Source organism: Trachypithecus francoisi, unplaced genomic scaffold (genome assembly GCF_009764315.1).
Source record: "Trachypithecus francoisi isolate TF-2019V2 unplaced genomic scaffold, Tfra_2.0 Lachesis_group12, whole genome shotgun sequence".
NCBI lineage: Eukaryota > Metazoa > Chordata > Mammalia > Primates > Cercopithecidae > Trachypithecus > Trachypithecus francoisi.
Genome location: NW_022681457.1, coordinates 89,698,179 through 89,809,994, shown reverse-complemented (window position 1 = coordinate 89,809,994; position 111,816 = coordinate 89,698,179). Strand labels below are relative to the sequence as shown.

Sequence of the window (111,816 nt, the reverse complement as noted above, 5' to 3'; positions counted from 1 at the left end):
TGAGCCTGGGATTGTGCTGTGTCGGGGTCGGGGGAAAGGGACTGTGCGAAGCACAGCTGGAGGCTGCGGAGCCGGGACACAGGCTGCGGGAGCCGAGAGGCGGAGAGCTGACTGCAGCAGTCCCCTGGCTTGAATCCGTCTTGGCGCCCAGAGCGATGCTGTAATTGGGGGGAGGGGGCCGCGGTGGGGAAGCCGCAGGGGGAGGGGCTGAAGACGTGGGGGAAGGGGTGGCTCCGGATTCTGGCTTTCCAGGGTGCGTGTGAGGGAACACTGCCTCCGGCGCTGAAAGTTGGGGGTGGAGGTTCAGTGGGCATCCTTAAAGCCCTCTTCCCTCCTCTACCTTTTCTGGTCTTGAAAGCTTGGGGTCCTGAGGTGTGGGCTTGGGAGGCTTGGGAGACTGTCCACCTCTCTAGGAATATACCTTGGAGTTGTTCTGATTCAACGGCCCCCACCCCGCACCCCAACAACTTCCTGCTCTCTGTTTCCTTGTGGAGCCACCGGTCCTCCTCCCTGTATAAAGGGGGAAACCGAGGCAGGGGACGGAGAAGCCAAAGACCCAGAAGAGCTGCAACTGAGAGCCAAGATCTCTTTTCCTCAGGGAGATGATGTTTTAAGATGCCACATTACATTAAATAACATAAGGGGCTTGGAGAGCCCTCCTCCCAAGGGAGACCTAGAAGTCTGGTAAGAGACTAGTAGATTGGTCACCTACCCTGCTGCTCACAAGAACAGTTCATTGTCTCTTCAATCATGAACTGAGGTTGCAAACCATTTCCAGCCCAGGGTTCAGTCAAGAGCAGATGTCAGAGAAAATAAGAAAGAAAGTTGTTCCCAGGAACCTACTTTAGAACTGAAGAAAACATCTCACTTTCTGTGGAGCATAAGAAGAGCCCTTAGGCCTAGCGCGGTGGCTCACGCTTGTAATCCTACCACTTTGGGAGGCCAAGGGGGGCAGATTACCTGAGGTCAGGAGTCCAAGACCAGCCTGGCCAACATGGTAAAACCCCGTCTCTACTAAAAATACAAAACATTAGCCGGGTGCAGTGGCACGTGCCTGTAATCCCAGCTACTCAGGAGGCTGAGGCAGGAGAATTGCTTGAACCCGGGAGGCGGAGATTGCAATGAGCTGAGATTGTGCCACACTGCCGCCTGGGCAACAGAGCCAGGCTCAGTCTTAAAGATTAAAAAAAAAAAAAAAAGAACAGCTGACGGCCAGGCGCAGTGGCTCACACCTGTAATCCCAGCACTTTGGGAGGCTGAGGCAGGCGGATCACCTGAGGTCAGGAGTTCGAGATCAGCCTGGCCAACATGGTGAAACCCCGTCTCTACCCAAAATACAAAAATTAGTCCGGTGTGGTGGCGGGCGCCTGTAATCCCAGCTACTCAGATGCTGAGGCAGGCGAATCACTTGAAACCAGGAGGCAGAGATTGCAGTGAGCTGAGATGGTGCCATTGCACTCCAGCCTGGAACTCCATCTCAAAAAAAAAAAAGAACAGCCATCACAGAGGATGCTAAATAGCACCACAGTGTTTTCGCAGTTCTAAGACCTGTATTTTGTAAACTATTCTGAAACTAAAAAGCACCTTACAATAAATGAGGACATTTAATATGACTCTTCTACCTTTCTGTTAAAGCTATCAGAGTTGGTGCATTTTAGAATTGAGAACATGATGTTATTTTCATTTGTTCATTCAACAACCCTTTACTGATTATACCTGGCACCTTGCTAGCCTCTTGGGGGCATACAGATTCATCAGACAGGCTTACCTTAGGCAGTGTTCTCTCATAGCCATCCAGTGATTAGTAAGGGAGATGGAGATGTAAACCAATAATTACTATACGGGCCAGCTTCATGGGACTGTGACCTGTGCAGTTGTACAGAACCCCATATGCAGAAGGGCATCACGCTTAGTAGAGTATTCTGCTGTCACTGTCTTAAAATTGTTAATAATTTTTGAACAAGGGGCTCACCCTGGGCCTAGCTCTGCCTAGGTGAAGAGGACAGACAAAGAAGCACAAAAAGCTGGGCGCAGTGGCTTACGCCTGTAATCCCAGCACTTTGGGAGGTGGAGGCAGGCAGATCACCAGGTCAGGAGATTGAGACCATCCTGGCTAACACGGTGAAACCTTGTCCCTACTACAAATACAAAAACAAAATTAGCTGGGCGTGGTGGTGGGCGCCTATAGTCCCAGCTACTCGGGAGGCTGAGGCGGGAGAATGGCGTGAACCTGGTGGGTGGAGCTTGCAGTGAGCAGAGGTAACGCCACTGCACTCCAGCCTGGACGACAGAGCGAGATTCCATCTCAAAAAAAAAAAGCACAAAAGAAGCATTTGAGTGGAGTCTCAAAGATTGGGAGATAGACTTTCAGGTAGACAGTCACATGTGCAAAGACAGAGACTCACCCAGTGTCAATCAGACAGTATGACAGGTGCCTTGTTTGATCTTCCCACTGAAAACATGATAAATAGCAAAACAAAACAAAAAAATAATAATAACTTTTATTAAAACACAATAAAGAAGAGAATATATATGTATAAATAGGTATATTTTTTAATATTCTTAAATGTATCAATGTGCTGACAAGAAAATAAGAATCACTCCAGCCAAAATCTAGGTAAAGGCAGAACCAGAGAAGTAAGCAGAGCACTGAAGCCAACTTTAGCCTTGGGGGCTGTGATAGATGAGTTGCAAAAAGAGCACCAATTCTCTACCTCCACCTGAATCCATCTCCTTTGCCCTGTGACTTTGCAACTCCCTGCATCAAGAGGTGGACTCTTTGGAACAAGGATCTCTGAGGAGGAAAACAAAAAAAAAGAATCAGACCCTGCTTTCCCACCCCTTAAATCTGAGCGGACTTGTAACTTGCTTTCGCCAGTGGAATCTGGAAGAAACCATGGTGTGCCAGTTCCAAGCTTAGGCCTTCAGAGACATGAGTACTTCTACTCTTTCTTTTGGTCTCCTGCCTTCACTATAAGAACAAGCCTCAAGCCTGAGACAGCTGGAGGATGAGTGACAAGGTGGAAGAGAGCTGTGCCATCACAACCATCCCAGCTAAGATCATCATGGACCAGCCTGTAGCCAGCAGATCTCCAAACAGGTGAGAGAGCCCAGGCAAGAGCAGCAGAGATATCTACCTGTCCACAGCTGACTGCAGACACATTAGTGAGACCAGCTGAATGAGAAGAACCGTTGAGCCAATTTGAAGACTCTTTAGCAATAATGAATACTCATTAATTTAAGCTACTGAGCTTTGGTATGGTATGGTATTATGCCACAATATTATGGCATTTAGTAACTAATACAGGGTCATTTGCTGACAGATGAAATTTAACTTCAGTTTTCATGATCTCTCAGGGCACCAGAGATAAAAGATAAAACCCGAGTCTGTCCAACATGGTCACATACTCCCCTGCATAAGCTTAGAACCCCAAAGGGCTGTACTCTCAATGTACAGGAGAGCTAGAAAAAACTCACCCCATCCCCAAACCTAGGAAATTGTAAGAAAATTGCATGCTTTAAACCTCGGCAGTAGTAAGGAGTGTAGGAAGGAAGCATCACCTCCTGAGTATCCATTACTACAAGTTAGATTTCACACCATATGCAGTCAGATCCACTCTACCTAGAGGATCTGGAAAAACTCAAGCCAATAATTTGGTATAAAATGTACCAGACTGGTAGTGCCTCAGGTGCCCAGTGGAAGCAAATGTAAATCTTTGTCTCGGGCCTCAAATAATTTCCACAGATAAAATTCCAAAGAAAATTAATGACTCACAGTTAAATGTCTATCACTAAACAAGGAAACATGGCACTGTAAACAAGAAACAGTGTGATTGTTCATTTTTATGTGTTAACTTGACTGGGTTAAGGGATACTCAGATAACTGGTGAAACATTATTTCTCAGTATGTCTGTGAGGGTGTTACCAGAAGATATTAGCATTTGAATCAGTAAACTGAGTACAGATCCGACCTCATCAGTGTAAGCAGGCATCATCTAATCCATTGAGGTCACAGATAGAGCAAAAAAGGCAGAGCAAGGCAAAGCTGCTTTCTTCTTGAGCTGGGATATCCATCTTCTCCGGCCCTTGGACGTTAGAGCTCCTGGTTCTCAAGCCTTCAGCCTCAAACTGAGAGTTATACCATTGTCTGCCTCAATTCTCAGGCCTTTGGGCTCAGGCTGAATTACACCAATGGCTTTCCTGGTTTTCCAGCTTTCAGACAGTATATCGTTGGACTTCTTGGCCTTCATAATTGTGTGAGCCAATTCCCCTGATAAATCTTCTTCGATACGTCTACATGTAGACCACTGGCTCTGTTTCCCGGAGAACCCTAACTGATACAACCAGCAAAAACAACACAGAATAGAAAAATACCTGCAAATAACAACTAATAGTATTATGAGACACAGAATATAAAATAACTATGTTGAGTATATTTAGAGAAATAAAATAATCTTGCTCCTTTGGCTTATTTTTCTTGTCTTATTGTGCTGGCTGGGTCCTAGAGTACAATGCTGGATAGAAGTGGTGATGGTGGGTATATTTGTCATGTTCATAACTTTAATGTTTCTGATAGTTCTTCTTTAGGATGACATTTATTATAGGGTTTTTGGAGACCCTTCTTGATCAGGTGAATGAAGTTCCACTTGATTTCTAATTTACTGAGAGTTTTTATCAAATGTATGTTGAAATTAATCAAAGGCTGGATCTTTTCACTTGATCATATAATGTGTTCAATTATATTTAGAAATTTTCCTAATATTAAATTTTACTTTCCTAGGATAAACCCAACTCACTCATAGAATGTTATGATTTATTTTACACAGATAATATCATCAGACTCAATCTGTGAATATTTTATTTTGGATTTTTGCATCTATATTAATAAACAAAAATAAGTCTGACATTTTCCTGTCTTTGTTACCTATGATTTGGCATCTAGGTTAGTCTAGCTTTGTAGAATTAGTTGGGGGAGTTTTACCTCTTTTCTTTTTTTTTTTTTTTTTTTTTGAGAGAGAGTTTCACTCGTGTTGCTCAGGCTGGAGTGCAATGGTGCGATCTCGGCTGACCGCAACCTCCGTCTCCAGGGTTCAAGCGATTCTCCTGCCTCAGCCTCCCAAGTAGCTGGGATTACAGGCGTGCGCCACCATGCCCAGCTAATCTGTAGCCGTGCCCAGCCACCTCTTTTCTTTTTCTCTGAAAAAGTTTGTGTAAGACTGGAATGATCTGTTATTTGTAAGTTTTTGTGAGATTTGTGTAAGACATGTGTTTCATCTGTAGAACTGGTGTTTATTCATTAACTTTTTTTCCTATCGCTTCTATTTCCTTAACAGGATGTATTAGTCCGTTCTCACACTGCTGTAAATTACCCAGTTCTCATTGACACCGGGTAATTTGTGAAGAAAAGAGGCTTAATTTACTCATAGTTCTGCAGGCTGTACAGAAAGCATGACTGAAAGCCCGCAGGAAACTTACAATCATGGTAGAAGGCAAAGGGGACATGAGCACATCTTCATGTGTAGGAGCAGGAGAGAGAGACAGCAAAGGGGGAAGTGCTATACACTTTTAAACAGCCAGATCTCATGAGAACTCACTGTCATGAGAACGGCAAGGGGGAAATTCACCCCCATCATCCAATCACCTCCCACCAGGCCCCTCCCCCAACACTGCGGATTACAATTCAACATGAGATTCGGGTGGGGACACAGAGTCAAACCATATCACAGGACTATCTAAAGTACTAGTTCAGGCTATTTTTTCAACCACTTCTAATAAGTTGTGTTTTTTGGGGTTTTTTGGGGGGTTTTTTTGTTTTTTTTTTGAGACGGAGTCTTGCTCTGTTGCCCAGGCTGGAGTGCAGTGGTGCCATCTCAGCTCACTGCAAGCTCCACCTCCCGGGTTCACGCCATTCTCCTGCCTCAGCCTCCCGAGTATCTGGGACTACAGGCGCCTGCCACCACACCTGGCTAGTTTTTTTTTTTTTTGTATTTTTAGTAGAGACGGGGTTTCACCGTGTTAGCCAGGATGGTCTCGATCTCCTGACCTCGTGATCCACCCGCCTCAGCCTCCCAAAGTGCTGGGATTACAGGCGTGAGCCACCGCGCCCGGCCATACATTGTGTTTTTAAAGGATATGTCTATTTTGTCTAAGTTTTCAAATGTATTGCCATAAAGTTATTATAAAATTATTCTATCATTTAAATATCTTCTTTACCTATAATTATGTCCTCCTTTATAATATTTATTTGTACTTGCTTTCTTTTTCTTGATTCACATTGCCAGAGATCCATATTTTAATCATTTTAAAGAATTAGGCCAAGTGTGGTGGCTCACACCTGTAATCTTAGCACTTTGAGAGGCCAAGGTGGGTGGATAATTTGAGGTCAGGAGTTTGAGACCAGCCTGGCCAACATGGTGAAACCCCCGTCTCTACTAAAAATACAAAAATTAGCAGGGTGTGGTGATGGGTGCCTGCTCAGGAGGCTGAGGCAGGAGAATCGCTTGAATCCGGGGGACACAGGTTGCAGTGAGCTGAGGTCGCACCACTGCACTCTAGCCTGGGTGACAGAGCAAGACTCCTTCTCAGAAAAAAAAAAAAAGAATTAGGCCAAGTGTGATGGCTCACGCCTGTAATCCTAGCACTTTGGGAGGCTAAGGTTGTGAGGATTGCTTGAGCTCAGGAGTTCAAGACCAGCATGGGCAACATAGTGAGATCCCGTCTCTATTCAAAAAGAAAAAGAAAAAGAATCAAATGCTTAGCTTCCTAACTTTGTTGATTTTCTCTGTTGTATCTTTTCTAATTTGTTGGTTCTGCTCTCATTTTTATTATCTACTTCTTTCTACGTCCTTTGGGTTTACTCATTCTTTAAGAAATTGCTTAAGTTGAAAATACAATTCCTTAATTTTCAGCTTTTCTTCTTTTTTAATAGAACTGTTTTCACCGCATCTCATGTTTTCATTATCATTTAGTTCTAAGTATTTTTAAATCCATATTATGATTTTTTTGACCTATGAGTTATTTGGAAGTGTATTTTTCATTTCTAGATAGTAATATTTAGTTTATATTTTTGTTATTAACTTCTAACTTAATTGAATTGTGATCAAAGAATCTTGCCTGTATGGTACTTATTCTTTGAAGTTTGTTGAAACTTGCTCTGTGACTAGTATGTGATCAAGGTTTGTAAATGTTCTGTGTGTGTTCGCAGCTGTCAGTCTCCAAGGTGGCTCCATTTACTCTCATCTCATTGTATGTCTGGCCTTGGGTAGCCTCCTCCCACACTGGATAATAGGGCTAATATGTACAAGCAATAGAATTTGCAGAAATGACAATGTATGACTCCTGAGGCTAGATCATAAAATACATTGCAGCTTTCACCTTGCTGTCTGAGGTAGTTCAATAGCTAACTCTGGGAAGCTAGCTGCCATGTCATGAAGACACTCAAGCAGAACTACATGGGGCAGAACTGAGCCCTCCTTCTGAGGCAGGAAGTGCGACTCAACTCCAGAGGTGGGGACACGGGACCAAATAGACAACTATCTAAAACAGGGCTGCGGCAGAAGCAGCTTTCTATAAGACATGCCCCCCACAGTGTGCCATGTCAGTTCACCATTGCACCCAGATGTTACTGTCCCTTTCCATGGCAATGACCTGACCTGGCAACGAATCCAGAAGTTAACACCGTTTTCCTAGAAATGTCTGCATAAACAGCCCCCTAATTTGCACATAATTAAAAGTCAGTACAAATATGAGTGCAGAACTGCCTCTCAGCTGCTACTCTGGGCACACCGCCTATATGGTAGCCCTGCTCTGCAAGGAGCAACACCTCTGCCGCTACTGTGCACGGCCCATTCAATAGAAGTTGCTGTCTAACACCACCGCTAGCCCTTGAATTCCTTCCTTGGTGAAGCCAAGGACTCTCCTGGTCTAAGCCCCAATTTGGGGGTTCATCTGTCCTGCATCACTTCTAGTTATTAGCACCAACTTTGTGATTATGTGAGTGAGTCAGTTTGACAGCAGATCCTTCAGCTCCAGTCAAGCCATCAGATGTAGCTCCTGACAACATCTCTCTGAATTTCATCAGAAATCTTAAGCCAAAACCACCCAACTAAGCCACTCCTAAATTCCTGACCCACAGAATCTGAGAAATAATAAATACTTGTAGTTGTTTTACACTATCAAGTTTCCGCAGCAGTTGGACAACTAAGACAATTCTGGAGAAGATTTTGTAGTCTCTGACCGTAAAAAGCAGAATTATGTATATGTTAACCCTCTGTTTTTCAATTTCATTGTTCATATCTTCAACATATTTACTCTATCAACAACTTTTAAAATGTGTTGAAATCTCCCACCATGGTGGAGGATTTGTCTACCTCTTGTCTATGGTAGCCCTATTAAATTTTCTTTACATATTTTAATACTACTTTATTAGGTGCATGCATATTAGGATTAAAAAAGGAAAAAAATAAAATTATCGTTATTTTCAGATGACATAATAATTCACCTGGAAAATAAAAAAGAAACTAAACAAATCGTTAGAGTACTTGTACTTACCAAGGAATCTGGATAAAATATCAATATACAAAAGTCATTTGCATGTTTATATTTGCACAATAATAAAACATAATTTTTAAAAGTATACCACTTACAATCATTACAAAAAGTTATATATTTAATAATAAATATAATGAAAGATGAATAAAATTATGAATATTTACTGACAGTCATTTTTAAATACTTAATAAGTGGAGAGATATTTCACATTCATGTATTTAAAAATTATAATTTGCAATGATGTCAGTTCTTCCAATATTAATCCCTAGATTCAATGCAATTTCAATCAAAATACATGTAATTTGATAACCCGATTCTGAAATTAGTATGAAAAAGTTAAGAACCAGGAACTAAGTTACAATTTTTTAACTTTTTATCATGACAAATTTCAAACATAGTTTTTAAATAGAATAGAAAAATATCTCCCCATGTGTTTTTTACCCAGATTCAATGATTATAAACTCTTAGCCAGTTTTGTTTAATCTATGTGTGTGTGTGTGTGTGTGTATATATATATATATTTTTTTTTTTTTTTTTGAGATGGAGTCTTGCTGTGTTGCCCAGGCTGGAGTGCAGTGGGGCTATCTCAGCTCACTGCAACCTCCACCTCCAGGGTTCAAGTGATTTGCCTGCCTCAGCCACCTGAGTAGCTAGGACCACAGGTGGGCACCACCATGCCCAGCTAATTTTTGTATTTTTAGTAGAGACAGGGTGTCACCATTTGGCCAGGCTGATCTCAAACTCCTGACCTCAGGTGCTCCACCTGCCTTGGCCTCCTAAAGTGCTGGGATTACAGACGTGAGCCACCATGCCCAGCCATAATCTGTATTTTCTACTCTACCCCTCTTTGTACTATTTTGAAGCAATTGCCAAACATAGTACTTTATCAATAAATATTTTAGTAGCTATCTCTATAATAAAAGAAATTTTTGTTAAACATAATCACAATACTATTACCACATCTAAAAATTTTAATAATTTCTTAATATCATAGTATCATTAAATATCTAGTTAAATATCCAATCAAATTTCTCTGATTCTTCTTACACATTGCAATCAATTGATGTCATCTAAGTCTTTATTTTTTTTCTGAGATGGAGTCTCACTCTGTTGCCCAGGCTGAAGTGCAGTGGTGCGATCTCGACTCACTGCAACCTCCGCCTCCTGGGTTCAAGCAATTTTCCCACCTCAGCCTCCCCTATAGCTGGGATTACAGGCATGTGTCACCACACCCTGTTAATTTTTGTATTTTTAGTAGAGATGGATTTCACCATGTTGGCCAGGCTGGTCTCGAACTCTTGACCTCGAATGATCCACCCACCTCAGTCTCCCAAAGTGCTGCGATTACAGGCATGAGCCATAGCTCCCGACCCACTTAAGTCTTTTTTAATCTGTAGGTTCCGTCCTTCTTTTTTATTCCAGCAATTGTATTTGTTGAAGAAACCAAATTGTTTATCCTGAGAATTTCCCAGTTTGGGTTTTGCCTCTGAAGTTTTATCATATTTCTCTATGCCCTGTATTTCCTGTAAATTTATAATTAGTTTTAGAGGTTTGATCAGATACAGGTTCAATTTCTGGGCAAGATTTCATTAGTAATGTATATTTCCATTAGTAGATATATCTTACATATCTTTTGAGTAATGGTTGCATAGATATACATACATGTAAACTTTCATCAATCAATACATTTCAGATTGTACATTAGGTTGTATATATTAAGATCTATACTTTTAAGATGCACTTTAGTATGTGTCTTTTTTAATTCAATAAAAATGAAATAAAAGTAATAATTTGGTTCTCTTGCATATTACAAAGGTGACTAATAAGGATTTTGTGGGGTTTTCTTTGGTAAAATTATAACTTTTTTTTTTGAAACAGGGTCTCACTCTGTCACCCATGCTGGAGTACAGTGGCACAATTACGACTCACTGAGGTCTCAACCTCCCAGGCTCAGATGCTCCTCCCACCTGAGTCTCCAGAATAGCTAGGACCACAGGCACATGCCAACACCTCCAGCTAATTTTTGTACTTTTTGTAGAGAGAGGTTTTTCCCATGTTGCTCAGGCTGGTCTTGAACTCCTGGTCTGAAGTCATCCACCCACCTCAGCCTCCCAAAGTGCTGAGATTACAGGCTTGAGCCACTGTGCCCGGCCTTTGGTAAGATAATGAACTCACGCATTTAAACATGTTTGATATATTTTAATCCACTGAAGGTATTCTATTATGCTCTATTTTTCCCAAATTTGACCAAAGGTAGCTTCTTTAAGTTGGCTGCTGGGTCCTTCACAAGCCCATATTTGGTAATTTCCTTGTTTTTTAATACAAGAAAGCATTTCAATTCAGTTTGTACATTTTCTGTACAAAATAGTCATTTTATCCAAGGATTCAGAATGCTTTTAATTCAAAATGGTATTAAAACCTTCAAACCGGGTACTAGGAGATCTCATTAATTAACCTAAACACTTCTGAAGAAGAAGAATAAAGAGGTGTTATTTGCCTTATCAGGATCAGTACTTATTAAAAAGATATAGCATCAAGACCATGTGGTGCTGGCTCAGAGAGACAACATGATCAGTACAATAGACTAGAGAGCTCAAAAACATATTTATATGTGGAACTTAGATGTGTAACAGAGGCAGCATGGCAGATAAGTGGAAAAAGGAGGGAAAAGGATTACCCATTTTGAAAAGTAATTAATTGAATTCCTACTTCACACAATACACAATTCATCTCCAGCTGGATTGGGTTAATGATTTAAATGTCAAATGCAAAACTCTTAACAGAAGTTGCGGGCAGGCACAGTGGCTCACGCCTGTAATCTCAGCACTTTGGGAGGCTGAGGTGGGTGGATTACTTGAGGCTAGGAGTTTGAGACCAGTCTGGCCAACATGGCAAAACCCCGTCTCTACTAAAAATACAAAAATTACCTGGGTGTGGTGATGTGCACCTATAGTTCCAGCTACTCGGGAGGCTGAGGCACGAGAATCGCTTGAACCCAGGAGGTGGATGTTGCAGTGAGCCAAGATTGTGCCACTGCACTCAAGCGTGGGTGACAGAGGAGACTCTGTCAAAAAAAATAAAAAGAAGTTGCGCTTTTCTGGGTTCTTTTGACAAACAGAACCAACAAGTGTGTGTGCGTGTGTGCGTGTGTGTGTGTGTATGCATGGATGAATAGATAGATCGATAGATAGATCGATAGATAGATAGATAGATAGATAGATAGATAGATGCATAGATGCATAGATAGACAGGTAGATAGATAAGTATAAGGAATTGGCTCACACAATTACAGAAGCTGAGAAGTCTCAATATCTGCAGTAAGGCAAGCTGGAGACCCAGGAGAACTAACAGTAGAGTTCCAGTTCAAGTCCAAAGACGGGAGAAGAACTGACGTCCCAGCTTGAAGACAGTCAAGCAGAGAAAAAGAATTCTTTCTTCCTCAGTTTTTTTTATTCCACTCAGGGCTTCAATGAACTGAATGAGGCCCATCCACATTGGGGAGGGTGATCTACTTTCTCAGTGTGCAATTTAAATGTTAATCTCATTCAGAAACACTCTCACAAACACACACAGAAATAATGTTTAGCCAAGTATCTGGGCACTCCATGACCCACTAAAGTTAACACATAAAATTAACCATCACAGAAGTATAGGTAAATGTCTTTCTGACCTTGAATTAAGAAGATTTTCTTAAACAAATTGAAAAAAAAAAAAAAGCACTATCTAGGAAAGAAAAGCTGGATACCTTTGACTATATTAAAGTTAAGAACTTCTATTCATAAATCATCTTAAAGAAAGTGAAAAGACAAACTATAAATGGAGAGGAGATATTTATAACAAGCATAACTGACCAAGCAGAACACATCCATCCAAACCAGATGCTAACCAATAGTTCTGCTGATGTGTACTGGCTGACTACTAATCTTACACACACTTAAAACTTAGCATTTCACCCCTAGTTATCAACATGTACCCAATGGAACTTCTGCTTATATTTAATCAAGAGACAGATACAAAAATATTCATAGCAAGATTGTTTGTGGTAGGGGAAAGAAAACTAGAAGCAACCAAATGCCCATTAACAGAAGAATGGATAAAATAATCATAGAATAGTCACACAATGAAATATTACATACAGCATGCAAAAATATGAATAAATCTAAGTGAATATAACATTGAGGGTTTTTTTGAAAAGTCCCAGAAGATTATATACACCATAAAGTGACTAAAACTGAATAATATTTGGGCCACAGATACATTTGATAAAACTATAAAAACACAGGGAATGTAAATTACAAATTTGGTAAAAGGCGAAAACTTTATACAATTTGAAGAGAAACCAGAGTATAAATCACAAATTTGGAGAGGAGGAGGCAGAGTTGTAGGATAGGGGAGAATCAGGGAGAGTGCTCTTGTAGCTCGTGAGTTGGGTTGTGGGATTCTAGGCATTTATTACATTCTTTTACAAATATCCACAGATATATACTCATACACAAATAAGAGGTCCATGTGCACTGATGACAGTGAACCATAAACCAAGAATTATGATTTATCCAATTCTATGAATCTTAAGTCATTAAAAAAAAGACAAAATATGAGCAGAAAACAGAAAACTTTAAAGAATGACCAAGCAAATAAGGAAAGGACCTAAACGGAGCATCTAGAAGTGAAAAATATAACTGAAACATGAAACTCAATAAATTGGTTTTACAGCCAACTGGAAGCAGGTGCTAATAGAATCAATGAACAGGAAGAGAGAGCTGAAAAATACACACAAAAAGCATCCTAGAGAGAGACTGTGAGAGACAAATTAAGAAGGGAACATGAAACAGCCCAAGTTATATCTAATCCGAAGCCCAAAAGAGAGGGAGAAAATGGGGCAGGAGCAATATGTGGAGAGACAAGGGCTGATTATTTTCCAGAACTGATGAAGGTATCAAGCTATGGACGCCCAACAAATTTCAAGTAGAATAATTAAAAGGAAATCGAGACCAGGCACAGCAGCTCACGCCTGTCTTCTCAGCACTCTGGGAGGCCAAGGTGGGCAGATCACTTGAGCCCAGGAGTTTGAGACCAGCCCGGGCAAGAAAGACAGACCTTGTCTTCACATAAATACAAAAAAAATAGCCGGGAGTGGAGGCATGCACCTGCAGTCCCAGCTACATGGAGGCTGAAGTGGGAGGATTGGCTGAGTCTGGGAGGTTAAGGTGGAGCTGCAATGAGCCATGATCGCACCACTGTACTCCAGCTTGGGTGACAGAGTGAGACCATGTCTGGAAAAACACACACACACAGACACAATAATAAGTTCTGGTGGGTTTCAGACACACACACACACACACACACACACAAAACTCAGATTATATATCTATATAATATATAATATATTATATATAATAGATTATATATAGTATACATTATATTATATATTATATAGATATATAAATAATATATATTTTATATTTTATATATATATAATCTAAGCTATCACAGCCTGTGAGGTCGATGCCTATATCATTAACCTCATCTCTTACCACTATCCCCACACAGTTTAATCATTCTGAAATGGTACTTGGATTTCCACTTCCTTTGAATGTCTCTTATTTCAAATTTCCTACAACTATTTTGGAATTTATACATTCTTTCTGTTCTTTTAATGATTGCTCTAGAAATTTTAGCATATACACTTAACTTATCAAAGTCTGAAGTTAATCAAACTCCAAAATACAAGAAATTTGGACACACCGTAACTCCATTCTTTCCTCTCTCTATATATATATACCTACTCACACAGACACACAAAATTGTCATGTTTTAATTCTATCTTTGAAAAACCCACTAAACCTTATTGTTACAGTTTTATACACTCAAGATCTACTTACATTTATTTATTTATTTATTTATTTATTGAGACAGAGTGTCTTGCTCTGTCACCCAGGCTACAGTGCAGTGACACAATCTCAGCTCATTGCAGCCTCTTCCACCCAGGCTCAAGCAATCCCCACTTCAGCCTCCCAGGTGGTTGGGACTACAGGCACACACCACCATGCCCAGCTAATTCTTGTTTATTTTTTGTAGAGATGAGGTCTCACTATGCTGCCCAGATTGGTGTTGAACTCCTGGACTCAAGCAATCCTCCTGCCTTGTCCTCCTAAAATGCTGGGATTATAGGTGACACCCACCATTCCCGGCCCTATTAATCCACATATTTACCATTTTCTTTTTTATTATTTCTTGCATCCTAGACTTTCATGCTGAGATATTATAAAATCTCACAAAGGTCTGGGTGCAGGGGCTACTTCCGAGTAGTCCCAGCTACTCGGAAGGTTGGAGCAGGAGGACAGTTTGAGGCTTCAGTGTGATATGATTGTGCCAGTCAATAGCCACTGAACTCCAGACTGGACAACATAGTGAGGCCCTATCTAAAAATATAAAAATTAAAAATTTCATGAAGGTAAGCAGAAATCTCAAATTTTCTGAGATGTTCTTTCTTCTTCTTCTCCTTCTCCTTCTCCTTCTCCTTCTCCTTCTTCTTCTTCTTCTTCTTCTTCTTTGATACAAGGACTTGCTCTGTCACCCAGGCTGAACTGCAATGGCGTGATCTCGGCTTACTGCAACCTCCTTCTCCCAGGCTCAAGCAATTCTGCCTCAGTCTCCCAAGTAGCTGAGACAACAGGCGCACACCACCATGGCCACCTAAGTTTTGTATTTTTTGTAGAGACGGGTTTTCACCATGTTGCCCAGGCTGGTCTCAAACTCCTGAACTCAGGTGATCCCCCTGCCTCAGTCTCTGAAAGTGCTGGGATTATAGGCATGAGCCACCATGCCCAGTTAACCTAGAATTTTTGCAAGCAAGCAAAATGTGGAGGCTTTAGGCCATGGCTAGCCAAGCCATAAATCTGTATACTCAGAACCAACCATTCAGGGAAGGGCCTCTCCACAGTGGCAGTTGACTCCAATCATTGCCATGTGCCATTGTTAGTGGAATTGAAATGCTGCTGCTTTGGCTTGATGCCTGAGATTAAAGTTATCTCTTGTGAAATGGAGAGAATGATTTCTCTGTGTTATGCTCAGTTGGAGAGGTCCTGCAGTAAAATTGCTTGAGCTGTTAGTTATATGGCTCTTTTTCTCATTGCCATGGACATCCAGGCAGGGACTCCATAACCTCAGGCCCTAATGATTTCACAAGAGTCAAACTCCTGCTGCAACTCCATTCCTGCTGATGTTATCGCCACCACCACCACTAGGAACCAGTGAAGCAGGAACTCAGCCATGCCACATGCAGGTGGAGCGGGAATTCGGCCGTAGCCTGAAGGCCATGGAACTTGGAGGCTGCATTGCATTCAAGGGAGAGGTTTGTGTTTTTGCTCCTTGGAAGTAAGAAAGAGATGCTCCCTTTGAGGAGTACTCAGTGGAAGAGAGGAGGGGATCATAGTAAGGCTGACTGAACCTCATCAGGTTTTAGAGATTGGTGATTTCATTCTTTCAACTCAAACTCATAACCCATGTCTCCCAGGGTGCACATCTACCACCGGAGTGACCAAATTGAAACTATCTCCAGTACCAGCCTCTGTCTTGTATCTAGAACCAGCACTCCGTTCCACTACTTAGGATTTATTGCTAGAGTTGGTTCATGTGCCCAACTCCTTCTATTTATAGTGAGTCTCCCTCACTGACTTCTGATCTCCTTCCCTGCCCTCCAGCTTCTGTTGGGGTCACCTGCAGTCCATAGTCTTATTTGTATATGTCTGAAATAGGTCAGGAGTTCTCTTCAGAGATTACTCAGGCCTTGTGTAAATCATAAATACAAATGGATACAAAGGGAAGAGATTTGCCTAACTTTTCTCCGAAAGACCTGAGCCCTAATTTATACCTAATCATGGCATTCTGTTACATTTATATAATTTAAAGCAGTTTTAGAGGTACATTTTTAAAGTACATTTTTTCATTTTGAATGAATGAAATTTTTTAAAATTTAAATAGCTTTATTAAATTGTAATTGCATTGTATATGTATATAGATGTGTATATATCTACATACAGCGTATAAATTAGAAGTGTACAATTTGATAAATATGTCACAAAGTAAACGTATGCCTGTCACCATCCCTGATCACAAAACAGAACATTATCAGTATTCATGTATATGTTCAAGTTAAGAAGGACTCGGTGGTAGGAGAAAGAAGAGCTCAAGATCATCCCAGAGTTTGGTTTGGATGACTGAGTGGATTGTGGTGCCATTCACTAAAATAAGAAACACAGGAAAGAAAGGAGGTATGGAGGAGAAAATTATAAGTTTGATTTTAAACATGAGTTGAAGATGCCTATGGAACACACAAAATAATATTTCTAGTACTCAGTTGGAATTATGGGATTAAAACTCCAGAGAAATGTTGGGGCTGGATAGGTAGGTTTGAGGACAAGCACATTTTTGTGGTTGTCCCACACTTGAGATAGAAATTTTTAATACCAAATCATTGACATTCTTGGGATGTTTCAATGCTTTAGGAAATTTGCTTAACCTCTCTATCCCCAATCTCCCCATCTGTAAAATTGGGATAATCATGGTACCTACCTACTTTACAGAATTCTTTTTTTTTTCTTTTTTTTTTTTTTTTTTTGAGACAAAGTTTCACTCTTGTTGCCCAGGCTGGAGCGCAATGGCACGATCTCAGCTCACTGCAACCTCTGCCTCCTGGGTTCAAGTGATTCTCCTGCCTCAGCCTCCCAAGTAGCTGGGATTACAGGCATGCATCACCACACCCAGCTAATTTTTGTATTTTTAGCAGAGACCAGGTTTTACCATGTTGGCCCGGCTGGTCTCAAACTCCGGACCTCAAGTGATCCACCCACCTTAGCCTTCCAAAGTGCTGGGGTAACAGTGTGAGCCACCATGCCCAGCTAATTTCTGTATTTTTATTAGCAATGGGGTTTCACCATGTTGGTCAGGCTGGTCTCAAACTTCTGACCTCAGGTGATCCACCCACCTCGGCCTCCCAATGTGCTGGGATTACAGGCGTGAGCCACCGCATCCAGACTTACAGAATCCTTATGAGTAAATACTGAGTATTTAATGAGTAAATAAATGTAAAATGCTTAGAACAATGCCTGGCACATAGGAAACACTCAGCAAATGTTAGTCACTCTTGCCTATGGGGACAACAGAACTAAATATTTGAAATGAGAAGTGCTCTCAATATTGGGATATTTACAACTGCTTACTACAAACAGGTGTTAGGGAAAAAACCAGATGAACCCAGCCAGTAGCCTCTTTGAATTGAAGCAAAAAGAGTCTGTCTTTGGTCCCTGTGCTTTAGAGGGCCTTACATCACACACACACACACACACACACACACACACACACACCACAATTTATTAAAGAACACATGGATATCTGTCTCTCTAAATCCAGAGCTGTTGAAATTGTATTTAATAATTATATCTTAAAAGTCTTAAAAATAGCAACAATTGAGAGTATTAAATATAAACTTTGATATAAAACGTTGGCATGATATTCTTAAAAGAATAATGTTATGTTTTGATATTTAGCCAACAAAAGCACATTATTTCCAGGAAAGAAAAATATCTATTTTCTAGGTTCAGTAGAAAATATTTTGAAATTTGATGATAGAATGGACAAACATGTAAAATGGATAAAAAGGTAATGATAAACAATCACTGTCTGAGATGGCGAGTTCAAAATGAAATTAATAATTTAACGGGCAACATAGTGAAAGAAGAAATAACAGTCGGCCCTCTGTATCCATGGTTCTGCGTCCAAGGATTGAACCAACCAGGGATTGAAAATATTCAGGAAAGAAATGAATGGTTGTGTCTGCACTGAACATACACAGACTTTTTCCTGTTACTATTACCTAAACAATACAATATAACAATTATTTATATAACATTTACCTTGCATTAGATATTATAAGTAATCTGGAGATGATTTAAAGTATACAGGAGGATGTGCATAGGTCATATGCAAATACTATGCCATTTAATATCAGGGACTTTTGCATTTGCAGATTTTGATATCCAAGAAGGTTCTGGAACCAGCCTCCCATGGATACCAAGGAACCACTGCATACATAAAATTTCAAAATGTAACTATTACTCCATTCAACCAGATTGTGCAGGAACCAGAGTCATGTTGAACAACTAACTTTAATATATATAATGTGAACTACCAGAAGAAAATATGGAAGTCAAAAATAATTAGCACATCATTAGTTTTATGCTTGCTGTAAGAAGTATGAGATTTTTTTAAATTGGGATGTAATTTATAGGCAACAAAGTGCACAAATCTTGAGTGTACAGAGCCACTGTTACATATGTAATTTCCATCAGATAAAGATACAGAAATTTTCAGTACCCCATAATGTCTCCCTTATGCACTATACCAGCTGACACCCCTCAAGAAATATTATCAGTATTCTGAACTCTATCATCACACAATATTTTACCTGAACTTTATATAAAAAGAGAACCCAAAGAGTGCAATTTTTCATGTCTTCTTTTGCTCAACTTTATGTCTGTGAGGTTCGCCCATGTTACTGCATCCAGTTAATTCTTTGTCATTGCTGTGTAGTATTCCAGATACAACTATATCATAATGTATTCATTCTACTGTTGAGTAACATGTGGTTCACTTCAAATTCGTGCCTATTACTATTAATGCTGCTATGAGTATGCTATAATACATGTCTTTTAGTGGACATATGCATTCATTTCTCTTGGGTATACACTCAGCCCAGGAGCTGAGTTGCCCAGTCATGCATTGTATGTTTGCTTAGCTTTAGTAGATGCTGCCAAGTAGTTTTCTAAAATGTTTATGGAAATTTATACTCACATAAGCAATATATGAGACTCCTAGCTTCTCTATATCTTCACCAACTCTTAGATTTGTCAGTCTATTCACTTTAGCCATTCTAAAATTAGATGGATATGAGGTGGTACCTTATGGTAGTTTTAATTTGCCTATACTTGATAGATAATGACGTTGAACACTTTTAGAAATGTTGATTAGCCATTTGGATATCTTCTTTTGCGAAATACCTATCCAAGTCTTTTGATCTTTTTGAAACTTACGTTGTCAGTCTTTTTAAAAAATTGCTCTTAAAGATTTCATGATATAGTCCAGTTATGAGTTCTTTTTCCAAAATATGTATTGCAAACATTCCCTCCCAAGTTGCGATTCGCCTTTATACTGTCTTAAGTGTGTGATTTGTTGAGAAGATTTTTATTTTAATGAAGTCAATTACCAGTCTTTTAGTTATTCTTATGTCCTGTTTAAGAAATCTTTGCCTGGCCAGGCACGGTGGCTCACACCTGTAATCCCAGCACTTTGGGAGGCTGAGGCAGGCGTATCACCTGAGGTTGGGAGTTCGAGACCAACCTGACCAACATGGGGAAACCCTGTCTCTACTAAAAAATACAAAATTAGCCAGGCGTGGTGGTGCATGCCTGTAATCCCAGCTACTAGGGAGGCTGAGGTAGAAGAATCGCTTGAACCCAGGAGGCGGAGGTTGCAGTGAGCCGAGATGGAGCCATTGCACTCTAGCCTGGGCAACAAGAGCAAAACTCCATCTCAAAAAAAAAAAGAAAAAAAAAGAAATCTTTGCCTACCTAAAAGTTGTAAAGATATTCTTCCACGGTTTGTTTTGAAAGCTTTGTCCTTTTACACATACATCTATGCTCCATACCCAATTATATGGATGATGTAAGGTAGGGATATGGTTCATTTTTTTCTCTATCATGTATTTAAAAGATCTTCCCCCTCCCACTAAATTGCAGTGGGGCTTTAGTAAGAAATCAGAGGACAGTATATGTGGGGGTCTGTTTCTTCCTCTCTATTCTATTCCATGGGCTATTTGTCTGTTACCGAATCAATTACACACTCTTGTTTTTGGGTTTTTTTTTTTTTTTTTTTTTTTGAGATGAAGTCTTGCTCTTGTCAACCAGGCTGGAGTACAGTGGCACGATCTCAGCTCACTGCAACCTCCGCCTCCTGGGTTCAAGCAATTCTCCTGCCTCAGCCTTCCGAGTAGCTGGGACTACAGACCCATACCACCAAGCCCTGCTAATTTTTGTATTTTTTTAGTAGAGATGGGGTTTCACCATGTTGACCTGATTGGTCTCGAACTCATGACCTTGTGATCCACCCGCCTCGGCCTCCCAAAGTGCTGGGATTACAGGCGTGAGCCACCGCGCCCAGCTTAATTACATACTCTTAAAGCAATACGCGTCTTGACTTCCGCTTTGAGCAATGATGGAGTAATAGGGCCCATGCTTACCCTTCTACCCAAATAACTAGGAAACATGACAAAACACAAGAAACTATTTTTTTTTTTTTTTTTTTTTTTTGAGACGGAGTCTTGCTCTGCCGCCCAGGCTGGAGTGCAGTGGCCGGATCTTTTTCATCAGACAAATAGTACAGAACTGTGAACTTAGAAAAGGAAAATAAGCATAGTAAGCCCTGTGAATCCTAAACTTCCTACTTGAGGATACATTCTGGACCATGGTGCAGGATAATAGATCCCAGCAGAGTATGGAAGTCTTGTTTAGTTGAGGAGAACAGAAACTGTCTCTCATGGAGCCTACAGTAGTTGCAAGTAGCAGGGCAAAGTTATAAATAAGAAGAACTCGATAGAAAAGGAGCTTCTGAAATGTGTTTAGGGGTCCTCTTGAGTTTATGTCAAAGTCTAAGCCATGCATGAAAGGGTGAACACCACAAAGCTAGATAAGAACATGTAGAGAGTTGTAAAGTGGAAATTTATCACAGCTCACACAAGGTTAGGAGACATTCAAGCTCTGACCAGCCAGAGTGAAGAGTCTTCATTGAACACCCTTGGCATTTAGTAAAGAACAGAAGGGTAATGTATTAGTAGTAGAGACAAATTATCTGTAGATCTGGCTGAGCACAGTGGCTCAAGCCTGTAATCCCAGCATTTGGGGAGGCCAAGATGGGTGGATCACTTGAGGCCAGGAGTTTGAGACCAGCCTGGCCAATACAACGAAAGCCCATCTCTACTAAAAATACAAAGCTTAGCCGGGTGTGGTGGTGCATACCTGTAGTCCCAGCTACTCAGAAGGCTGAGGCATGAGAATCAATTGAACCTGGGAGTCGGAGGTTGCAGTAAGCCAAGATGGTGCCACTGTGCTCCAGCCTGTCTGGGCAACAGAGGGAGACTCTGTCTCAAAACAAACACACAAACAAAAGTCTGCAGAGTAGAGACCATTCCAGACCAGCTCTCATAAAATTTAAAAACAAGTCTCAATCCTCAATATCAAGAGGATCAATATAATCTTAAAGTAGCTTCGCTGCCTCACAGGACAAAGCCCAAATTTCTTTAGGGAAAGACACTAAAATTCTGTAACACACATTTCACAATGCCCAACATCCAATCCAAAAATAACAGATACACCAAGAAACAGCAAAATGTGATCCACAAACAAAAGAAAAAAGAGTCAATAAAAACAAACATCAGAAATGAGAAAGATGATGGAATTAGAAAACAAAATAGCTATCATAGATATATTTAATATATTCAGGAATTTGAAGAAAAATATGAATATAGTGAAAAGAGAAATGGAAGATTTAAAAATTACTAAGCCAGGCATGGTGACTCACATGTGTAATCCCAGCATTTTGGGAGGCCAAGGCAAGTGGATCACCTGAGGTCAGGAGTTCAAGACCAGGCTGGCCAACATGGTGAAACCCCGTCTCTACTAAAAATACAAAAATTAGCCAGGTGTGGTGGTGGTCACCTGTAATCCCAGCTACTTGGCAGGATGAGACAGGAGAATACTTGAACCTGGGAGGTGGAGGTTGCAGTGAGCTAGGATTACGCCACTGTACTCCAGCCTGGGCAACAGAATGAGACTCTTTTCAAAAATAAATAAATAAATAAATAAATGGAACTTCTAGGTATGAAAAATACAACATGAAAAAAAATCACTGGATGGAATTATTAGCAAATTAGAAATTGGAGAAAAAAATCAGTGACACAATAAAAACTATTCAAAATGAAGAACAGAGAGAGGATAAAAGGGTGGGAAAAATAAACAGAGACTCAATGGAACAATTTCAAGTGGTTGAATATATTTGTAATTGGAGTCACAGAAAAACAGGAGGAGGAAGACAAAATACTATTTTAAGAAACAATCCAAAATTTGTCCAAATATGGTGAAACCTCTAAAGTCATTGATCCACAAAGCCCAAAGAACCCAGAGCAGCATAAACACCAAAAAATGCACATAAAGGCATATCATACTGAAATTCCTAAAAAGTGGTGATAAAGGGAAAATATTAACAGCTACCAGGAGAAAACACAAAATACGAATAAGAGAAACACAAACAAGGATGGAAGCAAATTTCTTATCAGAAACACAGCAAGTTTCAGAAGATAAGGAATAACATCTTGAAAGTACTGAACAGAAAACAAAAGCAAAAAAACTCCGTCAACCGAGAACTCTATATGCAGAGAAGATACTCTTCTAAAATGAAGAAAAATGAGCGAATTTATGGCATGTAAATTACACTTAGATAATGCTGTTTTGAAAATCAGCCGGGCGCGGTGGCTCAAGCCTGTAATCCCAGCACTTTGGGAGGCCGAGACGGGCGGATCACGAGGTCGGGAGATCGAGACCATCCGGCTAATACGGTGAAACCCCGTCTCTACTAAAAATACAAAACTAGCCGGGCGAGGTGGCGGGCGCCTGTAGTCCCAGCTACTCGGGAGGCTGAGGCAGGAGAATGGCGGAAACCCGGAGGCGGAGCTTGCAGTGAGCTGAGATCTGGCCACTGCACTCCAGCCTGGGTGACAGAAAATCAAGAGAAGCTAAAGTTTGTTTCAGACCAAAATAAGCTGAGATAATTCACAGTCACCAGGCTTGCACTTGCAGAGATATTAAAGGAAATTCTTAAGGTAGAAGAAAAATGATCCTAGATGAAAACATGGATCTACACAAAGGAATAAAAAGTGCTGGAAACAGTGCCTATGAAAACATTTTTATTATTTTTTAAAGTCTGTAAACCATAATTGATGGAGGGGACATGGGGAGTTATTGTTCAGCGGTGTAGAGTTTCAGTCACGCACAATAGGGAGGTTCTGGGGATTTGCTGCACAACAAAGTGCATGTAGTTGAGAATATTGTAGTTCACACCTGGAAATTGTTGGGAGGGTGAATGGTATGCTATGTGGTTTTTTTCTGCCATGATAAAAAAAAAAAAACATAACTGATGTTTAAAGAAAAGATAGTAATAATTTGTTATTGGAGTTTATAACATATGTAGAAATCAAATGCATGGCAACACTAGTACAAAGGATGGGAGGGAGGGCACAGAAGTACACTCTTGTGAAGTTCTCATATAATAGGTGAAATGTGAAGTAGAATAATATTATTTGGAAGTTAATAGAAATAAGTTAAAATCCTAGAACAACCACTAAACAAACAAAACGAAGAATATAGCTAATAAGCCAGTAGTGAGTGCAGATTAACTAAGAATTTTAAAATACCCACTCCAAAAGAAAACGGGAAAAGAGGATAAAAGAAACAAAGAAGAGATGGGAGAAATAGAAAGAAAAAAAAAGCAAGATGGTAAATTTAAAACCAACCATGTCAGTAATTACATTAATTGTAAATAGTCAAAACACTCCAATAAAGTGGCAGAGATTGTCCACTTTATTTTTATTTTATTTATTCTTTATTTATTTATTTATTTATTTATTTTTGGAGACAGAGCCTTGCTCTGTCACCCAGGCTGGAGTGCAGTGGTGTGATCTCAGTTCACTGCAACCTCCATCTCCTGGGTTCATGCGATTCTTGTGTCTCAGCCTCTTGAGTAGCTGGGACTATAGGCAGGCACCACCACTCTCCATTATTTATTTTTATTTTATTTATTTATTGCACTTTTAGTAGAGATGAGGATTTGCCACATTGCCCAGGGTTGTCTTGAACTCCTGAACTCAGGCAATCTGCCCACCTCGGCCTCCCAAAGTGCCAGGATTACAGGCATGAGCCATATTTATTTATTTATTGGAGCTTTATCATCCAAGCTGAAGTGCAGTGGCAAAATCATGGCTCACTGCAGCCTCAGCTTCCCAAGGCTCAAGTGATCCTCCCACCTCAGCCTCCCCTGTAGCTGGGACTACAGGCACATGCCACCACACCTAGCTAATTTTTGTATTTTTTTTATAGAGATGAGTTTTGCCATGTTGCTCAGCCTGGTCTTGAACCCCTGGCCTCAAGTGATCCTCCTACCCTGGCCTCCCAAAGTGCTGGGATTACAGATGTGAGCCACCAAGCCCAGCCAATTGTCCATGCCTGGCACAGTGGCTCATGCCTGTTAATTCCAACACTTTGGGAAGCCCAGGTGGGCAGATCACTTGAGGCTAGAAGTTTGGGACCAGACTGGCCAACATGGCAAAACCCCGTCTCTACTAAAAACACAAAAATTAGCCAGACATGGTGGTGGCACTTGTAGTCCCAGCTACTTGGGAGGCTGAGGCACAAGAATTGCTTGAACCTGGGAGGTGGAGGTTGCAGTGAGCCGAGATTGCACACTACACTCCAGAAAGCAAGATCTTGTCTCAAAATTAAAAAAAAAAAAAAAAAAAAAAAAAAGAGACAGGCTAAAAGTAAAAGGATTAAAAAGATACAGCATACAACAAAATAAAGTGAAGTGACTATATTAGTATCTACCAAAGTAGACTTCAAAACAAGGACTGTTACCAGTGATAAAGAGCTACATTTCATAATAGTAAGGAGTTGATTAAACAAGAGGGCATAATAACTCTTAATTCACATTCATCTAATAAAGGAGCTTTAAGCAGCATAAAGCAAAAACTGAGAGAAGAGAAAAACAATAGACATATCTGTAATTATAGTTAGAAATTTCAATACTCCTCTCTCAGTAATTGATACAACAAGGAGACAAAAATTAGTAAGTATGTAGAAGACTTGAAAATTATCAACCAACCTGACCTAATTGACATTAATAGAACACTCTACCAACACAGAAGAATAAATACTTTTCTCAAGTGCACAGGGAACATACACCAAAATAGATCATACGCTGAGCCACAAAATAAATCTCAATAAATTCAAAAGGATTTCAATCATACAGAATGTGTTCCATGGCCATAACAAAATTACATTAAAAGTAAAAAACAGCCATATATGAAAATAACTCGTGTCTAGGAATTAACAAAGTTCTAAATAATTCATGGTCAAAGAAAGTATCACAAGAGAAATTAGAAAATATTTAAAACTGAATAATAATGAAAGCACAATATATCAAAATGTGTAAGGGCACGGCTAAAATTGTGCTTAGCAAAGAATGTATACTTTTTTTTTTTTTTGAGACAGAGTCTTGCTCTGTTGCCCAGGCTGGAGTGCAATGGCGTGATCTCAGCTCACTGCAACCTCCACCTCCTGGGTTCAAGTGATTCTCCTGCCTCAGTGCCTGGGATTACAGGTGTCTGCCACCACGCCTGGTTAATTTTTGTATTTTTAGTAGAGACAGGGTTTCGTCATGCTGGCCAGGCTGGTATTGAACTCCCGACGTCAGGTGATCCACCTGCCTCGACCTCCCAAAGTGCTTGGATTACAGGTGTGAGCCATCGCGCCTGGCCAAGGTATACTTCTAAATGCTTACATTAGAAAAGAATAAAGGTCAAAAATCAATAAGACTCCACCTTCAGAAAAAAAGAAGCATACATTAAACTCAAAGAGAGTTTCCTTCTACTTATTAGTAGAAAGAAAGAAATAATGAAGATAAGAGCAAAATAAAAAAAGTAGAAAACAAATAATAGAAAAAATCACTGGACGCGGTGGCACGTGCCTGTAATCCCAGCTACTTGGGAGGCTGAGGCAGGAGAATTGCTTGAACCCAGGAGGTGGAGGTTGCAGTGAGCCGAGGCCAGCCATTCCAGCCTGGGTGACAGAGGAGACTGTGTCTCAAAAAAAAAAAAAGAAAATGAAAAAATCAATGAAACTTAAAGCTGTTATTTAAAAGCTCAATAAAATTTATAAACCTTTAATTTAAAAAAGACACGATTTATTGATGTCAGATATGAAAGTGGAAACATCATGATCCTACAGATATTAAAGTGATAACAAGATAATCTTATGGCAATTTTATCTAATAAATTCAATAATTTGGATGTAATTGACAAATTCAATGGAAGAAACAAATAGCTAATACTGACTGGAGAAAAAACCAAAAACTTCAATAGCTCTATATTCTTGAAGAAATTGGGCCAGGCAGTGCCTCACACCTGTAATCCCAGCACTTTGGGAGGCTGAGGTGGGAGGATCACTTGAGTTTGAGACCAGCCTGGGCAACACAGGGAGACCTCATCACTACAAAAATAAAAATAAAAATAAAAAAACTAGCCAGGTGCGGTGACACATGCCTGTGGTCCCAGCTACTCAGAAGGCTGAGGTGGGAGCATCGCTTGAGCCTGGGGGGTCGAGGCTGCAATGAGCCATGATCGCAACACTGCACTCCAGCTTGGGCAACAAAGTGAGATCCCATTTAAAAAAAAAAAAAAAACTGATTTTCTAATTAAAGCCTTTCCATAAAGAAACCTCTCAACCCAGATGAATTCTGGTGAATTCTACCATTGTTCCATCCAGCTGAACCCATAGCTACTTTCCCCAAAAGCGATGGCAGGGGAATTCCTTCAAGGGCCTACTCCAGAACTTCTGGATATGGGGATGGTTCGAATTCCAAAGAAAGAGGCACTAAACACCAGGGTGATCAGTCCAAAACATGTATTAGGGCAATTTATAGCCTGATGCAGCGATCATTGCATTGAACAGTGAGCGAAAGAGAGGTTCTGCCTAAGTATGTCTGCAAGGAGGGGATCAGGTTATGGAGTTGATATGAGGGTTTAAGGAATTTGGCTCAGAGTGAGGGCTACTTTTTTCTACATGTTTAGCAATGTGTATTTCAGGCAACAACCTAAACAATTTTATCAGTGTCTGGGAATACTCAAGGCCCAGGTTTGGGTTCAAGCCTGCGTGATAAAACATGCAGCTGGCCAGGGCACAGAGCAGTCAAGGCACTCTGTGTTTCTCCGTCTGAACAAGAAAAAAAATGGGGAGAACTGAGAGATCCTAGAAACATCAAAGAAGAAATAATACCTTGTACACAAAACGTTTTCAGAAAATAGTTAAGAACACTTCCCAACTTGTTTATAAGATCAGCATTACCGTGTTACCAAGGTCATACAAAGACCTCTCAAGAACAGAAAATTATTGGTCAATATACCTCAAGAATATAAATACAAAAAGTCCACAACAAATATTAGCAAACTGAATCAAGCATGAAATTTAAACATATGTCTTGATATCTGGAAGTGTAAGTATTCCAAATTAGTTCTACTGTCAAGACTGCCTTGGCTATTCTAGGTCCTTTATATTTCTATATGAATTTTAGAATTGGCTTGTCAATTTCCACAAAAATAACCCTGTTTGGATTGTTACTGAGATTGTATTAAATCTATGGATCAATTTGAGGGGCACTGGCATTTTAAAAACATTGAGACTTCCAATTCATAAGCATGGTATATCCCTTCATTTATATAAATCTTCTTTTAGAATATCTTAAACATTTTGTAGTTTGCAGTTTATAAGTCAAGAACATCTTTCATTGACTTTGTTCATAGGATTTGTGTGTGTGTTTGTGTATGAGTGCATACACTATAGCGACTGATATTATTTTATTTTATTTCCTAATTGTATGCTTCAATGTAGATATACCATTGTTTTTGCACATTGATCTTATATACAGTGACCTTGGTAAATTCATTTTAAAATTCTAATAGTCAATTCTTTGGATTTGTACAGAATTATCTACAAATATTGATAGCTTTATTTCTTCCATTCCCATCTTTTTAATATTTATTTCTTTTTCTTTATTGCACCAAGCAACCAAACTAAACCTTCATAGGCACATAATAGTCAAACAGCTGAAATCCAAAGACAGTAGGAAATCTTAAAATCATACAGAAGAAAATACACATTTCAGTCAAAGGAGCAATAAAATTGATAAATATTTTTCCAAAGAAAGTATGCAAGCTAGAAGACAACATAATGACATCTTTAAAGTGTTGAGGGGGGAAAAAACTGGAAACCTAGAAAAAATTATTCAAAAACAAAGGTAAAAAGATCAGATGAGATGGTTCATGCCTGTAATCCCAACACTCTCGGAGGCTGAGGCAGGAAGATTCCTTGAGGCCAGGAGTTCAAGATCAATCTGGGAAACATAACGAGACCTCATCTCTATAGAAAATTTAAAAATTAGCCAGGGAGATAACATATACCTATAGTCCCAGCTGCTCAGGAGGTTGAGGCAGGAGGATTGCTCCTGCCCAGGAGTTTGGGTGGGATTGGACAATGATTACACCACTGCACTCCAGCCTGGGTAACAGAGTAAGTAAGACTCTGTCTCTAAATAAACAAATAATTAAGGTGAAATAAAAAATTTTTCAGAGCTAGGCTGGCTGCAGTGGCTCATGCCTGTAATCCCAGCACTTTGGGAGGCCAAGGTGGGCAGATCACAAGGTCAGGAGCTCGAGACAAGCCTGGCCAATATGGTGAAACCCTGTCTCTACCAAAAATACAAAAATTAGCTGGGCATGATGGCATGCACCTGTAGTCCCAGCTACTTGGGAGGCTGAGGCAGAAGAATCACTTGAACCTGGGAGGCAGAGGTCATAGTGAGCCAAGATTGCACCACTGCACTCCAGCCTGGTTGACAGGGCAAGACTCTATCTCAAAAAAAAAAAAAAAATCAGAGCTGAGAATAGTCTTCATTAATAGATCTGTGATACAATAAAAACTAAGGTAGACAGTAATAAATCAGTATTGTAATCTCTAGGGTAAATATTGAAGGAATTATAAAAGAATGTATAACAAAAGAGTTAACAGAATTGAAAAAAATTTAAGAATATCTGATTAATTCAAAAGAAGACAAGAAAAAAATATAAAACAACAAAAAGGTGAGACGAAGAGAAAACAAATAGCAAGATGGTAGATTTAAACCAAAGCATATTAGTAATTACACTAAATGTAAATGAACTGAACAATCAAATTAAGAGATAATATTGATCTCATTAGACAAAAAACACCAACTATTTGGTTTTTATGAGATTCACTTTACATAAAATGAGGCAGAAAGGTTGAAAATAAACCATGGAAAGGTTCTACATTATAAAGTATATTGCTTCCGGCAAGGGCTTTCATACTGCTTTTTCATAACATGGCAGAAAATCAGAATGGGAAGCCAACACATGCACAAGAGACCAGACGTAAGGGGCAGCCTCACTCTGTAACCAGCCACTCTCGGCCAGGCACAGTGGCTCACGCCTGTAATCCTAGCATTTTGGGAGGCCGAGGTAGGCAGATCACTTGAGGTCAGGAGTTCGAGACCAGCCTGGCCAACATGTGAAACCCCAGTCTCTACTAAAAATACAAAAATTAGGCCGGGCGCGGTGGCTCAAGCCTGTAATCCCAGCACTTTGGGAGGCCGAGACGGGCGGATCACGAGGTCAGGAGATCCAGACCATCCTGGCTAACACGGTGAAACCCCGTCTCTATTAAAAATACAAAAACTAGCCGGGCGAGGTGGCGGGCGCCTGTAGTCCCAGCTACTCGGGAGGCTGAGGCAGGAGAATGGCGTAAACCCGGGAGGCGGAGCTTGCAGTGAGCTGAGATCCGGCCACTGCACTCCAGTCCGGGCGACAGAGCGAGACTCCGCCTCAAAAAAAAAAAAAAAAAAAAAAATTAGCCAGGCGTGGTGGCCCACACGTAATCCCCGCTACTTGGGAAGCAGAGGCAGGAGAACTGCTTGAATCAGGGAGGGAGAGGTTGCAGTGAGCTGAGATTGCACCACTGCAGTCCAGCCTGAGTGACAGAGACTCCATCTCAAAACAAAAACAACAAACAAGCCACTCTCACGGTAACGGATCCAGTCCTGAAAGAGCTGCTAATGCAGAGTCCCCAGGACCCAAACATCTCATAAAGTTCCCACAACTTCTCAACACTGCTACACTGGGAACGAGGTCTTCAATACATACATTTTGGGAGACAAATCATATTAAACCATAGCAATGCCTTTCATCAGTTTTGAAAAATTCTTGGCTTTCATTTCTTTAAATATGCCCTCTGCCCCATCTCTCCTCTCTTCTGGCACTACATTTACAAGCATAATGGAATTTTGATTGATCCCACATGTCTTTTATGACCTAAACTTAAAATAATAATAATAATAATGCTTGGCTTGGCATGCTGGCTCATGCCTGTAATCCCAGCACTTTGGGAGGCCAAAGCAGGCGGATCACTTGAGGCCAGGAGTTGGAGACCAGTCTGAACAACATGGCCAAACTCATCTATACAAACAATTAGCCAGTATTGGGTACTAGGCTTAATACCTTAATGATGAAATAATCTGTACAACAAACTCCCGTGACATGAGTTTACCTATAGAACAAACTTTCATATGTGCCCCCAAACCTAAAATAAAAGTTAAAAAACTAAATTAGCTGGGCATGGTAGCTCACACCTGTAGTCTCAGCTGCTCAGGAGGCTGAAGTGGGAGGATCACCTGAGTCAGGAGGTCAAAGCTGCAGTGAACTATGATCGCACAACTGCACTCCAGCTAGGGGACCAGAGTGAGACCCTGTCTCGACAAATAAATCAATACATATAAAATAAACAAACAAATAAATGTATTCTTAATTCACTTTACATTCTGTTTGGATATTTTCTAATGACCTGTCTTCAGGTTGGCTAATTTTATTATCTACATTGAGTCCTCTCTTAAATCCATTCAAGGAATTCTTAATTTCAGATATTGTATTTTTTAGTTCTAAATGTCCATTTGGTCCCTTTTTTTTTTTTTTTTTTGGAAAAAGGCAAAGCTCAGTCTTATTTTTTGTTTTTTCGGCAAATGGTGATACCTGGGGAGTTTAGACAAAGATGGGCTGTAGGCTTAGTTTGCCAATGCTGACCAGTCATTGCCAATCACAGTCCTTGCCAAGAAGTAGTGTTAGAAGGGGACCCTTCTAGCAAACAACATTCTCTGTTCCATTTGCAATGGAAATCTGTAAGCATTTATTTTAGCAGGGGGTATAAGCTGCTGTTCCCATTTGCTTAAGTTTGTCCCACCTTGTGATAACATCAGGCTTTTCGGAATGGCCATTCCCCTGAATTAGCCAGAGGAATCTATTTTTTCAGCACAGCCTCTTGTTTTAGTTAAAATTCACAATGCAGAAGATAAATTATAGCACAGAATCTCAAATGTCTCCACTTCTGACATTTGTGCTGCTAATTAGTTTCTCCTCATTGTTACATTCCATCTTCTCTGTTTTACTTTGGAAAAAAATACATAAATGTAAATACATTTTCACATATTCAGAGTTCCATTTCAATATTCAGGAGAAGTATAGTTTCAGTGTCTGTCCTGAACATGTGACAAGTGTTTAGATGCCACATTTCATATTCAATCACATTGTGTTTTATTTCTACAGTACCATAGAAGCAAATTTGCTCAAAGCCCAATTAAAAACAAAATCTTACTTGGGAGGCTGAGGTGGGAGGATTGCTTGAGCCCAGGAGGTCGAGTCTGCAGTGAGCCATGATCACATACACCACTGCACTCTGGCCTGGGCAACAGAGCGAGATTAAAAAAAAAAAAAAAAAAAAAAAAAAATTCCAGCATGAAACTGGAGGTTAAAAAAAAAATTTTAAAACAATGAGCATTTTATCTCCAACAGCAGTTCTATCCCATTTGTAAGAATTATCACTACTACCAATTGACCCGATATATCCAAGCACTATATGAAACGCCTTATGGATGCTGCCTCCTCCTTTACACCTGGGAAAAACCAAGCATGTGGAAGAGCAACATTTTGCTAAGAGTCTATAGTTGGAGCATGATGGAGCTGAGATTTTATCCTAGGTGTATCTAACTCCAGATCCCATGCTTTTTCGCATCTGTATTCCAGGCTTTCATCACGCCTTAATTTCCAAGCAAAATTTGACAATCCAAGCAAAATGATTTTAATTAATTGGAATACTAGACTTTGCATTTTCTTTCAAACCAAAATGATACCTAATTTTTTCTCAGCTGACATTTTTACAAAGACAGTTTTCTCCCACGGTTTCCCCTTGTCTCTGAAAACTGCTGCTGTACTTAGAGTGTTCAAGGGTAACCTACCCCACCTCTAATTTCCTTTAATGCCCCAGGATAAAAGCCCTGACAGCTTACAGGATGTCGGGAGGTCCTGGACCACTCATCCTCCTGAATGGCTGAAGCCAATAAAACATGTGATAGCAGACTTTTCTTACTTTGTTTCCATCAGTGTTGAAATGCTAGTGATTCCTTCTTCCCAGATATCTCTGGTGAAATTTTACCATGTAACATAAATTATTAATGTTTATTGATAGATTTGCTTCTAGCAAGAGGTCGATTAATCTGTTGTACTTTATAGGGCTTGGACTGAGAGAAATTATACAATATCGAATTCTGCTTATTAGCTGTTATTCTATTGTAAAAGAATCCCACATCCTGTCAATGTTATCTTACCTATAGTTCTCAAATCAATCATTTTATTCCTTTTTATGAATTCCAAGTGTTAAAAAAATCCATTTTTCACTCATTTGTTGATATTTTCCTCTATTTTAAAACCACTTTAATTATCATTATATCATTACATTATTATAATTATTTAATTATAATTTTTTTAATAGTTTGGGTTTTTTTTTTTTTTGAGACTGTCTCTCTCTGTTGCCCAGGCTGGAATACCGTGGTGCAACCACAGCTCAAGTGATCCTCCCACCTCAGCTTCCTGAGTGGCTGGGACCACAGGCGTGCACCACCACCACATCCAGCTAATTTTTAGACGTTTTTCGTAGAGACAGGAATCTTACCATATTGCCCAAGCTGGTCTCAAACTCTGGGGTTCAAGTGATCCTCCCACCTTGGCCTCCCAAAGTGCTGTGATTATATGTGTGAGCCACCACGCTCAGCCTATAATTATTTAATTACAGTTACTTAAAGTCTTTGTCTTATTACTTCAACATCTGGATCATTTATGAGTCTGTTTCTATTGTCTCTCTATTCTCTTGATTATCAGACACATTTTTCTGCATCTTTGGATATCTAGTGACTTTCTATTTAAAAAGAGCTACAGAGACCTGTATATGAAAGACCTGTAGAGGTTCTGTGTGGTATTTCCCACCAAGTTCCAGCTTTCCTCTGTTAGGCAGATAGGATGACGGACTGATCACCTCAGTCCAATCAGGAGTTAACTGAGGCAGAGCTGGGCTGCAGTTTTAATATGATGCAGTCCATGGCTGGGCGCAGTGGCTCATGCCTGTAATCCCAACACTTTGGGAGGCCGAGGTGGGAGGATCTCTTGAAGCCAGGAGTTTGAGATCAGCCTGGCCAACAGGTGAAGCCCTGTCTCTACGAAAAATACAAAAATTAGCCAGGTGTGGTGGTGCACACCTGCAGTCCCAGCTCGGGAGGCTGAGGCAGGAGAATTGCTTGAATTGCTTGAACCCAGAAGACGGAGGTTGCAGTGAGTCAAGATCACACCACTGCATTCCAGCCTGGGCAACAGAATGAGACTCTGTCTCAAAAAAATATAGATAGATAGATACATAGATAGATAGATAGATGGATGGATGCAGTCCAGCTGCATTGCATTCCTGTTTTCATGTGAGGGCTTCCTAGGTTTTTGATTGAAAGTCTTGTGGCTCTCTGTCTCCTCAGCCCTGTTAGACCTACAGAAGACTCCCTTGGAAGGTTCTGAGCTTAGAACTTTAGCCTTTTTCCCAAGCTCCTCTTCACACTCACAGCTCTAAACTGGCTAATTTTTTGAGGGGGATACCATCATGTTTTTGTATCAGGCCTCATTCCTCTAGTTGGACTTTGCGTTCTAAGCATTCAAGATTAGGGGGGATTTCACCTTGGCTTTTAGAAGCCCTCAACCTAGCTTTCCAGGCTTCCATGCTCAGTCTCAGGACCTGGAAAATGTCACATGGCTATAACCAGCTGTGTTGTTATTGTTGTTTGAGATGGAGTTTTGCTCTTGTCTCCCAGGCTGGAGTGCAATGGTGCGATCTCAGCTCACTGCAACCTCCACCTCCCAGGTTCAAGCGATTCTCCTGCTTCAGTCTCCCAAGTAGCTGGGATTACAGGCATGTGCCACTATGTCTGGCTAATGTTTGTATTTTTAGTAGAGATGGAGTTTCACCATGTTGGTCAGGCTAGCCTTGAACTCCTGACTTCAAGTGATCCACCTGCCTCGGCCTCTCAAAGTGCTGGAATTAAGAGGCATGAGCCACCATGCCAGCAAGCTGTGTTTTTTGAGACCCCAACTTTTCACAACAACCCCACTTAACTACCAAAAGTCTTGCAATTGTAGAAGCCCTCTATACGAATTAAGCCCAATACTCAGTTCATACACAGAACAAGCAAATGCTCCCAGGAAGAAAACATCCCATGACCATCAGCTCAACTCAGAAGGGATACTCCCTGTCTGAGTTCCAATTCTAGTCATTGTTGCTTCCACAGCTCTCCAGTATCTTAAAGATATGATTTTTGTCATTTATTTAGCTTTTTCTCGTTATTGCAAACAAGAGTGCAGTGTTAGGGTGCTACCTCCTATACAAATCAGAATCTCAAAGTACAAGTTTGATTTGAATGAGGAACTAAAAAAAAAAAAAAACACACACACACACACACACAAAAAACCCAGCTTTCAATTGTCAGCAATGATTTAAAGGATTGCCAATGACAAGACTACAGTCATGATGCTAATATGACTAACAAAGAAATGTATACAAGGCAAAATTTTGGCCAAAATTCTAGAAGTATTCTTTGGCCATGAAGACAGAGTTTCCACTGTGCTGATACCAATGACATTTTTGGGTGTAATTCAGATTTTACACAATATTTTCTGGCTATACCCAAAGACGTAACATATTGATGAGACACATCAAATCTGACCTCGGAACTACTCTCAGACACATTATGGCAATCCCAGCTAAATGCTGCTAAATAAATTAAATTGAATTTATTTAAGATATAAGATGTGCTGGAAAAGTTAAATGAGACAACCAACATTCTCAGATAACAAATTATGGTCTTTGGTGGAAAAACATTAATTTTAGAGATGTATTATTGTTAGTTGATTTGCACTATTGTTTGCTATTTAAAATGTTGTAAAAACTTATGTAAACAATTAACTAATGCTGTCATTTGGATGCTTGTCCCCCAAGCCTCCTGTTGAAATTTGATCCCCAGTGTTGGAGGTGGGGCCTAATGGAAGGTGTCTGGATCATGGGGGCAAATCTCTCATGAATGGCTTGGTGCTGTCCTTGCAATTATGAGTGAGTTCTCACTCTGTTAGCTCCTGCAACTGCTCGTTACAATGAGCCTGGCACCTCCCTGCTTCTCTCTTGCTTCTCCTCTCACCATGGGATATCTGCACAACCAGCTCCCCTTCACCTGTGGCCATGAGTGGAAGCAGCCTGAGGCTTTCAGCAGATGCCCTATCTTGAACCTTCTAGGCAGCAGGATCACAACCCAGATAAGCCTTTTTTCTTTATAAATCTCTCAGTCTCAGATATTCCTTTACAGCAACACAAACAGACTTAGACAACTAAGTTTAACCACTTTACTTTTAAAATTAAAAAATATTTATGTAGGTATTAGAACACGGTTTTTCTAGTTTGGAAGAAAACTGCATATGAAATATACAACCAAAGTGAAATTTCAATGAAATATAAGGCAATTAGGACAATGAAAGGAAAATATGTTTATGACAGTGACTAAGTTCACAAATAATCTCAAAACTAATTTCTACAGAGACTATTTTTTGACCGTTATAGATTGAGGTATTAATTGATTGAAGAGAAATCTGAACAAGTTTAACAACAAACTGTCATTATATAATAGTGAATTTCTGTTTTTTAAATAGACCATCATTGAAGATTTTGAAAAAAATAAGAAATACTGTATGAATATAACTATGGCTTGAAGAAATAGTAAAAAAAAAGAAAAACACATTATGAATGATAGTAATTTATATGATGAATTCAAATATTTTATATTTTCTGTGATAATCATGTATCATACATGACCCAAACACAATGTTTAAATACAATATGTAAAACTGAATGCAGTCATCTTTGAAAATTTGCTTACTTTCAGTCCTGAAAACTACAGCTTCCCACATATTTTTCTATTTTGTCATTACAAAGGTAGATTTGTCAATGCAGAAGGATGAAATGCATTTTATTCAGCAATGTGTGAGCTCGATTTACAATTTTTAAATATATAGACATAGAGTATGTGGGCCACCATTCATACTCTTGCCACGGATGCTAGGGGCCAACATGAGCCCAGCATCCCAACCACAAATACATTTCAGAATTAGGCTGGTGAGCACTAAGAATGAGGGGTGAGGAAGCCTGATTTAATGACAATAATTCCCTGTCAGGGCTAGGTGACTGGCATGTGCCACACCAAAGGCAAGAAAGGGTGGGCCCAAGAGAGGCCTAGGAATGGTTGATCAAGAAAGGAGGCTGCTGTCCCTGAAGCTGGAATATAGTTCAAGGAGGTAGTTTCAAGGTCAGCAAAGGACAGCTGCAGCTCAAGAGAGATCTGCAGGACCCAGCAGGGCAAACACTACCCTCCTCCTAGGGCCAGAGAAGAGGAGCACAGATGTCAAGGCAAAGAATCAGATGCAGAAAATGCCTTGAGGCCCCAAGACAGAGATCAAGCTTGAATCTGACAGGCTTCCCTACAGAGGCCCCGGGGAGCAGGTGGCACGGGGGCTGGAAGTGAGGGTCCCAGCAGGAGCAGGCAGGGTCACAGAGGATGCATGGCTGGTGGAAGGGCCCAGATGGGTGTGTGCACAGTCAAGGACCTGGGCCAGTCCTGGCCAAGGTCAAGAACCAGGTTGGGCTGAGTTCAGAGACCTGGACTGTGACTGAGCTGAGGGAAAGAGTAGAGTCCAGTAGAGAAAGGGAATTTTGTTCTTTGTGTGCCAGGAGCAGCTTCCCTCGACCATGTCTGCACTTCACAGCCACAAGGTGTGGCCTGGGTGGGTAGGAGCAGGGATAGGATGTTTCTGGCCCTGCAGGACTGTGGGGGTCTGGGGCAGACTAATTGGTAGTTACCGAGAACAGCTGTGGATGAGTTTTCCCTGAATCCTTGGAGAAAGTGGGTGTCCAGCATCTATCTAGTCAAGCTCCTTTCTTTTCTTTCTGAGAGGAAGGGAGCTCCCTTCTCCAACCAACCTGAACAACCTGGACTCCATTCTCTTCCTTTCTAGATTGAGGAAGGATCTTAGGTCAAATTTGTGATGGTTTGAAATAAGTATAAAGACCGAGAGTCCAAAAGGACTGCCAGTGCAAGGCAGTCTGTTCTCTCTCATTCCTCAGGTTATTCACCTTTAGGTCCTCACCCAAGGTTCCTCCTTCCCTGAGTCAACCCAGAGGGAGGAGAGGATCCCCACACACTGTCACTCTAGACAGAGGCTTATTTCCATCGTGCCTGACCTGCCAGAAGCAATCGACTCTCAGGCTCTTTTCCCCCAGCTCAGACACAAAAGACTAAGTTAGACATTTCCCAAAGGAAACTGACTACTTTACTAGGGGAAAAGTCACATCAAAAGCATGATAGTACAAGACTGCAGGGATGGATGTGGCCATAGGGAATTATTTTTTTATTTGGGCAGAATCAAATTCCGCCTCAGGAGATTCAGCTGACTCTAGTGTGGATGCCAAGTTATTTCTCAAAGACCCAACCTTGCATGGCCCCTGGGGCTGAGCGACTCATTCCACCACAGCAAGTGAATTCATGATGTGGGCCCAGGCTGCCTCCTGGCCTTGGGCTGAGATGCTGGTCAGTACTGCATGGCATGAGCCAGCCTAATTCCCAATGAAGGGGAGGGAATTAATTATTAAGGACCTACCAGTTTGCATTTGGGTTTTCATTTAATCCCTTCAACAAGCAAGACAGCTAATATTTGGCTGGTATGAGATCTTAGTTTGACCCAGTCAGGTTTCAAATAGCTATGGAGGAGACTGAGAAATCTTCTAGGAAAAAGAAACAAATTGACCATGCTCACAATTAGAATGCAGATATATTCAAATACATCTAGAGGAACTAGGGCACCAACAGAAGTCCAGACTCAAGAAGTGGCAGGTGATAATTCCCAGTGCTGGTGAGGGACCATTACATGCTTTTGATAAGTGTATAATTTGGTGCAGTGTTGTTTTTTATTTTTTGTTTGTTTGTTTGCTTGTTTTGAGATGTAGTCTTGCTCTGTCGCCCGGGCTAGAGTGCAGTGGCGCGATCTCAGCTCACTGCAACCTCCACCTCCTGGGTTCAAGTGACCCCAGCTTCCCCAGTAGCTAGGATTACAGGTTCCTGCCACCATGCTCAGGTAATTTTTCGTATTTTTAGTAGAGATGGGGTTTTACCATCTTGGCCAGGCTGGTCTCGAACTCCTGACCTCGAAATCTACCCCTCTCGGCCTCCCAAAGTGCTGGGATCACAGTCGTGAGCTACTGTGCCCGGCCTGGTGGAGCGTTCTTGAAGGCAATTTGCTGTCATTAAACATTTGCACACAGATACTCTTTGACAGCAGTTTCACTGCCAGGAATTTATTCTACAGATTTACAAGTACGCAAACATTTGTGAACAAGAACATTCACTGAAGCATTGTTTATAACAGTAAAATAATGGAAAAAATGCCCATCAGTAGGGGACTAATTGAGTAAAATAAATATTCTGCATCTATTGAAAAAATGAGATGAATCTATATGTGCTGATATGGAACAATATATAAGATAAAATGAGAAGAGTAAATTGCAGAAGAACCTTGCAATACTATCCCATTTGTAGGTTTTTTTTTTTTATTTTTTTATTTTTATTAATTTTTTTTTTTTGAGGCGGAGTCTCGCTCTGTCACCCGGACTGGAGTGCAGTGGCCGGATCTCAGCTCACTGCAAGCTCCGCCTCCTGAGTTTACGCCATTCTCCTGCCTCAGCCTCCCTAGTAGCTGGGACTACAGGCGCCCGCCACCTCGCCTGGCTAGTATTTTTGTATTTTTTAGTAGAGACGGGGTTTCACGGTGTTAGCCAGGATGGTCTCAATCTCCTGACCTCGTGATCCGCCCATCTCGGCCTCCCAAAGTGCTGGGATTACAGGCTTGAGCCACCGCGCCCGGCCCATTTATAGGTTTTTAAAGAAAAATGACTACATATGGACTTACAGTGGAATAGAAAATATTTGGAAAGATACACAAATGAATATTGTGTATATTTATAATTGCGTATATAATAGTGGCTATCACTAGGGGACTTTTACTTTCTTTTTGTTTTTTGAGACAGGGTCTCCTCCGTCTCCAAGGCTGGAGTGCAGTGGCTCCATCACGGCTCACTGCAGCCTTGACCTCCTGGGCTCAAGCAAGCCTTTCACTTCAGTCTCCGAGTAGCTAGGACCATGCCCGGCTAATTTTGTATTTTTTTGTAGAGACAGGGTTTTGCCATGTTGCCCTGGCTAGTACTTCCTATCTTACATTTTTCTTTACTGCTTTGAATTTACTTTTATGAACCTATATTACTTTTAAAATAGAAAAGAAAAAAGTGAAAGAAGGAATTAGGGGCCAAAAAGAGAAAAAAAGGAATTTACCAAATGTATCCTTAGAAGTCAAACTCAGCAACAGGACCTAAAGGCAGGTAAGACATGGTGGCTGATTGATGGACCCTTCCTGACCAGCTGACATGGCCAAATGAAGAGGGTTTGCTGCCACTCATCAAGCAGTCTTGCTGTGGGGCTCCAATAATGTGGCTGAGGAGAGTGGTGCCCTTTCCCGTTAGAAGCAGACTGTGGAGTTGTCAAAGAACAGAAGGGTAAGCACTGGTAGCTGGAGCCCCTGGCAGAGACTGGTGCTCATGGAAGAGTCTGGAGGCAGCAGGCATTGGATCTCCAGCAGGCTGGATCTCCAGCTTACTTACCACCAAGTCTTGGTACAGTGGAGGTGATGGCAGAACTGCAAGTATCCAGCAACAGCAGAAGGAGGCAGTCATCAGAACTGGGCTAGGAATGTATGGTGGGGGTGGGTAAGACAAGCTTGGAGAATCTCAGAAACACTTGAGGAAAAGCTATCAGAGACTGGAATGTCTGAGTGAGTACTTAAGCAATTCAAATTAATGATATTCAGGTTTCACTCACTCATCTGATACACTGAGCTCTTATTATATGCAAGGCACAGTACCAACCACAGGAGATACAGCAGTGAGCAAGGTAAACACGGAATTTATTAAGTTGAACTGGGTGGAAATAGAATTTCCAATATTCAACTTTTGGGGACTTATAAAAATGATAATTTCTTATGGGTCAGCATGAACACATTCCGGCAAGAGAGAAAGAAAACAACAACGCATTACCCAATTAATTGCTTGATTACAACTATGAAAAGAGCTATCAAAGAGCAATCCGATCTGATTCAGTCGTGTGTGTGTGTGTGTGTGTGTGTGTGTGTGTGTTGCCAGTCAAGAAAGGCTTTCCTATAAGGAGTTACTTTAGAGGAAGTGAGGGTGAAGAAGAACTAACTTAGTGAAAGAGAGTAACAGAGATCATTCCTGGCCAAGTCAGGTGCGAAGGCCGTGAAGGGTAGGAGACTGGCATTTTCCCGGGCCTGAGAAGGTGGTGACTGCCTGCAGGCAGACGCAGGGGTGGTGGGATAAGTTCTGGAGAGAAGGGGGAGTCGAATCAGACAGGGCCTTGTAGGCCATGATAAGGACTTTGGCTTTTATCCCAAGAGGTTCAAAAAAACACAATGGTATATTATTTGTATCCAAAAGCTGGCAACATCCAGGGAACATTCAGGTTACAAAAAAATGTTCTATGCCCTTGGTACTGATGAGCCCGGAGGTTCACAGCTACAGGGGTAGTATGTGGTTGCGTCAGGATCAGAATCTAGGTCTTTCCAAAGAGCTTTCTCCACCCTAGATGCCACTGGGAGGGTGGCAGTGGGGTGAGACAGGCGGGGAGGCCAGGAGACTCTCTAGGAGGAGGCCAAGGAGGCCCTGTGCGCCCTGGGCGCCCCCTTCATCGGGCTGCAGCTCAGTGCCCAGCAGCAGTCCTGGCGGAAGCGGCGCACCAAGCAGCAGCAGATGAGTGGGTCCAGGCAGCTGTTGAGGCTCAGCAGCGCCAGGCTGAGGGTGTGCAGGATTGTCGAGCATGGAGGTGGCGCGACACAGGTCTCCTTCGCTGTCCCGCCCGTACGCCCTGGGCTCCAGCAGCAGGCGGTAGGGCGCCAGACTGAAGGCGAAGACCAGCAGGAGCCCCAGGACCAAGGTCTTGGCCGCGCGCGGGTGCGCGCCGGCGCTAGCAGGGCCTGGGCCCGAGGGCGCCTGGAGCGCCCGCGCCAGGCTCACGCAGGCTGCGAGTACCAGCAGGAAGGCGGCCGCGAAGAAGACCACCGTGACTGAGGCCAGCCCCGAGCTTGCCAAGCGGTGCTCCTGGTAGGGAGGGGCCAGGCCCGCCAACCAAGCGAAGGCGCAGGCAGTGCGCGCGGGGCGCCGGCGGCGCAGGCCAGGCAGGCAGCCGCCCCGGGCCCGGGGCCGCGTACGGAGCAGCAGCGGCACACGCTGATGTGCCCGGCGAAGACCACCGCGTAGGTGGACACGTAGTAGGTGAACACGTAGTAGGCGGCCCCAGCAGAGCGGCAGGCGGCCTCCGGGCCAGGCCCAGGTAGTAGATGAGCCACGGCTGCAGCGTGAGCGTGAAGAGCTCATCAGCCAGAGCCAGGTTGAACAGGTAGAGAAGCAGGGCCTGGCCCAGGCGCCCGCCGCTGCGGATGAACACTGCCAGGGCAGCCACGTTGGCTGGCAGCCCCAGGCCCAGCGCCAAGGCATAGGCCGCGGGCACCACGATGAAACGAGCAGGGTCATTCCAGAGGCTGCAGCCGCCAACACCCAGGTCCCCAATACTTCTGTTCATCTCTGACCTTGATGTGGCAGAGGAAAGGTTACTGCGGAGGCTAGCCACAAAGGCAACCCCCATTCCACCTTCTCCCACCCCAATCTCCTCTTCTTCAGCCCTTGCGGGGAGGGGGCACTAGAGGCAGAGTCCATGTGAGAGGGAATGAGGACCGAACCTTGCCAGCAGCTGCTGAGAGGGGATGGACTCCGGAGTTTTTGGTGACAAGCTGTGGGAAGCGAGGAAGAGGCAGGAGTCCTAGATAACTTGGAAATTTCCAACCTTGGTGACTGAGAGGGTAGAGGTGCCCCTCACAGATGGAGTATGGTTCATACATGTTGGGGCACAGACCTGTGCAGTAAACCCACATAGGGCTGAGCCAACAGAGAATTCTGGAGAAACAGGCTGAAACATAGAGGCCTTTCCAGAAAAAGACCCAACTCCCTCATCCTTGTGCCACCCAGATAAGAAGCACAGATAGAGGAATGGGCTTGTGGTGCAGTGACCCATAGGATAGGCCTATGCACAGTGACCTCGGACTTGCCTTGGTGAAGGTCCTCTCCCAGGGAGGTACCTCAGCACTTGCCTGGAGCACCCTTGGCTGGGCTGAAAAGCTTTTGCCACTCTGAAGCCTTCCATCCTTTTTCCTCCCCCCTCACTTTTTGACCACAAAGAAGTCCTGGGTCAGACTCAGACCTCTGGACAGAAAAGCAAAAAGTGCACAAGCCCAGCAATCAGGCAGATTCTAGATATACACATCTATTTGCCATGTGACCTTGGGCAAATTACTCAGCTTCACTGAGCCTGTCTTTGCTGCAGTAAAACGGAGATTAAAATACCTACCTCACAGGGTTGTTGGGAGGATTATGAGAAAACATAAGTAAAACTGAGCCCTGTGGCTGACACTGGGGAGATACTTCATTCCTGTTAGCTCCCTTCCCTTCTAGGCAGCACATAGATACATGTGTACACTCACACAGGCACACACAGAGTGTCAGAGACATAGACACCCCAGGCACACAAACAACACAAAAACATCTGGGCATATTCCTATCCTCTTCCCAAGGGAGGTAAGTGTACAAATCAATGTCCTGTTACTATTTGTGACACACTTACACACTCCTAGGATGTCCTAAAACTCAGTTCCTCCAAAATCTGGATTTTTGCCTTTGAGCATCTCAGGCTCCAATCCTTTCTGAGACCCTGGGTAACTATTTCCTTTCCCCACTTCCTCTGTTCTGTTCTCCATGCCTGTAGCCCTACCCTGACCCATCCCCTGCCATCCTACCAGATTGTTCCTTTCTTACCTTTTGCTATAATGGCTGCTGGAGTTCTCTCTGGGGTCCTGACTTTAAGGATCTGAGACAGGGCAGAATCCCCTCCCACACACACATCCCAGACCCTCCCATCAGCCAGCTAATCCCAAGAAACGACATGAAGAATGGGTCTGACAGCTGGAAGGGCTGGAGCCCACCTGTGGCAGCTTTGGCTGGGTTTCTGGGGCTGCAGCCAGGGCCCCAAGGGAAGGGAGTGTCATCGGAGGACAAGAGAGCCTTCAGCACAGGGAGGAAGATACAAATGTATTAGGAAGGGCAGGCAGCTGAACATCATCGTGCTGAGATGACCTAGATTTAGGCTGTAGTTTGGGGGGCACATTTCCTGAGGCCCGGCTTCTCCCTGGGCTGCTAAGGAGGCACCGCTTGGGCTCAAGATCCTCCTGCTGCTGTCAGTCCCAAATGCTCGTACACATCAGCTGCCCAGCCTACTCCTCTAGCACCCTGACTTTCCTGTAGCTGCTGGGCAGTCAGTCCTACAGCCAAGCTTGGGGGCCCCAGTAGCTGCTTATCAGCCTACAGATCCAGACTTGGTAAACAGGAGCCCTCAATCTAATGCTAGCTTCAAGAGGTTTTACTCAAAGTCCGTCCTGGCAGGACACAGGCTGGCAGTGGCATCCTGGAAGGGGTGGAGAAAGTATAAGGCCAGGATCCTTGGGGCTCCAGGCTTTACTTTCTTGGGCTTCAAAATTTCCAAGCAAGACGGGCACAGTGGCTAATGCCTATAAACCCAGCACTTTGAGAGGCCAAGGCGGGCAGATCACCTGAGGTCAGGAGTTCGAGATCAGCCTGGCCAACATGGTGAAATCCCATCTCCAAAAAAAAAAAAAAATCCAATCAGAGGGGAAATGCTGGAAAGCAGGACAGATTTCATCACGCCAGACAGGTCATCCCATCTACCCTCAGATTGAAGACGGCAGGGGTGCCATGCCTGTCCATTTTCAGCTTTGGCAGCTGGTGCAGTGAAAAGTTTGGGTTCTGGAATCAATTAGCCTTAGTCTAGTTCCAAGTCTCATATATAGGCACTTAAGCTTTCCAGATGCATCTTCTCAACTGTAAAACAAATCAATATTTAATAATGGCTAGCATTTACTCAACATTTACTACGTGCCGGGCTATTAAATAGTTACTATCATTATCCATAGTTTTCAAATAAGCTAGTAAATGACAGAAACCATTGTCTACTTCCTCTTCTTCCTTGCTGACCAGTGTGGGTAAATCTTAACTAGTCTAAGTTTATTATGGGAATTCCATTCTCCTGCCAGTGATTAGGAATGGAAATGGGACATAGTTCTGCCCAGTGAGATCTATGGGAAAATCTAGGGTCTTCTAAAGCACCCTTCCTCTCTTTTCATCTTTCAGTATTATAGCAAATGCACTATCTGGAGCTGCTGCAATTTCGCAACTCTGAGGGCAATAGCCAATACACTGAAAGCAGGAGAGCAGAAAGTTTAAAGAATGTTGATTCTTGATGCCATCATTAGGCAAATTAACCAACATTGAAACTGTAGTGGTTATCTCTGAACCTCTTACATGAGAGAAAAGGTTTCCTTATTGTTTTGACATTACCATTTATTCAGCGTAATCTATCTATTCTTACTATAGGCAGACTGTACCACCATGCTTTTGGACTCAAGAATAAAAAAAAATCCAACTGAGAGCGTCACCTTGCCTGAGGTTCACTAGTCAGAATGGGAATTAGCATTTTGTAGTGAACATGAAATGGAGTAATAGAGACTTCTTTTACACCCTCAAAGCAATCTGTAGGCTGATAGCTAGAATATTTGCATAAATAAGTGAACTGTTTCTCACTATGATCCCTCATGGGAGGTACATCACTTCCCAAAAGCCCACAGCCCTGCCTACCTAAGATAAAGATGGTGGTGACATAATAGCAGATGCCCTAACGTGTTGTCCACTTTCCCCCAAGAACTGTCACACATATGCACCCTTCCTACCCCCAAGGACCTCTGGGATTCCTCCCAGGCTTTGGGCCCTGCTGTACCACTCAGCATTTCACAGAGTTGGCTGTCCCTCACCTCCACGTAGGTGTCAAGGAACACTGGACTGGATGCCACACATCACCACCAGAGCTTGATTTCAGGTCCTGTCAAATGACTCCACGCCTACCTGCTAGCTCTGCAAATCTAGTATGTCAGAGAAAAAAAGGAGTGGGAGGGAATCTCTAATGTGGCTCAAAGGGCATAGGCAGAAGCAAGTACTTAAGTTCTGCCATACAGAACCTGTACATTTTAAATATGTATTAAAAGCCTTAAAAATATGCATGTGTTTTGAACCAGCACCCTTACTTCTAGGGGAAGAAAATAAGTATGCAAAAGAGATTTACTGTGAGGCTCACAATAGCAAAAAATTGAGAAAAACCCAAATGTTCCTCGTGGGGGGTTAAATACATTATAGTACATCCTTACAATGGAATACTATGCAGCCATTAACAGCAATGAGGCAAAAGAGACATGAAACAGTGTTACAGTTTATAAGGTTTTAAAAGGAAGGAATAAAACAGGATATATGGTTTTATTTTCATTTAAAAAAATATGTATCTGTTTAAAGGCACAGAAAAAAGTTCAGAGGTATACCAACACCAAGGCATTAAAAGTGGTTATTTGGGGCATCAGAATTTTGGTTGATTTAAATTTCTTTTCTGCTTATTTTGTATTTTCATATGACATGAGGAATGTTAATATGCATAACATGTACTCCTCACACAAAAAAACTTAGTAAAGCTAAAAAGAGAAAGCAGGGCCAGGTAGGCAAAATGTCTCTTTCAACACTGGCTGACCCTGGATATTATACTGGTAACAAGATGACAGACTCTGTGTTCTACCATATTTCTGCTGTGACAGCTGCATGGCATAAACAGGCAGAGATGCTCTACTTCCAGGATTCCTTGAATGTACTTAGAGTCTTCTTCCTAGTGGGTCTGACCACCTTCTTAGTCTGGGCTAAGAGCTGGCCCACATTCAGCAGCAGCAGGAACCCCAGGCAGACGATGGCCGGGATACAGGTGCTTAGTGACTCTTTTAGAGCTGCCAAGGTGAAGATAGCCCCTGGAATGGAAAGTGAGGTCCCTGAGGCTCCTAGGGAGAACCCAGGAGATCCAGGAGCTCAGGGCTCTCCAGTTTAGGCTGATCCACTCCAGCCCAAGCCCTCCCATTAAACACCCTCACCACTCCCAACGTGCATTACCAAAACTAGCTGTATTCATCTCTAGCCTCCTGGAGAAAGCAGGACCAGGAAATTAGAAGCCTCTTGAACAATAGCTGTGGCAACAGTTGCCCCTCTCAGAGGACAAGAAAGAAACAGAAATGACCCAGCAAAATAGGGCAGTGGCTAGAGTGGATAGATTTTGGGAAAAAAATCTCCCTGATCTTTCTTTCCTCTTTCTTTTTTTTTCTTTTCTTTCTCTCTTTCTCTCTTTCTTTTTTAAGGCAGAGTTTTGCTCTGTCACCCAGGCTGGAGTGCAATAGCAAGATCTCCTGCCAGCCTCCTGAGTAGCTGGGCTCCTGGGTTCTGGGTACTGGCTTCAAGTGATTCTCCTGCCTCAGCCTCCTGAGTAGCTGGGATTACAGGCGCCCACCACCACGCCCGGCTAATGCTTGTATTTTTAGTAGAGATGGGGTTTCACCATGTTGGTCAGGCTGGTCTCGAACTCCTGACCTTGTGATCCGCCCACCTCGGCCTCCCAAAGTGCTGGGATTACAGGCGTGAGCCACCATGTCTGGCCCCTTCTCCTTTCTTAATCCTACATCTTCTAAGATTAAGATGGAGGGAAGGACTAGCCCAGTGGCTGTTGGTTGGAGGTACGGGAAAGATATGAAAATGAGAGAAGCTCCAGAGATGGAAGCAAGCCTGGTAGTGGTGGCAGCAATGGTAACAGATGCCACGGCATATAGAAGAGCCTGAAGATATCTGGCCTTTGAAGCAACAGCTGTCTTTGTACATCAGCAGTTCCTGTGGGCAGAGCTACTGGGGGGCGGGGGGGGGGGGCTCCCTAGGGAAATTCTCTGCCTTCCTGTTCAAGGTTCTCCAGCTTCCCTGCTCTCTACACCAAACTGCCAGACACATACATCAAATGGCAGCTGCTCCTCCATCCCCTCATCCCAGAAGTGGGTGTGTGGAGGAAGGAGCAGAGGCCCTGAGCTTGCAATACATCTTCACAAGGGAATACCATGCAGCCATTAGAATTGAGGAGGTAGAAGGTACACTTAACATGTGATAATGTTCTAGCATATTAAGTTTAAAAAGTACCTGTGCTAGTTTGAAGACCATGGAAACTGTGGTAGAGCAGGAAGTGCTCTTGATCCCAGAGAAAAAAGAAGGGTGGCAACAGTAAGGGGGAACAGCCAGGTCTTTCCATCATCCTCCCCCAGAAAACCCCATTTTCTCAGGCCAGTTGGCCCCCTTACCCATCATGAGCAGAATCAAGAACAAGTTACTGATCTCTTGCAGCATCGGTGGGCCCGTGACCAGCAGCAACCCAGCCAGCAGTTCCAGAAAGCCCACAGCTATTTGGTAGTTCAGGGGATCTGGCTGGTAGCCAAATACCTTCAGTGGGAACACCTCAGCAAACTGCACGAACAGGGCGTTCTAGGGGTGGCAAGGAATGCCTGTCAGCCTCATGCTCACCAAGGATGAGCTCCCCAGATGCTCCATGGCATATCTATGCCTGTGCCCTCAACTCCCCAGAGAAAAGAACTACTACTCTAGGTCAGGTCCAGGCCTGAGGTCAGCCTGGAGGGGAGAGGGCTGCCCTGTGGCGCTGAGCTTTGGAATCAGGAAACAGGCTCCATGTTCCAAGTGGTACAGAGATTGACCAGACCTCCAAGTGGTATAGAGATACACTAGACCTCTCAAGAGATTACAACCCAGGCCAAATCCCAGGAGAAGGGGGCTGGGCTTGGCTCCCTAGTGCCAAGGCCTGGGGAATTCCACAGTTTACTTCTTTGTGCCTGGCCTGGTTTCTCTTAAGGCTGCAGTATAGGGAATATTTGGAGGTGGGGCGGAGTTAGGTGGGCTCAAAGTGACTCTTCTTGTCAAGGCAGGTCCACCCCTGAGGAAAATGGCAACTTCATCCTTACTTTCGGGGTTACTTCTTCCTGTTCCCACTCCTCAGCTCTACCTCCCCTCCTCAGCTCTGCTGAGCAGCAGCTCTAAGCTATGGTCTCTGGGGATGTATCCAGGCCTTGGAGAGAGATGCCAGCAGGGGTCTACAAGTCTAGCTCTTTTGAGGGACTGGGGAGATTGGTGAACAGGACATGAAAGCTTTCCCATGAGTCTGAACTAGACAGAAGGCTGAAAGACGACTTCAGGGCTTCCCTCTCAGGCTTCCAGGAGAGGCTTCCCTTTCTGGGTTCCGAGTTAGGAGTGACTAGTTTGTGTCCTGCTTCCTGACTAGATGTGCAACCTTTAGCAGATATACTTGCCCTTCAGGGCGGGCTTCCTTCCCTGCAAAGCCAGGATTACTACACCCTAACCCCACGAACCTCCCGAAAACTGAAGCAAACGGCGAAAAGGGGGAAGACAGCGCGGAGTGAGCTCATTTTCCCGCTGCATCATCCTCCCCCAGGGTCCGGGGAGAGGGGAGGAGGGTCCTCCTAAGACTCTAGGTTTGCCTGGGGCCACCAATGCTCAGCAGGAAGGGGAGGTTCTGTCCCCTTCCGTCTAGGGAAGATCCAGAGAACTCAAGGAACTCCCCAGGCAGGACCTGCGCCTCAGTCGAAAGCCAGGCGCTTTCCCCCATCTCCAGCTGAGCCTCGGAAGCCCAAAGGCAGCCTGCCGGGCCTGGGGCGAGGAGCGGCGGGGCGGAGCACACGCCTCCACGGGCCCGATCCCCGACCGCCCGCCCGCGCCGCTCACCATCCGCTCCGAAACTGGAGCCGAGATCTCCTCCGAGAGCTTGGCCAACCCCACGAGCGCGAAGAAGCCGCCCAGCAGTACACGCAGCACCGACAGCAGAAGCTCCATGGCCGCGCTCCCCCCACCGTGGGTTGGCCGCGCTCCCCTCACCGTGGGTTGGCCCCGCCGAAAACCCGCCTCTGCCGCCGACTCATTTCCTCCCTCCCTGGGGCGGCCGGAAGACTCTCGCCTGAGCTACCATCCCCCGCCCTCCAGGGGGTCGCGAGGCTGCAGCACTGGTCTTATAGGTGGGGACACTTGAGGACCACTGGCTCGTAACTGACTAAACCGACACCTTTGGATTCAGGGAGTGTTTCCCAGCCAATACGGAGTGCTGGCAGACACGGATGGGTGTCTGGGTGCGGCTCAGCTACCATCAAAAGACCCCGGGGCTTCGTTCCTGCCTGTGCCACAGTAGCTGTGGGATCTGAGCTGTCACCCGACCCCAAAGGGCCTCGGTATCTGCATCTGTATACGGGGATAACTCAGTTCTCCAGAGTTTGTAACAGGCCTAGCACAGTGCCTGCACATGTAAGAGCTCAGAAAGTTATTTGTAAATTAGCAAATTAATTTATAAAATTATAAGTAATAAATCAAAAACCATTAATTATTAAGTAAGTCTCTTTTCTATCTTTGCCTGAGGTATCTTTTCCCTCTAACTTATCTCAGCTGAGACTGAAATGTGAAAGGTGTTTGAAAATTCAGATACTTGCAGCCATGGATAGAGAGACTTTCACTGAACCAAGCCCTACAGTCCACTCCTGGCCCATTTGCTCTTACTTGGAAATCTGTCTAAAGCTGGGATGGGCAAACCATGGGCCAAATTTGCCCAGCTGTCTGGTTTTTTTCCATGCTTCTCCCCTTCCCCAAAGCTAATAATGTTTGTTTACATTTTTTATGATAAAAACTTTTTAAAGAAGCTTGGTGACATAGGAAAATTATATGAAATTCCTATTTCAGTGTTCACGAATAAGTTTTATTTAAACAGCCACACTCATCTGCATATTGTCTACGGCTGCTTTTGCACTGCAACTGCAGAATTGAGTAGTTGTGACAGTATGGCCTGCAAAGCTGAAAATATTTACTATCTGGCTCTTTATTTAAAAAGTTTGATAAGCCCTGGTATATTAGGCCAGAAAGCCCCCAAGCAGGGGTCTCAAACCCCCCTATTGCTTCCATTTATAGTTACCCAAGCTGCTTAGATCTTTTTCCAGCTGGGCATGGTGGCTCACACTTGTAATCCCAGCACTTTGGGAGGCCGAGGCAGGTGGATCACTTGAGGTCAGGAGTTCGAGACCAGCCTGACCAACATGGTGAAACCCCATCTCTACTAAAAAAATACAACAGACAGGTGTAGTGGCACATGCCTGGTAACCCCAGCTACCCAGAAGGCCGAGGCAGGAGAACTGTTTGAACCCAGGAGGCAGAGGTTCCAGTGAGCCGAGATCACGCCATTGCACTCCAGCCTGGGCAACAAGAGCAAAACTCCATCTCAAAAAAAAAGAAAAAAAAAAAGATCCATCTTTTCCACCTACTCACAACCTTGCTGGGGTAAGTAGCTGGTTGGCTGGAAGACTGAAATGTTCCACTTGCTTCTAAAGGCCAAGCTGTTTCAACATTCAGGTTGTGCTGTTACATTATAAACTGGGCCTCTTATTACCTTCAGTCTTTGTCACTAATCCAAATTTAATGAAATAACTAAATTTTCTACCCTGGATTATAATTATACATAATTACTTATAAAAATCATAATTATTAAATTCCTCAACAAAAAGGGAAAAATTATTAAAACATTTAATCACTGAAAACACAAATCCACATTAGGAAATTATCCTTTAGGATACTTATACAAAACTTAACACAAGATTATTGACTTCACTATTAAGCAATGTGCATATTGCTACTCTTTTTCCTTCGCTAATTTTTCTATCCTTGGAATTAAAGATGTGACTGCAAGTCTTAGGGCAGGGCCAGAAACCAACAGATTTCTTTGTTTTGACTCAGTCAAAGCTGAAAAGGCAGCATCACATAAATAAACAGTTGAAAAGGGTAATAAAAATTTCATTGCCCTTTCATGGAGTTCTGGGTAACTTGTCTTTGCATTTATCCAAAACTGAGTTACAGACACTGATTTAAATACTGATTGTAATCCTAAATCTGAAGATAGCTGTGTTAGCTTTTCTTCTTCGAAGTCGGTGAGATTATTTTGGTGATTCATAAAAGGGTTAATTATCCACAAATTTCCTGAACGCAAGTCTTGTTCTGGTGGAAAACAGTCACTGAACACTTGAGAAAGTCCTTCCAGGTGCTCAAAAATAATCCTTGTGATCGCTGTCATATTTAAGCCTGATGAATTTGAGAATTCAGAAAATGAAGGGAACATGTCATAATCATTCTCTTGTGTGCGCTTCAACCACATTTTTAACTTTCTCTTAAATACATCAATTTTTTTACACAAATTGAAGAAAGTAGTCAAAGTTCCTTGGAGACTTAAATTTAATTCATTTATAAGTGAAAATATATCTGATAAGTAGGCCAGCTTTGCAACCCATTCCTCATCATGAAAATACTTGGCCAAATCTGAATGCTTTTGACTTAAAAATATTTCAATCTCATGTCGTAATTCAAATAATCTTTTTAACATTCTCCCTCTTGATATCCAACGTACTTCAGCATGAAGCGGTAAACTCACATGCTCAGATCCCATCTCTTCACACAAAATTGTTAACATACGTGAATTCAATGCATTGCTCTTTATAAAACTTAGAATTTGTGCTGACTGCAAAAGAATTTTATGTAAACACGGAGACAACTTTTCTGCCACTAAACGTTCACGGTGAATAAAACAATGTGTAAATGCCACTGTACTCATGGCAACTTCTTGAATTTTTGCTTTTAAACCAGAATACCTGCCAGTCATGCTTGCAGCCCCATCGGTACAGAGACCAACACAATGTTTCCAATTCAGAGATTTACTATCAATATATTTATTTATTAGTTCAAATATTTCAAAACCAGTTATTTGAGTAGGCATTTCAATGCAAAATAATAATTCTTCTTTTACATCACGACAATCATAATCAATGAAACGAATATAGCACAAAAGAAGTGTGATATCTGAGATTTCTGATGACTCATCTATCTGTAGGGCAAACCACTTTGACTCTCTGATCTTTTGAATCAGCTGGTCTTCAATGTCTGCAGATAGTTCCTCAATCCTGTGTTGAATTGTAACGTTAGAAAGTGGGATAGTTTTCATTTTATCTCCAGCACTTGAACCCAAAACTTCTGAACACATTTCTACTAAATATGGTTTAATTAATTCTTCAGCAATGGAGAATGGCTTCTTGCTTGCAGCAGTTTGGAAAGCAATTAAATAAGAAGCTTTCACAAGTGACTTTTCAACTAGTAAACACTTTTTTAAAGAACTATTTTGACATTCCATTTCCAAAGATTTTTGTTCAAAAAAATCTACTGGTTTGTTTTCTAATTCTGAATGTTTTGTCTTCAAATGATGAGAAAGATTTGCTGGCTTCATGTTTTCACTGGATAAGATCTCTCCACAAATGACACACTGTGGCCTTGGTGAACTTTCTTTTGATCCAGGACAGATAATAAAACCAACTTTTAAATATTCTGTATCGTAAGTCTGGAAAAAACCTAATCTTTTTTTCTTTGAAGGTGGAGAATCAAGTTCTGCATCATTTTTTTCATTAGGCATAGGTAAATCTGAATGAAATATTTGAATCACTGTTATTTTCAAGAACAAATAAGCAATGTTCTTTGTGTATCTCCCCACACATTTAAAATCCATATTTTGTTACTATTTCTATTTATCAAAAGAATGCACTGATAAAAGTTTAAGCACAAATCATAATATTTCCAGTGATGCCACTGACAACTGAATTTCTCCTTTGCCCAAAGCTTGATCACTAGCTATAATAAAACTGTAGGATGTGATACATGTACAAGTAATCCCAAGCACCCAATAGGTTATTGAAATTAGGGCTGAAGACCACAGTACACATCAAATTAACCATAAACTTTTTGGCTGAGCAGGGTGGCTCACACCTATAATCCCAGCACTTTGGGATGCCAAGGTGGGTGGATCACTTGAGCCCTGGTGTTAGAGACCAGTCTGGGCAACATGGCAAAACTCCATCTCTACAAAAAAAAAAAAAAAAATTGGCTGGGTGCAGTGGCACACGTCTATAGTCCCAGCTACTTGGGTAGCTAAGGCAAGAGGATCACCTGAGCCCAGGAGGTTGAGGCCGCAGGGAGCCAGGATCACACCACTGCACTCTTGAGACTGTGTCTCAAGAAACAAAAAAAAAAAGAAGAAATTTTGTATTGGTGAGTGACACTGGTATCGAAAAAAATTTTTAAAGAAAAAGAAAAAAAAGGCCAGGCATGGGGCTCACACCTGTACTCCCAGCACTCTGGGAGGCCAAGGTGGGCAGATCACTTGTGATCAGGAGTTCGAGACCAGCAAGGCCAACATGGTGAAACCCTCTCTCTACTAAAAACACAAAATTAGCCAGGCGTGGTGGTATGTGCCTATAATCCCAGCCACTGGAGAGGCTGAGACAGGAGAATTGCTTGAATCCAGGAGGCGGAGGTTGCAGTGTGCTGAGATCACGCCATTGCACTCCAGCCTGGGAGACAAGAGCGAAACTCCATCTCAAAAAAGAGAAAGAAAAGGAAGAAAAAGAGAAAGAAAAATAATGTTTTACTTTGAAACAATCCAGAAAAAAAAAAATTGCAAAAAGTTAACATTTCATTAATCTAGATGAAGAGTATACTAGTGTTGACTGTACTGTATACTCAACCTTTCTGAATTTTGATACTCAGTGAGGTTGTAGAGAAATGGATCCTCCTGAACACTGCTGGTTGGAGCATACATTGATGTAACTTTTCAGGAGGGCAATTTAGGCAACAGGTATCAAAAGCTTTAAGAACAGATAATAGGCCAGGCACAGTGGCTCATGCTTGTAATCCCAGCACTTTGGGAGGCTGAGGCGGGCAGATCATGAGAGGCCAGGCACAGTGGCTCATGCTTGTAATCCCAGCACTTTGGGAGGCTGAGGCGGGCGGATCACGAGGTCAGGAGTTCAAGACCAGCGTGGCCAACACAGTGAAACCTGTCTCTACTAAAAATACAAAAAAAATAGGCTGGGCGTGGTCACGGGTGCCTGTAATCCCATCTACTTGGGAGGCTTGAGGCAGGAGAATCGCTTGAACCCGGGAGGTGGAGGCTGCAGTGAGCCGAGATCGCACCACTGCACTATAGCCTGAGCGACAGAGATAGACTCTGTCTCAAAAAAAAAAAAAAAAAAAATCGATGATAGTCTTTGAATCAATAATTCCACTGATTAGGATTTATCCTAAGGACATAATTAGGCAAGTGGACAAAGATCCATTAACCTAGCTTAACCCAACATTGCTTATAATATAAATATCTAAATTTCCAATTTTACGGAGTTGGTTACATTATATACACTGAATTCTATTTTTAGAATCTTATACCCAGGTAACAAATCTGCACATGTACCCCCTGAATAAAATAAAATAATAAAAATTGGAAAAAAAGAATCTCAATGTATATTTAAATTTACATTGATGTGGAATAATGTTTCCAATGCAATGTCAAATGAAAAAATAATTTCGATTGTTAGAAAACAATTCAATATTTATTCTTTTAAAAAAGATGGAGTTTCACTCTTGTTGCCCAGGTTGGAGCACAATGGCGCGATCTTGGCTCACAGCAACCTCCACCTCCTAGGTTCAAGCGATTCTCCTGCCTCAGCCTCCTGAGTAGCTGGGATTACAGTCATATGCCATCACGCCCAGCTAATTTTGTATTTTTAGTAGAGATAGGGTTTCACCATGTTGGTTAGGCTACTCTCAAACTCCTGACCTCAGGTGATCTGCCCATGTTGGCCTCCCAAAGTGCTGAGACTATATGCATGAGCCACCGCGTCCGACCGACAATTCAATATTTAATCTAAAACTCAAAACATAAGCATGTGCGCGCACACACACACAGATGCCCACAGATCCTTCAGTACTCTCCATGTGTGAATGTTTTTTAATATAAATTCAAATACAAAGAATATATTGTTTTAATAGGAATATAAATTTCCTGAGGAAGGAAAACAGGATTCTCCTTGACTTCTACCAAAATAAAGGTACGCTACATAAAAACTTACTACTTGTTGACAGACTAAGCTTTTAAATACAGCATATTCTATGAAGTAAAATTATTATTAAAAACAAAAATCAGGCCGGGGGCAGTGGCTCATGCCTGTAATCCCAGCACTTTGGGAGACCGAGGCAGGCAGATCACCTGAGGTCAGGAGTTCAAAACCAGCCTGGTCAAAGTGGTGAAACCCCATCTCTACTAAAAATACAAAAATTAGCCAGCTGTGGCGGCAGGCACCTGTAATCCCAGCTGCTCCAGGCTGAGGCAGGAGAATCACTTGAACCCAGGAGTTACAGGGAGCCAAGATCGTGCTATTACACTCTAGCTTGGGCGACAAGAGTGAAACTCCATCTCAAAAAAAAAAAAAAAAAAATCAATGCTTTAGGCACAGTAGGCTATTAAAGCAATTGAAAATCTAAGGGTAGCTGGATTAAAAGTAATACTTTACAACTTTTTTTTTTTTTTTGCTGATTTTGGAAATTGGTCACGATGGGCCCCTCAGGGAGGAAACAACTTTTTCAAATATAAGCTCAAACAGTTTTCACGGTCACCAATACCTCAGATAAATTAGTTGTATTGTTAGCAACTGACAATTGAATTCGCAGTATTTAAAAAAAAAACAGGTTAAATCATTAATGCTTTCAACTAAAACTATATGTTAGTAATTATAATAGCTTGTTATAATAGCTGGTTATTAGTGTTAATAATTATGAAAGCAATAAATTAAGTATTCAAAGTATGTGAGCCAAGAAAAGGAATGTTTTCACATTTAAGAATCTGTCAATTATTTTCTTTTCCTTTTTTAAAAAACAAAAACAAACAAGCCAGAAAACAAGCTTTGTACATGGGAACACACAAGGATACATACCTGTCTGACATTCTTTGTGCTGTGTATGTGGTTTGCAAGAAGTGGCCTTGGTCTGTGAGACCGGTTTGCATGATATGCCTTTGTTCTTTAAAAGCCTGGAAGGCTGGGAAGACTGGGAAGATGGAAATTTCATGGCATCTGCCTGTGTACTTTCCTAGTTAAAAGCAAATTCAGAAACCGCAGAAAGATTTCTTTTAGTATCTTATCACTGACTATAATTGCTACCAACTGAAAGTTGATATACATCAGGAGAAATACAATTCCTCTCAAAGAGTGGTTGCAATAAAAAAGTCACCTTGGAAAATACACAGAGATTCCTACTTCTCCCATTCAGCATTAGTTTAATTTACTGATTTTAAAAAATATTTATAAACTATAAATATAAAATTTATAAATATAATATATATTTTTAAAGTAAGTATGATCAAAACAATGAAAACAATTGTTAATCTTGCTGATTAGGATAACTGGCTACTCAGAAAAATTAGATCCAACCTCAGACCATACACAAAAATATATTCCACATCAATTAAAGATCTCAGAAAAAAAAAAAAAAAAAACCCAAAACTAAAGTCACTAGAGAACTTTCAAATAACCAGATCACAAAGTATAACCAGATCACAAAGTCTTCTTTTCTTTTTTTGTTTTTTTTTTTTGAGACAGAGTCTCATTCTGTCACCCAGGCTGGAGTACAGTGGCACAATCTCGGTTCACTGCAACCTTCGCCTCCCAGGTTCAAGCGATTCTTGTGCCTCAGCCTCCTGAGTAGCTGGGACCACAGGTGTGTGCCACCACGCCCGGCTAATTTTTTGTATTTTTAGTAGAGGAAGTGTTTCACATGTTGGCCAGGCTGGTCTCGAACTCCTGACCTCGTGATCTACCCACCTCGGCCTCCCAAAGTGCTAGGATTACAGGCATGAGCCAGCGTGCCTGGCCGGGATCACAAAGTATTCTTTTTTTTTTTTTTTTGAGACGGAGTCTCGCTCCGTCGCCCAGGCTGGAGTGCAGTGGCCGGATCTCAGCTCACTGCAAGCTCCGCCTCCCGGGTTCACGCCATTCTCCTGCCTCAGCCTCCCGAGTAGCTGGGACTACAGGCGCCCGCCACCTCGCCCGGCTAGTTTTTTGTATTTTTTAGTAGAGACAGGGTTTCACCATGTTAGCCAGGATGGTCTCGATCTCCTGACCTCGTGATCCGCCCGTCTGGGCCTCCCAAAGTGCTGGGATTACAGGCTTGAGCCACCGCTCCCGGCCAAGTATTCTTAAATAAAACACGAAAGAGTCAATCAAAGTAGAAAGTTGATACATTTGAGTACCTCAAAATTTAAAACTGCTCAGATGATCCAGGATAATCTCCCTATTTTAAGGTTAGCTGATTAGTAACCCTAATGCCATTTGCTACCTTAATTCATCTTTGCCATGTAATGTAATATATTCACAGATTCTGTGGACAAGGACATGGACATCTTTAGGGGGGCTACTATTCTGCCTATCATAATAAAGCTCTTAAAAAGTAAATTTTTTTAATCAAAAATAAAAACTTCTGTAAACAAAGGTCTTTATAAAACAAAGTTACAGGACAAACAACAGAGTGGAGGAATGTACTTAAAACATGCGTATTCACTCAGTATTTATTTCCTGAATGTTTACTACAAGCCAGGCACTGTTCTAAGCCCTGGAGATATAGCAGAAAACAAGACAAAGTTCTGCTCTTATGAGCCTTACATTCTAGAGGAAGGCACAAACAATAAACAAGTAAAACAAATAATATATAATGCTAGGTAGTGATAAGTGCAATGAAGAAAATAAAGCAGCGTACAGGAATGGAGAGTGATGGCATGGAGGAGGGGCAATTTCAAAGTAAATATCTGAGCAGTGACCTTTTGAATTATTCAAAAGAGTAAGCCATGCAAAGGCCTAAGGTCAGAAGAGTTCAAGCAGGAAGACTATAGGTGCAAAAACCCTGAAGTGGGAAAAAGCTTGGCATGCTTTAGAAACATCAACAAGAACAAGGCTGAAAGACAGTAAGCAACGGGAGAATGATACATTTGGAGAAGTAGGCAGAAACTAAATTGTATAGGATCTGGAAGGTCTCAGTCAAAAACAAAATTAGGATTGTATTTTAAATTTGATGGGAAGCCATTGGAGATTATATTTAAATTTACTTTAAACAAAAGTAATACATGAACTCAGTGCAAAATTCAAAAGGTATGGATGTACTGCGTTGGTGCAAAAATAACTCTCGTTTTTGCAATTAAAGTAATATATACATGAATGACTGCCATCTACCCAGACTCAACCTTGAACACAACTACTGTTCCCAGTTTCTTATACAGTTGTTCCCCCTTATCTGCTGGGAATATGTTCCAAGACCCCCAGTGGTTGCCTGAAACCATGGATCATACCGAACCCTATATATATACACACACATATGTATATATGTGTATATATGTATATGGATATATTATGGATATATGTGGATATATTATGGATATATGTATATATCCATATATAGGCATAGTATATATGTATATACTGTATATGTATACACATATACATAATATATGTATATGTATACATATATACACACACAGATATGTATGTGTGTGTATATATAATTCCAGGTAGTGATAAGTGCTAAGTGTGATATATATACACATATATATGTATATAGGGTTTGGTATGATCCATGGTTTCAGGCAACCACTATGTTGCCTGAAATATGTATACAGGGTTGTATATACACATACAATATGTATATTGTAATTATAATATATATAATATAATTATAATATATACTGTAATAAAAGTTACATGAATGTACTCTCTCTCAAAATATCTTAATGTGCTGTACTCATCCTTCTTGTGACCTGATAACTGAGATGGCTACTGACTAGTGATGGGTAGTATACACAGTGTGGATATGCTAGACAAAGAGATGATTTACATCCCAGGTAGAATGGCATGATATTTCATCGTGCTACTCAGAATGGCACACAATTTAAAACTTATGAACTGTTTATTTCCGGAATTTTCCATTTAATATTTTCAAGCCACAGATAAGCGGTACTACTATATATCCTTCTAGAGATGGTCTATGTAATCAAACAAAATTGCTTCTGACTACAAAGTGTAGCCTATTATTATCAAGATTCAGAACCTTGCTCTTGTCACTTAGCAAACTATCTTGGAGGTCCATTTACACAACATTGTATAAAGCTGCCTAATAACAGCTTGCATAGTATTCCATTATTAAATGTACCAAAAGTAATCTGAAGAATCCCTGATGAACATATCTAGGATGTTACAGATCTTTTACTGTTATAAACAATGCTACAATGAGTATGTTTAGACCTAAATTAATTCTACATGTGCTAGTTTATCTACAGAATAAAGTCTTAGAAGTGTTGTTGGTGGGTCCCAAATACACAATGTTAATTCTGATGGTACTGCCACATTGCTCTCCATAGACCTTATATCAAATTATGTGACCATTCTCAACAGATGTGGGCCTTTCCCAGTATCCTAGTCAATACAGTATTACCAAACATTTTGTTATTTCTCAATAAGTGAAAAATTATTTTACTTTAGTGTAGTTAGGTATTTTTCACATGTAAGCATTATTTGTAGTCCCTCTTCTGTGAACTCTCAATTCATATTCATTATCATTTTCCCTTATCTTTTCAAAAAAAATTCTATGCATGTTTAACAGATGTGCCAAAAAATTCAAAGATTCAAATAATACACAATGAAAAAATAATTTTCCCTTTTAAAATTCTCCCCTAGTGATTCAATTATCCTTAGAGGCAACCACTATTACCCATTTATTAGTTGTCTTCCAGGGACAGTCTACACATATATATAAGTGTGTGTGTGTGTAGCACAAATGGCACCATGTTACACAATCTTGTGTCTTTTTTCACTTACGATATTTGAGATTGCTCTATGTATGCATATACTGAGCTGCCACATTCTTTTTTAACAACTGTGTAATATTCCATTGTTAGGGATATATACCTTGTTCAGTTTTAACTACAGCCTCAACAAGGCCACTATGTATGCCTGCACAGCAACTCCACGTGCCAGGCCATATAAATAGGTGTGAAATTCAAAAAGGGTACATTTCAGACCCTGCCCACGTAGAGCTATTTTTTTCTAATTCACACAATAACTCAAGAGTGAATACACCATGGCCCTGACCACTAGTGAAATAATTAGGTTGTTTTTAAGCTTCTGCTACTACAAACAATGCTATGATTAAAATCCTTGTACATGCTTCATTTCAGAAATGTACAAAATGTATCTGAAAGATAAATTCCTAAAAATGGAGTTCCTGGGTAAATGGTAGTTAAAATTTTAATAGGTTCTACTAAATTGCCCTCTGCAGCACTTTTATCAATTTACACTCCTATTGGCAATAAGAATACCTTAGCAGTGTTACCCATCATTTTTCTTTGCCAATCTGATTAAACCATAGTTCTAACCAGCATTTCTCTCGTTTTGAAGTTAAGTATCTTTGCATATGTTACTTTTGCCCATTTTCCTACCTGCATTTAAAATGATTCACAGAAGCTCCTTGGGGATTTTTTGTTTTTGTTTTTGTTTTTTGAGACAGTCTTGCTCTGTCACCCAGACGCAAGTGCAGTGGCGTGATCTCAGCTCACTGCAACCTCCGCATCCCGGGATCAAGCAATTACCCGTGCCTTAGCCACCTGAGTAGCTGGGATTACAGGCATGTGCCAACACACCCAACTAATTTTTGTATTTTTAGAAGAGACAGGGTTTCGCCATGTTGGCCAGGCTGGTCTTGAACTCCTGCCCTTAGGAGATTTGCCCACCTCGGCCTCCCAAAGTGTTGGGATTACAGGCATGAGCCACCGCACCCGGCCCATAGAAGCTCTTTACTATTTAAAAAAACTAGATTTTTACAACATGAGTTGTATGTAACCTTTTCATTTTGTCATTTGTCTTTTGATTTTGAAATATGGTTGAATTTCCCCATTGATTCTTTTATGGCTTCTGGGTTTTGTGACATATTTAGAAAGACTTCTACACTGTTAAAATTTTTTCCTATATTTTTCTGACTACATACTTACAATTTCTTAGGTATTTCTCCATCTGAACTTTATTTTTTTGTGATACAAATCTAAATTTTCTTCCATGTGTCTACTCAGTTGTCACAGCATTATTTATTAAATAATCCATATTTTTCCTATTGATCTGAAATGTCACCTCTATCATTACTAAATTCCCATATATTAAATATATGTTTGGGCCAGGTGCTGTGGCTCATGCCTGTAATCCCAGCACTTTGGGAGGCCGAGGTGGGTGAATTACGAGGTCAGGAGTTCAAGACTAGCGTGGCAAAGATGGTGAAACCCTGTCTCTACTAAAAATACAAAAATTAGCCAGGCATGGTGGCGCGCACCTGTAATCCCAGCTACTAGGGAGGCTGAGGCAGAGAATTGCTTGAACCTGGGAGGCGGAGGTTGAAGTGAGCCGAGATCGCACGACTGCACTCCAGTCTGGGCGACAGGGCGAGACTCTGTCTCAAAAAAAAAAAAAAATGTTTGGGCCTATTTCTGGATTTCCCTTCTACTGGGTTGTCTGTCTGTTCATGCACCAGTACCAACTGTTTTAACTACGTAGCTTTATATCTGTAGTTTTCCCGTAATTTCAATATGTGGAAACTAGCTCTTTGCCTTCTTTATTCTTTTCAGAATTTCACTGAAGGTTTTTGAGCAGAGGAATGACATGATCTGATTTGGGTTTTTAAAAGACCATTCTGGTAACAGTGTAGAGAAAAAACTGCAAAGGACAAAAATGGAAGCAGGAAGACAGAGAGGTCACTGCAATAATCCAAAAGAATGATGATGCTCAGACTAAAGAGGTGGTAATGGAGGTGGTAAGAAGTAGGGATCACTGAAGAGAAGTCTGGGGGGATAAAAGGGTTCTGTTTTAGATATACTATTTGAGATGGTTGTTAATCATCTAAGTGTAAATGTCAAGTCGGCAGCTGGATACATGAATCTGGAGCTCAAAGGTCAGGGTAAGAGAAATAAATCTAAATACATCTAGAAGGAATCAACCACCATCTAGGTGGTATTTAAAACCACAGGACTGGGCCAAGAGAAATGGCTCACATCTGTATCCTAGCACTTTGGGAGGCTGAGGTGGGAGGATGGCTTGAGTCCAGAAGTTTGAGACCAGCCTGGGCAACATAGCGAGACCTCATCTCTACTAAAAATGTACAAAAGTTAACCAGGCATGGTGGCATGCCGCTGTGGTCCCAACTACCAGAAGGCTGAGGTGGGAGGGTCTCAATCCCAGAAGGTGGAGGTTGCAGTGAGTTGAGATCATGCTACTGCACTCAAGACCCTGTCTAAATCAATCAATCGATCAATAAAACCACAGGACTGCATGAGTTCACTAAAAGTAATGTAGACTGAGAAAAGGGCCAAGTATGATGTCCTGGAAGTTGAATGAAGAAAGTATTTCAAAAAAGGAAGACAGTAACTGTTAAATACAGTAAATTGACTACCAGATTTGGCAAAATAAAGACTGAGAGCATATTGACAAGAACAGTTTCAATGCAATGGTGCAGACAAAAGCCTGACTGGAATGACCTAAGGAGAGATAACAGATAAGGAGGCAGAGGCGGCAAAAACAGGCTACCTTTAGAGGAGTTTTTCCACAAAGAGAGCAAAGAAAAGGGATAGTTGCTGGAGGGCCATGGTGTTAAAAAAGGATTATTCTCAGATAAGATGCAGGACTGTATATTTTTGTGTTGATGAAAATAATTAGTTGAAAAGGGGGAAAATCCAGATTAGAGAGACCACCTAAAAATCATTAAGAAAAAGATAATTCAACACAAAAATGGGGAAAAATTAAAAGCAGGAAATTAAAGAAAATTCAAATGACCAAAAAACAGAAATATAAGCAAACCTACTGGTAATCAGTGACACACAAAATAAGACAACAATAAGATACCACCAAACAGATTGGCAAAAAAAAGTTTAAATCTGACAACATTAAATGATGGTGAGGCTGTAATATATGGGTACAGTCATAACTGTTGGTAGGGATAAAAGTTGGAACAGCCCTAAAAATGAAAATGCTCTTTGACCTAACAATTCCACTCTTCCATTTCTACACATCTACATACACAGAAGGAGATATATACAAGGATATTCACTGTAGCAGATATTTTTATTTATTTATTTATTTATTTATTTAGAGACGGGGTCTTACTCTGTCACCCAGGCTGGAGTGTAGTGGTGTGATCTCAGCTCACCGCAGCTTTGACCTACCTCCTAGGCTCAAGCAACCCTCCCACCTCAGCCTCCTGAGTAGCTGGGACTACAGGAATGCACCACCATACCCAGCTAATTTTTTGGTATTTTTTATAGAGATGAGGTTTCATCATGTTGCCCAGGCTGGTCTCAAACTCCTGGACTCAAGTGACCCTTGGCCTCCCAAAGTGCTGGGATTACAGGCATGAGCCACCACACTTGGCCCCAGAGATTTTTTTTTTTCTTTTTCTTTTTTTTTTCTGAGACAGGGTCTCACTCTGTCACCCAAGCTGGAGTGCAGTGGTGCAATCAAGGCTCACTACAGCCTTGAACTCCTAGATTCAGGTGATTCTCCCATCTCAGCCTCACAAGTAGCTGGGACTAGATGCACTTGCCACCACCTCGCTAATTTTTTGTATTTTCAGTAGAGATGGGGTTTTGCCACGTTGTCCAGGCTGGTCTCAAACTCCTGAGCTCAAGAGATCTATCTACCCACCTTGGCCTCCCAAAATGCTGGGATTACAGACATGAGCCACCGTGCCTAGCTGCAAAGATTTTTTAATAGCGAAAACCTGGAAACGATCTAATGTTCATCAATAGGGCAACGGATAAATAAAATGTGGTACCTACAGGCAAAATATTACTATAATCAACAGGAATGTACCAAACCTACTCAGTATCAACGTGGATAGATATTTTTTAAAACAAATATTAAATATTTTCCATGGATCTGTAAATATGAAAGATTACTAGATCGTCTAAAAGCACACACACTAAACTCATAATAGTAGTTGCTTCCAGGGATGTAAAAGGGAGACGAACTGGTAGCAGTGATTAATTTTTTAAAAAAGAAGAAAAAGGTAGGGGAAAGAAACTGAGCAAATAAACCAAATCTAACAATGGTTAATTCTGGATGGTGGGAATATCATAGAGCAGGGGTTGGCAAACTATGGCCTGTGCACCACATCCAGCCCATCATCTGTTTTTGTAAATAAAATTTTACTGCAACATAGCCACGCTCACTCTTTCATGTATTATTTATGGCAGCTTCTGCACTACAATGGCAGAGGTGACAGAGTCTACAGTTGCAACCATAGAGCCTGCAAAGTCTAAAATATTTACTATCTAGACTTTTAAAGGAAAAGTTTGCTGAGTTTTACAGATTTTCCTCTTTGTAGTTTCTGTATTCTTCACCTTTCCCAAAAATTTAAAACCATTTACGTAACTTGAGGGAGATCCACAACAAAGTTCTCAGAGAAACCAAGAACAGATTCTAAAACTGTCAGGTTTGTTTCTTTTTTTTCATGTTGTAAGAGCACTACATTATTTATTATTACGCTTTTTATAGACTAAAGTGAAAATATTAATCAAAACTATTCTGTAACATAGTTTAAATGACTGGTGAATTATAGAAATACTCTACATAGGGGCTGGTTACAGTGGCTCACGCCTGTAATCCCAGCACTTTGGGAGGCTGAGGCAGGTGGATCACGAGGTCAGGTGATCGAGACCATCCTGGCTAACACAGTGAAATCCTGTCTCTACTACAAATACAAAAAATTAGCTGGGCGTGGTGGCGGGCGCCTGTAGTCCCAGCTACTCGAGAGGCTGAGGCAGGAGAATGGCGTGAATCCAGGAGGTGGAGCTTGCAGTGAGCTGAGATCGGGTCACAGCATTCCAGCCTGGGGGACAGAGTGAGACTCCGTCTCAAAAAAAAAAAAAGGTGGCCGGGCAAAAAGGTGGCCGGGCGCGGTGGCTCAAGCCTGTAATCCCAGCACTTTGGGAGGCCGAGACGGGCGGATCACGAGGTCAGGAGATCGAGACCATCCTGGCTAACACGGTGAAAACCCGTCTCTACTAAAAAAAATACAAAAAACTAGCCGGGCGAGGTGGCGGGCGCCTGTAGTCCCAGCTACTCGGGAGGCTGAGGCAGGAGAATGGCATAAACCTGGGAGGCGGAGCTTGCAGTGAGCTGCGATCCGGCCACTGCACTCCAGCCTGGGCGACACAGCGAGACTCCGTCTCAAAAAAAAAAAAAAAAAAAGAAATACTCCACATAGGGAAAACATATATAGGGCAGCTACATGAAATATGAGGTCTAGGTTCCTAAAAAACTGAATAATTCAAAACTAACATAATTCAAGACTAATTATCTCATATATATAGAGGAAAGAAGCATTCTCAGAGTACGTAAATCTATAATTAATATAGAACGTTTTTATGAATACATGTTAATACTAATATATAATAATACATTAATATCTTGATTATACAATTGTGTGGTTAATAATTAATGTACAACACAGTGATTTATTATGTAATTTTAAAATATAATTTAGGTTGGGCATGGTGGCTCAAGCCTGTAATCCCAGCACTTTGGGAGGCCGAGACGGGCGGATCATGAGCTCAGGAGATCGAGACCATCCTGGCTAACATGGTGAAACCCTGTCTCTACTGAAAAATAAAAAAAAAAAAAAACTAGCCGGGCGAGGTGGCGGGCGCCTGTAGTCCCAGGTACTCAGGAGGCTGAGGCAGGAGAATGGCATAAACCCGGGAGGCGGAGCTTGCAGTGAGCTGACATCCAGCCACTGCACTCCAGCCCGGGCGACAGAGTGAGACTCTGTCTCAAAAAATATATATATATATAATTTATTGCACAATACGGAATATTCAAATAAATACCAAGTTAACTTAATGACAGTTCATTATCTAATGTAGTATGCTGCTTGAAAATAATTAAGGAGAAATTACTATCATCTTCCAACAACACAAATAATGAGAGGGTTACGAGACACTAAATTAGGACAAGCTATCTCTCCACATTTCAGTGAAGGCTGGTCTGATTCCTTGGAAGACTTTTGCTAAAGAATGAATCTAATGTAGTTTAAGAGTTTTTCTTTCTCTTTTTTTTTCACTGAGGATTTCTTGGTATGCAGACACATTTTTCATCTTTAGATTTGCCACCACGAACAGCAATCCACATTTAGCTCACCTTCAAAAATAGTAATTGCTGCTGAAATATGGTCAAAAGCCTATGGCAGTCACTTTACTGTCAGTTGTGCCCAAGGCCCGGCTTGACTGCTAGGACCTTCTTCCAGCTGCTTTTGTTTTTCTAATTCTAGCAAGACTTCCTCTATTAATCCACGGGGGACAACCCAAGCAAATATTCAATATCCTCTTCAGGAACTCTATGCAAATCTACCTTCTGTTCTACTTGCACAGATTCCTTATTAGCAGGTGTTATGTTGTCTTCCAAGTTAAAGCCTCTTTAAATTATGGTAAGGCTGAAATGTTTTGATAGCTTTGGAGTTAGCAGATACAGCTTGCCGGCTCATTTTTATATTCCTAAAACCTTGGTGAGCTTTAAAATTGGAGAGCCAGCCATGACTTGTAGTAAACCTTTTGTCTCACTGTCACCTCTTTTCAAATCAAAATCAGAATACTCATGCCTTAGCATAGATGACAGATTGCCCTCAGGGGTGCGTTATGGCAGCATTGATCTTGCAACTTGTGTTACCAGAACTTTTTTCCATTTATTCCATTATCAATGCCTGGTTATAATTTTTATGAACTAAGAGGCATACCTGCTTTAATACTACTTTCGGTTTTTTGAGCACTACCGCTAATATTCTGCAGGGTACACTCTCCTAAATTAATAGCATGAGATATCACAGCAGTGGTTTGGTCATCTTCATAGATTTTTTTTATCACATCTAACTTTCATTCTAAAGTTATTAAATTTGGAGCACATTTTTTAGCACTAGCACCACCACTTAATATAACACTTAAATGGCATTGTTCTATGATATGAAAAAGAGTTTTAATTATATCAAGAGCAAATGTTAAGACAGCAGCACAAGCTGGGCGCCATCGGCTCATGCCTGTAATCACAACAGCTTCGAGGTTGAGGTGGGAGGATCACTTGAGGCCAGGAGTTTGAGACTAGCCTGGGCAACATAGCAAGACTGAGACCCTATCTCAACAAAAGAAAAAAACAAAATAAGCTGAGCGTGGTGGCAGACACCTGTGGTTCTAGCTCCTCAGGAGGCTGAGGTAGGGGATTGCTTGAGCCCAGGATTTCAAAGTTGCAGTGAGCTATGATCATGCCACTGCACTCCAGCCTGGGCAACAGAGCAAGACCCTGTCTCAAAAGAAAAAAAAAAAGGCATAACAGTCATCAGAAACATTAACCCAAGAACTGATACAGTATCATGTGATACTAATAAAGAATGATGGGAATTTTGTTTTCCTGCTAAAGTGATGCTGATACAAGGCAACAATGCCATAATTTGCAGTCAGCCTGCCAGACTTGAAAGTATGCATTTCTTGAACATTTTTTTTAATTTTAAGAAGTCTCACAATATTTCAAATTTGAGACATAAAGTGAAAGTCTAAATGTATTTTTATTTTGCACTATTTTCAGTCTCACATAATTCAAAGTTGCATAAAACAGGACTACACTGAACTTTCGAAACTTAAAAGGAAAATACTTGAATATAGTAAAAGAGAAAAATAATGTAGTTTTGTTATTTCCAACCAGGTGGAATTAACAAGAATTTAAATAAATTATAGAACCTGAATATAAATAATAAAATAAATCAAGAATGCATTCTTACTAATGATCTAAGATTAAACTGTAAGATTCAAAACAAAAGCACACAATATATCACTCCACTTTTTTAAAGACTAAGCTTGCCACTATGAACAGCAATCCACGTTTACATCATCTTCAAAAACAGTAATTGCTGCTGAAATATGGTCAAAAGCCTATGCCAGTCACTTTACTGTTAGTTGTGCCCAAGACTCAGATTAATGACTAAGACCCTCTTCCAGCAAAAAGAAAAGTATTCAGATATATTAGAATGCTATATCCAAAGTGAAAATAAGCCCAAGTGGCATTATCAAGAAAAGTATTAACAATCAAACTCACATCTTGAATGATCTTTGCTGCCTCTTTAGAAACTGCACCTGTTGTAAATTAAAATAAACATTATTATCTGAGAATATACAGAAGTAAACACTGAAACTGAGAAGTTACTTTCCTCCCATTAAGCTGGGCTAGAGTCTAAACCAGAATTTCTCAGAAAAATGGTACAAGGAAACTGCATCAGTATCACCCAGGGTGCTTAATATTGGTAAGGATTCATGGGCCGCAACCCTATCCAACTGTATTAGAATCTCTGGCAGTAAAGGAATAGGAATATTAAAATAATTTGGGCTCCTAAAAAAATATCATTTCCTGGGGAGTGTCTCTGAACCTTCTATGGCTCAAGAGCCTGCCTGATTAAAAAAAAAAGAAAAAAAATTAGCCCAGTGTGGTGGCCTGTAATCCCAGCACTTTGGGAGGCCAAGGCGGGAGGCCAGGAGCTCCAGACCAGCCTGGCCAATATGGTGAAACCCCGTCTCTACCAAAATATAAAATTATCTGGGTGTGGTGGCAGGCACTTGTAAACCCAGTTACTCAAGAGGCTGAGACAGAAGAATTGCTTGAACCTGGGAGGTGGAGGTTGCAGTGAGCCCAGATAGCGCCATTGCACTCCAGCCTGGGTGACAGAGTGAGACTCCATCTCAAAAAAAAAAATTAAAAATTGAAAAAACAAAAATAAAGACACTTCCTTTCCCATCCACACCACCTTGCTTGCTACCCACTCCCCTGAGGCGGGGGTGGGGGGGCGGCGGGAGGGGGTGTATGTTCCCCTACATCACATGAAGAAAGGTATTACCAGTAAGAACTACTGGCCAGTAGCTCACACCTGTAATCCCAGCACTTTGGGAGGCCGAGGCAGGTGGACCACCTGAGGTCAGGAGTTTGAGATCAGCCTGGCCAACATGGTGAAATCCCGTCTCTACTAAAAATACCAAAATAGCTGGGCGTGGTGGCAGGTGCCTGTAATCCCAGCTCCTCGGGAGGCTGAAGCAGGAGAACTGCTTGAGCCCAGGAGGCAGAGGGTGCAGTGAGTTGAGATCGCGCTATTGCACTTCAGCCTGGGCAACAAGAGTGAAACTCTGTCTCAAAAAAAGAGAACTACTTAGGCTAGACAACACTCACTTCTATGGCTTAGCCAAATGTCATTATATCAAGTCATACCTTTTAAAACACTGTTAGTGTTCCCTGTAGATAAGGCAGCAGGTATTTTTGCCAATGACACCACACTGGTTATAACTGGTGTTGTATCTGTCCTTGCAGAAGGGAGCTCCATCACAGCAGTTTTCGCTTTAGAAATATTTACTGATTAAAATAAAAAGTTAAGACCTGGAATAAGCAAAAGGGTCTCTCTCTCATACACACTCATACTCACACACAAAACCCTGTTTAGTAACTAGGTTTTCAAGAAGCAATACAAATATCTGATTCTGTATAATGTTAGGTTGGGTGACTCTGGTCAGATTAGTGTTCATTAGGACTTAAAGAGAGTCTAATTCTATAAAATTATAAACCTCAAATGACATTTAACAGGTAGAAATACAGGTGCTGGATACAGTGGCACCAGCCTGTAATCCCAGCTACTTGGGAGGCTGAAACAGGAGGATCACTTGAGATCAGGAGTTCAAGACCAACCTGGGCAACATAGCAAAACCTACTCTCAACAACAACAACAAAAAAGACAAATATTAGCTTCAGGATTCACTGGGCTGTTCTATTAGTAACTATTAAAACTCCTAGACCTAAGCGTGCATCAAACAAAAACTTAACATGACAATTTTTATAAATAAGTTAATGAGGGAGCTGTCCAACCCCATAACACTGGTTTTCTTAACCCATATTATAAAATGAATATTCTATTACCAACTTGACTGGTTCTGGGGAACGGAGGGCTAACACAAAAGATTAGCACAAGGCATTTATGATTAAGGTAAATCATTAATAAGGCTGCAAAGGTAGGCAATGGCCAGACTGCAAGGAGCCAAAGCTCTGTCAATTAGGTAGCACTCCAGGCTTTGATCAGAGGACATAATACCAAGCGGCTCTTTTTCTTCTGAGAGGGAGTATATCGTTCTGTTGCCCAGGCTGGAGTGCCATGGTGTGATCTCGGCTCACTGTAACCTCCGTCTCTCGGGTTCTCATGCCTCAGCCTCCTGAGTAGCTGAGATTACAGGCACACACCACCACACCTGGCTAATTTTTGCATTTTTAATAGAGATGGGGTTTCACCATGATTACCAGTCTGGTCTTGAACTCCTTGCCGCAAGTAATTTGCCCGTCTCAGCCTTCCAAAGTGCTGGGATTACAGGTGCAAGCTACCGCGCCCGGCTACCAAATGTTTTTAATCTAATACTGAGAAAGAAATATTTAGGAGAGCTACTTTATGAATACACCATGGATCTATCTACTCACCTGGATATTCTGACCACATTAGCTGTCCTACTTGCAAAATTATTTTATTCTTAGCCAGGATCAACTTTGCTACCCAAGTAGAACCCGTCTATTTTATATTTTCTGAGATAATTAATGTGTTATTCTTTTCTCCTTGCCTATAAGCAAGCTCTGAATCAAATTTTACACTAGTCACAGCAACTATATTAACTATACTCTCCCTTTGTTTGCCCTGATTTTCTATTTTTATTTCTGGTTTATTAACTAAACAGTATATATCCTTAGTTTAAGTTATTTATGTACACATACATTCAATCAAAAGCAATCAAATACAAGTTTCCTATAAAAATTAGTGCAGATACATTATTGGCCTTTTGGTGTGCTTGACCATCAGAGCAAAAAGTATTAGAATTACTTTTCCCTCAAGGGGAAATCTTAAAGACTTCTTAAAGAAAAATTTAAGGAAATTCAGGCTATTTGAATCCAATGAAATTTTGTTTTTATTATATTATTTATAACTGTGTGTGCTGATAGTGTCCTAGCACTGACATAAAAATCCCATTAGCTAAGTTTAATTTTACCTTTATTTTGTGGAAGAGAGTCATTCATAATTTGCTGATGACAAAACTCCAAGACACAAAATAGATTACAGAAATGTTTAATGTTGCCTCGCCACTTTATGGACTCATTTAGTTTACCCTGTCGTTTACAACCATCACACTTGGCCATCTGAGAAAGAAACGTTGGACAAGATAGGCTTAAAACTATAAAATAATGATAAGATAACATTAATCATAAAAAGAGGCACTATGAACACAGGATATATGAGTCAGTTGAGACTACAAAATGTAAGGTTCTTACCTTAAAATACTGATTTTATTTAATTTTTTGTTTTATATAGATGCCCTAAATCAAGATAATATAAAAATTGTGGCCAGGCACGGCAGCTCACACCTGTAATCCCAGCATTTTGGGAGGCCGAGGCAGGCGGATCACAAAGTCAGGAGTTCAAGACCAGCCTGACCAACATGATGAAACCCCGTCTCTACTAAAAATACAAAAATTAGCTGGGCATGGTGGCACACGCCTGTAATCCCAGCTACTCAGAAGGCTGAAGCAGGAGAATTGCTTGAACCCGGGAGGCAGAGGTTGCAGTGAGCCAAGATCGCATCACTGCACTCCATCCTGGGCGACAGAGCAAGATTCTGTCTCAACAAAACAAAACAAAACGAAAAAATGCTCTTGTTTTCAAAATTACCAATAAGGGAGTCTAAAGACAGGTTCATAACTGGGTGTGGTGGTGCGCACCTTTCCTGGTTACTCAGGAGCCCGAGGCAGGAGAATCGCTTGAACCCAGGAGGCGGAGGCTACAGGGAGCCAACATCACCCACTGATCACACCACTGCACACCACCCTGAGCAACAGAATAAGGTTCTGTCTGGCAGTGGGGTGAGGGGTGGGCAGCGTGAGGTGGGGGAATAAAAGATACAAATGAAAAATAAGTAAAAAAAAAATAAAGATAGGTTCAACTTTTAAGAAATTAAGCAGCAGCTTACAGCAGTTGATACAATATGGGCTTTGGAGTCATAAAGGTTTTGATTCATTCAGCAAATATTTAATTAGACATCCTTTGTCTTAAGCACTGTGATTGGCCCTAATTATATAATCATGAAAAATAGATTACCCTCCCCCAACAATAAAATTCTATTTTGGGGGTGAGGTAGACAAGCAAACAGTGATGTCACCAGAGTGTTATAGATGCTGTCTTCCTGTCCCCTACCAGCTTCCTCAAGAGCGTATTACTTAACTTCCCTGGACCTCTTTCCTTTTTCTTATTTATAAAATGGCAATAATATACTTAGCTCTTGGGACTATGGTAGGATTAAATGAAATGACACTTACGGAGCACCAGACATGTATTAGTGGTTCAATTAACTGCAGCTACCATTGTTAGCCTTTCAAAAAGTTAATCTTTTTTAAAATGAGGTAGGAATGGTTGCCAGCTATTGTCCTTTGACCTATGAAGTGAGACAAGGTCTGACTTCAAATTCCTCACAGTAACCTGAATGAGAGAGCCACTTGAGGCAACATTATGTGAAGTTCTAACCTGAAAGAAGTCAATAAGGGCAATGTGCCTTATAAGAAGGCAAACATAAAAGGAACATATCCAATCAACAACAAAGTCTGCAGAAATCCTATACTTTTTATCCCAAAGATTTCATGTTTATATTCAACTGAATTTTTGTTATAGTCCATAACTTATTTTATCCAGTGCTAAACACCAAATTTTTCTTGACATAATTTGAATATACTTTAAATAGAAAACAATTTGCACTGATTTCAGAAAGCCAAAAAAAGTATATTATCACCTTTACCTGATAAAACAGAACCGTAAATTTGGACATACAATCTTCACAACAAAACTCTTCTAACTTGCCCTCCAATCGGTTTTCTACCAAATTTGGGGATGTCTGTGAACAATAGCTGCACATCTTACAGTAGTTTCCCCATCGTTCTCCAAAGTCACGGGCAGATAGGAATTTGCAAACTGAGGATCAGAGGGATGAAAGGAAGAAAGATCAAATTTACATTAACTGAGAAGGTATAAGAAGTTTCTGTGGTCTCAGATATAAAACTTTAAGAAAATTTCTAATACTTACACAATTATTTGCCTCTAGATTACAGGACAGTCTCTATACTCACAAACCAAACTTATACCACCTTTTATTTCATTTTATTTTATTTTTTTGAGACAGAGTCTCACTCATTTTGCCCAGGCTGGAGGGCAGTGGCATGATCTCAGCTCACTGCAACCTCCGCCTCCCGGGTTCAAGTGATTCTCCTGCCTCAGCCTCCCGAGTAGAGTAGCTGGGATTACAGGCGCCTGCCACTACGCCCAGCTAATTTTTATATTTTAGTAAAGACAGCGTTTCGCCATGTTGGCCAGGCTGTTCTAGAACTCCTGACCTCAGGTGATCTGGCTCACCTCAGCCTCCCAAAATGCTGGGATTATAGGCGTGAGCCACTGCGCGTGGCCCCCACCTTTTAAATATACTCTAAATATTAGGCCGTTTATATTCAGAAACATCAGAGGTATAAAAGTTTTTTAAGCCAAGAAGCAGCAACTATTTAAGCTCTTCTTTACAAATGAGTGCAAGAACAAAAAGATCTCTGACGTCATAGCTAAACTTATGAAGAGATTTTCTTTATTAATACCACTGATCTAATCATTTTTACAGTTTTTTATTGCAATTATTGCAACATTTAAAAAGACTGACTTTCGTCCATGCACAGTCGCTCAAGCCTGTAATCCTAGCACTTTGGGAGGCCGAGGCGGGAGTATCACCTGAGCTCAGGAATTCAAGACCAGTCTGGACAACGTGGTGAAACCCCGTCTTTACAAAAAATAAAAAAAATTAGCCAGGCATGGTGGCATGCTCTTGTAGCTTCAGCTACTTGGGAGGCTGAAGTGGGAGGATCCCTTAAACCAGGGAGGCAGAGATAGCAGTAAGCCAAGATCATGCCACCACACTCCAGCCTGAGTGACAGGGCAAGACCTTGTCTCAAAAAATAAATAAATAAAAATAATAAATAAAAAGATTGACTTTAAAGTGAATTAACTGTAAACACAATTCAAAAAAACTTTTTTTTTTGAGACAGTGTTTCACTCTTGTTGCCCAAGCTAGAGTGCAATGGCGTGATACCGGCTCACTGCAACCTCTGCCTCCGAGGTTCAAGCAATTCTCCTGCCTCAGGCTGCGAAGTAGCTAGGATTACAGGCGTGCACCACCATGCCTGGCTAATTTTGCATAGAGATGGGGTTTTTTAATAGAGATGGGGTTTCACCATGTTGGTCAGGCTGGTCTTGAACTCCCAACCTCAAGTGATCCACCCGCCCCAGCCTCCTGAAGTGCTGGGATTACAGGCGTGAGCCACCGTGCCAGGCCTCCAAAATACTTCTAATTATACCTCATAAGACAAAAAGAATGTGAAAGGCCGGGCGCGGTGGCTCAAGCCTGTAATCCCAGCACTTTGGGAGGCCGAGACGGGTGGATCACGAGGTCAGGAGATCGAGACCATCCTGGCCTACACGGTGAAACCCCGTCTCTACTAAAAAATACAAAAAACTAGCCGGGCGAGATGGTGGGCGCCTGCAGTCCCAGCTACTGGGGAGGCTGAGGCAGGAGAATGGCGTGAACCCGGGAGGCGGAGCTTGCAGTGAGCTGAGATCGCGCCACTGCACTCCAGCCTGGGCGACAGAGCGAGACTCCGCCCCAAAAAAAAAAAAAAAAAAAAAAAGAATGTGAAAACTAATTGTGGCTTAATTGCCCAAGTCATCATGAATTATAACAACCCATGCACTGTGGATGAACCAACTTTGTCTTTACCTTCACTACAGAATGGCTTGTCAACCCCTGAGAATCGCACAGTCTCCTTTATAATTTTCTGCAGTTTACAGTAGTCACACATTGCCACAACTTTATATTTCTTCTTGTATTCATCAGAGCAATTCTTGCCACAAAACAGAAACATTCTACCCTGCAGAAAAGCAAGAGTCATTAAGAGCTAACTAAACAGTTGCTTTATCTTTAAGAAGTCCTTTTCATGTCAAAGCAAATTGAGTGTTCAAAATTGAAAACACAAAAGTGTTTCTACTGGATAAGTTTATATTCGATCCCTTTCATGATCTCTCTTTACCTTGTAGAAAAGAAGTTCTGGTTTTGTGGCAAACAGATGATTACAGTGCTGACACTTGAGTTTAACAACTGTATGGGTTAAAGCAACTTGCTGGGATTGTTCAGCAAGAGGTTGGAGGCTGGCTGCAGCAGAGCCACGGATGGAGCTGGGGGAAACGGCAGAGGTGTTACCTCCTCCTGTTGACACTGCTGACCTGGAGGAGGGCAGGCTTACAACCACTTGGCCCTGAGACAGGGGGACCGCTGAAGAGTTTGTTCCTTTTGGCTTGTTAAATACATTCTGAATGAAAACAAATAAGGTAAAGATTTTATCAAGTGAGAAATAAGATAACTTGGTACTTTTCATTTCCTCACTTTAATAAATCAAGTCCCCCACAAACATTTTTTAAAATTTTCTATGTCACCAAAAGAGTTTAAATGGCATACTTCCACAATAAAAGGACTGAGAAATACAACATTAAAAGGTCAAGGACTGGAATTCAGGCTTTCCTGACAAAGACCTCTAATGTATGCCTCTAATAAATTAGAGCAGGCTTCTCCTTCCCCCCAAAACTTCCCCCTACCTGCACTCCCATTATCAACTAGCTTCTGATGGCTATTAAGACACAACAGCCACCAACAGTCTCTTTCTCCCTAATGCCAGGGATACTGCATCAGGCATGTTCCTACCCCGGAGATTACTAAACTCTACTCTGTGTGTGTATTGCAGAGAGGGAGGAGAAAATGGGACAAGTGGATGCTTACAATTCCATGCCAGGAGTCACTAGGTATCTGACCCAGGATGAGAGAGGAAGTGGCATGTGAATCCCATCAGGCTACTGTTCTTCACCATACCACCTACCCAAACCATAATCCTAGCTTCCATCTTTGTGAAGGGGAGAGACCCAAGGGAGAAAGTGGGAGGGAATGATAGTTTAGGCAAGGATCCTAAACAAAGTAGAAATTGCTAAGACCCAATATCTGGGTTCAGATATTTTATAGAAATGACCTGGTTGGGACCCTGGATGAAACAAAACAAATTTTTTCTTTTTAATTCAAATTTAAATTTTCATAAGAACAGGACTTCAGCAGTTAACACCGTGCCACAGATCAATGCCTAAGAGAATCACATGCATGATGTGCTACCTTAGATCATACCTGGAAAGCGACCACACAACTGGAGCTGCAGAAGCTGTATATAGTTCCATTTGACATGGCTAGGTGATACTGAGGGATTGCTGAGGTTTTACAACTATGACATGAAACCTGGACACCTTGGTGACAAAAAATAAAAAACAATGATTAAGTTATACCAATGAACAAACAATACAAAAATCTATTGGGAGAATGAAAAAATTAAATAATCAATAATATACCAAAAAAATCAAAGAACTTTACAGAAATCTGAAATCTAACTACAACTAACCTCTATTAAGTTCCACTTAGACAAAAACTAAGTTGGAAATTTTAAGTGTTTTTTCTTTCTTCTCACATATGAAACTATAAAATACTGTATATATTGCAACCAAGAAAATCGGTGAAAAACTATTTTCACATACAAGTCAGTTATTTAAAAGTCAATCTTGGGTCTTTATTTAACTAACTAGATAAATTTAGCTTGTAACAAAATCAAAGAAAAGCAGTTACATTTTTCTTCAATAGTTATTAAATCTATAAATTTATCAAATTTAAACATTACCTGAAGAAGTAACAGTCTTAACTCTGTAAGCAGATAAGCAATTAATAGAGCAGAAAAGCTCTGTTTTTCCTGAATCATTTGTAGTCTCAATCATTTCAGCTGAGGGCCTCAATGACTTCCCCAGGGCATATGGAGGAATCTGGGCTGAATTCTATTAAAATAAAAGAACATTAGATACCTAGTACAAGCATACATATTTACATATTGTTCAAAAAAGTAAAAAGAAAAGCTACCTACAACCACAGCTCTTGGTTGAAATATTTGAGCATGATGATGAAACCACATTATTGGGAGGTGGGAAAATAAGTTCTTCCAGACAGTAATAAAATAGAAACTGAAGAAAATTAGTAACTACTCAGATAGAGATCTTAGCAAACAAAACACATTAATTCAAACACAAGTAATGAATTAGGTAGTCATTACATACTTTTTCATCACCAATAACCAGAGAAGACCAGCGAATCCATGAACCAAAGGGCCATTCTCGGTATAGTCTTGTACATCAATCTAGAAGAGTCTACCACCTTTAAGGTTACTTAATTTGTGAGATTCTTCAGCAGGAGATAAAAATGATACTTAATGTATATTAATAGAGATCCTACAGAACTACCTATTTTTCAAGCTGAGTTTCATAATAAAATCTGCTTATGTTTATTCATGTTTTAAGAAATAATAAAAATAGCTACCATTTACATAACCAATACTATAACTTACTGAATGCTTATCATGAGCCAGGCCCCAGGCTAAGCAACTGTTATATAGTGTGTCACAGAATCCTTTCAACGACAGAGTGAGGTGCTCTCAAAAATTACATTAACAAAAAGTTCAAATTAACTTTAATTAAATTAACAGATGAGCAGAAGAAGTAGGAAATTAAACTCATTTCATCAGGCTCCAAAGTTCAGGCTCCTAACCACTACACTACCCTGTCAGTGACACATTATAAGGTCTCTCAATATGAAAGGAAATCGTAAGAAAATACAAATTCTGAGGTTTCACTACATAATCTTCCTAGTAAAAAGACAGAGCACAATACTAGTAACAAAATTAGAAATGGAACTCATTTTAGGATCATATATAAAATAACATGGATTCTTTTCCTGTGAAAGTAGTAACCAGACTGCCAAAAATGGCAATTCTTAAAAAGAGATTATTTTCAGTGATGAATGTCCATATGTCCATTACCAACTGCTCAGAGGAAGTAACAAATCAAACTTGCTAACTGAAAAAAACGTTTAATTATCATTTACAAGATACATCTTTACATCTTTAAGAAAAACTTTTTAAAACCACAAATCAGTAATAATTAAATTGACACAAGGTGATATATTTAGTAACAAGCTTACTGCATTATTCATTACAATAAATAAAATTACTTGAAGTATTCTCATAAGACAGTGTTGACCAAATAATTACAATTCATTCCCAAACACATTTTAAAATGAAAAAGACAAGCTTTGTTTAGATTCACTGATTTTATCATCTTAACTCTTGCTTATGGCCTATTTATAATATGGTTTTCTTGCTATCACTACATCACAAAATATTTCATGCTCAAAGAAAATCATGAAATTACATTTGAGGCCGGGACGTGGTTACTCACACCTGTAATCCCGGCACTTTGGGAGGCTGAGGTGGGTGGATGGCTTGAGCTCAGAAGTTCAAGACCGGCCTGAGCAACATGGCAAAACCCCATCTTGATTTAAAAAAAGAAAAGAAAAGAAAAGAAATCGCATTTGTGAATTCTTAGCTATGAAGGGAGCCTTAAAAAAGGGACTTATTTTACCTATATCAACTTACCACCACAATCATCCCTCACACCATCAGAATCTATCTCATTTTCTGGAAGGGAAATCACATATCAGGATGGACTAATGGAAGGAGCTCACTCTCATTTTGTAGTTCATCCCTGTGCAGCCAAATCAGAAGGAGTGGGCCTAACTACATGCAACAAATAGATATTCATACCTGCTTGTATGCCGTGACACTTGTTGAACTAAAAACTTTCTGGGATTGGCAAGGGCCAGAGCTACTATAGCAATAGCTCCCACAGTTCTCACAACAGTTCATGGTGAGGTTGTTTGTAGAGTGAAATTTTGAAAAACAGGCATCACTACAAAGACCATGTACCACATTTTGATATTTAACTTCAAATCGAGTCTAGGAAATAAACACACATACACATACACAAAATAAGCAGAGCCAGCTAAAAAAAACTCTTTGAGCAGAATCCCAATAAAAGTAAAATAACTTACATCAGCATTCTTCTGACACATACTGCACTTAGTTGAAATGCTTTTGGTATATATGGTAACAACAGGTTTTTTCTTTAGCTCGTAAGACGACAAGCATGATTGGCTACAGAAATCTTTGCTAGGAGAGGAATTCTCAAAGCGAGTTGTGATCACATCCTTAGGATTTAAAATGTCTCTAAAAATAAATAACAAAGGTAAAAATGAAATGTATTCTTCACAATTGTAACTTCCTCCTCTTTGTGAGCTGAAATAACACTTACTAACGGCAGGTATTGTATGGTAGAAAAAGGATAAGGTGTCTGCAAACCTTGGTTTGATGATGAGTTCTGCTATTTACCAGGTGAGTGACAATGAATGATGTAATTACTATCTCAATTTCCTCATGTATAAAATGGGGTTTATAATACCTAATTCATAAATTTGTCAAGAGCGAATTATATTTAAAATATAACCAGCCAGGGCCGGGCATGGTGGCTCACGCTTGTAATCCCAGCACTTTGGGAGGCCGAGGTGGGCGGATCATGAGGTCAGGAGTTCAAGACCAGCCTGGCCAACATGGTGAAACCTCATCTCTACTAAAAATACAAAAGTTAGCTGGGTGTGGTAGTGGGTGCCTGTAATCCCAGCTACTCCAGAGGCTGAGGCAGGAGAATCGCCTGAACCCAGGAGGCGGAGGTTGCAGTGAGCCGAGATTGTGCCACTGAATTCCAGCCTGGGCAACAGAGCTAGACACCATCTCAAAAAAAAAAATATATATATATATATATACACACACACACACACACACACACACGTATATATATATACAGCCAGCCAGATGCTGAAGACAAAAATAGGAAGGCTTCCAGCCCCAACCAAGTTTCATCTGCTGTAGCCAACAGGACCAGTCAGTGTCCATCCCACAACTCCAGACCACAAGACACTGGTTCTCTTACTAGCCAGAGGCCGCCCAAAGTAGAACTGAAATGAGACAATAAACGAATTTTTTTTTTCTTTTTTTTTTTTGTGAGACAGAGTCTCACTCTGCTGCCCAGGCTGGAGTGCAGTGGCACGATCTTGGCTCACTGCAACCTCCACCTCCTGGGTTCAAGCGATTCTCCTGTCTCAGCCTCCTGCCCGAGTAGCTGGGACACAGGCCCATGCCACCATGCCAGGCTAATTTTTGTATTTTTAGTAGAGACAGGGTTTTGCCATATTGGCCAGGCTGGTCTCAAACTCCTGACCTCGTGATCCGCCTGCCTCAGCCTCCCAAAGTGTTGGGATTACAGGCACAAGCCACCGCGTCCAGCCAAGACAATAAACGAAATGTTTAAAAGTTAAAAGTGCAAGATTTTGAGAAACAAATGAGCTACCAGAATACAAAAAATAAGCATGATATATAATATTTAGCTATAACTGAAAAAATCAAAGAAACATATGATAAAAGGGCTGTTAGGGCTTTGTATCAGAGGACAGATGGAAACAAGAACGAGATAGGAAGAACAAAAATAATTGAGTGGTTCTGTGAGATTCCTAGAGCCAATTTGTAAAAGCTAATTATTGCAATAAGCACAAATAGCAATATCCTGGTAAAACAGAAGCTAAGTATTGCCATTCTTCTGACAAGTATAAAAACTAAAGGAAATAGTCACTAATTATAAACACTAGTGCAGGCCACAAAGTAAATGGCAAAGTATATAATAATGGCAATAATATATACTACAATAAGTGTGTTGAGTAATTACTATGTGCCAAGCATTATTCTCTTTACTCAAATTATCCAATTTAAATAACACAAAAATGACAGAGTGCAGTGGCTTACCCCCATAATCCTAGCACTTTGGGAGGCCAAGGCAGAAGGATTGCTTGAGGCCGGGGAGTTCAAAGCTCCAATGAGCCGTGATCATGCCACTGCACTCCAGCCTGGGCAACACAGCAAGACCCAATCTCTACAAAAAAATTTTTTTAATTAGCAGGGCATGCTGGCTTATGCCCATGGTCTCAGGCACTCAGGATGCTGAGCTGGGAGGACTGCTTGAGCCCAGGAAGTAGAGGCTGCGGTGAGGTGGGATCACGCAACTGCACTCCAGCCTGGGTGACAGAGTGAAACCCTGTTTCAAAAAAAAAAAAAAATCCCCAAACTACTATGAGGTTAAGTATTACTGCAACTGCCACTTTACAGATGAGGAAACTGAATCAGAGGTTAAACAGCTTGTCAAAATCATATTGCTAGTAGGCAGTATAGCTGAAATACAAATCCAGGTAGTCTGATTCTAGTCTATGGAATTAATTATTCCACTATCCTGCCTCCCATCCAGCACCTTTATTATACAGGTGTACTCAATGGTAAACCATGAGAAAATAACAACAACAAAAATTATTTTAATTCTTTAAAACTCAACTGTAAAAATACGACAGCAAATCTTGGAAACCAAAAGAATATGCTTATAATATACAGATGAAGTATTAATTTTGAAAAGTGATTTTTCTACTGAAAACAGAGCAATAAAGAGTTTCACTTAATAAGGTGAATCTGCCAGTGGCATAATAAGTAAAAAAAAAGTAAGTAAAAATACGTAAATCAAAGACAGTAATTTTATAATGAAAATCTGTGCACATAAATTATAAATGTACTCTGAACTTTACACACTCAAATGAGTGTTATACCGTAACATTTACCTTAGAAAAACCAACAATAACATAGCTCAAACATTTTTCTAATTTTTTTAAGATAAAACTTAAGATAAACCTTTAGACTATTTAACTTTTAATTTTATAAATCTCATGTTTTAACAGTATGACTCAATTTAATTAGCTATTATATTAGCCTGATTAAGGTATCAAGCACCTTTGAAAATTTGTAAAAATCAAATAAATGCTGAAAAGATAAGAATCTGTCTCCTAATCTTATGCTAAAAAGTCACTGACAGGGGTGACTACTTTTAAGAAAACAATAGACATTTGGATGTGTAAGTTGTGTCATGTTCTTTAAAATTATTTAATTTTATTTGGATATTTGGTATGTTGAAACAATATCTAAAAATAGAAAACCAAGTTTACTTCTTCAGATTAGTTTCATGAGAACGACATAAAAGTGTTAATTAGAAGGGTATTTTGCAACAAACTAATTTAGAGTATATAAATATTTTAAAATTCCTCTCTCCTGGCCAGGTATGATGGCTCATGCCAATAGTCCCAGCACTTTGGGAGGCTGAGGCAGGCTAATTGCTTGAGCCCAGGAGTTTGAGAACAGCCTGGGCAACATAGCAAAACCATCTCTACAAAAAATACAAAAATTAGCCGGGCATGGTGGTGTGCGCCTGTGGTCCCATCTACTTGAAAGGCTAAGGTGGGAGGATCATCTGAGCCCAGGGAGTTCAAGGCTGCAGTGAGCAGTGATCATGCCACTGCACTCCAGCATGGCCAACAAAGAAAAAAAAAACATCCTCTCTCCTCTTTAGTTGGAAATTTCCATATAGCAGGATCTACTTTTAGATAGTTTAGGTCAAGACACAAAGCACATAAACATGGCCAAAGACAAAATAGGGGCCTACAGGTGGTATGTTAAGTATACAAAGTAATATGTATCATATATACATATATTTATTAAATTTAATATATCATGTTAACTATAAATAGTAACACATGATATAATTTTTATTATTAATAACAGGATTCTATTTATTAAGTACTTGCTATGCGCTAGGCCATGTGCTAACACTGTCTCATTAAAATCCTAGGAAGCAACTATTATTTACTGATGAGAAATGGAGGCTTAGAAAGTTAAATATCTAGCCCGAAGTCACAGAGATAAATGATAGAGTCACAGTTTAAAAGCAAGCTCTTACTATTTTTTGCCTGTAGTGACTACTAACAACACACTGTATTCCTCAAATTACACTACCACAGTGTACCACAGTGTAGGTAAAACATGCCAAATCCTTCAAATGTACTAAGGCAGGGAAAGATTTATGTGACTTTGTTGCTGTTTTTTCTTCTCTCTGCATCTAAGCATTATTGTAAAGCAACAATGACCCCACAAGGACATTAGAAATAAACACATTTTTGTGACCATGTGGAGTTTTTACTTTTTAAATAATTAAATAGCTTTCATATACTATTAAAAGAGTGAAATTATATTATGCTATACCAAATAACTTTCAAGATAACTGTTAAATAAATTTAAATGGTGGGTGTCTACGGTTACAGGATAGTCCTGCAATTCCCACACGTTATTTGTTATTTCTTTCCATAGTAAAATCTAAAGTGATAGAAAACTGGTTTAATCATTATTCTAACACCAAGTCACTTAATGTTGCAAAACTTTTAAATTGGCTAATTCTTCCATTAGCTAAAATGTTATTTCTACAGATACATGCTAAAAAGATTTAAAGTATCAACAGCATGTTTGAACTAAACTATATATACACTAAAAAAAAGGTAAAGTAAAAAGGGATGTTAAGAATTTTATACTTCGAGCAGTTTGTGCAGGTTTTCTTGGGAGGAGGTGGCAGGCAGGCAGGTGAAGAATGTCTGGTGATGCATCGTGTGGAGCAGAAGAGCTGAGTAGATCCTGTCTTATGATATGCAGTTTGGCCCTTACAAAGCATTTTTTTACAACCAGAACAAAAAACCTTAATAGCAACAGCTGGAACTGAAGGAAGCAATACACTTGGGCCAGATGATGCAAAAGAAAGCTGAAAGCCTGGGTTCAACTGCTGGGCTATCAAAACAAAATAAAAAAAGTTTTAGTATCAATACTAATGCATATACAGTCTCAGTCTCTCCTTCTCTCTCTCTCTCTCTCTCTCTCTCTCTCTCTCTCTCTCTCTCTCTCTCTCTCTCTCTCTCTCTTTCTCTGAGACAGGGTCTCACTGTCACCCAGGCTGGAGGGCAGTGGTGCAATCATAGCTCACTGAAGCCTCAAACTCCCAGGATTAACTAATCCTCCCGCCTCAGCCTCTTGAGTAGCTGGGACTACAGGCACACGCCACCATACCCAGCTAATTTTTTTTTAATTTTTAGCAGAGATAAGGTCTCACTATGTTGTCCAGACTGGCCTCAAACTCTTGAGCAAAAGCCATCCACCTGCCTCAGCCTCCCAAGTTGCTGAGATTACAGGTGTTAGCTACCACACCCGGCCCAGTCTCTCTTTTTTAGGACAAATTCCCTATCTTGAAATTCAGTATCAATGAGGCAATAAGTATCAATGAGGCAATAAGCACTCCAAAACTGAGGTTTCAATTTTTTTTTTTACCATGACTCAAAGTAGGAAATACATTTAATATTATAACCCAGTTCTCATATACATATGTTTGTAAATGTGGGGATGTGTGTTCAATTCAATCACTGAAACAGAAATTTTATGAAACAATACGTTTCCTTACTATACATATCATATTCTGATATAATCTTACTCTATTTTATTTTTTTCTGCTGAAAACCAGCTACTCAGTTTGAAAAACCACAGCTCTAAAGAAAGAGAAAGACATACATGAAAAGATGCTTTCTCTCAATTTTACAAGTCAGAATAAGCAAATACTAATTGTAATTAACTTATACAGTTCAATTTCTTACCAAGAGGTCTCTCATTAACTGAAAACACACCACTAATTTTCAATTCACTTTCTTGAATTTTTGGCTGTTGGGCACTTCCATACTCCTTTAAAAAAGAAAAGAAAAGAAAAAAGAGCAAGCAATACAGTGTATGTAAGTAAACTAGAAATTCAAGCAAAAAAAAAATTATTCTATCCTATTCATCTTTTTTTTTTTTTTTTTTTTTTTTGAGATGGAGTCTTGCTCTGTCACCCAGGCTGGTGTGCAGTGGCGCGATCTTGGCTCACTGCAACCTCTGCCTCCCAGATTCAAATATTCTTCTGCCTCAGCTGCCCAAGTAGCTGGGACTACAGGTAGGCGCCACCACACCCAGCTATTTTTTGTATTTTTAGTACAGACGGGGTTTCACCATATTGGCCAGGCTGGTCTCAAACTCCTGACCTCGTGATCCACCCACCTCAGCCTCCCAAAGTTCTGGAACTACAGGCGTGAGCCACCACACCTGGCCGTATTAATCTCTTAAACAGTCTAATCATAAATACCTTCACAAACACCTCAAAAGTCAAAATTTACAAGTTATTAGACTAGATTTAATCTTTACGAAGACAATCTTTCAGAATTAGAGAATCTTTTAAAATACTTTTATCTACTTTTCAAATGTAATTTTGATATATGGGAGTAATACATAATTATTCCAAATGCTGAGCACTACCTATTTTTTAGATAGTGTGTTTAAAAGGGGGCAATAAATAATTTTTTTATTTTTTTATTTTTTGAGATGGAGTCTCATTCTGTCACCCAGGAATGCAATGGCGCGATCTTGGCTTACTGTAACCTCCACCACCTGGGTTCAAGCGACTCTCCTGCCTCAGCCTCCCAAGTAGCTGGGACTACAGGCTTGCGCTACTACACCCGGCGAATTTTTGTGTTTTTTCCAATAGAGACGGGGTTTTGCTATGTTAGCCAGGCTGGTCTCAAACTCCTGACCTCAGGTGATCTGCCCACTTTGGCCTGCCAAAGTGCTGGGATTACAGGTGTGTGCCACCGCACCCGGCAAAAAGGAGCAATAAATGAAATTAAATATGGCTGAGTGTGGTGGCTCACACCTATAGTCCCAGCTACCAGGAAGGCTGAGGCAGGAGACTCACTTGAACCCGGGAGGAGGACACTGCAGTAAGCTGAGATTGTGCCACTGCACTCCAGCCTGGGCAACAGAGCGTGCCTCTGTCTCAAAAAGAAAAAAAGAAAAATTAAATCTGAATCATTTAGAGTTTGGATTTCAATCATTTTAGACTTACAAGCTGCCTTTTCTGTTAACGGCAGAAAAGATACAAGAGTGTCAATGCAATCTGCTCATTATACATAAAATCATCACAGACAAAATTTATTCTTATTACATTCTTTAAAACGTTTTAAAACAAAATGTAATCATGAAACATTTTTAAAATGTAAATGCCTATTTTGAATGGTCCTTTATTCTGAAATTATAACCACCCTTTTTTTAATGTTAAAATACCCTTACATATTTCAAAACAGAAAGTTTTAAAAAAAAGTCTTATTTTTCTGAATCACTGATGGTAATAAATGGCAGTTGTATTTTTAATCTCCCCACACGTAGCAAAATAAATGAGTAGCTATGTTAGTTCCAAAGTTACTTTAGAAATTTCTTCAGACTATTAAATGCCAAAAACTAGGAACCACTGCATTAATTCAACACTTCCCATGATATGTACTGAGCACCCAAAGAGGTGCTCTCTATAAGATATCCCTTCTTTATAGATGAGGAAAGTGAAGCTAAGAGATGTTCAGCAACTTGCCCAAGGTCACAAAGAGACTACGTGCACAGATGGGAATCAAACTCAGTCTCTCTGTTCTTTTTTTTTTCTTCTTCTTCTTTTTGAGATGGAGTCTCACTCTGTTGCCCAGGCTGGCGTGCAATGGCGCCATCTCGGCTCACTGCAACCTCTGCCTCCCGGGTTCAAGCGATCCTCAGCCTCCCGAGTAGCTGGGATTACAGGCACCCACCACCATGCCCAACTAATTTTTGTATTTTTAGTAGAGACAGAGTTTCACCCTGTTGGTCAGGCTGGTCTTGAACTCCTGACCTCAGGTGACCCGCCCACCTCCACCTCCCAAAGTGCTGGGACTACAGGCATGAGCCACCGCACCCAGCCAGTCTCTCTGTTCTAAAATCCAAGATAGCACCGTCATATATGTGAAAATATAAAGTAATTACTACAATGAATTCAAACTCTGGCCCAATTGAAATTAAGTTCCCCCGTTGTAGTAATCTCTCCCATCTCCTTTCTCTCACAGCACTAAATCATTTCATTACTTATTTGGATAATTTGAATAATGCCTAACATTCATCCTTCCCCCTACACACACATTAGACTGAAAAGATCACATCCATTATGGACAATATCTGTTTTTTTCACCCCTGTATACCCAATTGCCCAACACAGTCAACATAACAGTAATGACTATGGGTTCTAACAGCAGACAGAAACATATGATCTTGGCTCCTAAACAAGCTATTTAATCTTTCTTAGTTTCAATTTATCTGTAAAATGAAGATAATATTACCTAACCCATAGGGCCAATGGGGAGGGAGGGGGCAAATGACTTAATATAAATAAAGTACACAGCATGGTATCTTACAGTTAGTCAAAGTCAAAAGTAAGCATGATACGAACACAAAATGCTAGTTCTTTTTTTTTTTTTTCTTTTGAGATGGAGTTTTGCTCTTCTTGCCCAGGCTGGAGTGCAATGGCGTGATCTCGGTTCACCACAACCTTGGCCTCCAGGGTTCAAGTGATTCTCCTCCCTCAGCCTCCGGAGTAGCTGGGATTACAGGCATGCGCCACCACGCCCGGCTAATTTTGTAGTTTTAGTAGAGACAGGGTTTCTCCATGTTGGTCAGGCTGGTCTCGAACTCCTGACCTCAGGTGATCTGCCTGCCTTGGCCTCCCAGAGTGCTGGGAATACAGGCGTGAACCACTGCACCCAGCCAAAATGCTAGTTCTCATACTAATTATTTTAATAACTGTGGCATTTAATAAATACTTGCTAAATGAAGGAATGTAAGTCTATTCAATCCAAAGTGCATGTTCTTAAATATTATACTTAAATAACAACATTTACTGACACTTGCAAAATGAAGAGGATGTTAAAAGTATTATATACATCTTCAAATTACCAAAATGAGTGTTTAAGATTCAATAAAAAAAAATTTTTTTTTTTTTTTGAGACAGAGTCTCACTCCGTCACCCAGGCTGGAGTGCAGTGGCGCAATCTCGGCTCACTACAAGCTCTGCCTCCCAGGTTCACGCCATTCTCCTGCCTCAGCCTCCCGAGTACTGGGACTACAGGCGCCTGCCACCACACCTGGCTAATTTTTTTGTATTTTTAGTAGAGACGGGGTTTCACCATGTTAGCCAGGATGGTCTTTAACTCCGGACCTCGTGATCCGCCCACCTTGGCCTCCCAAAGTGCTGGGATTACAGGCGTCAGTCACCGCGCCCGGCCAGATTCAATAAAAATTACTTTGCCTTATCAACTCAATTTCTAAAATTTTTCTAATACTTCTGTTATATTTCCCTGACTGGTTTCTTTTACCTCAGAAAGTAACTTTTCTAAACCTTCATAGCTCACAAGTCCAAACTCCACATCTTTCCTGCTCATTGATGTTTCAATTTCACCAGGTAAAAAGAAGTAACTAAGAACTCCCTCAAAATCCTTCAACCCCCTCCACCTTACCTACAAATCGCTCAGCAAACTGTCCTACTATCTTACAGGAAAAAGAAACCTTCTTTTTAGCTATAGCTGAAATAATGCTATTTTAGAATAAGTGTGTTCCAAATATTGCATGCAATACTCTTATAGTAAAAATTACCATTGTTTATTTGATAGTAAAATTTAAGCTGGCATCCTGTATTTTATCTGGAAGCCCTACATCTCCAAGGAGATAACTTTCCAATCTCCAAATCCCAGATTTTTATGTGCAAATGCGTCCTTGTGCAATTCACCACTTGAATATCCCACAAGCCCTTTAAACACAACAGACTCCAAACTGCACTTAGTACTTCCTCCAAAATCCTGCTCTAACCCCTCAGTAAATGGTATCACCATAAACCCCAAAACCTGTAAGTATCCTTGGACTCCTCTTTGACCTTCATACCTCATAAACAATCTCTAAATTTGATCAATCCTACCTAATCATTTTTAAATCTATTCTCTTTTCCCACTTTACTATCAATACTCAACTATTAAACACACCACATTATCTCACCCCTCCATGACTTGGCTATTTTCTCTGCTATATTTTCTCTGTCTGAAACTTTTAGTCAGTTGTTATGATTCAATTGCTACCTGCTCTGTGAAGCCTTCCTCTCCCTCTCAAATAGATTTAGGGCTCCTTCCCCTATGCTCCCAATGCACCTCACACAATTTTAAAGCACTTACATAAGACTGTGATTTTGTTTTTTTTTTTTTTTTTAGGTGGAATCTTTCTCTGTTGCCTAGGCTGGAGTGCAGTAGAGCAATCTCTGTTCACTGCAGCCTCCACCTCCTGGGTTCAAGTGATTCTCCTGCCTCAGCCTCTCAAGTAGCTGAGATCACAGGTGCGTACACCAAGACTGGCTCATTTTTTTGTATTTTTAGTAGAGATGGGGATTCACCATGTTGGCCAGGCTGGTCTTGAACTCCTGACCTCAAGTGAGCCACCCACCTCAGCCTCCCAAAGTGCTGGGATTACAGGTATGAGCCACCATGCCTGGCCTTGATTGTGAATTTGTACAAAAGGCGGCACAGGCCAGACACAGTGGCTTACGCCTGTAATCTCAGCACTTTGCAAGGTCGAGGTAGGCGGAGTTCAAGACCAGTTGGTCAACATGGTGAAACCCTGCCTCTATTAAAAATACAAAAATTAGCCAGGTGTGGTGGTGGGCGCCTGTAATCCCAGCTACTCGGCAGGCTGAGGCAGGAGAATTGCATGAGCCCAGGAGGTGGAGGTTACAGTGAGCCGAGATTGCACCACTGCACTTCAGCCTGGGCTACAAAGCAAGACTCCATCCAAAAAAAAAAAAAAGGTGGCACAAAGCAACAGAAAGCATACAAGTTTGAAGACAATTAGGTTTAAATGAGAATGCATAAGATATGCTTAGCACAGCTTCTCACAAGGCACAGTCACTCAACAAATAAATATTACTTCTCTCATTCCCATAACTTTTCTCTCCATTACACTATCAATTACCTTGAGAGCAGAAGTCCTATCTTTTCATCTCTGTAGCCTTTCTGAAAACAAAGTAACTAATACAGTTTACCATCCTGGTTAAGCGTTTGGGCTCTTGAATCAGACTGCTGGGGTCCAAATCCTGACTCAACCATTTATTAATTATATGACTTTTAACAGGTTACTATCTAGGACTCAGCTTCCTCATAGGTAAAGTGGGAAGAAAAACTACTTAACTCAGGGTTGTGAGCATCAAATGGATTAAGGTATGTAAACTGCTCACAACAATGTTCAAGTATTATGGATTATAGTAGGCAGGAATAAAAACTCACTGGAATATGAATGCTCAACACAGATGAATATGAGGGCTAAACTGTAACTTTTTTTTTTAGATGGAGTCTCCCTTTGTGGTCCAGATTGGAGTGCAATGGTGCAATCTCAGTTCACTGCAACTTCCGCCCTCCGGGTTCAAGTGATTCTCATGCCACAGCCTCCCAAGTAGCTGGGATTACAGGTGCCCACCACCATGCCCAGCTAGTTGTTGTATTTTTAGTAGAGACAGGGTTTCACCAGGTTGGCCAGGCTGGTCTCGAATTCCTGACCTCAACTGATCCACCCACCTCAGCCTCCCAAAGTGCTGGGGTTATAGGCACAAGTCACCGCACCTGGCCTTCAACTATAATTTTAATATCCAGAACAAACTCTTAGAAAATCAGAAAATAAAAAACATTTTTTATTTGTCTATTATTTTCCAATATTCAAAGGAGATTCATCAATGCAACATGGAAAACAATACACAGTTTGTGTACTGTCAATTGTGTCAACTGGCTTGTCAACTGGCTTGTCAATCATAGTCTATACCCTCAATCACAAAAAATATAGCCTATTCACCTGAAAGCAATACTATAAACCAAAGACAACTGAGCAGTTCCTATCCTCTTAACTTTAAAATCTAAGCTGCTAGGGAGATTTCCATTATCACAATTTTTATATTCAGAAAGAACATTTAATTAACTTAAAGCACATTATTTGTAAAGTGTATAGGCAAGGTATAATGAAAGAAATATTGCATCTAGAGTAACAACAAATTGGTTTGTATCCCAGTTTTATCATGAGACATTGGTGAAATCACTTATTCCTTCAGGCTCAGTTTCCTTATATGTGAAACACAGGCTCTTTTATTCCAATTATTGAACATGTACTTTGTGCCAATCCCTGTGCTAGGAAATGGAGATTCAGGTCAACAAGACCAATTTCTGACTTCAGAGAGACTGCAGTCTAGTGTGTCAATGAAGGATGACGAGGAGATGGCAAGATTAGTATAATCAGTATGAAGACAAAATTCATTGACCTGTAGATACCATAATAAAAGTGATTGCACTATACAATTAAAAAAAGAGAGAACAGCTCATTCTATTGTGAATGACAAACAAACTTCATCTTAAAAGAGACAAAATTTTGCCAGCCTACCTAGCTTATTTCTTCTTCCACTGGCACAAGAAATGGCATGTGCAAAGGCAAGGAAATAAAATGCAACCTAGTTTTAGAAGATAGTTTTGAGTGAACTGCAAACAGTTGGCAGGAGCATAGATTAGAAAAGGTGGGAACAATGAATGATGACACTGGAGAGGGAAACAAAGGCCTAAACATGGATTGTCTGGATGTCACACTGAAAGATCTTTGCTTCATCACACAGAAGGAAACAGGGTCTTTAAAGGGAGAAATATCACTCCATCTGTACAGTACAATGGCATCACCATACAGTGTTTTGATGGGATATGTGACTGAAGGCAGGAGAATAGCTAGGAAACTATTATAAAAGTCCAAATGAAAAATAATGAAATAGTTCAGGTGTGATGGCTCATGCCTGTAATCCCAGCAGTTTGGGAGGCCAAGGCAGGAGGACTGCTTGAAGTCAGGAGTTCAGGACCAGTCTGGGCAACAAAAGGAGACCCCATCTCTACAAAAACTAGTTATGTGTGGTGGAGCATGTTTGCGGTCAGCTACCTGGGAGGCTGAGGTGGGAGGATCGCTTAGAGTGCAGTGGCCATACTCACGCCACTGCACTCCAGTATGGGCAACAAAGTGTGACCCTGTCTCAAAAAAAGGAAACACAAAAAAGAGAGAGAGAAATAATGAAATACAGAAGAATATCAAGGATCAGATATAAAAAATATTTAAAAGCTAAAATACACAAAACCTGGCAAAGAAACGGTCACTTTAGGCAGAGAAAGAGTAAGAATTTACCATCTGGAGGGAAAATAAGTAACATTGATGCCACCATCCCCCACTCCACATCTTACATACACTACCTCAGAACTCTTCTTAGCCCAGCACTCTAGGAAGGCATAGAGTTCATGAGTGAAACAAAATCTACCTGACATCCCTGTCTTCTTATGATACTGCCTGTGGCTTGGCACAGTGGCTCACAACTATAATCCCAGCACTTTGGGAAGCCGAGGTGGGCAGAGCACTTGAGGTTAGGAGTTCGAAACCAAACTGGCCAACATGTCCAAACCCAGTCTCTACCAAAAATATAAAAAGTTAGCCAGGCCTGGTGGCACACACCTGTAATCCCAGCTACTCAGGAGGATGAGGCAGGAGAATCGCTTGAATCTGGGTGGAGGTTGCAGTGAGCCGAGATCATGCCACTGCACTCCAGCCTGAGTGTGACAGAGCAAGACTCCATCTTGAAAACAAAAAAAGAAATGATACTGCCTGTGAGATGGTGTGAAAAATAAAATTATTTTTTATTATTTTAAAATATAATTGCTTCGCTTATACAACAAAGTCAGTAACTATAGATGTAAAGCAAAAGAACTGTCCCAGAAAAAAAAATCCTTGCCAAAACAACTAACTCATCTCTCCACAAGGATTTTTTTTTTTTTAAACAGAGTCTCGCTCTGTCGCCCAGGCTAGAGTGCAGTGGCGCAATCTCGGCTCACTGCAAGCTCCACCTCCCAGGTTCACGCCATTCTCCTGCCTCAGCCTCCCGAGTACCTGGGACTACAGGCGCCCACCACCACACCTGGATAATTTTTTGTATTTTTCATAGAGACAGAGTTTCACCGTGTTAGCCAGGATGGTCTCAATCTCCTGACCTCATGATCCACCCGCCTCAGCTTCCCAAAGTGCTGGGATTACAGGCATGAGCCACCACGCCTGGCCTCCACATTGATTTCTGTGCTTTCCATTCTAGGTCCCTATGGGATAGCCAGAATGATCTTTCCAAACACAGATCTGTTTCATCTTACTTTTTCACTTAAAACCCTACAATTGGCCAGGTGTGGTGGCTCACGCCTGTAATCCTAGCACTTTGGGAGGCTGAGGTGGGCGGATCACCTGAGGTCAGGAGTTTGAAACCAGCCTGGCCAACATGGTGAAACCCCATCTCCACTAAAAAAAAAAAAAAAATCAGCCAGGCGTGGTGGCAGGCACCTGTAATCCCTGCTACTGCGGAGGCTGAGGCAGGAGAATCATTTGAACCTGGGATGTGGAGGTTGCAGTGAGCCACCAAGATCACACCATTGCAGCAAAACTCCATCTCAAACAAACAAACAAAAAAAACGTATAATGGCTATGAACTGCTCTTAGAATAAAAACCAAAATTTATAACAAGGTCCACTAGGTCCTGCATAATCCAGCCTCAAACTATATATACAGCCTTATCATAGAGAAGCAGAATAGCACAGGTTCTGGAGTCTGACCACCTGGATTTGAATCCAGTCTTTGTCATTTACTACTAACTGTGATCTGTGGTAAACTATTTGGCTTTTTTGAGCTTTGGTCTCCTCATCTGTAAAATGGAGATAATAATATGGTGGTAAAAATGGTGTCTGACACACTTAAGCATATATAAGTATTAAGTTAATAATGTCACACATGATTATGATATAATATATACTACATACTGATATACTAATGCCATCTATTTTTATTGTTGTTGTTTTAATCATTATCTTCATCACCATTTTCATACCTTTTCTGTTCCAGGCCCACTGTTCCCACAGGTCTTAAAAAGAACCACGCATCTTCCCAACTCAGGGCTTTCCTATTCACAATTCCCTCTGTCTGTAATACTCTTCTCCATGCCCTTTGCCTAATCAGTTCATTCTTCATAATTCAGCTTACATATCCTTTCCTTAGAGAGGCCTTCCCTAGCCATTCCCAGGCCTCAGACCACAACCAAAACTAGGTCAGATCCCCATTTTAGGCTTTTCTTCCAGAGTACTTGTCATAGTTTGTAATTATATATATTATTTGACCAACACTTTTGTAATCTCTGCCTCCTCTACTAACATATAAGGTCTACAAGGGAAGGGACTAAGCTGACTTTGCTCAGTCCTAGATACCCAGAGACTAGCACAGACCACGAATTCTTAACAGAATAAAGAAAAGTACTACCAGATACAAGAGAATTTTTTTTAATGACAAGTATGGAAAAATGGTAAATATACTACTTTCCTTCCACACAAACAAAACCACGTAGTTATAGCTTTCATTCAAAGAGCAAAAAACCAGCCAGGCATGATGGCTCATGCCCGTAATCCCAGAACTTTGGGAGGCCAAGGTGGGTGGATTGCTTGAGCTCAGGAGTTTTGAGACCAGCCTGGGAAACGTGGCCAAACCCCGTTTCTACCAAAAATACAAAAAAATAGCTGAGCAGGTTGGTGTGTGCCCTGTGGTCCCAGCTACACAGGAGGCTGAGGTTGGAAGATCACTTGAGCCTGGGAGGTGGAGGCTGCAGTGACCCAAGGAGATCACACCACTGTACTATATATACCCTGAGCGACAGCGAGAGCCTGTCTCAGTTTGGGTTATTTTAAACTTACAAACCAGAAATTGCCTGACTAAAATTTTTCAGTTGACCAGATGGAAAAGAAGGAATTTTTAAAAACGTTTAAATCAAGATGAAATGCTTACTTGAGCATTGTCTGGTTCTTCTTTAATTTTGTCCAGAAGCTCCTGCTGTGGTACCACTGCTTTGCCACATTCACCATCCAAAGGTTCTTTCATTCTAATTTTTTACCTCAAAGAGTTCCTCAGGCTCAAAAGAATAGATTTCTTCTTGGTAATGGATAGCTGGACACCTAAAATACATACTCAGGTTTATTCTTTTTTTTTTTTTTCTTCAGGCTTATCTATATGAAAGAAAAACTTTGTGTTGAGTGCATGAGGCTTCACGGCTCAGCATTTGAAAAACAACTCTTCTGGGGCCACAACTAACTTTTTTCTTTCTTCCTGCTTTCTGTTCCTTCAGTAGCTACATAAGAAAACAGCTTTCCAGCAACAGCTCCCACTTCTCTAGTATCTTTAAAGACACACACTCTGGTCTCTCCTACGTTGAAGGCTATTGAAGGGAATTAGACCAGCAGACCAAGACGTGGGAGGAAGTTACCAAACTCTGAGAAGAATGGACTCAAGAAATAGTTTCTGACTCCATGAGAGTCCGTACTTAGAGGCCCACGCCGCCTTTTATTTCTCAAAGAGGGGCACAACAACCTCCCAGCCCTGACCTGTATGTAACTCAACCTTCACTGGAAGCCTCCCTAAGGGCCCCATTTCTTGGCCTAACGCTAGATGTGAGCTCAAGATGCCATCCATCGCAGGCGAACAACATGAACGCCCTTAATGAAAGTGAGTCACCTGCCTCTTTTAAGGTCTTCGTGTGAGGGGTGGAGGACATCAAGCCCCTCTGAAACCCGCTTCACAATCGCCTTCCTGTAGAAAAGAAACTAGTTGGCCATTCAGTAAACTCCCTTCTCCTAAAAGTCAAAGAACTAAACGGGACGAATTAAACCTAAAACAAAAAGCTCTTCAAAGTTGTCTTTATCCGAACAGTCAGGGATGGAAACGGACAACTGGTTGAAAAGACTGTTCCAAAGAAGAGATGAGAACTTTTGCGCACTCGCCACAAACATCTATGGGCGCTCATCCCTCCTCTGAGAACCGCACGCGTTCCGAAACTCTCCTTCCCACCAAGAATTCCCACTCCCATCTTTGAGGACTAACGAGGCAACGTGGTCTCCGACTGCGAGCAGTAGACCAGCCAGTGAGTGTCAACGCGTCCCTAAGACGAAATCCGCAGCTGCCCCAGCAGCCTAGCCCACCTGGCACCGCCCCCGCCGCAACGCCTCGTCACGTGGCGTGGCCTCCGCCCCGCCGTCCCGCCCACTACCACTGCGGCCGCACCCACCTTCTGTCGCCTCCCTGCTACCGGAAGAGCACCGGACGGGGAATTTGCGAATATGAACCAAGCCCTCTGCGCCTAGACAAGGATTAGTTTCTCTTCTGGAATTCCGCCTGATCCATCACAACGCAGCAGCCGGCCAACCACGCGTGCGCAGGCCTAGTCTCCGCCCTCTTTTCCCGTCAGGCTCCGGAACTGAGCCGAGGAGAACTTCCCAGCATTCCTCTTTCCTCAGTTATGGTTCACTTCTTAAAGAGACCGAGGCTCAATTGTGAAAAGGTGGAGGAAGGGGGAAGGGGTTGAGGAAGAATTATCAGTGGTGTTAGAAGGCACTATAAGTGCTCTATAGCATTTTTGTTTGTTTGTTTGTTTGGTTTTTGGAGACAGAGTCTCACTCTGTTGCCCAGGCTGGGGTGCAGGTGCAGTGGCGCAATCTCGGCTAACTGCAGCCTCCGCCTCCTGGGTTCAAGCGATTCTCCTGCCTCAGCCTCCCGAGTAGCTGGGCTTACAGGCACGTGCCACTACGTCCGGCTAATCTGTAGCATTCTTTAGTGCCCATTTCCTGAAAGGTGGCCTACTGAGAGAGCATGATATTAAAAAATACTTGGCTTGCTGAGCATTTCACATGCACCATCCCACTTAATCCTCACCATTTAACCCTAGGAGGTATAATTTTTTAATCTCGAGATAGAAATGAAAAGATTAATTAACTTGCTCAAAAGTGAGATTTGGGTTTTTTTATTCAACACTGTTTCACAGGTACATCTGTGATTTGTGACTGTTCATTCATTTTAACTGCTGTCTAGTATTCCATTTTATGAATATGGTACAATTTTAATCATCTATTGATGGACATTTGAGTTGTTTCCAATTTGTGGCTATTAGGAGTAATGCTTCTGTGAACATTCTTGTCATTGGTGGTGTTAAAAGACAAAATTACAACAAATTTAATTTAAAGATCTCAGTTAGCTTCATTTGTGATTCTAGAATCTGGAAACACTTCATTCCAGAAAATAGAACAAGTGTTCCAATGAGCTGAGCAGAAGAGTTAGGTTTTATAGACAGAGAAGGGCTGGAGAAAGCAGAAATAAGAATAGAAAACAGATTGGTCCATTTCAAAGTAACCTTCCAAAAAATAAATAAATAAGTTATTTTCCTTGTAAAGCAGAACCGAGAAACAAAACAATAGAGAAATAACTGATTGGTTAACATCAGGTAACTTCAGTTTACCTTTTTTTGGTAAGGATTAAAGCAGAAGGAATTTCATTATTACGCTAATTGAAACTGGCACTCAGCGGAAATCAGACTCTTTTTCCTGACTTTTCAGAACTTCAGATAACAAGGTAGCTTCCATTTGATGACATGGAACCTCAGTGTGAGTGACTCCATTTTGATTTTTAGTCTGATTCATTGAGACCTAGTGCAGGAACTTAGCCCAAAACAATGGCCTACAATTTTTATTTAACGGTGATACATATGCACACATTTCTGTTGGGTTTATACCTAAAAGTGAAATTGTTTGTTATGTATATGTAAAATTTAGGTAGATAATCTCAAGCAATTTTAGAAAATGATGGTTTCAGTTTATACTCCCTTCAGCCATGTATGAGAGTTTCAGTTTCCCAACATCCTTGCCAATAATTACTACTGCACATCTTTTTAATTATAACCATTCTGATGGGGGTATAGTGGTATCTCATTGTGGTTTTAATTTGCATTTCCCGGATTATTAATGAGGCTAAGCCCATTTTCATGTTTTTTGGGTATCTGGATATCTCCCGTAAGTGCCTGTTCAAGTCTCGTGCTCATTTTTGTATTGGATTGACATTTTCTTATGGGCATATATTCTAGATATCAGTCCTGCTATGGTTTGAATATATGTGTCCCTTCAAAATTCATATATTGAAACTTAAACATTAAGGCAATGGTATAAGAAGTGGAGCCTCTGGGAGGGGTTAGGCTATGAGGACTCCATCCTTGTGAATGGGATTCATGCCCTTACAAAAGAGGGTATTCATGCCTTTCACAAAGGTTCATTCCTTTGCCCTTTTAACCCCTCACTGTATGATAACAATGTTCCTCCCAGCAAGAGGACAACAACAAAGTTTCACCTTGGAATTGGAGAGTAATTCCAAGACAAAAAATCTGCCAGTGCCTTGATCTTGGACTTGCCAACCTCCAGAACTGTGAGAAATAAATTTCTACCATTTATAAATTACACAGTCTGTGGCATTTTCTTTTGGCAATCAAGAATACACTAAGGTAAGTCTTTTTTGAATATACAATAGCGCCCCTCATCCACGATTTTGCTTTCTGAAGTCTTGGTTACCCATAATCAACCATGGTCTGAAAATATAAAATGGAAAATTCCAGTAACAAATAATTCTTAAGTTTTAAACAACTTTTGTTAAAGTATAATTATTCTATTGTTAGTTGGTAGTCTCTTTCTGTGCCTAATTTATAAATTAAACTTTATCATAGGTATGTATGTATAGGAAAAAACATAGCATATATAGGGTTCGATACTACTGGAGGTTTCAGGCATCTGTGGAACATCTTGGAACATATCCCCATGGATAAGGGAGGACTACTGCATATATTGCAAATATCTTCTCCCACTCAGTAGCTTGCCTTTTCACTCATTGGTGTCTTTTGATGAACTTAAAAGACCTCTGTGGCCTGGTGCGGTGGCTCATACCTATAATAGCAGCATTTTGTGAGGCTGAGGCAGGCAGAATTCTTGAGGCCAGGAGTTTGAGACCAACCTGGCCAGCATGGTGAAACCCTGTCTCTACTAAAAATACAAAAATTAGCTGGGCATGGTGGACACCTGTAATCCCAGCTACTAGGGAGGCTGAGGCAGGAGAATCACTTGAACCCTGGAGGCAGGGCTTGCAGTGGGCCAAGATCTCACCACTGCACTGCAGCCTGGGTGGCAGAGCAAGACTCTGCCACAGGAAAAAAAAAAGAAAATTAGCCGCGTATGGTAGTGTGCAACTATAGTCCCAGCTGCTTAGGAGGCTGAGGCAGGAGAATCACTTGAACCGGGAAGCAAAGGTTGCAATGAGCTGGGGTTGTGCCACTGCACTTCAGCCTGGGCAACAGAGCAGGACTCCATCCAAAAAACAAACAACTCTTTGTGCTTAGTGCTTATTGTATACTCTTTTTTTTTTTTTTTTGAGACGGAGTCTCGCTCTATCGCCCAGGTTGGAGTGCAGTGGCGCGATCTTGGCTCACTGCAAGCTCCGCCTCCCAGGTTCATGCCATTCTCCTGCCTCAGCCTCCCTAGTAGCTGGGACTACAGGCGCCCGCCACCTCGCCTGGCTAATTTTTTTGTATTTTTTAGTAGAGACGGAGTTTCACCGTGTTAGCCAGGATGGTCTCGATCTCCTGACCTCATGATCCACCCGCCTCGACCTCCCAAAGTGCTGGGATTACAGGCATGAGCCACCGCGCCCGGCCTATTGTATACTCTTAAGAAGTATTTTCCTACCAAATGAAGAACATTTCTAGAAATGTTATTAGTCTTTCACATTTAGTTTTATAATCCAGCTGAGGTTGGGTTATGTGTATAGTGTAAGGTAAGTCAGATTTCAACCTTTCCATGTGAATTTTACATGGATTAAGCACTATTTTTTAAAAAGACGGTCCTTTTCCCCACTGTTCTGCATTGACACCTTTGTCATGTATCAGTTGTCTCTATATATATACATATGTGAGTTTGTTTCAGGACTATGAAGGCTGTTCCTTTTGTTTCTCCTTGTGGAAATATCATACTGTCTTAATTTCTGTAATAGCTTTATAATAAATCTTAGTATATTATAGAAAAAGTCCTCCCTCCTATTATGTCCTTCAAGATTATCTTTGCTTTCCTTGGTCCTTTGCATCTTCATGTAAATTTTTGAATCAGCTTGTCAGTTGTGACAAAACTTTCCTTATAAATTTTAGAATCCATGGGGATTTTGTGTAGTATTATACTGAAGTGGTATGCCTGTTTTGGAGAATTGGTATTTGTTATTCATTGTGTTGAATTGTGTCACCTAAAAAGATGCATTGGAGTTCTAACTCTTAAAATGGGACCTTATTTAGTCATATAGGATTGTTGCACATGTAATTAGTTAAGGTGAGGTCATACTGAAGGAAGGTGCACACTTCATGCATTATGACTGGTGTCCTTAAGAGAGGAGAAGATATGGAGGCATACACATGCGAGGAGAACCCCATGCGATGATGGAAGCAGAGACTGAAGTACTGCAGTTGCAAGCCAAGGAATGCTAAGGATTGTTGATAACACCAAAAGCTAAGAGAGGCAAGAAAAGATTCTCCTGTATAGTTTTCTGAGAAAGCATGACCCTACCGATCTTTAATTTTAGACTTCTAGCCCCAAGAATGGTGAGATAATAAATTCTGGGTGTTTTGTTGTTGTTGTTGTTGTTGTTGTTTTAAAAAAAAAAACAGTTTGTGGTACTTTATTAAAGCAGCCTTAGAAGACTAATAACAGCATTATGTGGGGTTGAATCTTTCAATCCATAAAAATGATATATTTCTCCATTTATTTTGGTGTCTGTAATTTCTCTTAATGCTTTACAGTTTTTAAGTATAGAAACTGCACACATCTTTGTTAGATTTATTCTAGGCATTTAATATTCATGTCATTTTTAATGTAAATTTTTATTTTCTAATTATTTTCAGTGTAAATATAGAAATACAATTATTTTTGTATGTTGGTCTTGAAGCTAGCACCCTTGCTGAATTATTAATTAAACTCATTAATTCTAATAGTCTAGCCATTTTTCTTTCTTTCTGTTTCCAGCTATGTAGAAAATAATGACCATTTTATTTCTTTCCAATTATATAACTTTTATTTCTTTTTCTTGTCTATTGCAGTAGCTAAAACCTCTAGTAATGTGTTAAATGGAAATAGTGATATTGGGTATCTATATCTTGTTCCTGTTATGTTGCCTTCAACATAAAATTATTGAATATTATATTTACTTTAAGATGTTTGTAGTTACCCGTGGGAGGTTAAATATGGCCATAAAGTTGTTACAACTTTTCCCATTAAGAGGAGTCTTTAGTGTGCAGATGGCAGATTTAAAAAGAGAGAGAGTGAGAGAGAGGGAGTCTGTGATAGTTAATTTCATGTGTCAACTGGAATCTGTAGACTCAGTAAAATAGAATGTCCTCCCAATATAGAAAGGCATTATCCAATCCATTGAAGGTCAGAATAGAACAAAAGGTGGAGGAAGGAGGAATTTGCCCTCTCGCTCGCTCGCTCTCTTTTTTTTTTTCCTGCTTCACTGTCTGAGCTGAAACATCCCCTCTCATCTTCTCCTGCCCTCGTACTAGAATTTATACCATCAGCTCCCTGCTTCTCAGACCTTTAGACTCAGACTGAATTACACCACTGGCTTCCCTGGGTCTTCAGCTTGCAGACAGCAGATTGTGGGACTTCTTCGCCTCCATATCATGTGAGCCAATTCTTCATAATAATAAATATTCGTATCCTATTTGTTCTGTTTTTCTGGAGAACCCTAACTAATACATAGTATTTTTCCCTACCTGTTGTTTCTTTTTTTGAGACGGAGTCTCGCTCTGTCGCCCAGGCTGGATGGAGTGCAGTGGCCGGATCTCGGCTCACTGCAAGCTCCGCCTCCCGGGTTTACGCCATTCTCCCGCCTCAGCCTCCTGAGTAGCTGGGACTACAGGTGCCCGCCACCTCGCCCAGCTAATTTTTTGTATTTTTTAGTAGAGACGGGGTTTCACCAGGTTAGCCAGGATGGTCTCGATCTCCTGACCTCGTGATCCGCCCGTCTCGGCCTCCCAAAGTGCTGGGATTACAGGCTTGAGCCACCACGCCCGGCCTACCTGTTGCTTCTTGACTGGGCTTGTGAATTATTTTGACTGACAAAATGTTACAGAAGTGATACCATGTGAGTTCCTAAGCGTAGGCCTCTATCGTCCTTAGAGCTTCTGCTTATGCTGTCATAGAACACTCCTACCACCATGTCAAAGTTAAATGGGATAACTGCTGACTGATGAGAAATCACATATGGAGAGTGACCCCATGGCCAGCACCAAGGCCCCATACATATGAGTGAAGCCATCTTCTATCCTCCAGATTACTAGATGATGACAGTATCTGTTGTTACATAACAAAACACTCCTTTGCAGATAACTGTTAGAGAATTGGTATCTAGAAATGGGATACTGCCATAACTAAAACATAAAACATGTGGCATTGATGTTGGGACCAGGCAGGAGGTAGAGCCTGGAAAGACAGCCAGGAGGCTATGAGTGGAGGTTAGAAGAGCAGTGAGGAAGCTTACTAAAGCCTGGAGAGAGAACAACCAGTGTGATGCATTGGCAAAATGTTTGGCAGCACTGTCATCTGTGATAACTTAGAAGCTAGGAGACATACTTAATGACCGTCTGGATCTGCCTTAGGAGACTCCCATGCAGAATGTTAAAACTGTTCGCTGATTTATTTTAACCACATAGGATGTTGTAGTGCAAAAGAGAAATAAGTCAAAGAAGAAACTATTCAGTTTTCAAGCAGAAACGAGACAAAATGTAAAGGACTTAGTGAGTACAGGACTAAGGACTTAGCAAAATAAGAAATGGCTTCAGAGCAAAGATCAAATCTAGGAAATTGCAAGTTAAATGTGGCCTCAAGGTCAAGATCAAATCAAGAGTGCAGCTGTGGCCGGGCGCGGTAGCTCAAGCCTGTAATCCCAGCACTTTGGGAGGCCGAGACGGGCGGATCACGAGGTCAGGAGATTGAGACCATCCTGGCTAACACGGTGAAACCCCGTCTCTACTAAAAATACAAAAACTAGCCAGGCGAGGTGGTGGGCGCCTGTAGTCCCAGCTACTCGGGAGGCTGAGGCAGGAGAATGGCGTAAACCCGGGAGGCGGAGCTTGCAGTGAGCTGAGATCTGGCCACTGCACTCCAGTCCAGGCTACAGAGCGAGACTCCGCCTCAAAAAAAAAAAAAAAAAAAGAGGAGTGCAGCTGTAAGACTTCATAAGGAATTAAGCAGTGCCTTGTAGACCATCTCACCTAGACAAAAGGGCTTCTGAGAAACATAAGGGCATTGCACTATAGCAATCAGACACATCCAAAGTAGAGAGACTTCAGTCTCAGAAAGAAGTATGGATGTGGTTTGAGGTGTATGGTGTGAATCCAAGTAATATTCATAAAATGCCCACAAAGTTTTAAAGAGAAGTGTATTGGCAAAAGTGAAACTAGAGATTATAAGGGGCAAAGACAGTTTGAAATGAAAAGGATCCCAGAGCCCTCAACTTTCTATGGGTGGAAAGAAACTGAAAAAGCGGCCGGGCGCGGTGGCTCAAGCCTGTAATCCCAGCACTTTGGGAGGCCGAGACGGGCGGATCACGAGGTCAGGAGATCGAGACCATCCTGGCTAACACGGTGAAACCCCGTCTCTACTAAAAATACAAAAACTAGCCAGGCGAGGTGGTGGGCGCCTGTAGTCCAGCTACTCGGGAGGCTGAGGCAGGAGAATGGCGTGAACCCGGGAGGCGGAGCTTGCAGTGAGCTGAGATCCGCCACTGCACTCCAGACCGGGCGACAGAGCAAGACTCGTCTCAAAAAAAAAAAAAAAAAAAAAAAAAAAAAAAGAAACTGAAAAAGCTCCTCAACTACAAATATGGACTGTTTCTTATGGAAATTGCTTTCTCAGGGTGTGAAGCCAAGATCCCAGAAGGCAAAAGGCAGAATTAAAAGCTTCTGAAAATAAAATGGATTATGAAACCATTCCTGCCAGGGGCAGTGGCTCACACCAGTAATCCTAGCAGTCTGGGAGGCCGAGGTGGTCAGATCACTTGAGTCCAGGAGTTTGAGACCAGCCTGGGAAACATGGTGAGACCCTGTCTCTACAAAAAAATACAAAAATTAGCTGGGCATAGTGGCATGTGCCTACAGTCCTAGCTGCTCAGGAGACTGAGGTGGGAGGATCACCTGAGCCCAGTGGCCAAGATCATGCCACTGCACTCCAGCCTGGGCAACAAAGTCAGACTCAGTCTCAAAAAAAAAGCCACTCAATAAAACAATCAAAGAACAATTCCTGTCCTCAGAGTAGGAGAACCTGACAATAGGTTCCCAGGTAAATTTCAGAATTATTATGAATCAATAACTATTAATGTGCCTTCTATTCTTCCCCTTTTTGAATAAGACTATTCAGTGGAGTCATTATGTCTCTATATTATCAAGTGTGTTGGTGTGTGGGTGTGGGGAGTGAGGAATAAGGGGAGCAGATAAGTCATCTATTTAGTTCACAGGTCTCTGGGTTGAAGAAGTTGTACCTGCACACCCAATAAACTATACCACAGGAACAACTTCTTCATGGGCCTTATTTAGATAGTGAAATGCTGGACTTTGATCCAAGGCCATAATGGTTTGAGACTTTTGGTGGAGTGGATGAGTGTGTTTTGATTGGGAAATGATATGGATTGTTATGGCCAGAAGGTGAACTATGAAAGATTGTTGCTGGGCTGAGTGTGGTGGCTTACACCTATAATCCCAGCACTTTGGGAGGCCAAGGCAGGAGGATCACTTGAGCTCAGGAGTTTCAGACCAGCCTGGGCAACACAGTGAGACCCCATCTCTACAAAAAATACAAAATGTAACCAGGCGTGGTGGCATGTGCCTGTGGTCCCAGCTACTCAGCAAACGGAGGCAGGAGGGTCCTTTGAGCCCAGGAGGTTGAGGCTGCAGTGAGTCAAGGCTGCAGTAAGCTATGATTGTGCCATTGCACTCCAGCCTGGGTGACAGAGTGAGACACTGTCTCAAAGAAAAAAAAAAGAAAGAAAGATGGTTTCCAAAGATGCTGTCAATAATCCCATCTTCGATGTGCATGATGCTTCTCCCATCAGGAGGTGGGATTAACTACAAACCAATATCTCTGATGAATATTGATGCAGAAATCCTCAATAAAATACTAGCAAAAATAATTCAATAATACATTAAAAAGAACATTTGCTATGACCAAGTGGGATTTATCTCTGGGATCCAAGGATGGTTCAGCATGTGCAAATCAATCATTGTGATATATTATATCAACAGAATGAAGGACAAAAACCATATGATCATTTCAATTGATGCTGAAAAAACATTTGATAAAATTCAACACCCTTCAAGACGAAAACCCTTAAAAAGCAGTATAGAAGGAACATGCCTGGGCATAATAAAAGCTGTATCCAACAGACCCACAGCTAGTATCATACTAAATGGGGAAAAACTGAAAGGCTTTCCTCTAAGATCTGGAACATGACAAGGATGCCCATTTTCACCACTGTTATTCACCATAGTAATGGAAGTCCTAGCTAGAGCAGTCAGACAAGAGAGAAGAATAAAGGGTATTGTTGGGCACAATGGCTCATGCCTGTAATCCCAGCACTTTGGGAGGCCAAGGTGAGTGGATCATCTGAAGTCAGGAGTTTGAGGGCAGCCTGGCCAACATGGTGAAACCCCGTCTCTACTAAAAATACAAAAGTTAGCTGGGCATGGTGGCATACGCCTGTAGTCCCAGCTACTCAGGAGGCTGAGGCAGGAGAAATGCTTGAACCCAGGAGGTGGAGGTTGCAGTGAACCAAGATCATGCCACTGCACTCCAGCCTGGGTGACAGAGTGAGACTCCATCTCAAAAAAATAAAAATAAAAGGGTATCCAAATTGGAAAGGAAGAAGTTAAATTATCTTTGCTTGCAGATGATAGGATCTTATATTTGGAAAAACCTAAAGAGTCCTCCAAAAAATTGTTAGACATGATAAATTCCTCTGGGCATGGTAGCTCACACCTGTAATCCCAGCACTTTGGGAGACCAAGATGTATGGATCACCTGAGATCAGGAGTTCAAGAGCAGCCTGGCCAACATGGCGAAACTCCATCTTTACTAAAAATACAAAAATTAGGCATGCTGGCGCGCACCTGTAATCCCAGCTACTTGGGAAGCTGAGGCAGGAGAATCACTTGAACACAGGAGACAGAGGTTGCAGTAAGCTGAGATCGCACCACTGCACTCCAGCCTGGGCAACAAAGCAAGACTGTCTCAAAAAAAAAAAAAAAAGGTGATAAATTGCCAGGCACGGTGACTCACCTGTAGTCCCAGCACTTTTGGGAAACCAAAGTGGGCAGATTGCTTGAGTGCAGGAGTTCAAGACCAGCCTGGGCAACAGGGTGAAACTCCATCTCTACCAAAAAGACAAAAAAATTAGCCAGGTGTGGTGGTGTGCACCTGTGGTCCCAGCTACTTGGGAGGCTGCAGTAGGAGGATTGCCTGGGCCTGGGAGGTGGAGGTTGCAGTGAGCCAGGATCATGCCACTGCACTCCACCCTGGGTGACAGAGTGAGACCCCATCTCAAAAAAAAAAAAAAAAAACTGATAAATTCAGTAAAGTTGCAGAATACAAAATCAACATATAAAAAGCAGCAGGACTTCTATATGCCAGCAGTGAATAATCTGAAAAAGAAATTTAAAAAAGTAATCCCACTTATAGTAACAACAAATAAAATTAAAAAGCTAGGAATTAATCAAAGAAGTGAAAGATCTCTATAATGAAAACTATAAAACACAGATGAAAGAAATTGAAGAGGACACCAAAAAATGGTAAGATATTCCACGTTCATGGATTGGAAGACTCAATATTGTTAAAACGTTCATACTACCCAAAGCAATCTATAGATTCAATGCAATTTCTATCAAAATATCAACGACATTCTTCACAGAAATAGAAAAAACGACCCTAAAATTTGTATAGAACCGGCCAGGCACAATGGCTCACACCTGTAATCCCAGCACTTTGGGAGGCAGAGACAGGAGGATTGCTTGATATCAGGAATTCGAGACCAGCCTGACCAACATGGATAAACCTCATCTTTACTAAAAACACACAAAAAATTAGCTGGGTATGGTGGTACCTGCCTGTAGTCCCAGCTACTTGTAGGCTGAGGTACAAGAACCACTTGAACCCAGGAGGCGGAGGTTACAGTAAGACAATGCACTCCAAGCCTTAAAAAAAAAAAAAAAAAAAAATTTTTTTTTTTTTTACATAGAACTACAAAAGACCCAGAATAGCCAAAGCTACCTTAAGCAAAAAGAACAAAACTGGAGGAATCACATTACTTGACTTCAAATTATACTACAGAGCTATAGTAACCAAAACAGCATGATATTAGCATAAAAATAAACACATAAATCAATAGAACAGAATAGAGAAACCAGAAACAAATCCATGCACCTACAGTGATCTCATTTTCCACAAAGGGGCCAATAACATGCACTAGGGAAGAGACAGTCACTTCAATAAATGGCTCAGGGAATACTGGACATCCAAACTCTGAAGAATGAAACGTGAAACTTGACCCCCTTCTCTCGCCATAAACAGAAATAAAATCATAATCCCAGCACTTTAAGAGGCCAGGGCAGGAAGATCACTTGAGCCCAGGAGTTCAAGACCAGCATGGGCAACATGGCAAAACCTCGTCTCTACAAAAAATACAAAAATTAGCTGGGTATGGTGGTACTCACCTGTAGTCCCAGCTACTTGGGAGGCTGAGGTGAGAGGATGGCTTGAGCCCAGGAGTCAGAGGTTGTAGTGAGCTGAGGTCGTGCCACTGCCCTCCAGCTTGGGCAACAGAACCATACTTTATCTCAAAAACAACAAAAAAGAGGTCAAAAGATTTGAATAGACATTTCTCAAAAGAAGGCATACAAATGACAGTCACATGAAAAGGTGGACACAAAAAGGTGAAAAGATTAACATCATTGATCATCAGAGAAATGCAAATAAAAACTACAATGAGATATCATCTCACCCCAGTTAAAATGGCTTGTGTCCAAAAGACAGGCAATAACAAATGCTGGCAAAAATGTGGAGAAAAGGGAACCGTCGTACACTATTGGTGGTAATGTAAATTAGTACAACCACTGTGGAGAACAGTTTGGAGGTTCATCAAAAAACTGAAACTAGAGCCACCACATGATCTAGCAATCCCACTGCTGGGTTTATACCCAAAAAGAAAGGAAATCAGTATATTGAAGAGATATCTGCACTCCCTTGTTTGTTGCACCACTGTTTACAACAACCAAGATTTGGAAGCAACCTAAGCACCCATCAACAGATGAATGGATAAAGAAAATGTGATATTTATACACAATGGAGTACTATTCAGTCATAAAAAAAGAATGAGATTCTGTCATTTGCTACAACATGGTTGGAATGGAAGTTATTATGTTAAATGAAATAAGCTAGGCACTGAAAGACAAACATCAGATGTTCTCACTTATTTGTGCAATCTGAAAATCAAAACAATTGAATTCTTGGAGATAGAGAGTAATGGTTACCAGAGGCTGGGAAGGATAGTTGGGTGGGAAGGTAGGGATGGTTAATGGGTACCAAAAAAATAGTTAGAACGAATGAATAAGACCTAGCATTTGGTAACACAACAGGGTAACTATAGTCAATAATAATTGTACATTTTACAATAACTAAAAGAGCATAACTGGATTGTTTGTAACACAAAGGATAAATGCTTGAGGCAATAAATACTCCATTTTCCATGATATGATTATGACACATTGCATGCCTGTCTCAAAACATCTAATGTATCTCAAAAGTATATATACTTGCTATGTACCCACAAAAAATAAAAATAAAAATAATTTTTAAAAGAGGTGGGAAGGCCAGGCAGGCATGGTGACTCACACCTGTAATCCTAGCACTTTGGGAGGCCGAGACAGGTGGATTGCCAGAGCCCAGGAGTTCAAGACCAGCCTAGGCAAGATACCTCTTATCTCTACAAAAAGCACAAAAACTAGCCGGGCATGGTAGCACATGCCTGTGGTCCCAGCTACTCAGGAGGCTGAGAGGCTGAGGTGGGAGGATCACTTGAGCCCCAGGAGGTGGAGGTTGCAGTGAACTGAGATCACACTGCTACACTCCATCCTGGGCAACAGAGTGAGACCCTGTCTCAAAAAAAAGAAAAAAAAGTGGAATTAGTTTCCCACCACTTGAATCTGGGCTGGACTGTGACTTACCTTGACCAATCAATTACAAGGGAAGTGACCCTGTGACAGTTACAGGTGTAGGTTTTAAGAGGATTGGCAACTTCTGCCACCACATAAATAGGTCTGGCCAACCTGCTGGAGAGACCACATGGAGAGAGAGAGAAAAAAGCCCCAGAACCTCCCTGCCAATGTCCCAGGCACGTGAGTAAAGCCATTCTGAATGTTCCAGCCAAGTTCCTAGAAGAAGGTAGCCACAGAAATAACCCCGGTCAGCATGAAGTGGAACAGAACTCCCACTTTGAGCCCAGCCAATCACAGAATCATGAGAAATAACGAATTATCATCTTAAGTCACAAAGTTGTGGGGTACTTTGCTATATAACAATAGATAACTGACACACTAAAATAGTCTGCAGCTTTAAGTCTGATGTTATTAACAATTTCCTCTCAGTATGCGTGTTCAGTTTCAAGAATGTTTTTTGTCCTTCTATGAAAAATTCCCAGCTGCAATGTTATGTTCTATTTAGATTTCACTGTAGAGATTACAGATTTATTATTAGTCTTTCATTTTATTTTCTCCTATCTTGAAAACTAGTTAGAGTACTCTTTCAATTACTTTTCTCAGATAAAGTTACAGATGATATACTGCCTGAATCCCTGATTATTAAAGACTAAATTTCTATAACAAAGAAACCCCAAAATGTAATAGCTCGAGTAAAACTGAAGTTTATCTTTCTCTCATGTTGCATTTCAGAGCATTGTTTTAGGACATTCGCAGTTATGCTGCTACACAATCGTTTTTGGACATAGTATTCCCCCATCTTGTTTCTTTAGCATTGAAACTGAGTCACAGGCACGTCTTCCTGAGAGTGTGAAGAGGGCACACTCTGGTCTTAAGTCACTGGGCTCAGAAATGGCACATAACACTTCTGATCACATTCTATTAGAGACAGCTTAGTCCACGTAGCCACGTCTAATTACAGTGGGGGCTGGGAAATAGAAGGTCATGTTTGAGGCTACAATTATAATCCCACAGGAAAGGAGAAGATTGAATTTTACTGGAAGGCTAGCAATCTCCCTACTGTCTCGCACAGCATTTCCAAAATTGTCATCAATTTGCCCAAGAATGATAGCTATGCATAAGATTCTTGGATTTTAGTTTCTATCATAGTACTGTAGAAGAGAATGCAAAGCTAGTCTAATTCTCTTTCCTTTATAAGTAAAATGTTCTTTTTAATACCTGGAATCATATAAGCCTTTTTTCTTTGTCCTTGTTTCAGTTAGGATTTTCCCCAGTTACTACTCACGCACTCTGCACTATGCTCAAGAACTGGAGAGCTGCCTATCACTTTCCAGCAACTTTTTTTTTTTTTTTTGAGATGGAGTCTCACTCTGTCGCCCAGGCTGAAGTGCAGTGGTACAATCTTGGCTCACTGCAACCTCCGCCTCCTGGGTTCAAGCGATTCTCCTGCCTCAGCCTCCTGAGTAGCTGGGACTACAGGCACATGCCACCACACTTGGCTAAGTTTTGCATTTTTAGTAGAGACAGGGTTTCACCATATTGATCAGGCTGCTCTTGAACTCCTGACCTCAAATGATCTGCCTGCCTTGGCTTCCCAAAGTTCTGGGATTACAGGCATGAGCCACAGCACTTGGCCCCCAGCAACTTTTTAAAAGCACTTCATAACCCAATATGTTATTTT

The 111,816-nt window shown here is 41.2% G+C and overlaps 3 protein-coding genes across 8 annotated transcripts; all 3 read right to left on the bottom strand.

The window, feature by feature from the left end:
• Nucleotides 1-40,885: 40,885 nt before the first annotated feature.
• LOC117092905 lies at nucleotides 40,886-46,196 on the bottom strand. Its single transcript, XM_033227174.1, has one exon. It carries the CDS (start codon nucleotides 42,543-42,545, stop codon nucleotides 41,598-41,600), a length of 948 nt encoding a protein of 315 aa, XP_033083065.1. The 5' UTR covers nucleotides 42,546-46,196; the 3' UTR covers nucleotides 40,886-41,597.
• A 189-nt stretch (nucleotides 46,197-46,385) lies between these two features.
• On the bottom strand, nucleotides 46,386-50,731 carry TMEM35B (transmembrane protein 35B). The gene is made up of 3 exons (XM_033227175.1): nucleotides 49,785-50,731; nucleotides 48,335-48,515; nucleotides 46,386-46,975 (listed from the first exon to the last, which is right to left on the bottom strand). Exons 1-3 carry the CDS (start codon nucleotides 49,890-49,892, stop codon nucleotides 46,800-46,802), a joined length of 465 nt encoding a protein of 154 aa, XP_033083066.1. The 5' UTR covers nucleotides 49,893-50,731; the 3' UTR covers nucleotides 46,386-46,799.
• Nucleotides 50,732-51,599: 868 nt separating this feature from the next.
• On the bottom strand, nucleotides 51,600-97,324 carry ZMYM6 (zinc finger MYM-type containing 6). 6 transcript variants are annotated; one of them, XM_033227168.1, is made up of 16 exons: nucleotides 97,092-97,324; nucleotides 95,819-95,985; nucleotides 85,684-85,768; nucleotides 84,580-84,829; nucleotides 80,128-80,302; nucleotides 79,841-80,032; nucleotides 77,873-78,023; nucleotides 77,332-77,447; nucleotides 76,196-76,474; nucleotides 75,886-76,036; nucleotides 73,873-74,045; nucleotides 72,079-72,226; nucleotides 70,271-70,411; nucleotides 69,113-69,150; nucleotides 56,894-57,047; nucleotides 51,600-53,552 (listed from the first exon to the last, which is right to left on the bottom strand). In XM_033227168.1, exons 2-16 carry the CDS (start codon nucleotides 95,909-95,911, stop codon nucleotides 51,724-51,726), a joined length of 3,975 nt encoding a protein of 1,324 aa, XP_033083059.1. In that variant the 5' UTR covers nucleotides 95,912-95,985; nucleotides 97,092-97,324; the 3' UTR covers nucleotides 51,600-51,723. The 6 variants fall into 6 exon arrangements, with proteins under 6 accessions (XP_033083059.1, XP_033083060.1, XP_033083061.1 ...); XM_033227169.1 differs by lacking the exon at nucleotides 97,092-97,324 and adding an exon at nucleotides 96,908-97,028; XM_033227170.1 differs by lacking the exon at nucleotides 97,092-97,324 and adding an exon at nucleotides 96,804-97,025.
• Nucleotides 97,325-111,816: the final 14,492 nt, after the last annotated feature.

Bases quoted from the DNA above. Each gene is read 5' to 3' on its own strand.
- LOC117092905 (XM_033227174.1), bottom strand. From the start codon at position 42,545: ATGACCCTGCTCGTTTCATCGTGGTGCCCGCGGCCTATGCCTTGGCGC.
- TMEM35B (XM_033227175.1), bottom strand. From the start codon at position 49,892: ATGGAGCTTCTGCTGTCGGTGCTGCGTGTACTGCTGGGCGGCTTCTTC. The intron at 48,516-49,784 runs GTGAGCGGCGCG...TGCCACCCCTAG, and splicing joins CTCCAGTTTCGGAGCGGATG to AACGCCCTGTTCGTGCAGTT. The intron at 46,976-48,334 runs GTAAGGGGGCCA...TTTCCATTCCAG, and splicing joins CTTGATTCTGCTCATGATGG to GGGCTATCTTCACCTTGGCA.
- ZMYM6 (XM_033227168.1), bottom strand. From the start codon at position 95,911: ATGAAAGAACCTTTGGATGGTGAATGTGGCAAAGCAGTGGTACCACAG. The intron at 80,033-80,127 runs GTAAGTTATTTT...TTTATTTCCTAG, and splicing joins TGTGTCAGAAGAATGCTGAT to ACTCGATTTGAAGTTAAATA. The intron at 78,024-79,840 runs GTATGAATATCT...TTATTTTAATAG, and splicing joins GTGTCACGGCATACAAGCAG to AATTCAGCCCAGATTCCTCC.